The following is a 137833-nucleotide window of genomic DNA, read 5'->3' on the forward strand; positions in this document are numbered from 1 at the left end:
GCCACTTGGAGTGTCTGATTAAGGGACAGTCAGTATTCCTCCATCTGGGCCTGAGTCCTGGGCCACAGAAACCGGGAGAGGCAGAGCCTGTGGCTCAACAGGTTCCCACTGGCCACAGAACAGCCCTAGGTGGGCTCTGGGCATGATGACCAAGTTCTGGGGGTGCTCTGGGAGGGGCTGGAGGGACGGGGTTCTGGGAGTGTGTCCAGGGTGAAGAGTTGCTGGACAAGGTCGTGGGCCACGGCCCCCTCATCGCCTCTGTAATTTGGGCTTCTCCTTCAGAACCTTCTAGCTCCCCAGGCTCACAGCCCAATCCTGTGACAGTGGGGCCAGGCCCCCAGGGCTGAGAGGATAGGCAGGCTGGGTGACAGCTTAGCCACAAGGGGGGAAAACCCTGGACTCGCCTCGCTCTGAAAGTCTCCACATCTTTGCATTTTACAGCTCACTGTCTGAGTCCACAGAGCCCTGAATGGGCCCACGAGCCGAGTGAGTAGGGTCAAAAGATGCTCATACCCCAGAGGTCCCCTACTCCTGGGTCACCTGCCACTTGGGTTTTGTTGGAAGTTGTCCTCTTGGTGCTGAGGCAGAGTACATCCCCCAGGGCATTGCTGCCCATGGGGACGTGGTGGTCCAGTCAGCCCAGGAGAGGGGAAAGGAAAGCCTCCCTCCCAACCTTGCTCCTGCTTCCAGAAAAGGCACTCCCTTTCTCTTCTTCCTCCTCCTCTCTCTCACTCCCTTCCCTTTCCTCCTCCCCTCTATAGTTTCCCTTCCCTTTCTGGCACTAGCCTGTTCATCTCCCTCCATTTCTCTCTTCTCCTTCTTCCCTCCAGTCCTTCCCCAGCTCCTCTGTTTTCCTCTGGTACTTCCTTATCTTTCCTCCCTGGTTCTCTTGCCCCCAAGGAGTCACTTGCCCCCACTCAGACTCCTCCTTGAGTTCAAGCGGCCCCTTCTCCCCTCTTGGAGCAAGAAGTCATCCTACACATTGCAGGGAGCCGGGGCTGTCTTCTCTGCACGTTGTCTCTCTCCTCCTGAAGACTGACTGGGCCTCAGCCGGAGGAGGCCCTGCGCTAGGTCTGCAGACTGGGCAGCGGCCCCTGGAGGTGAGGCTGGGGATTGCAGCTTCCTGCCTCCAGGATTCCACTCCCTGCTCAAGTCGTATCCTCTCCCCAGGCACCCTGAAGGTCCCACTGGTTTAGGAGTGCACATGAGTAAGTGAATGGTAGACACTCGGGCATCGTGTGTCATGCATGCACGTGTGTGTCTGGTGTGGATGTGTGATTTGAGTGTGTACATCCTGCCAGGTGTGTCTGTGTGAGTGTAGAATGCACATGAGTGTGTGAATGGCATGTGGGCTCTGCAGATTTTTGGCCGTGTGTAAGCACTTTGTATACTGTGTGTACACACGGAAGCATGTGTGATAGTGGAAAGTCACGTGTTTTTGTGGATACCTGGAGGAGCGTGAGGCTCTGCTAAGTAGGAGCTCCTCTGCGCCTGGGACACCAGTGAGCACGGCAATAGCATGAAGACATGTGGTTGTGTGTGTGAGGGAGTGAGGGGTGGTAGTGTGTGCACGGGCTGCTCTCACTGCCTGTGTATGTATGTGTTTTCACTGAAGTAGGGAATAGGAGACCCCCAGGAGGGTGACCATTTGGGTCTGCAGCGCCATTGACATGCGTGAGTAGTGCAGAGGGCCTAGGGGAAGCTGTCTTTGGGTGTGTGTGGAGATGAGTTCTTCTAGGCCAGGGATGGGGATGGGCTCAAAGTGGAAGTAGTTAGTGATTGATAAGCTTTTAAAGAAATGTCTCAGCCCCCAATCGGGCCCCAGACACAGTGAGTCCCATATGTTGCTCAGGTCTGACATCAGCCAGGCACCTGAAACCACAGGAATGAAAGGAGGCCACCTCCCTCACCTGCCCTCCCACTGCAGGCCGTGGCCAGGGGAGAGTGTGCACATCTCTTGCCTGGAAGCTCCTGCTGAGTGCAGGGGCACACTGCCCAACAGATGCCCTAGTCCCAACCAGAGACACTTCTCCCTGGCCACTGAAGCAACATGCCAGCAGGCAGTGGGACACTTGTCTCTGCCTTAGTGGACCTGGGATCCAGGTGCCCCCTTCCCAGCTAGGCCTGGTTCCTCCAGGAGAGCTTCTTGCAGGCTGCCCTCCAGGACTGAGCAGCCACAAAGCAGAGGGCAGGAAGCCCTTGCTAAACGCTGGCTGGTGGAATGAATGAACAAATGGTGATTTCCAGGGGTGGCACTGTCTGGCCCCACGGAGGTCCCCAAGGGTAAGTGGGTAGCTGTACTTAGTGCTGGGAGATTGGCCTTTGAATTCACTTCTGCATGATTCTTTCTGAACTTCACTTTCTTCCTTTCTAGAAAAGAGCAGAAATCCCCCACAAGGTCATTATACCAATGAAATGTGTCAGTGTGCCTGGTGCCTGGCACATAGTAGGTGCTCAGGAAGTGACGTGTGCCTCCTCCCTGAGAGCTGTGAGCTGCCCGGAGCCCCTTCCATAGCTACCCCTAAACCAACTATAAGTCAGCTACTTCTGGGCAGCTGGAATCTTCAGGTTCTATTCGGGAAGTATAAGTCAGGCCCAGGTCAGGGAGGAGGGAGCTCACACTGGTGTCAGATGCTGGACCAAGGCAGGAGCAGACATGCCACCTCATCAAGATACTGATAACTGTAGCCAGTAACTGGATCTCAGGAGCTGGAAAAGCCAAGCTCTGAGGCTGGGCTGAGTAACCCCACGTCTGCGGGTTACTGTTGACAAGGTATTGTTGACAAGGCCTCCGTGATTGAAATCTAGATGCTTTTCAGATAGACTAGCCGGAAAAGGGCTCAGGGGAGCCTTAGAAGGCATTGCTTTTATAGCTGTTGGGGCAAAACCTCCATCCCTCGGATTGGACTCATCCTGGGGACTCCCTCACCTCCATCAGAGCTCCTGAATCCAGCTTGCCAGGTCCAGAGCCCTGTGTTGGTTCCCAAGAGCCAGTCTTCTTTATATAGATCCCAGCAGTGTCCAAGAAGGACCAAATGAGCTTTCTCCAGGCTTTGGAGAACGTCTGAGATGAGGAAATTCCTCCTTTGAACTCTCTCCTGCACCCCTGACTCTGGGCAGGGCATCTCTCCTTCCCACAGCAGCAAACTGTGACCTTCAGCACAACGGACAGCGCCCAGGGCGGGGTGGGCCAAGGTGGGGATTCTCGTAATGGTCAATATTTCAGCCACATTACACACGCCCCAAATACTTGGCTTTATATTTCTAGGAGCTATTCCTTCTCTGGAGCCAGGAACGTATTGGTTTCCTAGGACAGATAACTAAACACACCAATGGAGACATCACATACACAAATGTGATGTAGGATGCGGAGGCTCAGGAGGCCTTTGCAGATAGAAAAATGGAGGTGTGGTGATGGAGCTTATCTATGCCACCCAGACATGCAGAAAAAGGCAATGAACACGCGCGCGCGCGCACACACACACACACACACACACACACCACAGCACCTGCTATGGACCAGCCTTTATTAGGAATTGGGAAGGAATGGATAAAAAAATTGTGACATAAGGTTGACTTTGCAAAGCTCTTGCCTTGGACCAGCACACAGCTGCAGAGAGGAGATATGTGACAACAGATATTTATTTATTTTTTCCATTCTGGAATTTGTAGAACTATCTCAGGGAAAACATGAAACCTGTTAAAATATGCAAAACAAACAAACAAAAAAATGAAGAAGCAGCTTTGCTGTGTGGAAAAACAACAAGCTTCATAAACCCTCACTGAGCGGCCCTCGGAACACCGGCTTTCGGGGCAGCCTTTTCCTGGTTCCACTGGCTACTGCACCCTCAGGGCTCTGCCCACTCCTGCTGGGGACACAATGCCAGGGAAATGGCACAGAGGTCCAAGAGCAACAGAATTCAGTGACTTTTTATGGATTAAATGCATATTTATGTATCAACAACGTGACAGTGCCAGAAATCAAGGTTGTCCCTCTCTTCCTTCTCTCTTTTCTTTTCTCTTCCCTGAGCTCCTCCTTTTCTGAGTCTTGGGGCTGATGGGACAGGTTTGGCGCTAGTGGGGTGTGGAAAGAGTCCTGGTTTGCTTCTCCTCCTACCCCGAGCCCCAGAGGTCATAAGCTTCCGACCTCCTCCTAAGGGCTCAGTGCTGAGGATCCCCTGTGAGCTGTGGCCCAAGCCGCCACTCCAGCCCTCCCCGGCCCAGCCTCTGCCCGATGCCCTGGACAGAGAGCTGTTTGCCCAGCCCACGCCTGGCAGTTTGCTCCTGACTGTCAGGACGAACAGGTTTGGCTGACCAAACTGGCTGCAGACTTTGTTTTCAGTGAGATAAAGAGTCAGAACTTTTGGCCACAGCTGAAATGAACTTTTTGGACTTTATTTTCTTTGAATTATTTCTAACTTATGGAAAAATGGCAAAAACAGTACAAATAACTTTTTTTCTGAGAGTAAGTTGCTGATCTGATGTCCCCTTCCCCCCAAATACTTTAATGTGTATTTCCTACAATCAAGGACATTCTCTTTCACATTATAACCATAAAAATCAGGACATTAACATTGATACATGACTGCCATCGAATCTCCAGCTCCCATTCAAGTTTTATCAGTTGTCTCAATAATGTCCTTTATAGCAAAAGGATCTGGTTCAGAATCCTGTGCTATTGCATTTGGTTGTGTCTTCTTAGTCTCCTTTAGTTTGGAACCATGCCTCCGTCTTGATTTTCATGACCTTGACACTTTTGAGGATGATAAGCCAGTTGTTTCGCAGTTTGTCCCTCAGTTTGGGTTTGTCTGATATTTCCTCATGATTGGTTTCCGGTTATACATTTTTGGCAGGAACACCACAGAAGCGATGCTGTGTTCTTCCTACTGCTTCCTGTCAGGCAGTACACGACTTTCATTTGTCCCATCACTGGTGGCGTCAACTTTGATGACTTAAGGTAGTGTCCTGCCAGGTTTCTCCACAGTAAATTACGTTTTCCTCTTTGTAATGAAAATGCACTTTGTGGAGAGATACTTTGAGACCATGTAAATTTCTGATCCTCATCAAACTTTCTCCCACTAATTCTAGCATCACTGATGTTTCTTAGCTTAATTATTGCTGTGATGGTTGCCAAATCCATTATTACTTCTACATTTATTAGTTGGCATCTTCTGTATAGGAAAACCCCTTTCTTTTCTCCACATTTATTTATTTATCCATTTATTTATTTATATTACATTGACTCAGGGATTCCTATTTTATTCGTCATTTATTTTGATACTTGGGTTGTCCCAGCTTTGGCCAGCGGGAGTCCCTTCAAGCTGGTCTCTGTGTCCGTATGAAACACCCCCTCCATTCTTTAAGCACTTCCTGAGTGTCTGGAACAAGATGGTCTTGGCTCCTTTTGTGATTTCTCTGTCCCAGCCCTAGAATTAGCCATTTCTTCAAGGAAACCTAGTTTCTTTTAGTGGAGAGTGATATTGAGAAACCAAGATCTCAGCACTAGATATGTTGACAGCTTTTGAAATGTTGTCAGTGGTATTCCAACTCTTAAACCAGAAACAGAATAATGCCTTCCAGCTTTAAGACCAGTGATTCTAAAACCTGTTCATGTAGTGGACAACCTGGAAAAATGAGGCTTTTAATAGCAACATATGATATAGTTATTGAAGATAATGTAATATTTTATAGAATCTAAGATTATTTTATAGAATCTAAGGTATTATCTGTGAAAAGAGAGAATATATATACATATATCTATATGTGTATACGTACACACACGTAATTTAAATCTGTATTTTATCTATTCATCTATCCTGAAAGCCGTGAGTCTACTCCACTTATGCCTTCAACACCAATCCCTACACCACATGGTTCACTCTGGTTTCCTGTTCCATCACCTCAGTGTGTGTAACCAGTCTCTGCTGCAGCCACTGTCCCCAGCACAGAAGCCCTCTTCTGTGTTGGGACAAGCAACTCCCGCCCCATGCTGTGCCTTGGCATGGATGCCTGCTTTTCCTTAGCTCCATCTAATAGCTTTGGGACTGAATTATGCAGGAAGGAAGGCTGATAGGTAGGCAGGCAAGGCAACATTTTGGACTTTTTACTGACCAATCCATGTTTATTTTTCCTGATCTTTGGGAAGTTTCGCTCAAAACTTGTCCTTAAAAATGCCATATGTGGGCTGGCCTGGTGGCCCAGGCAGTTGGAGCTCCGTGCTCCTAACTCCGAAGGCCGCCGGTTCGATTCCCACATGGGCCAGTGGGCTCTCAACCACAAAGTTGCCAGTTCAACTCCTCGAGTCCCGCAAGGGATGGTGGACAGCACCCCCTGCAACTAAGATTGAACACGGCACCTTGAGCTGAGCTGCCGCTGAGCTCCTGGATGGCTCAGTTGGTTGGAGCGCGTCCTCTCAACCACAGGTTGCCGGTTCGACTCCCGCAAGGGATGATGGGCTGCGTCCCCTGCAACTAGCAATAGCAACTGGACCTGGAGCTGAGCTGAGTCCTCCACAACTAAGACTGAAAGGACAACAATTTGAAGCTGAACCGCACCCTCCACAACTAAGATTGAAAGGACAGCAACTTGACTTGGAAAAAAAAAAGTCCTGGAAGTACCCACTGTTCCCCAATAAAGTCCTGTTCCTTTTCCCCAATAAAATCTTTAAAACAAACAAAAAATGCCATATGTTTTGCCATTATTAAAGTACCAAACTACATGATTAATATTTGAAAACCAGAGAAAAAGTCATCCATAATTTCACCACTTGAATACAACCTTTGTTTAGTATTTTAGTGTATTTCTTTTCAGTTCCCCCTCCCCCAGTGCATCTATTTTCTTTTAAATATAATTATAGTTTTAATGTTGCTATACCTTTCCAACCTGCCCATTTACATGAGGCAACAATAAGAACACCCACTACTTATGAAATACGTAGTATGTGTCAGGCTCTGTATAGATTGTTTTCTCTTTCTCATTTAATCCTTAACATAACATTGCAAAGTAGGTATTTTCCTGATAGTAGAGATAAAGAAACGGAAGCTCAGAGAAACTGTCCAAAGTCGCACTTCTAATAAATGGTGGAGCTAGGCCTGGAATCCACGTATCTCTGACTCCAGAGTCTGGTTTGCTATCCAAGCTCCCTGAAGGTAAGTATTTTTCCCATAATACAACACTATTTCCATAATAACTCTAATTTTAAATGCAGGCATATTATACTAATAAGGGATTGTTTCATAAATTACTTAACTACTCCTCTGTTGTAGGATGTGTGGCTCTCTCTCTCTCTCTCTCTAAAGGATATGGTTTTTCACTAATTGTTTTCCAAAGGGTTGAGTTAATTTGAGTGCCACACTCAAATGGCATTGGCATCTTATTATTTTAAAAATAACTGATACTTTAATAGGAAGACAAGTATTTTGATTTAATTAGTGCATATTTGATTTAATTAGCACATATGTTTTACTCAAGAAACATTTAAGAGGTACTTGCCGTGTACCAGGAATGATGGCAGGAATGGAAGATACAGTTATATTTATTGTATAACTCAGCCAGAAATCCAACATGAAGGCATCTCAATTAATTCAACCCATGACTGATCTGGTTGTTCTAGGGGCTGTGCTGGTGAGGCCTGCACCGAAAGGCTGAGGCGTGATGTGGGCGAATACCAAGACAATGCGCTGGTTTAGTCAGCTCAGGAAAAACGTGATGTGGGCTAGATTGGATTCCAGAGTTACCTGGTCAGTGGGCCTGTGGGAGCCGCAAAGCTGGCGGAGAGAAAGCAGCCTCTTCCAGAGCTTTCTGGCTCTCGCTTGTCAGGTCTCAAATAGGAAGTGTCTAGCTGGGCTGAGGCATTGTTGACTGGAGAAATTCCAGCCAGAATGTTTGGCAGCTGTGCATTCCAGGAAGTCAAGGGCATCCCCTGGAGATGGAAATCTGTTTAAAATAGTATGTCTTCATAAATTCACATACCTGCTTTGTCTATTTGATGCATTAAATTCATTTCAACTCTATTCAATACCCATTAGGGAGCACTTAGTGAGGGTCAGATGCTGTGCCAAACAGTGGGGATGCAGAGATAGAGTCACCAGTCCTCCTCTCAGAAGACCCCACTGTCTCCGTGGGGGAGGCACCCAGGTAAAGAAAGGAATGACGGCTTCCAGTTAAATATGGCTGATGGAACGCACATATGTAACTCTGCTCCCTCCAAAACCCACTAAAACTGCAGTGAAATTTGTTTGTTTGTTTATATACAAATCCAGTCCACTGGTTGTCTTGAAAATGAGAATTGTTTTCAGCACCGTTGCTACGTTGTGGAACAGTCTGAGCACAGTGCACTCCTCATCTGGGTTTATGCAGCTTTGTCTGTGAGGAACACGGATGAATTCAGAAAACTGGATCCATTCTAACGGAGCCATGTAGGACTACACGACACACACACAACTCGGACATCGACCAGCTCCTCAGTTCACTACGCACACCCATCCACATCTGGTGTGACCCCTTTCGGTGGGGTTTCAGGTAACCCCTTTCCCGCCACTCACAATAACTCACAAGCTCTAACCCCCACATCCACAAGCAAACTGTCTTTTTTTTTTTATCAGATATAATGCCTTAGTTATTGTAGTCATTATGCATTTCTTTCTTTTTAAGAATTAAAATATTTTTTTTCAGTTACAGGGGACATACTCTATTGTGTTAGTTTCAGTTGTACACAGTGATCAGACATTTTCATTATGTATTTCTTAACAATATAATATGTATAAAACTGTGCTACTGGTTTTATTAGGTTCCTATCGATTTTTAATGTGTCACTGATGAAGGTTTGAGTATTGTGTCCCCAACCCCATTTTTTTCCTCCATAAGCCCTATGGTTTTGTTGCATGGTTTTGCACAGTGTGGTGATTGTTCAGAAATGTGTATGTTATGTTATAGAAGAATTGACTGTACCTATGACAAAGAACACAGCAAAGGAGATAATTGCAGAATGCTTCTGGAAGCCAGAAAGTAAACCAAGTTGTAACTAACTGCAAGATAACAGATAATACATATATTGGTCTCTACCTCCAGCTCCTGGCACAGAACTCCTAAAACCCTCGTGAATTCCTAAATGACAAGAGGCCTAGGACCATCTTTCGTTCTACTGAGGTGACTGTGGGTGGGCTGCTGGATGGGGCTGGTCACCAGAAAGACCACATCAGGATTAGAAGCTGGGAGTTTTCAGCCCCACCCTCCATCGCCCAGAGAGAGGAGAGCGGCTGGAGATGGAGTGAATAACTGACCATGCCTACGTGAGGAAGGCTCCATACAATCCCAGTGGTATGGGGTTCAGAGAGCTTCCCGGTGGGTGAACACATCCACGGAGGGAGGTGACGCACCCCCACTCCATGGGGACAGAAGCTCCTGTACTCTTACCCTCCTAACCTTACCCTATGTATCTCTTCATCTGGATGTTCACCTGTATCCTTTACAATATCCTTTAATAAACGGATAAACATAAATGTTTCCTTGAGTTCTGTGAGTTGTTCTAGTAAATTAATAGAATCCAAGGAAAGGTTCGTGGGAACCTCAGATTTATAACCAGTTGGTTAGAAGCACAAGTGACAACTTGGACTTGAGATTGGCGTCTGTGGTGAGGGGGTAGGCAGCCTTGTGGGACTCAATCCTTAGCCTGTGGGATCTGATGCTATCTCCAGGTCGACAGTATCAGAATTGAGTTAAATTGTAGGACAACTAGCTGGTGTTGCAGAATTCCTTGGTGGAAAAAAACTCCACACATTTGGTGACCAGAGGTGTAAGAAGTGAAGTATTCCGTGTGAGTAATAAAGGAGACAGGCAGTAGGAGAACTGTGGGTTTTTTAATACACTAACTTAGACCCAAGAAAGTTGAATCTGAAGCCAGCTTTGAGAAAGGAGAGAGCTACACAGAGAGAGCTTCAGAAATCTGCAAGGGTTCTCCTGGAAATGTTGAATAATGAGTCTTATATGTATAGAATGACACTCTGTGGGGACAGGCAAAGAATGACTGGGAGTTGTAAGCTGAACAGTTTTTAGAGCTCATTCAAGTTAAAACCAGTAGGAGAGGAGAGTCCGTAATGAACACCTGGGGCATTCAGCAGAAACCCCCAGAAGGGTCATGCCCTAGTGAAAGGGCTAAATCAGTGTAACACTATATAACTTCTAGAAGGAAACAAAAGAGAAAATCTTTACAATCTTGGGGTAGAGGGAGATTCATTTGATAAGACATAAAAATCCTGAGGCATAAAAGAAAAAAATTAAATAAATTGGATTTCATCAAAATAAAATCTTTTGCTTTTCAAAAGACACCATTAAGAAAATGTAAAGGCAAGCCATGCTGGAAGAAAATATTCATATATTTGACAATGGACTTGAATGGAGAATATACTCTATAAAGAACACTTGCAAATCAATAAGAATACAAACAGCCCACTTCAAAAATGGGTAAAATATTTTATGTACACATCACAGAATAAGATATATGAATGGCCAATAAGCACATGAAAATATGCTTAATGTTATTAATTATTAGGGAAATTGAATTAAAACCACTATGAGATCCACCAAAGCCCCATTAGAATTATTGATAATATCAGGTGTTATTGAGTAGGTGGAGCAACTAGAATGTTCATATACTCCTGGGAGAAAAGTAAAATGGCATAACTACTTTGGAAAACCACATTGCCGTTTCTTATAAAGTTAAACATACACTTACTGTATGACCCAACAATTCTACTTCTAGGAATTTATTTGAGAAATGAAAATATATGTCTACAAAAATACATGTATAAGAGTGTCATATCAGCTGTATTCATAATAGCCAAAAAATGGAAAACAACTCAAATGTATAAAAGGTAAACATTGTGCTATATCCATATAATGGAATGTTATTGAGTTATAAAAAGAAATGACAATGGATACATGCAACAATATGGATGAATCTAAAAAAAATATGTTGAATAAAAGAAACCAGACTGAAGCATACTTACTGTATAATTTTATTTAAATGAAATTCTAGAAAAGACAAATCTCTTCTATAGTGACAAAAAATAGATGAGTGTTTTGTTGGGGCCTAGGGTTGTGGGATTGATTGTACAGAGACACAAGGTACGCGTACTCTTTTCGGGGTAATGGGTATGTTCCATGTCTTTATTTTGGTGGTGGCTACGAGTATATACATTTATCAAAACAGATCCCACTGTATACTTAAAACGGATGCATTTGATCATATGTAAATTGTACCTTAATAAAGTTGATTTTAAAAAACCTGGAAGATTGGTTGCAGTCTATTTAATCAGCCATTGGACCTTGGAATCCTCTCCCCCATTCAGAATGGCCAGATACTGTCCCTCCCTAGCTCAACAGAGGACTCTAAGAAAGTCCTCTTTTCCTCTAAGAAAGAAGAAGAGATAGAATGCAAGACACAGGGAGTCCAGTGCAAATTCTTTATTCTCTGGAGATGGTTAAACACAGGGTCTTTGAAACAAGGCACAGTAGGGCATTTTACCTTACTGAAAAGATGAAGAGTAAGAGAAAGTTTGCAACTTGAATGCTGAGCCTCCTAGCCCTCTTCTCTCATTTGTTTCCGGAATGCTAGAAGCCAGGCTTATAGATTCCAGAGAAAGATTTGGAAGATTTTTCTGACCAGCTGCAAAGGAAAGGCCCAAAACGCTGATAATGGGATTTCTCCATGTAAACAGCTTAGCTAGCTCAAGCTACAACAAGTCCAGTGTTGACATGCCTCATTCAAGCCTGTGGAGCACCGAACTAGTCTTTAGTGCTACCCCTGGAAATGTGAGTAGTCAGCCATGGACCAATAGTCATCTGAGAAGAGTCTCCAACACAAAAACTGGAGCTCAGACAACAAACAGGAAAAAAATCTGGAGGAAGCAGAGACTAAGTAGAGAGATGAAAATACTAAAAGAAAAAAACCTCCCTTTTATTGATATTTTCAAAGAGAAAGAGAGGATATTTCAAAGAAATAATCCAGAAAAATTTTCAAAACTAAAAGACATGAATTTGCAGATAAAAACGGCCCACTAAGTCCTCAACATATATCATCAAGTCATTTCACTGGGGGCAGAGAAGATTCTACAGACTTATAGAGAGGAGAAAAAAGTTTTCATATAAAGAATCTAAAATCAGAATGTCTTCAGCCTTCTCAGCAGTAACATTGGCAGCTAGAAGACAGTGATACCTTCAAAATTTCGAGGGAGAACATTTTCCAACTCAAAGTTCTACAGCTGTGCAAACTATGAATTACTTTTGAGAACAAAGAATATTTAGATATGCATTTTCTCAACACATTTACATCACCTTTCTCAGAAAGCTACCTCAGCATATGCTCTGCGCAAACGAGGGGTAACTAAGAAAGAGGAAAAGATAGAATGCAAGAAACGGGGAGTCCAGTGCAAAAGAGAAAAGAAGGGAGTTCCTTGGATGATGGTAAGAGGAGATCCCAAGAGGAAAGAAATGCAGCAGATCTAGAGAGCACCCAGTCTAGATGGGAACCTGGGAGAGAACCTTGGAAAAATGGCTCCAGCTGATGAAATTGATGGCATATGTAAAATGTTTTACCATACTGAGAGGTTTAGACAAATGAGGGAGAGTCTGGGATGATGTAGGGATCTATGTCTACATGTATATGTCTACATATAGATATATAGATAATCATTAACTTTGAAAAAACAAAAGTAAGGAAGTAAATTGCAGGGTTCAAAAAAGTAAGTGACATATACTATACGGCACAGCTGTGAATATCAATTAAAGAAATAATTCTATCAGGAGGAAGGGAGATGGGAAATCTGGTGGCTGTGGGGTGCTTGTGATAGAGGTAAATTCTCACTTTCCAGAGTGGGAGGTCAGTATTAACAGCTAAACCAAGAAGTCAAGAAGTAGCAGCATAAACATGCTGTTTAGAGCTATGTACATACATTTAAAAAATAAAAGGTTAAAACTTGAATGTGGTTGCCTTTGGGGAGCAAACATGTGTTGCTGAGAGCTGCTATTTTTCATCGTAAGCTTGTGGGTTGCCTCTTTAAACCATGTGTGTATAAATTAGATAAAAATCTACCTACCTACCTACCTATCTATCTATCTATCTATCTATCTATCTATCTATCTATCTATCTATCTATCTACCTACCCATCCATCTATCTATATCTAGGGCTATTGGAAAAATGGTGGCTGAAGTGAAGAAGGGTGACTCTTTTTCCCACTGATGCTGGGATACTCAACCAATAGGATAAAAAGCTAATCAGCGAATGAGTGGATGGGCAAGTTTGGTGTCTTGTTGGAGCACACAGCAGATGCATCAGAAGCTTTGAGTTCTTAGAACTCTGGAATCAAAGGCCTGGGGGAAGCTTGTTTGTCTAGCAGAGCCAAGGCCCCCTGAGGCAACTGAATAGGTAGATCCACTACCTGAGGTCAAGGAAAGGACCCAGCCATGGCTACTCAGCAAAGGTCTGAAGATCTACTGACAATGGCTGTCTTAGAGGGGACCCACGCTGTTTGCCTGAGGTGGGAAAAAAAATGCCCTATCTGTTCACACATTGAACAGCCAAAGAACCAAGGGGCTCTTCCCATTCTTCAGAAAAGAGAGTCCTCTTTCTGCCAGCCTGAAGGAAGGACACCAATTTGAACAATCAGAAGAAGTGCCTCCTACCAGAAAAATTTAATGGAAAAGATGAGATAGACCTCAAAAACAATGTCCAGCAAAAAAATACTTCCATGGGGATTCAACAACATATTGCTAAGGAATGATCTGGGAATAAGAAAAATGCTTTGGGCATTAAAAAAAATCCTAGGTTTAAAATTCAATAGAGGAAATGAACAGTAGAGTAAATACTGCTGGTTGATACAAATGTCCTGTGTCCTGTGACATAAAACAAAAGTATAAAGAAATAGAAATTATGAATGAAAAGATAAGAGTAAGGATGCCAAAGCTAGGAGATCTTACATCTAAATAATAGTTGTTCCAGATGAACAAATAGAAGAGAACCAATAAAGAAATAAATGATAGAAAACTTCTCTGAGCTAAAGAACTTGAGTATTAACATAAAACGGGTTCCTTGACTGCCTAGCAAGATTACTAATGAAAACAAGATACATACCTAGTCATACCCTGATGAGATTTCAGAACTTCAAAGAAAAAAACAAGTGAAAATCCGAAAAACTTGCAGACATAAAAATAACCAACAACAAAAACAAGTTACCCGAAAGGGAAAGATAATCAGGCTGGATCTGGAGGTGTCATCTGCAATTTAGAAAGCCCCAGGACCATGGAACAACACTCACAGCTTCTGGGGAAAAGGACTCAGATCCCAGAATCTTGGCCAAAATATCATTAAGGGTGAGGGTAGAAGACAGACATTTTCAGATCTGCAAGAGTACCTCCATGTACCATTTCTCAGGAAACTATTCAAGAAGGTAGTTTAGACAAATAAAAATTAAATTTGAAAAATAAAAACAAAAACACCTCAAGATAGGGGAAGACAAAGAGCATAAGAAACAGTGGAGAGTAATAATCTAGAAAATTTGTAGTAAATAAATGGATGATAATAAACTGGTTTTTAAACTATGCTATACATTAGAAAGGATTTTTGAAATAGAAGATAAGGCGGGAAAATCCTCAGTAATAGGTTGAAACTAAAATTACCAATTATTTCAACCAAACCCAGGATATGGGATGCAGAGACTGATGGAGTTATGAGAATGGAGAAATAAAAGTGCTATAGATCTGCAATGTGTTGAGGGGTGGTCATGTAACCATATACTTTTGGTATGTTGATAATGAAGTATGGGCTTAAATATAACTTGAATTGTGAAAGTAACTATTAGTAAACTTGGGATGGATGGAAAAACTTCCAAATACCAGGGAATGGAAACATGAATTTAAAAAAGAAAAAAAACTGGAAGGGGAGTGGGATTTAGGGAAGGGAAGGGAGAACTTTCATTTCTTTCCTGCTTTGTTCTTTAATTTTTGACTTCCTTTTGACAATTAGGATGCAGTGATTAATTGCCTTTATAGTTAAAGACAATGAAGTAAGAAACACTGAAAAGTCAACCATGTTCAAAGATGCATCTGCAATGTCTTTGGAGAAACTGTTTTCTTCCATTCTTCCCCCCCCGCCTTCCCACACTACAAACAATGAATAATGACTGTTACTGGAGAAAAGGTCTGGAGAAAGGCATGTAGCTAACTCCTGAGGCCCCAAAGTAAAAGCTGAAAAACATATGCCATAAATAAAGATGGCTATCTGTGTACTTACAAGTTCTCATTTGTTGAGAAGAGGGATGTTCTGACTTGCCCCAGGGATGCACTGTTCTCATCTTTAGAATATTAGACTCTGTGATGGGCTTTTCAGAAGACAGCAGGTTGGAAGCCACTGGAACAGTGGCATGGTGAGCAGACCTCTGGCCTAGATCTTCCTAACCTAGAAATGAAGACATCCATATTTTAGTTGTGTCTCTGCCACTTTTGTGAGCTACGTGCCTTTGTGCAAGGCAGCTAGCCTCTCTGAGGCTGATTTCTCATCCCAGAAACACTGTGTTAGTCAACATTCCCCAAATGTTTGTTTTATGAATAATGAATAAAGGAACGAGTGACATGACTTGCCTAAGGTCAGCCTTACTGGGAGCTGTGTCTGAAGTCCACAGGTATCCAGTGACGATGGGTCTCTCCCACCTCTCCTCCTCACGCCCGTCACTCACCGGCCTCAGCACTCTGCACACCTCCCGCAGGATCCGCTCCTGGCTCTCCACGGAGCACAGCACTAGCGTGCAGACCACCACATCCACGGAACCACTGGCCACTGGGCACATATTCTCCCCGGCAGCCACCAAGAAGCCCTCAAACTGCAGGTGTTGGTTCTCCGCAAGGCTCTTGATCAAGAACCTCTCAAAGTTGGGGTTGGGGTCAATACAGGTCAGCCTGCATCCAGGAGGATAGAACTTGAAGTTGGTCCCGGTGCCACAGCCCACCTCCAGCAGAGAGAGCTTTCCGGAGGGGCCCTGGAACTCCTGCAGGTTGCTGAAGAGCTCCCGCTTCTGGCTTGCCATCTGTTTATTGTACGTCTCACTGAATCTCACCAAGAAGTGGGGGAAACATTTTTTACATATCCATCCCCACAAGCCCAGAAAGTTCAGCAGGTACATGGGAAATGCCAGGATGCCGATGGCCAGGAAGAGAAGCTCAGGGAAGACTTCCAGTGTGCAAGAAAGAGAGCTCGGAGCCACTGGGGTGGGGGGATAGGAGTGGGGTGGGGTGGAGACACCACCGTGGGTGATGTAGGACCCTGCAGACCCCCCAGGAGCACAGAGTCATCGAAGGAGGGACAAATAGAGGGAGACGATATTAGGCTCTTTAGGCTCCAGTCTCCTTAGGCTCTTCCCAGCAAGGACAGGATAAGAATCACCATGAGCGTGGCAGACGTTCCAGTGGTCAGCTGCCACAATTACGGCTTCAACAACAGAAACAACTCCCACTTACTGAGTCTTTAAGTACATTTTATAACATTATCCTCTTCAATACTTAAAAGACTCCACGAGACACACACTATTAATTCCCCAATTTACAGAATAAGAAACTGAGTCCCACAGAGGTTAGCTACAAGGTTTGTGGCGGGGCAGCAGCGGCCAGGGTCAAACCAGCGTTCACACCTTCCACCCTGGTGCTGCATGGTTTCCCGGAGACGGCCCATCTCTGTTAGGGAGAGTTACTGCCATGCAGGTGGAGGGAGACCAGAGAATGCACAGGGTGTAGAGCATTAGCTCAGAACAGCCCCACAAAACGTTTTTATCACCCTGGAAGCAGAAATGACATTCTCATAGAGTCTGTAGAACCTTCTCTGAACTAACCTCTTCCGCCCACCTTTGAATATCCTTGTCCATCCTTAGCTCTTTCCTGCCATGGACATAGAGGCTTTTCTCCTCTGCACCAAGGCGAGCCTCACCTGGACTCTTACCCCCACCCCCCATTTCCCCTATTCTTGTTCCATTAATTAGTCCCCCTTCCGCCATATTTAACATCACTCCTTGTTGGCCCATCTCCTTTTCCTCTGCCAAGCCTCATGCTCATATCTCTTTTTCCTACAATTATCCTTTCCTTTGGCTTGCTTTCCATTCACGCTAACTTCCCATCTCACTTGCCCTCACTGCCAAACTTCACGAGAAATCATAGCTGGCACTCCCTGTTTCCACATCCTCACCATATTCAAACCTCAACCTGCTGACATCTGGCTTCTGTCCCCACAGCTCCAAAGACAATGCGTGCAGACCAATGAGAAGGCAGTCAGAGGGAGGAGAGCAAGAGGGGCTGACAGCACTAGGAAGTGGTGACCAATGAACAGAATGGAATAGTAACTCTGAGGGGGTGAGAGAGGGTGGTGTTCATTCAGGGCACGGGCGGGGAGACAGCCTATCCTCGGAGCCGGAGCCGGGAGCGAGGGCGGAGAGATAAGTCTGGGTGGGAGAAGGAAGGTAAGGGAGTTGTCACCAGCTGGCCTTGATGTTCTTAGTGAAGAAGAATGCTCTGATACTGAGAGTGAGGGTGCAGGGTGTAGGGTGCGGGGTAAAAGGAGAGGAGAGAAGCTTTGCAGTAGCAACCGGGAGGACGGGGAGAGGTAGCTGAGCAAAGGCAGAGGCAGAGAGAAGTGCCCGGTAGCAAAGAGGATGCAGCTGAGCTTGGGGACTCTGACTTGGTGACACCAGATGGACAGGAGATGGTTTTCTTCCCTGCTGCTCTGCAGCGTAGAGCTCCAGCAGAGAAGTTCAGTGTTTTGTGTGTCTGAAGGAGGGTGGTGGGGTATTTTGTGTGTCTGAAGGGGGAGAACGGAGCTGCTGGTGCGGCTGAAGAACACATCTGCCGAGAGTGAGAGAATGGCCGAGGGTCCTGTAGTATGAGATCGGAGTTTAAGATTTCAGAGATGGAGCATTTTAGGGTCTAGAGCGTGGCCACGGGCAGAGACGAGAGAAAAGGGAAAGACGTGAAAACCACTGGAATTGAGGAGCTAAGGGATGATCAGGCTGAGATGCTGGGTGGGTCCTCAACATGGAGAATGAGGGTGCCAGGGTGGAGACGAGCACAGAGAACCAGGTGCCAGCGTCCCTGGTGAGCACGAGGGAGTGAGGCCAGCAGGGACCCGCTACAGAGGTAGGGGTCGACATGGTATGGCTGGATGGCACGAACCTTGTAGGACTTGAAAAATTACAGTGATTTCTGCAATCAACATATAAAGGTAAAAACTTAATCGGTATGTAAGGGATTTTATTCTTTTCATAAATAGCATTCCTCTGAATGTATGTAGCTCAATTCATTTAATCATTTCTCATCAACAGGCATATACGTTGTTTCCTGTTTGTCACTAATATAAAATAACAGCTGCAGAGACCACACATAACTCATATGTGTGCACTTTTGGTTAGAACATCTAGGATAAGTTCCTGGCAGTGGAAGTGCTTGGTTAAGGACCGCTGTCTTTGTTTTATTTGTTTTGTTTATTGAGGTTAAGGACAAACGTCTTTAATTCTGATAGTTATTGACAACTTGCCCTTGAAAGAGGACGCACCAATCAATGACCCCACAAAGGACAAAATTTTCAATGACCCATACACCTGTTAATACTGTTATCAAACTTTTTAGTCTTTGACAATCTGACAGGTGAAAATGGCTTTTTGTTGCTATTCTTGTATTTCTTTGAGTGAGGTTGAGCATTTTTTTTCTTATTTGCTATTTAATGGTTTTCCTTTCTTTTCCTTTTCTGAAAGTAATCTAGAGGCCTAAACTGCCAAGGTTCAAATCCTGGTTTCTCTACATACTATCCATGTGACCTTGGGCCATTTCCTTAAATTTGTTGCGCCTCAGTTTCATCGCTTAAAATGGGGATAATAATACACACTATGCTTTAGGGTTAATTTGAGAACTAAACTGGTGAATAGATGGAAAGTGCTTAAAATAGTGTCAGGGACATATAAAGTAAGCCCTATGTAATCAATAGTTCCTATTTTTCATGTCTGCTGCTCACTTTTCTGTTGCACTTGTTTTTTGTTTTTTTTTTGATTCATCTATTTAGGAAAGTACCCGGTTGGCCGTCATACGTGTTACTTTCTGTTTTGCATCTGCTAACCTAAAAACTAAAACCTTTCAAAGTGTGAGGCAAGAAGCATTTACTTGAAGTCAATAAGAAGAGCTATTTGGGACACACTGATTCAGGCAGGAGACCAAAAGAGTTCTGATTAGGAGAAAAACACAATGGGTATTTATGAGAAAGAGAAGGGGAACAATTACATCACTAGAAAGAAGGCATTACTGTCGTTGCAGATAACATAACATAGTGATGCCTAATTGTAAAAATGCTTTTAATTTGCAGTCTGGTGGTCATCTGTCCGGTAGTCATAATATTTTCTTTCTTGTTATCTTTGCAAACAGTTCTTTGGGGCTTAAGGTTGCTTTAGTCTCAGTCCAGAGGTTATTTTTCCCTGTTTTAACATTCCAAAGATTTGAGGCATTAGACGTACAAGGCAGTTCCTCTGGCATAGCAGCTCTGGCTCCATTTTAAAGTAGCTCCATTTATTATATTTTGACATATCGTTTGACTTTCTTTTTTTTTTAAGCATTACATCTCATGCCAAAATGTTAAGTGGCTTGTTGAATGAGCTCAAAAGAGTCAGAAGGCTTTGGCTAGAAATAAATGACAAAGATTTACTCAAGTGTCTTAGGCTTGTAAATCGGAAACACAAGGCAATATCCAGAGTGTCCTGAAGGAGAAAGAAAAGTTTGAGAGTTTTTCTAGTAAAAAGCACACGTTTGGAAAAAAAAGTCAGTCCTGCATTGTTAGCCTGGATCATAATCTTGCAGGTATCTGGTGGTCTGGATAATGAAACATTCTTTCTTTAGCATGACAAGTGGTTATCTATAAGAGATATATACATCTCCAGTACAGGAACGTTCTTTCTTAAGTCCTTCCGAGGTTTACCTAAGGAATTTAGGCACTGGTGCACAACTGAAACTTCAAAAGCTTGAGTTCCCAGGCTAGTTAAAGCAAGCACAGAATCATTTCTTCATGCATCAGCCTACTTGATTTTAATAATTTAGCAGCTTGACCGTAGTGACTCCATTTTATTTATTCACTCTTTTCCTCAGGTTTTTATGATCACAAGCATTTGAATTGCAAGACAATAAAAAACAAATCGTGCCTTTTTTTTCCTTTAGGAATCGAGGTTGTATTTTAGGGGATGGACAATGAGTAATGGCTCTGAAAGTGCAGAAGGAGCCAAAAATCATGTCTCCCCCTCCTCTCCGGAGAGCAGTAGTCAGTTCCACCCGCCAGGGCCGTGGGAACGCAGTATTTGGGCAGATTTAGTGAAGCGAAGTGGGGCTGCTTGTTTGTTCATAGCTGGGTCCAGAGAGTGCAGAAAAAGCCAGATGGGGAGTGGGAGGACAAGTGAGCGTGTGCTTGGCAGGTGTGTGTGTATGTGTGTGTGTGTGTGTGTGTGTGTGTGTATGTGTGACAGAATACTATGAAGATGGGGTTAGGCAAAGGCTTTGTGGGTTTACTGGTTTCTAGATTCTTCCCAGAATCTCCTAGAATGGTCTCTGTTGTGAGGCCAGCAGAGGCATGGGCTGGGGTGGGAGGCTGAGTTTAGATGAACCACTAGAGTGTGCACTCTTGTTTTTTTTTTTTTTTAAACATTTTATTGGGGAAGGGGAACAGGACTTTATTGGGGAACAGTGTGTACTTCCAGGACTTTTTTCCAAGTCAAGTTGTTGTCCTTTCAATCTTAGTTGTGGAGGGCGCAGCTCAGCTCCCGGTCCAGTTGCTGTTGCTAGTTGCAGGGGGTGCAGCCCACCATCCCTTGCGGGAGTTGAGGAATTGAACTGGCAACCTTGTGGTTGAGAGGACGTACTCCAACCAACTGAGCCATCCAGGAGCTCAGCGGCAGCTCAGCTCAAGGTACCGTGTTCGTTAGTTGCAGGGGCGGAGCCCACCATCCCTTGCGGGACTCGAACCGGCAGCCTTGTGGTTGAGAGCCCACTGGCCCATGTGGGAATCGAACCGGCAGCCTTCGGAGTTAGGAGCATGGAGCTCTAATCGCCTGAGCCACCGGGCTAGCCCCTAGAGTATGCACTCTTGAGGGGCAGGAATTTGGCCTTTCCATGTTGACAGCTTCTTGTGAAGCCTCCAGAGGGTGTTTGTGTGTGCAGCCTGGCACCGAGTAGGCTTATGGTGCTGGCCTGTGAATGCAGAGAGAGGAGGAGACTGGCAAGGGCTGGAGCTGCCAGGAATGCTTCAAGGAGGGGATGGAATGCCCCAGGGGTGGATACTGGGCAGGCCTTGGAATGGGGAAATACTGCTCAAGGGCAGGCTGAGGCCTGGGCCTGAAAAGCGCATAGACCTTTGCTCCTTTGCAGTGTCGTCCCAGCTCCCCCTACCCTAGGAACGTGGGGATTTCATCTCTGGTGAACAAACCATGGCTCAGGGGACCTTTGAACAGAAAAATGGCAGGAGTGGGGGGATGAGGAGGAGTGTTTCAGTGCTGATGTAAGCACACACACAGACATGGATACAAAAGTGTGCAATTGTGTATCTACAGACACACTCTCCCCCTGACCATGGACTCCCACTTGCATACCAACATTCACAGACATGCACACAGCTTATATGTAGGGTATGCATGCAGCAAAGCCTCACAGAAGTGTACAGACATCCACAATGTGTCCCAAATACACACAGGTGTCCCCTTCTAGAGGGACAAATGAAATAAGCGGACAGGAATCACTTTAGGATTTAGGAATCGCTCCTAAATCACTTTAGGAGTGGGGGGAGCTCAGGCCTAAGGTAACCATTCCCACGGGCCTCTGGACTTCATGTGCCTACTGGAGTGTGGAGTACAGGGGTGAGAAGTGGGGTCATACCCCACTCAGCCTAGTTTCTCTGTCGAGATGAATCCAGGGAATCCAGCTAGGCCAGGCCCACCCAGGGGATAGATAGCTCAAGAACTGACCTCATCTCTTAAGGAGGAGAAGCACTTGGGGGCAGGGAGGCTGTCCAGGAATGCCCGTCTGGCTTTCAGTTGTCTGGGAGAGGGGCTGGGGGCTGACTCCTGGACTAGAACATTTTTGTCCACCGCTTCAGCCAATGTTTTACTGCTTAATCGCTCTGTTCTGGCCTCAGGAATCTGGATATTCTTCATCCATCCCCCAAGCCTGCTCCAGGAAGCCTTCCCTGACTGAGCCCAGTTCAGATGGGCTCCCGCCGCTTTCTACCACAGCTCTGCGTCTGCCAGTATCAGGGGCGCTGGGCTACTACGGTCGAACTTCCCACTCCAGACTGTTCCGGTTTGGACCGAAAGCCGGTCCTCCGCGGGGTGGGAGGTGCGGAGGGCGGAAGCGCTGCCCGGGGAGGGGCCCGAGAGGGGTGCAGAGAAAGGTGGCGGGTGGCCAGCCCCGCCCCTACCTGTGTAAGCCGATCGGCCAGCGCCTAGCGGATAAAAACGGCGGGCCGAGTCCCCTCTGAGGTCAGCGAGTTCGGCTCCCTCTCGCCTGCTGCTAGGTGCAACCCAGTGCAGCCAGCATGTCCACCCGTTTCAGCAACCAGGTCTTCAGCTCGCGCTCCGCCGCCTTCCCAGGGCGCGGCGCCCAGGTGCGCTTGAGCTCAGTGCGCGCCAGTGGCTCCGGAGGCAGCAGCCTCTACGGCCTGAGCGCCTCGCGGCCGCGCGTGGCCATACACTCCTCCTACGGGGGCCCGGTGGGCGCCGGCATCCAACAGGTCACCATCAATCAGAGCTTGCTGGCCCCGCTGCAGGTGGACATAGACCCCTCCATCCAGCAGGTGCGCCAGGAGGAGCGCGAGCAGATCAAGACCCTCAACAACAAGTTCGCCTCCTTCATCGACAAGGTGAGTCGTCTGCCCCAACCTGCCCTGAGCCACGTCACGCTGCAGGCCGCAGTAGCCACCCAGCCCCGACTGCTCGTGGGCTAAGCGCTGGGAGGACTGGTGTGCTCTCTCTTTCCTCCAATGTTGGGGGCTCCAGAGGCCAGGGCCACAAGTCCTTCCTTTCTGGGCCCCTTTCTCTGCTAGGGGGCTGTGTGGACTCCTAGATGGGGTAGGGGTGATACCCGCTTCCCAGCTGAGGAGTCCCCCACGATGTCTACCCTGAGGCGGACGTTGGAAATAAAGGCCTGGAGGGAGGGAGGGAGGGAGGTGCCCGGCCACACCTGCCTCACCCTACCTAGTCCTTCAACCTCCCTTTGGTGGTAGGAGGTGATTGAGGTCATACTTGCCTTTGGAGAGCGCCCAGGTGGGGGCAGGGAGGAGGCACTGAGGGGCTTGGGGAATGGCCACTTGGGAGGTGTTTTCCCTGGTGTTTGGGTCCCAGAGGAGTGCGGGCCGAGGGAGTGAGAGTGGGGGTGGGAGAAAGGGGGACAGACTTGACTGGTGGGTCTAGGAGTGGGTCTCGCCCAGCTGGGCCCCTCTGGCCTGGGCCTCCTCCCTCAGGTGTAGACCGAGCCTTCCCTCTCCTGCCTTTGTGTAACCTCCCCACTTCCCAGGTCCTTCCTGTCCTCCTCTCCTTCACCATTCCGACTGCACGTGTCCTTCAGGTGCTGCCGAGTCCTCCCAGGCCCGGATTCCTCCCCTGCCGTTGAACTCCTCCATCTCACTGTTTGCAGCCTCCGTTCCTGCCACCCTGAGTTTCTGGTTCTGAGGAGGCTTGCTTCCCACCCCCAGTCATACTGGGTGCTCCTTAGGGACCTTTTGAACCCCAGGGCAGCACATAATAGATGCTCATTTTACAGTGATTAGATTGTAGCAAACTGTCCTGAGAACTTCTTGGAGGAAAGAGGAAGGGGAGAGAGGATACTGAGGGAGGAAGAGAGGCGGCCGAATCAGGCCCAGGACATAGATTAAGAAGGGGAAGCCCTTCAAAGAGGAAGGTGGAGAAGATCACCTGTAATGGGATGGGGAGCACAGGATGGAGACACATGGGCGAACCAGGTCCACCCGACCCCTTGGTCACAGTCGAAGACACTCCAGGCAGAGAATCCTGGAGAAGAGGCTTGTTCAGGGTGGTTTTCCTGGAGGAGAGGGCCACAGGCTGGGGGTTCAGGTTGGGGGAATAGCCAGTGGGAGCATGGGCGCTGCCCGGTGGCTGGAGACCCTCCCAACCCACTGGGGGTGGCACGGTCTGCCTCTCATGAGTTTCCTCCTCCATTTCCTTGCCAGGTACGGTTTCTGGAGCAGCAGAATAAGCTGCTGGAGACCAAGTGGGCACTGCTGCAGGAGCAGAAGTCGGCCAAAAGCAGCCGCCTCCCAGGAATCTTTGAGGCCCACATTGCTAGCCTGCGCAAGCAGCTTGAGGCCCTGCAGATGGATGGGGGCCGCCTGGAGGTGGAGCTGCGGAGCACACAGGACGTTGTGGAAGACTTCAAGAATAAGTACTGCCCCCCAGTGCCACCTGCGGGCATCCATGCCAATGTGCTCCCAACCAGCTAGCCCTCTGGGAGTCCCCTCTGGGTTAGGGGTCAGAGGGCGCAGCTGCCCAGTACAGTTACCCATGAAGGGAGGGTGTTGGCTAACACATTCCCTGCCTCTCCTAGCCCCTCTTTTTCCCTGGGGGCTGTTTCCAAGTCCTTCTGGTCTTTACTCCCAGTAAAATATCCCCACCCCACCCTGGACCTGCCCTTTTCTCTTTGGGTATCTGACCAAGACCCCGAGAGAGGGATGGACATAGGGTGTCCTATGACAGATGTGTTTCAGTACTTGTACGGTCCCCACAGGTTATTCTAGAACAGCTTTATTTTGTTCAGGTGAGGAATTAGAGACCAGAGAGGTTCAGGGACTTGATCCAGATCACGTAACAGATCACCGGGAGAGCTGGGACCTGAATTTTGGGCCCCTGACTCCCAGGAGGAGACATAGAGCCAACTTGGGCTGGAAAGAAGCAAGGAGAGAGAACGCTCATTGTGAGCCAAGGGAGGGATTGCAGAGGATGAGGGCCCGTCTGGTTAGGAACCAGAAAGGAGGGTCTGAGAAGGGGCAAGGAGTGCAGGGCCTGGAAAGGCGGGGTCTTGAGGACAGGCCTTTCAAGTGCCCACTGAGTTCTTTTGTCTCATTGAGTAAAAACCGAAGCCTGAGGCTTGGCCGGGCCCCACCCTGGTGTCCCTGCAAAGAGGGCACTGGGGCAGTGAGTGAGTTCTGTGCTCTGAAGTGCGTGACTAAGCCGGAGCAGGGACACTGGCTCTGACGAGGTAGAACAAACAAATGCCTCTGTGGAGAGTGCCCACCCCCTACTCCCCTAGGGCAAAGTCAACAGGAGAAATCCCACAGCAGGTGGAACCAGACAGATGCAGGGCAGGGAAGGCCTGAGGCAACCAGCGAGCCCCGGTTGTCATGTGCACATGCATTTGTGAGGACATATACTCTTCCCAAAACACACAGAGCACTTTCCTGTGTAGCCAGGCTGAGCTCCGGGCTGGGGCTGAAGGAGGATCTGGAAAGGGCAAGGGGAGGGCCCTGGGTGCAGCTGCCCAGTGAGCCCCATCTGTGCACCCTCCAGCACAGTGCTGTAGTAGGGGTGGACAGCCAGCCTCAGGGATATTTCCGTAACTCTTTTATAGAACCTGAGGGAGTGAGGCTTTTGGAGTCTGGGCTCCTGGAGGCGCTCTGCCTGCTCGAGTATCCAGCTCCCCAGCGCAGTTGCCCACATTGTTCCTATTGCTCCGCAGCCAGCTCTTGGACACTGCTGAGTTCCTGTTTCTGATAACTTTTTTTATTTAATTTCCTAAATAAATAACGGAGTTACGCCCACATACTGTCTTGCTCTGTGCCTTGCTTTGCTGATGTCCTCCTATGGGTGGGGCTGGCTCCTTGGGAGAAAGAGGCGTGGGTAGTAGACCGCCTAGTTGGGACCTGGTTCTTCCAGGAATTCATGTCCTCCCTTCCTGATTTCACAACGTTTCTCCCTTTCAGGCCCCTTCTTCCCTGCTCAGGGGGTGGGATTAAGCAGTGGTTAAGGCCTGGGCCTGGAGTCAGACGGCCAGGGTTCGAGTCTGGGCTTTGCCACTTAGCAGCTTGGTGACTGGACGGATTACTCTGCCTCCATTCCCTGCCCTGCTAACCATTGTACCGTTGTTATAAGATTGTGAGGATTGAATGAGCTAATGCCCAGGAAGCACGTAACAGTGCAGGCCCCGTATGAAGGGGTCCATCAGCATGGCTTTTATTATTTGCTTTCTCAGGCCTAGTATATGCAGCCTTTGTCCTTTAATTCACACAATTTCCCTGATTCCTCATGCCCCCCACCCCATGCCAAGACTCAGAGCTTTAGGATAGCCGGATGGAAAAGTCGGGGATGTTGGGTTTCATAGCTGACACCTGGTTTTTCATAGCCTGTCATTAGGAGGGGCTGAGAGCCATGCAGGGTAGATTTTCACACCTGGATCTGAGTGGGGATGAAAGCAAAGCTGCACCGACACCATGTCCCCCTCCTCCACTGCAGGTTTGAAGAGGAAATTAACCGGCGCACGGCTGCTGAGAATGAGTTTGTGGTGCTGAAAAAGGTGAGGGGGGCAGATGGGAGGGATGAGGGGTGTGTTGTCTGAATACATGGGACGGGACCTCATGTCCCTCTCACCTGAGCAGTCAAGAGGGACTGGCCAAGGTCTGACTACAGGAAGGGAGTGATGGGTTTGGAGGAGAGACCTAGGAGCCAGGCCTTGACAGCACAGCCTGTCTTCTGTGCAGCGTGCATGTACGTGTGTGCGTGCGTGTGTGTGTGTGTCTGGTGAGTCACTAGACTTGTTTCTGGGCCTGGAGGCGTTAGAATTAACACTAAAGAATAAAGCTTAGAAAGGAAGATTTCAACCCCAAATAATGAAGTGCTCTATCACAGTTAGAACAGTTCATTACAAACAAGGGTGGCACATGGCAGGCCTGAAATACTTGCGGGAATGAATGGAATAGGCTGCCTTGAGGCAGAATGATTTTCCCATCCCTGGAGATGTGCAAGCTGAGGTTGGAAGTGGTCAAGTGCCTTAGAAATATCTCAGAGGGGCTTGATGGAAGATTCTGATTCAACACACACGGAGCAGCTGAATATTCCAGGCCCATCCACATCAATGCAGCCTGCCCCAGAGTGCTGGGTCCCTGGAGATTCAGGGAGAGGTAAACATGGGCCCTGCCCAGAGGAGTTTAACCACAGGAAAGCGTGGCTAGAAGGGGCCCAGACATCATCTGAACCTGCAGTGTTCTCTGTGGCCTACCTGCCTTGGAATCATCCTTGCTGCAAGTTAAACATTTAAGCTTGAGATAGTCCCACCTCTGGGAGTGGTGTCTGGAGTTGAATGAGCTTATGCTCCCTCATTTGACTGATGAGAAGTTGAGGCTCACAGAGTCAAAGTGACTTGTTCAAGGTCACAGAGGTAGTACGTGGCAGAGCCAGCGGTGTGTCAAACCCCCAAGGCCTTTAGGAACTGGTCAAGTGCCAGATTTGGGGCTTCTGTGCTACCAGTGTTGGGAAGGCAGCCCTGGTCCTGGGGCTACATGGAGATGATGTCCGTCACACAGCTTGGGAGAGTCTAGTGGAGGAAGCTTCCTGCCATGGGCGTATCAGGCAGCCTGGAGAAACTGGGTTCTTGGCAGAGCCGTGGGATTTAGCCGTGTGGGTTGGACAGTGCTGGCTTACTCCCACCCTGCTAAATGTTTCGTGTACTGAGGACACGGTGTCCCTCTCCCAGGATGTGGACACCGCCTACATGAGCAAGGTGGAGTTGGAGGCCAAGGTGAATGCCCTGAATGACGAGATCAACTTCTTCAGGGCCTTCTACGAGAAGGTGAGAACCTCAGGGGTTGGAGACATGTCATGTCCTATGTGTTCTACTTAGGGGTTCATCTGGCCCACCACGTGCCTCTGGGTCAGTCTGGATGTGTGTTGAGTGGGTAGGCGTGCCTTTATCCTGCTCTTTATCCTTTTTGGACTCAAGAATCCATGATGGGCAGGGAATTTAGGAGGAGCTGACAGCCGCAGAGCAGGGGAGGGTCAGTCAGGATTGGCCTTCCAGAGACATGGAATGACCATTTGTCTGGAAGTGGGATTGGGAGGGGCTGGAAGGAGCCAGGAGGATGTCAAAGAATCCCAGGCTGTGACGGAGTTCAAAGGTGGGCTGGGTGGGGCCAGCAGGGGAGTCGGAGACAGAAGAGGCTGCAGTGCCTGAGAGTTTCCTCCCAGGGGGACTGGGTGGGAGGCCACCCACAAAGCAGCCACTCTGTCTTTCTGTCTCCTCTATCTCATTCTCCCCTTTTCACCCTTGCTCTGCCCTGGGCTTCTAGCTCTTTCCCTCATGGGACTTAAAATCGTTTCCACTCCCATCAGTGTGAGGCTCTGGCTTTAGACAGAAGATTGGGTGGCTAGTCATCTGGAAGGGCTGGTCGGGGACATAATTACACGTGAGGCTAAGTACAATTTTCAGTTCTCAGTTCAGACTAGTCTTTGCCTGAACACCCAGCCTCCGTGAGCCCCTCAGAGCGAATTTCCACATGTGTTAATGTCAGGGACTGGATCCTTGAGGCTTGCCTTGGGCATTTCTAATCTCAATGCAGGTCTTCATATGTCTGTCACATATATGTACGCACGTGCACATGTGTATATGTGTATATATATATATATGTGGTTATATAAATGTATATATGATTCTTTTCTTATTATGAAAGAAATACATACTCTTTGCAAAAAAATCTCAGAAAATTAAGTAAAGCATAAAATTGAAAACAGGGCACCTATACCTGTTCTTATCATCTTGGTATCTACCTTTTCAGACTTATTCTGTGCATATATACACAGAAAGGAATGGAAACATATCCTTTAATAAAACAGTATGTGTTTCTGGTTCTGTTTCCGTATATACTGTTACACGAGCAGTACTGTTCGTGTAACAGTATGTATGGATATACTTCCCTGTCCGTAAATACGGCCATTCCACCAGTTTTAAAGGCTGCAGAGTGTTCTGTCACAGGGCAGAACATGACTTGTTTTACCCCCTCTAGCGATCCCCTAGAGCTCATGCAGTAGAGCTCATGCTCCGGCAGCTGCACTTCATAGCAAGCGTCATCACAGCTCACAGTGCCCTGTCACCCCTTTATCCACTGTACTCCCACCAGACTCTTACTGGAGAAGTTGCTAATGGGCTTTTCAGGGATCCAGAGAGGACAGAAGTGTTTAGCAGGTGCTGGTTTGTGCCCCTTCACTGCCTGGTGACTCACACCCACTCCAGCCTCTTCCCTTTTCCTTTCCCTAGTGTGTGTGGGAAATCCCAGGCTGGGCGTGGGAATGGGGGTGGGTCACACCTCACGTCCCAGCGTTCTGTCTGGTCCCTACAGGAGTTGTCAGAGCTGCAGGCCCAGGTCTCCGACACGTCCGTGGTGCTGTCCATGGACAACAGCCGCTCCCTGGACCTGGACGGCATCATTGCTGAGGTCAAGGCCCAGTACGAGGAGATCGCCAACCGCAGCCGGGCTGAGGCTGAGACCTGGTACCAGACCAAGGTGTGCAGCCACTGAGGCACATTTCCTTCTCCTGCAGGGTCCTTGGTGGCACTCCTCACCTTGGCTTCAGACTTTAAGGCCTGGGTCCCACTGTTCTGGCACGGACCAGTGGTTAAGTCTGTGGTGCTCGCCCGTGTCCTGGGAAGAAGAGGCTGTGAAGGCGAGGGCCCTGCTCAGGGGAGCAGGGCAGAGGAAGTGGACATGGATTAATAATTACAATAGCTAAATTTTGGCAAATCTTCATAGTGCTACGCAGTGTTTCAGTTGTTTTATCTGTATTGACTCGTTTAACCCACAGAACAGCCCTATTAGGTAGGCTGTTATTATCCCCATTTACAGATGAGGAAACTGAGGCATGGAGAGGTTAAGTAATTTGCTTAACTACACAGCTGTAGATGGAAGAGCAGGGACTAGATCTTGTGTCCTAGGGCTCCAGACCAGGTATTGCGTGGAGCCAGAGCAGCTGACTGTGCAGGTGCTGTGGGCATGGGTGGGGGTGCGGGGGGAGGGAACTTAAGGCAGGGTTTAAAGCAGCATAGAGGGCTGTCTCTGCACAGATAGGGAGTCATCCATGGTGCACGGGTGAGAACACACATATGCCAACAAGGGGACCCGGGCTCAGACTTGCTGTACGATCCTTGGGAAGTGCCTTCATTCCCTGGGACTCACTCTCGTCATCTGTGAAATGGGTGGTACTGAGGAGGGGGGTGCTTACAGGTGAGGGTCTCAGACTTCCAGTGATCCTCCAGCACTAGGACATCATGAGAGTGGGAAGAGCCCCAGGATCAACGGGGCCAGGCCTCAGGAGACGTGCTTGTCCTCCCTGACCTGACTGGGAGGAAGTCGAGCCCCGGCCCCACCCCACTGCCTAGTGTCTGGACTCCTGGCGTTGGGCAAGGGTTGCTTCGAGTCAGACTGTCCCTCCCTGGGAGGATAAGCTGGGAGGTCTTGTCACTTAGAACCTTGGGCCTTCCTTGGGTGGGGAGAGGGATGAGTCCCCTGTAATTATTGCCCTCCCCTGCCATACTTCTCTGTGTGGTCCCTCCAGTTTGAGACCCTCCAGGCCCAGGCTGGGAAGCACAGAGACGACCTTCGGAATACCAGGAGTGAGATTGCGGAGACAAACCGGGCTATCCAGAGGCTGCAGGCTGAGATTGACAACGTCAAGAATCAGGTAGGCAGAAGCCCTCCTCCTCACTCCTTCCTATTTCTTGGGGCACGTGCAGGGCAGTCAGCTGAGAATGAGCAGCAGGAGGTGGGGGCAGGGTTGTCAGCCCTGCCCCTGTTCCCCCAGCCCCCTCCTCCTGCCCTGGGGGCTGAGGGTAGTGCAGCTCAAGTCTCTCAGGTCCCCCACTTGGGAGATCTCCAGGACGGAATGTTCTTGGCCAGGTCCTGGCTCAGGCCGAAGGGAGGAGAGGAGTCTTATTTGGGCATAGAGCCTGTGGAAGGAGCCTCAGGCTGGCCAGCCAGAGAAGAACCACCATTCCTTACCAAATTGGTACCGAGCACTCTCCTTGCACCTAGCTGTGGGTGCAATATGCTGTGTACCTGGGAGCTCACTGTTGTGGTGAGCGTTGGTGTGTGTGGGGGGGTGGACAGCAGCTAGCAGGAACCTCTACTACGGCTGGTAAGACCCTGTCCCAACCTGGACCTCACTTCCCACCACTCCCTCCCTCACTGTGCTTCGGCCGTACTAGCCTGCCTCCTGGACCTTGCGTTTGCCAAGCATCTTCATGCTTCAGGGCCTTTGCACTTGGTGTTCCCTCTACCTGGAATGTGGTTCTCCCAGCTTTGTACATGGCACATGGCTGTCCCTGTCCTATCCCTGGGGAATAGGATAAAAGACTTCAGAGATGGCTCCCTCAATCACCCAGCTACTCCATCAGCCGTCTGTCTGAAGTTCTCTGAAGTACCTATCACTATCTAAAATGTTCTGTCTTATTAAGTATTGATTCCCCGCCCCCCCGAAAAAAAACCATAAAAGAAATGCCTTAAGAGCAGCGACCCCGTCTGTCTGGTTCACTGATCCTCCCTTCCTAGCCCCTGATGCATGGTTGGGGCGCAGGTCTCAGATGAGAGACTGATGGGAGGATGTGCTGTGAAGCTGGCATGGGGGGCGTTGATGAGGGAAGGGTCCCCCCAAGCCCTGGCCGAGGCATGTGGGTGTGTGGGTGGGGCAGCTAAGCCTGAGCAAGTGTCTGCCGTGGGAGGGAGGGAAGGTGACTTGTGCGGCAGTTTCAGAGAGCTAACTCCCAGATAAGTTGGGGGGATGGGATGTGGGGTGATTTGTCCAGAAATGCCTTCCCCTCAGAGAACTGTGGTTTTGTTGACATGAGGGCAGAGACTGCCTCCTGGCAAAGATACAGGGCCATGAATCACCCGTGAAGCAAGCTAGTGTCCAGGTTGGAGGGGGGGCACAGAATAATGAATGGCGGTTGCCCAATCCCTGCGGTTTTCACCACATCTGGGTAGCTTCTCACACAACAGGGCAGAGCCAGGCCCCATTGGTGGGGTGTCTGCCCCTATTGAGGGGCCCAAAGGCAATGGGATAGGCCTGGCCAAGGGGGCATCAGTGTGACAAGAAGGGCACTGACAGGTGGACAAGGGGCAGGAGAGTGTCAGAGGGCCTCCTAGGGAGGATTAGCGGGGCTGGGAAGAGAGGCAGAGTGCGTGCGCTGAGTGAGAGGAGAGGCTCTAAGGGCAGGGAGTGGTCAGTGAGAAAGAGGAGGAGAACTGGGCTCGGGGATGGGGATGGGGCCCTCTGCGCTGACGAAGTGAGACCTGGGACCTGATGGGGGTAGGGGTGGAGCCACAGGCAGGAAGTGGCAGCTGTTGCTTAGGTCCCTCAGGAATCTGATCACCCCTCCCAAACCTGGGGGCAGTTGATCATGCATTTTGGGTCTGGGGGTTCCAAGCAGTGACTCTGTGGTCCAAGTCCCCCTGTTCTAGGCCTGTTCCAAACGGGTTCCTGTTTCGAAGGTGATTTTTTTGTTCTTACCAGCTACTTGAAATCTGAGGACTCATCTAGGCACCCATGATTTGGAGTTCCTCCAACTTGGGGCTGGGGAGCTTGGCATTTATTTATAAATCGTAATAGCATTTATTAATAGTAGTATTAATTTAATCATAATAGCATTTATTAAGTACTTACTGTATGCTAGACACTGTCTCAAGGACTTGGGTATTACCTCATTTAGTTCTCAGAATACCCTCATGAGGTAGACACTGATTATTGTTATTTTAGAAAAGAGGAGACTTTGGCTTAGAAGGGTTGATTCTTCCAAGATCACATAGCTAGGAAGTGGCAGGGACAGAATTGGAACCTAGGCATTGGGTATCAGAACCTATGTTTTTAACCCTTGGGATCCTCCAGTGTTTGGGGAAGTTGGCTGGTGCCAATGAAGCCCTGGAAACAAGTTGCCCAGGGGCTCGCTGCAGGATGGGAAGGCAGGAAGGCAGAGGCTGGTGAGGCCTGCCCCACATCACAGCTCCTCTGCTGCCCACAGCATGCCAAACTGGAGGCCGCCATCACTGAGGCTGAAGAGCGTGGGGAGCTGGCCCTCAAGGATGCACGTGCCAAGCAGGAGGAGCTGGAGGCCGCCCTGCAGCGAGCCAAGCAGGACATGGTCCGGCAGCTCCGGGAGTACCAGGAGCTCATGAACGTCAAGCTGGCCCTGGATATCGAGATTGCCACCTACAGGAAGCTGCTGGAGGGCGAGGAGAGCCGGTGAGGTCACGGAAGCCGGGAAAGGGATCCTTCTTCGGCTCAGTGGGGCTGGGGCGTGCCATCCGTCCATCAACAAGCATTTCCTGTGTCCGCTCTTCTGCAGGGCACTGAAGGTGGGAGGTGCAGGGAGGGCACAGCTGATGCTTACTTCTTTGCCCTTGATGAGATGACCTTTTAGACCAGGGGTGTCCAAATTGCGGCCCGCGATCCATTTTTTATTGGCCCGCAGCAAATTCCAAAAATATATTTAGTTTACGTAAATAAACCAGGTGAGGCAATATGTACTTCACCTGGAGTGAGGGGCCCGGCTGTTTGTGTATTTTACCGCATATGGCGCTTGGTGAAAAACGTTGGAAAAAGTTTGGACACCCCTGGCCTAGGCCATGTGGTGCAAAGCACAGTGGGAGAGTTGAAGTCATAGCAGCCCCTTCATGTGTGTGGCCGTTAGCAGGGTCATCGTGTGTGATCCATAGAACACATTCAGGTTAGCAGCTCAGGCATTGTTGATACAGACGAGAAACTGTGGTTCAGTTTTATTAATTGTGTGGACCGGGCTGGTGTGCAGTTGAATTCTGCTGATTCCTGGTTCAAGCATCTTCCATAACGGCAGGCTGCTTCTCACTATACAAAGTGCTAAGTCACGTGGTATTGACTGCATGTGATGACGCAGGTTAATTTCCCTCCGCCCCCGGAGATATTTGCATACTTACCTGCAGCGTTAGAGGAGGCTGGGATGGGTTAATCTTTTAGGGAGTTCTTCATGAAAGACATGGAACCTATGTCCCTGAAGTTGGGCCTTCAGTCTCACCTTGATAGGTTGGGTGATTCGTTCAGTCAACAGACAGGCTGTAGAGTTGTGCCTTGGGGGAAGGTTAGGATTTGGAGAAGCTGAGAGGGCAAAGGCCTGGAAATAGAACCCGTGGCTTGGCTTGTTGGAACCCAACACAGAGAAAGATAATATGTAAGACATGTTTCTGCCCTCAGGGAGCTTGCAGAGGGCTTGAGGAGACAAAACATCTGCAAAGGAAGCACCTGGAGACTAGTAGTTAGGATTTATAAAATGCTGAGTTCACACAGAACTTTTTTTGTTCCTGAGTATTATTCCAGAGGGCTGGTGAGAGAAGATGGGGATGAATGGAGTGGAGAGGAAGGAGTTGGGGAACAGGGGAGCACTGGGGGCAGTGCTGAATGCTGAAATCAGCCTGGAAAGAGAGGCAGGAAGGAAGAGGAAAGTTGGCACCTCGTTTCTGTGGGACCAGGAGTTGAACACCAAAGGCCTCTGGGAAGAGAGAGAGCAAGCTGATCTGGGGCACAGGGCAGCCCCTGGGCCCATCTGTCGCAGCCACGATGCCTCTCTCTGTGCCCTCCTCCACTGTGGGTCTAGGAGCCCCACTTCTTGGGAACACATATCCTGGGCCTCTTTTCCTCATAGAATCATCACTGGGGGACAGAGTGGGGCCTGATCCACTTTCTCCCATGGGCTGATGGGGCTAACATAACGCTCACGGATGTGAGTGGTGTGCCCAAGGTCACACAGCAGGCAGAGACATTCCCCCGGAAAGTCTCGTATAAACCCAGGTTGCTCTCACAGGAGCCTATCCTGGTTCTCTGAGAGGAGACTGTTCTCTCTCCACCACTTTTAGGGGACATGGAGAAGGACACCTTGTTTTTATCCCTTACCCCCTCAGCCCTTCCCAGGGGCCGGTCTAGGACTTACGGTCTTAGAAACTCACACAATTTGGATGGAGGGTCTTTCTTTTAAAAATTTTTTTTTAAGAATACAAAGTTACAAATATAAAATTAGTCACAAAAATATTTACTTAGGGTGACAAAAGAAAAATCACAGAAGCCACTAGAGCCTGAGATATTCAAGTCCCTTCCTTTGGAGTTCTTTAGGCTTCGCACCAGAAATTCTTATATGAAATGTCTGCCTGATTGCAGCCTGGCTCCCCTCTGCCCTCCCCCCAATGCACTGCCAGCAACGGGGTCCCAGACTTGCTGAGGCCATTTGAACAAAGGGCCTAGATGCTGAGCCTGTGGTCTCTTCTCATTCCCTCCACAAACGCAAGGTGCACCCTCCCCCGTGCAGAGTAAACTCACCCTCGAGGCCGAGGGTTTGGTGACAATGTGGCTGTGCGTCACAGAGCAAACACACCCAGCTGTCTTGGATGGATTTTTAATTTCCGGTGCAAGACGTGTTTCAGCCCCACAGGCTGCTTAAAGCCACCCCCATTCCTTCCTCAGTCCCAGCTGGAGCTGCATTCACTCGGTCAACAACACACTAATTATTTCAACACATATTCATTAGTGCATGCCTGACCTGGTGCTGGGGGCTGGAGATAGAGGAATCAGTAAGCCACAGCCCACTTTGAGGATTTCATGGTCTGGTTCGGGGAGGCAGCTCTCTACATAATAATGTGGCTACCATTGACCGAATCCTGTGTGCCCAGGGCTTTAAGGAAATTATGTCATTGATCCCTCCCAAAAAACCCGTGAGGTTGGTACTAAATTAAGCCCTATTTATAGGTGAGGAAATAGAGGCTCTGAGACCTTCCCAAGGTCATGTAGCCAGTAGGTAACAGGGCTTAAGGGAACCCTGCCCCCTCACGCCTCCTTGCTCATTTTACAACAAGGTTGAAGGAAGGCTGGAAGTGTGGGGACAGAGGAAGGAACACCAAGCTTGCTTGGGGCCTGGGAGGAGGGCTGCCTGGGAGGGCCTCCTCCAGCGCTAAGGAAAGAGTTGGTCTCACAGGTCTCTCCTCTGCCCCCAGGTTGGACGGAAATGGAGTGGGAGCCCTGAACATCTGTAAGTCCTTGGCTTTGGTTCACCCCTTGTAATGTCCAGACGGGGTGGGGTCTATAGGATGGCGCATTGGTCCCAGGGCCTGGCCTTGGGGGGACCGGCAACCTCCTTCAATAGCTTCCAGGTGCCCTGGAGCTCTCAGCCAGCCAGGCTCAACATCCCAGGGAAGTCTTACAAGAGGGGAGCGTGGGGCAAGGAGCACGTGTGGAGCAGACCTCCCCTCGCGCATTGTCCAAGGCTCCTTCCGGGCTGGCCTATTGTGGGTAGTGGGACATGGAGGTGGCGGTGGGCGGAAAGGGCTGCTAGGGCAGGAAGGCAGGGTGGAGGGAAGGGATGGGCGCCTTGGTGGTGGGCCATGCTAATGGAATCCTCCTCTCTTCACTCCCAGCTGTGGTGAATACCACTGGTGGTGGTGGCAGCGGGCTGGCCTTTGGGGGAACCATGGGCAGCAATGCCCTGAGATTCTTGAGCGACGGAGGGCCTGGGACTCTCAAGGCCTATTCCATCAGGACCACATCTGCCACACGCAGGAGTGCCCTCAACTGAGACCTGGGGATGGGGAAACCCATACCTCCTCCCCCACAGTCACAGGAGAACTCCCTTCCTGGTCCCATCCCTGGTCCCAAGAAGACTGCAAAGCAGTCTGAGAAACGATGTCAGAATAGCTTCCAATAAAATAGTCTGTTTCTGAAGCCTGGGTGAGCCCATGCCTGGCACCTGGTACCCTGGCTTCACCTGGGTGGACAAGGGGGTGGGGAGGGAGGGGCCCTGGAGAAGACAGAGTCTGTCCTGATAACTAGAGGCCTCTTGTGCAGGAGACTGGGAAAGCGCATGGCTGACACGGGGCTGCTGCTCTAAGGAACCGGGCTCTTATCCAGTGTGAGGCCTTGGCCCCTCCCATGGGCTGCAGTCAGTTCCAACGCCTCTCCTGAAGAAGTCCAAACATACCCAGGGAAGTTCTGGCTCTGCCAAGACGTGGGCACTGGAGTCCTCTCCTGCGAAGGGGGTGGAGGGCTGTTTGCACCCCCCGCCCCCGCCCCGTGTGCTGCCAGAGTACATTCCTTAGGCCCTAGTTTCCGGGTGGACCAGCCAACTCTCTACTCTCAGACCAGCTGCCCTCACCCCTTCCTGGTGCTGTGTCTGCCAGGCCCTGGGGCCCTGAACAGTGTGTGTTTGAGGTCCTAGAAGGGGCTCTCTGGGTCTGGGATTCGGTGGGAGTAGTGGTGGTAGGAGGGGTCAGAGTGTGTTTGGGAAGGGGATGGGGGAGGGTTCCCCCATAATCTGGGTCCCTGGTAGTGGCTCTGTTCCTGGGTCTATGGGCTGAGGGATGGGCTGTGTATCTGGACCCCTGGGGGCATCTGTGTTAAGTCTGTGCTTGATGGGGCATCTGTGTGCTAGGTCTGATGTAGGGTCTGTATGACCTGAGTGTGTGGGGTGTTTTTGTGGTCTATGCTTGGGATTATCCATCCAGGATGGACAGCAGCACATGATGGGAACTGGGGAGGAGATGGGGGAGTCTCTGTGTCTCTGTGTCTGGGACCCCTCCAGGGGTGATGATGGTGTGTGTGGGGATGGGGACTATCTAGGGAGTATTGGTTTCTGGGGGGAGGGGATCTGTATATTTGATCCCATGGTCAGGAATTTTTACATGTTAAGGTGGGGGTGGAATGGAGGAAGTGGACCACTGGTGTCCCAGCAACCCAAGTGATGAGGTCCCCACCATAGGTGTAAGGAGAGGTGGGCCCTCCCCCTCCTCACTAAGGCTCCCCCTGTCACCCTTCTCACTTCCTGTCCAGCTCCTTCTGCGCTTCTGTGCATCTGGGTTTTGGGCCTGCAGGGGCTGCTGACCCATGCCCCTGCAGCCTTCAAGATGTAGGAAGGTGGTGCCAGGGGCAGGGTGCCTCAGAGACAGCCCTCTCTGCCTGTTTGGCTGAGAACAGCTGCTTTGTTGCCTCCAGTGGGGGTGAAATCTGGCCTGGAAGTCCACATGTGTAAGCACAAATGCAAGAGTCTTGAGCCGTGATACATGACTGATGAGCTTTATTGAAAACGTGGAGACCAAGCACCAGGGAAAGGGAGAAGAGGGAGCCCAGGCAGCCGCAGAAAGTTGTCCCATGGGAGACAACTTGAAACCGTGCACAGGTTTAGAGGGCAGGGGAGGCACAGCGCCAGCAGCACTTCCACACTTGAGGGTCCCTAGGGCCAGCCCCTCCCTTAGAAGCCACAGGAGTCCAAGCCCCCAGAGCAGCTGAGTCAGTATTGGATCTTTGCCCAGGGTTGCAAGGAAACCAGTCATTTGGACTCTTGGGAACGGGGGAGAGCTACCAAGACATGCGGGCAGGCCACCTCCCTGGAAAGAAATGAAGAGACAAGCATAGGGGCCATAGGGGTGTGGGGGTGATGCGAGAAAATAAGGCAGCAGTGTGGGCAGGTCAGACCACTGGTTCCAAAGCCCTTCCGTTTCAAGCCCAGGCACTTTCGGAGCTCCAGGCCGGCTGCTGGACTTGGGGCCAGTTAGCTCCTCGAGCGGTGTACGCACAAAGCGGGAGGCGCTATGCAAACCGCACCATGCGGCCGCTGCCACAACTCTGTCCGCAGGGGGCACACATTCCGGTGCTCACCGCCAGGTTTCCGCTGCAGGGGGCGCTGCAGACACTGCCCGTTACAGGCCGGGAGCCTGACACGCAGAGGTCCCCACAAACAACCCCGCCCCGGGAGCTGCTGACACCTGTGAGAGGAGAGCAGGGTTAATTAAGTCCCTGTGCCAGGTGGTGGCTGGCGGCTGCTGCCTGCTGGCCAGAGCCCCCTTCTCTTGCTCAGGGCTCCTCATTCCATTTCTATTCCCTCCTACCCCCCCCAAACACCCGCATACATGGGCACTCCTTCCTTCAGTCCAACCTCAAGCGTGCTTGATAAATAAACTGTTAGCCCAGGCCCTCCCTATAGGCAGAAATAGCTATTTATCCTAATTATTCACTGCCCCATTCCCTTCCTTCCAGAGTTTTCAAATTGTGGTTGTGTATTAATACTTGTAAATAAAGTTTTATTGGAACCCAGCCAGACCTATTTGTTAAGTATTGCTTATGTCTGTGGCCGCGTTCACATGACAACAACAGAGTTGAGTAGCTGAGACAGAGACTGCATGGCCCACAAGCTTAAAAGATTTACTGTCTGGCCCTTTATGGAAAAAGTTTGCCCACCAGGATCCCCAAGCCCTTATTTCAGAACCCACAGTATAGATTACTTACACACATTTACAGCAGCAATGCCTTCACACAACCTGTGGAGAGAGCAAAGAGACAAAAATTAGTTGGGGGGAACAAAGCTTACAAATTCTTTCCTCCAAGTAATGCTGATGTAAATGAGATGCAAATCATATGCAAACATGCTCCTGGCTATAAGTACAGTTTCTGGAGATTGAGGAGATATCTTCCCCACAGGTGTGGTCCTCACCTCTGCTCCTCGCCCTCCAGCAGGCGCCTGTAGGTGGCGATCTCGATGTCCAGGCCCAGCTTGGAGTTCATCACCTCCTGGTACTCCTTGAGCAGGCAGGCCATGTCCTGCTTGGCCTTCTGCAGGGCGGCCTCCAGCTCGGCCAGCTTGCAGCGGGCGTCGCTGACGGCCGTCTCGCCCTGCTGCTCCGCCTGGGTCACTGCGGTCTCCAGCTTGGTGTTCTGTGTGGCAGGGGAGGGTTGTTAAGGCTCCTGTTCTGGATTTGGGATCAAAGGCCAGGCCTCCAATGACCATTGACTGTCAGAGGAAGAAGGGGCCTTACCCAGTTGTGAGGTCAGTGGTTGCAAACTAGTGTTCCCAGGAATGTTGGCACAGTGTCTTTAATTTTTGAAATTTAACATAAAAATCTAGATTCCTGCCTTCTCTTGAAAAATCCAAGGATTGTGGCGCCACTGGACCTACATTTCCATAGGGCCTGCCTATGGAAAGTTGGATCTGATTAGCCCTTTCTTTTGTGCTTTCTAGTTTACCACACTTTAGTGCCTTCAGTGCAGCCTACTTCACTATTTATTAACCTCTGTGATATGTGATTGTGTGATCACTGATCTAGAACAATGGGCCAGAGTTGAAATGGTTTGCCCCAAATCACGTGGTAAGCTAGTGACATGGCTGATTTGAGAACCAGTGTTTCCTGCCCTTCAGACCGGTGTTATTTCCTCTGACCCGTTGTGCCCCCAGAGCAGGAAAATTCTAGTCATTCCATTCCCCATCCATATTACTCCCTCCTCTCCTGCCCCCATTCAGTGGAATGGAGACTGTTTTCTATGGAGGAACTCACCTACTATTTGATGTTTGCTCCTTTTCCCACATTTTGGCAAGGTGTCAGCCTTGAATCTCCCTGCTGCAGGCTTACCCCCTCTCCTTCTACATGGAGAAGTGTCCCAGGCTCCCGTACCTGGCACTTGGCATTCTCGACCTCGGCGGTCAGCCTCTGGATCATGCGGTTCAGCTCGTTGATCTCCTCCTTGGTGCGGCGCAGGGTCTCCCCGTGACGGATCACCGTGGCCTTCATCTCCTCACACTGGGGGGAAGCAGAGACACTCATGGGGCACAGGATATGTCATTCCACTGAGTCCCACAGCTTACACATCTGCCACCGCATCCTGAGAGCTGCCTGCCCTTCCCTTGCCCATCCACCTAGACAAAGGCCAAAGCCCTTTTGTCGTCCCTCCTGTGGGGGCGCTGGGAAGGGGGCGCTGGCCACTCACCTTACTGCGGTACCAGGACTCGGCCTCGGCCCGGCTGCGGCTGGCCACGTCGTCGTACTGAGCCTTGATCTCGGCCACGACGCAGTCCATGTTGAGGTCGCGGCTGTTGTCCATCTTGACGACGACCGAGGTGTCTGAGATGTGGGCGTGGAGGACGCGGATCTCCTGTGGGGGCAGGGAAGTGGTAAGAGCTTCCCCAGCCGGAACCCCGCTCTGAGCAGCCTGCACTCTCGTGGTCCTTCCCCGTCCCCTTCCCCTGCTTCCTCCACAGTTTCGCTGTCTGAAGCCCCCATCTCCAAGGTGAAGTCTCCCCTTCATCCTTGGGACCCCTCAGTGCTCCTCAGACCTGAGGCTGAGAGGAACCCATGTCTGAGAGTTTCCAGGTGGGACTTTTCCCTTTTCTGTTCCCAAATCCTGAGAAAAGTTGGTCAGGAAATCAGGAAAATCGGCTCCTTGAACCCAGGTGGTGGTAGTATCGGCTGTCGCTTTGTGGAAACGATTCATCGTGGAGAACAGAAAACAGTTTGTATGTCGGGATTCGGGAACGGAAAGCGAAAAAAAATTCCTGAGAACGGGAGGGAATTCCTGCCCCGAAACCCTATCTGAAGCTCACGGCCTGATTTCAGTCAGGGCCTCCTGTCTGGATCCTTGCGGTCTAGGGCCGGAATTTCCCAATTTGTGGTCATTGTCACCACAGTAACCAGGAACCCAGCTTGTCTGAGGAATGGCAGATGAGATATCAAGCCACACTTCACCTTCTGATAAACCTGCATTGGGTCTCTCAACTCTGCACCCCCCCTCTCCCGACCCAGGGGTTAGAAGCCAAGTGGTGGCCAGTGCTTTCCAGTGTGTAACTAACATCCACCTTGCTGCCCCACTGCTCTGTGACCCCCTCACCTCCTCATACATTCTTCGCAGGAAGTCAATCTCCTGGGTCAGGGCCTCCGCGTTCGCCTCCAGGTCTGACTTGCGGAGGTAGGCGCAGTCCACGTCCTGAAAGGCAGAGGGTGGCACAGCAGTCTCACTGGGGAGACAACACACAATTCTCCCCACCAGCGATGGGCACCCCAACCAGGGTGGACAAACTCCCTGGAGTTTGCTCATCCCAGTGCCTGGTGTCATGGCACTGGTGCAGTTAGAGGTGAGGTCAGGAACAGGGTTGGGTAAAGGAGGGAGACCCTGAGGTTTCTAGGCACTTCTAGTACCCACTGGGATGATTCCTCTCGAATCCACATTTTGTACTGTCACTGAAACTTAGGAGGTGGTATAAAACGGGTCAATTCTAACGATGCCCCACCTCTCTCTGCTGTGGAATCTCATGGAAAGAAATCTAGAGCTATGGTCAGAGAAGAGGTCTCAGGGATCAACTCTGCCCCTTTTAAGCCAGTGTGACTCAGGGCAAGACCCCTGACCTCTGTGCCTCAGTTTCCTCACGGTAACCCCTGCCTTCCTCATATGGAGATGGTTGGAAGGACCTGATGAGAGTCCACGTGATGGCACTGCTTCCCAGTCAAGTCTAAGGGGTGAGGGACAACGGCACTGTTCATGCCAGCATTTCCCAACTGTTGCCGGCTGGAGGATGTAGCCATCCTGTAGCATCACATGCTCTTTCATTCACAAATAGTTATTGAGTGCCTACTCTCTGCCAGGCATAGGGCAGAAGGAGGTGGGGAGCCATTGGCCAGACGGGAGTTACCACGGATGAGGGAGAAGAATGCCCTGCCTGAAGCAGGCAGTGTGCTCTGGTGTCTGAGCCACCCAGGGGGCACTGGGCACTTGGAAAAAGGAATAGAGGAGAGACTGGGCTATGTGATTCTGGGGGAGTCGCTCAGCCTCTCTGAATAATAGACAGCTCCCTCCTGCCTCTGTCCTCAGTTCTGGGTTGTGGGCAAGTATTCTGGGGTCACTTACCTTCTTCAGGGCTACAAATTCATTCTCAGCAGTGGCCCGTAGTGCCACTTCCTCTTCATACCTGTGGACAAAGAGCACAAGGTTCAGTGGCTAGAACTTCAATAGGCTGGGATTTGAAGAGAGAAAAAGAGAATGAAGGCCCAGATCAACACATTCCAGGAAGTGGATTTTTGGAGGTGGTCATAGAATCAAAAGTGTCGGATTAGAAGGGAACTTCTCCATCCCTTTCCTCTTGGCAATCAAACCAACCTGTGTCACCCAATGCTCCTAGTGTGTTAGGAGCTCTCATTCCTGATGTGGGCCAGGGCATGTGCCTTGTACGTTTTCCTCTCTGCTTCTGGATTGTAACTCCCTGGAGGGCAGGAAGCCTGTTCTAGTTCTAGTTTGCCCCCTTCCTCTCCTTACTTTCTTACCCCTACCTCACCTCGGGGCCCGACACAGCACATGGAACAGAGAGTAGATGCTCAACGAATGTTTGATGAATTAATGAAATAAACACATGATGCGGAGGTAGTTGGAGCAGCCCAGATTTCCTCCAGTGTTTAAATTCCCATCCCAGTAAAGAAAAAATTTCCCACAGGCTTCCTGTCACTGTCTTCTTCCTACTGGCAAATTCCTTTAGTGGTCTAACTCCAATCTATCCCGCTTTGACGTAATCCCATTATCTTTCTCCAAACCCTCTTCCCTGATGCACTCACTTCTTCTTGTAGCCCTCCATCACCTCCTGCACGTGGTTGAGCTCTGAGGCCAGCCTCCCGCTGTCCGCCTCCGCACACTCGGCCTCCCGCCTCAGCGTCTCGATGTAGCCCTCAAACAGCGGCTCCAGGTTGCTCTCACAGCACTTGCGGTTCTGGTAGAACTGCCACTTGGTCTCCAGCAGCTTGTTCTGCTGTTCCAGGAAGCGCACCTGGTGTAGAAGTGGGAGAAAAGTCGGTGGGAGGAACCAATATTCCCAGTCCTCCTCAGAGAGCAGGCAGAGTCAAGACAGAACTAGCAGCGAGGTGTGCAGAAGAAAGTGGTGGACAGCATGGCACCTGATGGACTCTTCTGGTCTGAGGATTCACTGCTGGAATCCTCGTTTCATGAGTGCTTATTCAGACCTGAGTGAGGGGTCGGTTCAGGTGGGCCAGAGTGGGGTGAGTGAGAAAATGAGGGGTATATGGGCTGTATTGGGTTACAGTTGGGCTGGGGTAACAGGTAGGGGTGGAGGGTAATGACAATCAGGGAAGCCTTCCTGGAGGAAAGGAACACAACGCAGGATGGGAAGGATAGAGTAGGATGAAAACCTTTCACTATGAGCTCCCTTAGGGCAGGGCCTATGACTCATTTATCTATGTCCTCCGTGGCCAGCCTGGGGCTGGGTAAGCAGTTGTTTGAATGGATGGTCAAGGTGGGAAGGGCTTCCTAGCTGGGGAGGTCAGAAGGGCAGGCTCTCACCAAGCAGGACGGCTGGGGCCTGAGGAGGCACAGGGGAGGGTGGGGTATGGCCTTAGGTGGCCAAAACTCCTATGTTGGACACTCAGATGCCTCTGTAGGCTAGGCAGGTAATGTGAACGGGGGAAGGTTCTGGAAAGCAGGGAAAGTGAAAACTGTAGGGAAGTGAAGCATGTAAGCCATTACTGGAAATCATTCAAACTGGAGAGATGCAATGGTAACAATATGTACATTTTGCTGGCCAGAGAGCACATCAGCAAACACGACTAGGTCCCTGGCCTCCAGTTTTTCGTTTCTCATATATTTTACTGAAGTCGAGATGTTCCCTTGCCTTTTGCTCTGGTATCCTTTCATCCAACTCAATGAGTGCAACTGGGATTCCCTGGTTGGAACTTCCAGAAATAGGGAACTAAGACCGGTAATATTATCTGGGATCGTTTTAGGTGGTCTTAGCTGACGGGGCTCAAGCTAAGTGGTGGGGAGTCTCATGGCTGCCTTGGCCCCCATCTTTCCTTTCAAAGTCATGGCTAGCTCACACACAGCTCTGGTGTGGAGAACACTGGGGCCGGGAGGGGAAGCCACCTGCCCAGCGTCACAGAGCAAATCGGTGGAGAAGCTGGGTGTAGAGCCCAGGCTGCCTGCTCCTGGGTCAGGAGATTTTCCATGCATGCTCCCCTCCTGGCCACCTTTCCCAGGTGTGAATGCCGGCACACTGAGGGTGCAGTGTCTGCTGAAGTGGAACAGCTCCTGCTGGAGGGGAGAGGGGTGGCCGGACCCCAAGCTTTGGACCCTCTAGCCCCAGGGGTCTGGAGAGCTGGAGAGGGCCTGGGCTTGGAGTCCTGCTCTGCCACCCACTGTCGGTGGGCTGTTGGGCAGGCCCTTGCCCTCTGTCTCTGTCTCCTTTCTCTTCTGTGTACACTCAAAGGCCTGGACCGGGGGTGGCAGCGATTCTCAAATAGGAACCCTTCGTAGGCTGACTTTAGGATTTGCCATCCTCTTGTACTGTTTTACTCATGATTGATCTCTAAATGGATTCACTTAACATTTAGACTTACATGGAGCTAAAGGGGTAACTTTATATTACCACCATAGTTGTAAAACCAATATCACTATGCATTCATAAAAGGAAATCATAAAACATTAAATTGTAGCTGCAACTGTTGTCCCAGATGGCTCTGACCTGAGGCTTGCTCTCTTTATTAAAAGTGGGTGAGTAGCACATATTAGAGGGATGTTAAAGACATATTGGCACCCACTGAGATGGTCTCCATTTAATCTAAAGGATTGAAACATACATGGAAGGAGGTGAATTTTCTCATCGGGTGTTTCAATGTTATTTAATATACCACCTAAAATTATCACAAAAATTAAAAATTATTTAATATACCACCTAAAAATATCACAAACTGATACAAAGTATCAGCCCTCCCCATCCCCCATTTCTAGAGAGATTGGCCTGGGAATTCCCAGATCCTCTCAAGACCCCTGGGCTCAGGAAGTGTGTGCTCTAGGACACCCGCCTTGTCTGTGGGGACCCTGCCTATCTGGACAGAGGTTGTATAGAATAGCAGAGCCATCAAATCAGGAGCCCAGCCCTACACGCAGGCGTAGCTCTGTGTCTGTGGCCAAACGTGTGTCCATCTCCCCCATCACCTGGGAGCTCACCAGGACCACATCCCTCCTGCCCGGGTTATCCCTTCAGTGCCTAAGGCAGAAAGTGAAGATGCAGGAAGGGTGTGATCAAGGACACCCACCTTGTCGATGAAGGCAGCGAACCTGCTGTTGAGGCACTTGATCTGCTCCTTCTCCTCATGCTTCACGCACTGCGCGTTGGGGTCGATCTCCAGGTTGAGGGGCGTGAGGAGGCTCTCGTTGACAGACACGGTGGTGATGCAGGGCGGGCTGGGCCCACACACGCCGCCCGAGCGGTAGCCGAAGCTGCGGCCACAGGAGCCAGAGCGGAAGGCCCCACAGACGCTCTGGCTGCCAAAGCCCCCGGTGAGGCCGCGGTAGCAGGAGACGCCACGGTAGGGGGCGGCGGTGATGCAGCAGCGGCCGGGCCGGGGCCCGCAGGCCGAGGCACAGCTGAAGGCGCGGACCCCACAGGGGGAGCCCATGCGAGAGGACAGGCAGGACATGGTGCGGCAGCAGTGGCGGTCACTGGACCCCAAAGCCTGAGCGGCGCCTTATATCGCGGGCGCGGGGAGGGAGCGCGCGGCCAACGCGTTTATGAGCTTGGAGGTCGGCCTTCGTGCCTTGTTCCGCCGGGAATCAAAGCAGCCGGGGCCGCCCGGCCGCCTCCATAAAACAGCGTTCGCCCCCCGCCCGCGCTTTACGAGGCCTGGAAGTGCCTGGTCAGCTCCGCCCGCCCTGCGCTACGGTCTCGGGGCGGGCCCCCTACGCCCCTTTGCCGGACTCGCCCCGGGTAGCGCTGGATCACTGGCTCCGTCCCCGCTCTGGGCACACACCCGGCCTCTCCTTGGGTCCCAGCCCCGTGAAGCCACCCTACAGGCTGGGAAGCCTAAGTCTTAGTTATCTTTGCAGCTCCGCGGGGTGTGTGTGTGTGTGTGTGTGTGTGTGTGTGTGTGTTGAAGGACAGGAGTCTCTGAAGTCAGTCCTGCGTTTTCTTGTCATGACCTTGGCCAGGTGAATATCCTGTCTGAGCCTCAGTTTCCTCGTGCGAAATAGGGATAATAATAATACCCATCTGAGAGTTGTTGGGAGGACCTAATGAGATAATGGACGGGAATGCATTTCGGACCCTACCTAGCACTTAATAAGAGCCCCATAAATATTTGTTTGTTTGTTCTGTTTATTGTACTATTATTGATCTGCTATTCATGTTGCCTCCCTTTGGGCAAAAACTTTCTCTCTCTCTTTCTCTTGTAAGTGTCGCACTCTCACCCACCCTTTCCTCTCCTGGAAATTGCTTTCTGTACTCCTCTCCGCTCTGCTGGGGGGGGGGAGGGATTTGTATCTATGGAGTGCCTCCAGTCCGTGAAGGTGTTATGATGCCTTATCTCATCTGAACCCCACGCATCCTTCTGACGAAGGTGAACTCAGAGTGGTCCAGTGACTTCTTGAAGGTTTTGCATAGAAGGCTCCATAGAAGGGCAGAGTCAGAATCTGAAGTCGGCTCCCAGCCCTAACCTATGCTGGCCCCTCCCAGGGTCTGAATCTTTGGGGGCTGAACGAGGGTTGAGTTCCTCTGGGAGGTAGGAGCCCAGACTGCGAAGCGTTGGGATCTTAGAGAAATAGGCTGATCCAAAGCTGCCTTCCCCTCAAATGATGCTTGGTCATGGTCACCAACTCTAGAAAGCTAAACCCATTATAATGGAAGTTAATTATGTGCCCAATTATGGACAGAGGAAACCAGAGTCTGAACTCAGCAGCCAGTATTAAAGAGAAATATGCAAATCATCCTTAGCTTCCTTTGCTTTTAAATATGTGTTATTATTGTGCAAAGGATAATTCAATCCTGGAACCCCAGAAGTCATCACTGCCAACTGTGCCCGACTTTGGGCTGCTTGGCATCCCATTTCCAGGGAGTGCCCCGCTGCCCCCTTTGCTGTCTTTCCAACACTCTTTTTTTAAATTTGGGTTTCACCCGTTTTTCCACTAATGTTCTTTTCTTTTCCAGGATCCAATCCAGGATCCCACCTTATACTTAGTCAAAAAAGGAAGATCAAATATGAGATGGACTAACTCCATAAAAGACTCATAGTCATGAGTCTACAGGAGCTGAGCAGGCTGTTGAGGACAGGATATTGTGGACACCACTCATTCATAGAGTTGCCAGGAGTTGAAGCTGCCTCTGGCACGTAACACACATTCTTCTTTAATGTATGACAGTTCCTGTCTTTCCTGACTTTGAGACTTGTGAAGAGCACTGGTCAGTTATGTTGTGGACTCTTTCCAACACTCTTGTAGGCCTGAATCCCTTTGGTCCAGGCTTGACCTTGGTCCAGACTTGGTTTTGCCGTTTCAGCCCAAGCTTAGTTCTGTCCTCTGGAGAAGATAGAATCCAGTTCTATGTTGTCGTCTGCTTCCACTCCCAGCTTCAGCTAGAGTCACCAGCTGTGTGACTTGTGGCTTCAGGATTATGTATTCCTACTACAAATTTCTCCAGGGAATGGTAGTGTTGGAGAAGTCGTCCTTTGTTGTACCCCTCATGAGAGGAAATGGACTTACCCTGAAGCACGGAGGACTTAAATTAGACTACGGAGGCACTTACATGAAGCTTGCTTGGATCTCTTTCTTGGTTTTGGTGGGTGGATGGAGTGGAGCGTCTGTGCTAACACGATCAATGAGGAGGTTAAAAATCAGCCGTGTCTACATAGCTAATCAAGTGCATTAAAATCCAGAGAGATCAGAGGGCTGCAAGCTGAGTTGTGCCAGTTAAGAACACAAGCTGAAGGAGATGTAACTGAAAGGTTTGACAGCTACAGCACAGTGGTCCCCCAAAGTGTCAGTACTAGTCTCTCACCCGCCTCAGAGAAACATGCTCCCTGGTGTCTCCTTTATTATTCTTGGAATCCAGGGGAGAGAAATGGGCTGAAGCATGAGAGAGTTCAGACCCAACCAAGGTCAGACTTCCCCATAGAGAGGGTTGGTCGTTCTGCTTGCTGGGGCAGAGGAAGGTTACTTTTATTCTTGGCCAGATCTTCTAGAAATAATTCCCTTGCCCGTTTTATCTTCAACCCACCAGTCTATTGATGAAAGGCTAGTGCTCTGTCTTGGTTGTCAGGTTCTGTCTTCACCCCCAATAAGCCCCAGGAGCTAATTCAAGATAAGGAGCAAACACCTGCTGAGCACCCAGCAGGAACCAGGCTCAGAGTGTGAAGAAGGAGACTGTGGACTCAGGCAGGGCAGGCAGGCACAGAGGAACTTCATACAAAGCTGCAGGGTGTCTGGCTGTCATGGAGAAATACCATGTCAAGGGGATTGTTGGGGGAGTGAGCCTCCAGTTCATGCATGGGCTTGGGGCCAGAGGTCAGGGTAGGGTCCTTGGAGAAGATGACAGTTTGGTTGGGCCAGAAGAATAGTGAGAATTGGATATGCTGAGATGAGAGAGGGAGAAGGAATGGTGTAAGCAAAGACACAAAGCAATGAAGGCCAAAGAATGTGAGAGGAACAGCTGGCAGTCTACTTTAGCTGAAAAATAGGGGATGGATGAGGGCGGGGGGAAAGGAGGCAGGCTGGGGCCAGATGCTGGAGATGGTGGGTGGGCAGGGCAGGTTTGGAATATCAAGCTGAGCACCAGAGGTGCTTGACCTAGAGAGGGCCACGCTCAGAGGTGTGCAAGCCAATGGGACATGGGAATAGTATGGTATATGAAGGGTGTACGTGCGTGTGTGAAAGTGTGTGTGCATCTACTTTTGGTAATCCAAGGCATCATGAAACATCCTGAACACCAATGGACCCATTTCAGAAATACATTTCTTCCTTTTCCATGGTGTAGAGTCTCAGGGGTGTTTCCGGAATCAGACACACCTGGGTTCAAGCCTGGGCTCTGCCACTTAAAATCTGGATAAAAATTACATAACCTTTGTGAGCCTCAGTTTCCTTTGTATCTAGAATGAAGACAAAACTCGCTCAGGGATGTGATGAGCTGTGTATGTAAAACATGAGTGCAATGCCTGGTGCATTGTAAGTGGTCCATAAATTCCAGCTGCTATTATTGTTGTTGCTGTGGTTATTTCTCCTCTGTTACCATTGGTCACTCCTGATACTTGCCCTGGTAACCGTCCCCCTTCCCCACCCCCACGCTCATCTAGCCTGCTCTTCCAGATCTGGGGGTTGTGGCCTGCTGCACGCTCCTGCTCTCTTGGCTGGGACTCCCACTCAGACTAGGCTCAGAGCTTATTGGAGAAGTTCTTGTAAAAGTGTCCCAGAAAACAGGGAGTCCTTTGAGAGACTGTCAGGAGAGTGTGGTCCTGTGCTAATGGGCCAGTTGAGGAAGAGTCTTTGCAGAGGGGTGAGGAGTCTTGAAGGCAAGTAGGAAGGATGGAAGTGGATGGGTAGGCTGGGGGCTTTAGGAATGACATATTTGGAACCCTCACACCATATCACTTATGCACATGTACCAACTTCATAGATCCTGTGACATGAAATAGCTGAACGAATACTTTTTGGTTATGTCGTTGATTTTGCCATATCTTGGTGGGGTAGACACCATCTCTCTCTGGCCATGCCAAGGGTCTGATGTTAGAGGTTGCCTTGAAGACCCTGCCTGGGGAGCCCCTGGAAGGCTCTTCCTCTCAACACTGCCAGGGTTCCCTCCTGCATCCCGACAGGATCGCCTGTCCTTTGTCCTTGGTCTCAGTTCATCTTGTGGCCCAAACTGGAAGACTGAGGGATGAGTCCGGCTGACCACCTGAAATGAATTATCCCAACCCAACCTCCTTTCCCAGCCTTAATTATCTCACAAAGTACAGAGTCCACAGGCCTTGGCTGACTTTGACTCTTCAGGCACCCTCAGGCCCTCAGCTGTGGAAGAAATGCTGCCAAGTTTCCAGAGTTGCCTGAGTGTAGGATTTGCCAAAGCCCCATCTTGATGATGTTACCCCAGGAGAGAGGAGAAATGAATGAAATTCCCCAAGTGCATAAAGATGACGAAAGAGCCACTCCACCTGGTAAGGTGGGTAGACCCAGATGTCTGGATTTATAAAATGGATAGGCAGTGAGGGAGAGGTCAGAATCCTTCTCTTCTTCCTCTGGCTTCATGTCCTTCAGCCTAGAGTCACCTGTGGACCGTCTTGCTTTAGCTCTCGCAGTGGAGTCCTCAAATCCAGCTCCTATATGACCATTTAAAGATACAGTTCTGGCCATGCCTTCAGCTGTGTCTCAGCCTGCAGACCCTGGCCTGGCCACTGCGATGGCATGGCCACCACCGATCACATCCTTCCTGAACCCCAGTCATGCTAAGGCCTCAGTCGGGGCACTGACGGGGAGTCAGGGGCAGGAAGCATGTGGTCCACATGAGTGCTCAGTCCGGTAGAGGAGATGGACACACATCCAGGGCTCAAGCAGACACAGAGAGATGCGTACAGGGTAGGGGCTCCTGATTGGATAACATTGTTATTATATACAACATAGTGGGGACTGCTAGGGTCATGCCAGCTAGTTATTCATTTGTGTGCTCAGGGCTGGGGACGTTAAGGAGGGGTGCTCTGATGTCTTAGGGCTCCCTGAGGGAGGTAATTCTCCAGGGCTAGGAAGTGTCTGGTACAGTGTTGGCTCATAACAGGCACTGAGCAATGTTAAGAGAACGAATAAATTTGTCTCTAAGTTTTCCAATTGCCCATAGGCCAAAAAATAAAATTGTTTACATCATTTAATTGTTGTAAATTAAGATATGCTGGAGAGGATATGAATCTTTTATACATTATTGATCAAAGTATAAATTATTATTATAACAACTTTGGCAAATAATTTTTTGTCTTGTAAGGCTGAATATTTGACTTTCCTATGATCCAGAAATTTCACTCCTCGAAATATATCAAAGAGAAATTCTCACATATATGCATCAGGGGACATTTAGAAAAATGTTCATAGCACCAGCTTTGTAAGAGGAAAAACAAAACGGAGCAATAATAGAATTACACCAAGTGTGGTATATTCACTCATTAGAATATATGAATCCTAGTGGAGGCATCCTCCTTATATAATTTTATTATTATTATTATTATTTTAGCAAGTGCCTGTGAAAGTGATACCCTTTTAGTTAAAAAAAAACAAGAAAAACTAAAATATGTTTTTTAGGTGTGTGCATGTATGTGACAAAACTGAAAAAAAAAAGCAAAGGAATGACGACAAATTCAAGGTAGTGTGTAGGTAGATATAAATTATTAGTAATGTTTTGGTTTTGTATTGGTAAGTGGGCTCATGGGTATTTAATTTTCATTATATTATTAAATAAATAATGAAATCAATATGTTATTTATAAGAAATGAACCTAAAACATGAGGCCATAAATTGAAAGTGAAAGAACATGGTAAGATGGTTGGGTATGGGACCAGAGTGCACTGTACACAGTAGGAACGAGTAATTTTCATGAAAAATTATTTATTTCAGTTTATGTGCGTGAACATGTATGCAGGTACTGACTCATGATATAAAGTATATTTTTCATTTTGAGTTGTGGTTAAAAAAAGTTTAGTACCCCAAAGAACCTCTTGCCGAAGTGCACCAGCAGATATACTCCAAAAAGTTCATAGCAAAATACACAACCAAAATACACACATGCATAGGAGAATGGAGAATGAGTCATACATTGGAATACTACACAGCACTGAAAAATAAACAAAACGGATGAATCTCACAAATAGACTGTTGAGGAGAATAAAGCAAGATATAGAAGCATACACTGCAATTCTATTTATATAAAGCATTAACGGCAGGCAAAACTAAACAATTGCTAGGAGTTCAATAGCACATGACAAGGTAATAAAGAACAGCGAGAGAATGCTTAACACAAAAGCCCAGAATAACGGTTACTTTGCAGATTTGATGGGGTCAGGGATGGGGGATACTGTGATAAAGAAGGGGACCACAGGGGGCTTTGGAAGTACTGGTGGGTACACAAGGATTTGTTTTATGACTGTTGCATTTAAATCATTAAATATATGCTACAGACACTTTTTTGCATGTATGAAAATTTTATAAAACAATGTTAACAGCAACTTGTGCTCTCTAGTTTCCTGGTTACTTCTTCGGTTTAGAGTCATCCCTCCAGATTTCCTCCCTAGTCTTAGAACTAGAATCCCCAGTCCTCGTCTGTCTACGTCCTGTCCATCTTCCGCATTGCTACCAGACCTCCCTAAATCGTGCCTCACACCAGGTGACTGGTCTGCTCGAGCACCTTCTGTAGCTCCCCACTGCCCACTCCAGAAGCTCACACTCTACACATTTCTCCCAGCTGAATTTTCCCCATCCTCCTCCTTCCTTCAAGGCCCATTCTAGTCCAGGGACCTTCAATTTCCCATCTGGGCTCACAGAACGGTCCCTGGGAGCCCCTGTCAGAACTCTGCAGTTGTAACCAGGCGAGGTCACAAAGCCCCCAGGAAGGAGAGAACTTGTCCTCAGAAGTGAGGATTCTGGGAGCTCCTTGGGCTGGAGCTGGGCTTAGTGCTCACAGGAGGCTTGGAGGAGACAACAGATCCATTTGTCATGGTGAGACTTCTCCACACAGCTCGTTGGCTTGCGCTGGGGAAAGGGTCTTGGACTCCACCCAGATCTGCTGGACCCAGCCAGCCGCAAGCTTGTCTACTGCGTCTGCAGCTTTCGGGAATGGGAACAGGGAAAAGGGTAGTCCGTGGGAAGAGGGCAGCGATTGCGGGGAGGTGATGTTTTTCAGTCTATTCATATCCAGTTCCCCACAACCCATCTGCCCTGGAAAGAAATCTGCACTGCGCTGGTCTGCACGGTTCCTATTCTTTGGGTTGAAGGCTGTGCATGATTCTATCTGTCCCTCAGGGTGTAGAGCAAAGAGCCTGGGCTGAAGATTCGGTCTGGCTCAGCTGTTGACTGGCAGGGGACTCAGGTCTCTCTGAGTCCCACTTTCTTGCCTGGTAGATGTAATACGCATCAGCTTGTCCAGAAAGAGATAATGGAGTCAGTAACATCTACCTGGCCCACTTCACAGGTGGCCGTGGGCCCCAGTGAGATGGCAGAGCTAAAGGACTTTGAAGAGCTTAAGGCAGTGAGCCAGCAGCAGTTACTGTACGCATCTGTTTACGTATTGGTGCGTGGAGACAGGGTACAGGAAGAGAAAAGACCCACTGGTTTTGTCCCTTGCAGACAGCCCTTCCCACAGTGGTCTTCGTTTGCCGAAGGAGCCAGAATCTGGATTCCTGTCTCTGATTAATAACATTCATCAAGTTAAGGAAGTTTACTCATATTCTTAGGTTTTTAAAAGTATTTTTAACCTTAGGAATTATTGTTGAATTTTATTAGATGCTTTTTATTTTAACTTAGATGATATAAGTGGTGAACGGCTATTAATTTCCTAGAGTTTAACTACCCCTATTCCTGGGATAAACCTTATGTGATCTCAGTCCAAAGACGCGACAGATTGTTGCCCTGCCTTGTTGCCCTTTGTCCCTGAGTTCATGCTACCTCTGGCATCGTCAGGCCGGGTAGAATACCCATCACTGTGCCAGCCAAGTGCATTTCATTCTCCCAATAACCATTGGGGGAATGAAATAAGAATAGGAAAGATTAACACCCCCATTTTACAGATGGAGAAACAGAGGCCCCGAGGAGTTAGATGATCTGCTGTTGATAACACTGGATGGATGGGTCCTGGAACTGTCTTGCAGGCTCAGTCCAGTGTTCTTGTTTGCTCTCCTCATCTCCCTGTTCCTCCTCCTTACTCTGCTTCCCCCAACCCACAGTGTGAGGAGATAAAGGCGACTATGCAGAGAGACACACAGAGCCTGAGGCACAGCAAGGAGGAGCTGAACAGGCTTAACCAGGCCATCCAGAAGCTGACCGCGGAGGTGGATAGCGCTAAGAGTCAGGTGAGGGGTGGGAATGAGGGATGGCAGAGTAGTGATGGCCAGGGTATGTCCATTCTTTATGACAACTAGACTAGGGCCCCTCCCCCCATCCTTTGGGATAGATGGACAGAGTTTCTTTGTGGATATCTGAGCAAATAGGAGTATGGCTGTATATTATGTTTACCTTTGCCTAGGTCTACCTATATTTCATGTGGATAAGTGATTGACATGTAGGTAAATGAACAATTATGAATATGTATACTTGTTTGTATATTGTTTTTATGTGTGTGTACGTTTTTATGTCGCTGTGTTGTGTTTTTTTTTGTCCTACATAGCATGAAATTTGAGTTCATCTTCAGAAATTCTAAGATTTTATCTAGAAAGCCAGTTTTCTGGGTTCTCTTTAAAAATGTGCAGATCTGGCAATATTAAACTATGACCCCACATGGTAACGTTTGGCTGGAGAGGAGAGGCCTCTATCTTCTCTCTCTTCCTCACACGGGGCCATGTCTTTTGTGTGTCACGGCCCCCACCACTCCAAACTGATTCCTTTGACACCAAGGCAGAGGGTTTTTGCCATTTATCAACACCTTGGCTACCACTGTTATATCCCTGTAGAAGAGAAAAGCTTCTAGAGAGAGAAGTTATGTCTCTATCTAAAGTAGAGCAATTAAAGACTAGAAACATGAAAGAGGTCCTGGTGATTTCAGGACAATGAGAGCATGCGTATTCCTTTGTGGAACTGGATACTATTGATATATAGTTAGCATTTGGTCTTTACCTCTTGATGCCTCTAGCCAGGCCTCTGTAGGTAGGTTTCGTATTTGCGACTCAGGTTCTAGACCTCAGAAAGGACAGGTTCCCACATGAATGCTTTCTTTCTCTCAACCTCTTTCTCCTCTCTTTTCTCCCAGCTGCCCTCTCTGTCAAGCCATATGGCTCACGTTCCACCCGGAGAGGGAAGGGGTTCTGCTTCCCGATTTTTCTTTCACTAGTGACTCAGGCTCTGAGGGAGATTCATGGGGGTTCTCTCTTCTCCAGGAACTGATGACTTTCGGGGCAGGGGGGATGAGCTGTTCTGGTTCTAGGGGTGGCAGAGTGAGAGGGTAGGCAAGTCAGGGTTCAGTCTTCCACCAGCCACAGCTGCTCTGATCCCCCCTACTGGTTTCCCAAGCAGCAAGCACACCTCAACCAGGCAAGCACTTATTGGTATTATCCCCCACCCCCAAAACTACAAACTCTAGTCTCCTGTGAAGAACAGGATAGCCTTCTTGTTAGTTTCCCTGATAAAACAATAATCTCAGCATTATGTGCTAAGGAGCATTTGATCCTTCTCGGGTCTGAGCTCCTGTTAGACGTGTCATCATACTAGATGTGAAAAACTCTCTCTCAGTCATCCAGATGGCTGGCCCCAAATCTCCTGGGAACAGGGCAGACATACAAACACATGTTTCAGAATAGGCGTGTTCACTCCACACAACAATCTGTGACTCTCATTGGCCTTCCAGCCTCTAAAAAAGGTCTGGATCCTTGAGGGGGGAGGGATGAGGACCAAGGATGTTCCTTTGCCCTCAGCCCTGCAAACTAGAGGGAGCCAAGGACCTGCCAGCTCTGCAGGACGAGGGTGACTCAGGCAGTGTCAAGGGCAAACTAGTCTGGCTGGAGGGCGCCCTGCAGAAGGCCAAGCAGGACATGGTGAGGCAGCTTCAGGAGTACCAGGAGCTCATGATCCTCAAGCTGCGCCTGGACTTTGAGATCGCCACCTACAGGCGCCTGCTGGAGGGCGAGGAGCACAGGTGAGGGCTGGGCAGTGCTTCAGATGTGGCAATGGCGAGGAGTGCAGGGGCACCGGGATGTCACCCCCTGGGCCTCACCAGCTGGGGACGGGGTGGGGACAGGTGACCTGGGTATCCAGGGACTTGCTCTCCTGAGTCAGTTTTCCACCATTTAACACACTTTTAGGCAAAAGGTCCCAACTAATGAGCACGCCCCAGGGTTGGGGTGACTCATGGAGTCATTCGCCTCCAAGATCGGAGAGCAGGGGTCCGTTTGTCTACCATGACAGTCGCAGGGACCACGGCCCAGCCAGGGGGAATAAGGTCCTCAGTGTGGAGTAACTTCTTCTCAGTTCCACCCATCTTCCCAGCCCTAGGCAAGGCAGGGTTTATGGAAACAAAGTAGGGCCTGGCTTTTGACTTTAGATAGCAGTGGGGACTGGACTCACTGGCTGCCAGCTCCGTCCAGGGGACACCATGCTGAAGGGAGGAACAGGGAACCCACAAAGCAATAGGCATGATGCATATATTACCTCATTTAAATCTATAAAACCCCTGGGAGGGGTTCTATTAGCCCCATTTCACAGATAAGGAAACTGAGTCTCAGAGAGGGCAAAGGACCACCTCAAGGACACATAGGTAGAAAGAGATTGAGTGAGGCTTGAACAATATTCTTCAGATAATTGAGCTGTCTTCTCTGTGGTCTCCTTTAAAATGCCCCTCCCACCACAGTCTCCCCTTTCAGGATGTTTAGGTCAAAGAAAGCGTAGATCTTTTGCTTTCTCTCTCCTCCAAGAAGCCATCAATAAAAGTGAATTATTTAAATTTAAGGGAGGAAGGATTGAGTGTAAAGGTCCAAAAGGAGTCTTTATTCAAAAGGGCTGTGGGGACCTGAGAAAACCAAGGAGCATGCAGGATGGAAAGGTTTCTTTCTGCCTGTCTGGAGAGCCAGGAGTATTTTGTCTTGGAGAATGGAGACTATTACACCTGGGAGATAGATCCATTCCCCTGCTTTCTCCTTCTCCCTTCAGGCTTGGCCTGGGATTGGGGGCAGCGAGCGGCTGTAAGTAAAAAACAGGTGTAACTTGGGTTCGAGGGGCCAAATCTTAATCTCCTCCTCCAACATTTTTTGTGTATCTCTTGGCAAGGGAGGAAGGGTCTCCTTCCTCTGTGTGTCTCCTTTTGTGGTGGGGCTGTTTTTTCTCTTGGGCGTGAGTCTATGTTTGTGTGTATTGGGGGGAGGGGGTCCCGTGGTCTGTTCTTTGTGGGGAGGTTCTGTTGGTTTTGCCTGGGGTGTGGGAGGGAGTTCTGCGGGTTTATCCTCATGGACGAGACTGTTTATTCTTGGGTGGGGGGAAATCTGTGTCTGACTTCTGTGGGGGAGGGATTCTTTAGTCTGTTTCTTAAGAGAAGGAGTCTGTGTATCTATTACTTTGGGGAGTTTGCACGTCTGTCTCCAGGTGGAAAGGAGGGTCTATGCGTTGTCCCCTGGAGGAGGAGTCTGTATGTCTGTCTTCTGGGGCGGAGCCGGTTAAGGGGGTTTCCTCCCCCCACCAGCCGCTCTCTTCCCAGCCTTGGGCAGCGCTTCCACCTGCAGGCCGGGCTCAGCCTGGGGTCCTGCCGTCTTGCTGCCGCCGGGAGCGGGCTCCAGCGCCCTGGAGACAAGCGCCCCTGGCGGCGGCTGCGCGCTCTGCGGCTCCCCAGACTGTGGCGGCGACTTCAGCTGCAGAGGCTCCGGCAGATGCTGAACCCTTTTTACCCGGTTCAGAAGTCAAAGAACCGTAGCTTTTACCCCAAAGACTTAGCCCTTTGTCTCAGATGCCCCTCCAATGGAGCTGCCCCTCCCCTCCCGTCTCCCTCCTGTTCCTCACCCGTAGTATAAATTCTTGGGATGTTGCTTTGCCCCTCCCAACTGCCCCCACCCCTCTTTTCCTGGGACTCCTCCTTTGCAATAAAACGTTCTGCAGTGGACTGAGCTTCCAGGCTGTTGGCATCTTCATTCCTCAGGCAATCCCCAGAATGAAGACAAAGCTGGCCAGATTTGGCACTACCAAGGGGCAGCCCTCCTCGCCGGGGGGTCCACAGTCAGCACTTCTTGGCAGAGGGGTTGAGAGCTGCATTCATTCATGTATTCACTCGTTCTACAAACACTTATTGACTGGCGTCTCAGGGTCAGGCGTAGCGCTTGGTGAGCAAGGCAACACTGGGTCCCCGCCCTCTGGAGGTGACCCTCTGGTGAGGAGGCAGGCTACAAACAAGGAAACACACCAGGAAGAGAATAGAGTGGGTGGGGGTGAGGGGGCGCCTTCTACTGCCCAGGCAGGGGCCCTTGAGGACAGGCCCTGGCGAAGATGGCCCTCGCAGATTGGGGCTGGTGGATATGAACACAACTGGGTGGTTCAGGCCCCAGCCCGGAGTTCAAGTTACACAAGTGATTTGATGGTGGGCTGGGAACAACAAATTTTGGTGGAGGAAAGCGTGTCTTTGGAATCAGACTGAGGTTCCAGCTCTGCTTTTACTCCAGGTCTGTGGTGTGGATTGGTTTGAGTTTTCACAAGACGATTGGATTTTGGGGGACAGAAGCTAGGCCAATTTGGGGGGCTGGGGTGGCCAGAGAAGCGCTGGGTTTCTGGGTTCTTTTCTTGCCACACAGTCTTGAGAGAAGCCTCGGATCACTGAGCTCACATTCTTTTCTATTGCACAAAGGATTACAACATCAACGCATCTGGGGAACAATAGTTCCTGCTTTCTATGTTCTTGGGTGGGGCTAAGGTGCCGTCATTGACCAGAGGCTCTGGCTTTACCTTTTAAGGTTTGCTAGTGCCAGGGTGTCTGCTGTGTTTTCCTGGATCGCTGCCCGAAGAAGCACAGGTATCTAAAAGGCCCCTTTCCTTGGTAAACAGAACAATCTCAGGCAAGAGGAATGGGACCGAAACTTGGCTGGCAGGCTGCCACCCAACCTGGAGGGTATTGGATACGGCCCCACTGGACTTACATATCAGCCCCAGTTGATCCATACTGACTGACACCAACTGTGTAAATATTCTTAACAACACTCCCAGTGGAGCTGCTCTTGAAAGCAAAGTCTCTCCTCAGAGCTTTTCCTCTGAGCCTCTGCTCTGAGGAGGGGCTCTGTGTTCCCTGCGTTTTGCTAGGAGGTGATGACATTCTGTGATTTTCAAGGTCAGGTGTTTCCAGCTCTTGCTGTGCTGATCGTCTGTGAGAAGGGCAGAAGAAAATACCCCCAGGGGTTGTAAGCAGGATTTCTGATGAGACTTCTGTAGCCCGCATCACAGAAGATTGGTTGTTACCCACATTTTTCCTTCCCAAATCCTAAGCCTGATGTCAGTCCAGGAAATCCCAGTGGCTGTGGGGTCAGGTTTGAGTCCCTTGCTGGGCCAGGGCCACATGAGTCACCAGCGATGTTTGCGGTTTGGGGACTGATTCTCTGAGTGGGTCCCCTGGCCATGAGCCACATTCCAGCCTGGGGTGGGAGAGAACAACCTGCTGCATTTATGGAGAGTCATTCACCAGCCTATTTAAAAGCTTTGTGAGTCGGAGTGACTTCTGAAGGGAGGAGGGTTGTTACCAGTGCAGTCATTGCTTCTCAGTAGAAGGGGACCACAAGGGGTCAGCCCTCTGTTGGCTCCTGGTGCCTGTCTCACACTTAATTGTACTTAAATGGGAGTATGTCAGATGCAATTTAGCTGTGTTAGCGTCTCTATTTGAGCCCCTAGAGGGCAGTGATGGTCTCATCCATTTATCTCCAGGGCCTGCCACGTAGTAGAGGAAAGCAGGTTGAGGCTCTGTGGTCCTGATTGGTCTGCCCTGTCCTTGGATGGATTGGGCCTGTTCTTCACCATTATCATGTCTCACCCTATGAAAACCCCTTGGGAGTCCTTGATGTGTCTAAATGCAATCCTTCCGGAAGTGATTCCAGCTGCAACATAGCAACCAGACCAGCCTGGAATAAGGAAGGAAGGGCCCGGATGGTGTTTCCAGTCTTGCTGCTACCTTGGCCAAACTCTTCACCTGTTTCTGTCCCACTCTCCCCAGATCTAACTGGTAATGATTCATTGATCTCTTTTATTTTTCCTCCCTACTTAGCCTCTCTACACGACAATTTATCTATAAAATAAATATAGTACAGGTAACTGTAATAGCGTTGTTTAAGAATTAAATATATTACTACATGTAAAGTGCTTAAAACATAGTACGAGTTATATAAATGTAACCAATATATCACTTATTGAAGTTCTTAGGAAGGGTTTTGAGCAACTTTAAAAAAGGCACTACAGAGTCTACGGTCAGTTGACCTCCCTGTACCCCAGCTAGAACCAGAGTGACTGTAGGACAGGAGGGTAGGTAGGGAAGCAAAAGAGTTAGAGCGAGGGCTCCCCAGCCAGAGGGCGCTTCCCCAGCATGACGCCCAACGTCACCTGCCCTTCATCACTCTCATCTTCGCCCAGTTATCCATCTGGAACCCCAGTTCACCAGCTCATGAGTCCACCTGTGCACCCACACTGCACTCTCATCCACATGTACCCACAAAACCCCCTCTTCAGCCCATATGCACAGTCATACACACATTCACACACAGAAGCACACTTATAGAAGCCCTCACAGTCACACACACACATATAAATGTGTTGCCACATAGATGCCCAGAGATGTGCATGAACCTTGATGTAATCATACTGTTCTACTCACGGACAGCTGCCTCTAGACAGTGAGTTATGCAAAATGAAGAGGCAGACAGCATGCACATAGCACAGCTGCAGGAGCCCTGGACTCCCTTCTTCCCTCTAGCTCCTGGTTCTGTCCCACCTCTCCTAAAGAATAATACAGCTTTAAGTTGGTAAGGGACCTTAACAGCCATCTAATGCAAACATTTGATTTCACTAGCGAATACACTGAGGCCCAGAGAGGGAGGTGACTTGCTAAAGGTCACACAGCATTCCATTTCTTTACCGTTCTGCATCATGAGTGTTATATGTTTTATTTATTCACCTTTGCGCCTCTGCCTGAGCTGGTCTAGGCATGGGAACCTAGAGGGAGGTGAGAATTGTGGAGCTGGAGTGGGAAAGAGGAGAAGGTCAGAGGTGGAAGGAGGGGGGAGAGTGAAGTGTGGCTGCCCATCAAGGCCCAGCTGGGCTGATGAGACCAGGGAGATGGAAGGGAGGGGTCGGTTGACGGAGTTGAGAAGTCCCTCAGAAATGGAGTTGCAGGTGGCTTCTGAACTGGGGAGGAAAGGAAGGATGGAGCTTGCTGGACCTCAGGTCTGGACTCCTGACAGGGCCTGCTTTTGAGCTGTGTGGTGTCACAGCACCGAGGGCTGGTTAGGACAATCATACACTCTGAACTCTCCCAGGGCTCTGTCCTGCTCAGAATTCCATCAGGAGAGTGGAGGGACCACATTGGTGGTCAGAACACCTGGGATTGATCTTATTCTTTAAAAGAATCTCTCTCTTTTCAGACCACTCACTTCTGGTCTCTCAATATGTATTCGTAATTATTTTTGTTGTCCTGAAGGATGAGCTGGGGATTAACATTTCTGCTACAGTTTTCTGGGCCTGGGACTAGACGTTTAGAGATTCACGCTGCTGTACAGATGTATATTCAGGGACTCACCTTGGTCCATAGTGAAGCGGAGGGGCCATCTCCCCACTCCCACTGCCACTTTTAAGATCCTTTCAGTGTCAGAGTGGGGGCGGGGAGGGGCACAGTTCCCTGAACGAAGGAGCTCAATGGCTCTGGAAGACATAGAGATTTCTCCGTGTACTTGCAATCTCTGATCACAGATATAAGTGTAATGAGAGGTTGGCCATGGCCCTGATTCCCAGAGGGGTGTCTACTTTACATTCTGCAAAAGACTACTTTTGATAAATGCACATTGTAATTATTTTGTGTCAGACACTGTCTAAGCATTGTACATAGGAAATTCCTTCACTTTCCTCCCAGTAATCTTATGAAGTACGTATTCTTTTTATCATTCTCAGTAGAGATGTGGAAACTGAGGCACAGAGAGGGTAGGTAAGTTGCCCAGGGTCACTCAGCGAGGAAGGGACAGCCCAGTTTTGGAGTCAGGTAGTTTGGCCCCAGAGTCTGTGCTCACCTTTCTGCCACGTCATCTTCTTGCTATGTGCTGTTTTCTGTCTTTGAGGTAATTTATCAGCTATGGCAGGTCTCCAAACCTCAAAGGGACTCCATTAAAAAAAAAGTCACCATATCAAAGGCTTTTTGAGAGTTTAAATCATGTTCGCAGATTTATCCCTTAAAGAATTCTAATAAATTACTTAGGCATGAGTCTTCCCCACCAAAGCAATGAGTGATGTTTCTTTACGCTTTGAGTGACTGGTGAATCTAATTTTCATTATTCATCAGTTTATAGGGGTGCACAAGGATATTTTCTGGGAGGCAGCCACGGTTTGGTGAAATGAGTACTAGAGATGCATGCACGTTCGAACACCAGCTATACCACTGAACTCACCGTGGGGCCCCGCCCCAGTCACTGAGCACTTCTGAGCTCTGGTTTCTTCATCTGCAAGATGTATCATGAGACGTGGTGTGGATAAAATCAATGAGGGTGTGTGGACACAATTATACCATGGTGGGGCCTAACACAACCGTGGTGACGTTGGGGACCCTCCCAAACCCCAACTCCTGAGGATAATGGAGGTGCAGACAAGGCCCAGGGTTGGCTACATTGATTTATTGGAAACACAGATCAAGACAGACATGAACAGAGAAGGAAAGGGAGGAGCTGGGGGACTCTGGCCACTGGCCCCATGGCAGCCCTGGCCCTTACTGCCCTGGGGTCCCCTTCTTGTGGGTGCCAAGGGGACTTCTAGCTGGGGTAGCCTTTTCCAGCATGTGGGGTGGAGAAGCAGGGGGGCAGAGCTGAGGAAGAGAGGATCACACATACATATAAAAGACTAGGAGCAGGACGGACCTTTCAAAGTGCAGGAGAAGTAAGTGCTTGTTCCACCTGGGGCCTAGGTGGGGCTGGACCAGGCCGGGCTGGGTAGGAGACACACCAGGGCTGGAGCTTGAGTTGGGGTGACTAACATTTGCGGAAGCTGCTGGCGCATGAGCCCACGCCACAGGAGCTGATGCCACAGGAGCCCACACCACCAGTGCCCAGGCCACAAGAAGTGATGGAATTGCAGGGGCCGCAGGGGGCACACATTCCGGTGCTCACCGCCAGGTTCCCACTGCAGGGGGCGCTGCAGACGCTGCCGGTAACTGGCCTGGAGCCTGACGCACAGAGATCCCCGCAGACGACCCCGCCCCGGGAGCTGGTGACACCTGTAAACCCCAAAGCCTGAGTCAAAATTCTGGGGTTCAATCATCCCGCCTCCCTGACGATGCCCCTACCCACGTATCGGCTTGACAACTCTAGGGTCATCTAGGCCCCAAACCGTGGTCTTTCTTGCGGTCTGACCCCAAAACCCTCCTGCTGGGATTCCAGCCCTCTCTTTTATATTTAGGTCCCAGTGAAACCCCTCTTTCCAGACTCAGCCATCCCTAACTCGAAGGGAGTAAATCCATCCACAAGGGCCTACGTTACTCACAGACATTCACGGACCCAATGCCTTCACACAGTCTGAGAGGGAAGAAGAAAAAGCAATATTAGTGACTCAGCCAGAATGGCAGACAGAGCTCCACATATTCTTGGGGGGGGGTCCACAAAGGGTCAAGAAGGTAGGCGCAGGGGCATGAGAGAAGAGCCCTCCCCAGATGACCCCTTCCCCAAAGTAATAAATGACAGGTTTGTCCAGACTCCTAGTCCTTGTGCAGCTGGGGAAACAGTGAACTTTTTGTTGAAGGCAGAAGAAATGGCAAGGTATTGCCCACCTGTGCTCCTCGCCCTCCAGCAGGCGCCTGTAGGTGGCGATCTCGATGTCCAGGCCCAGCTTGGAGTTCATCACCTCCTGGTACTCCTTGAGCAGGCAGGCCATGTCCTGCTTGGCCTTCTGCAGGGCGGCCTCCAGCTCGGCCAGCTTGCAGCGGGCGTCGCTGACGGCCGTCTCACCCTGCTGCTCCGCCTGGGTCACTGCGGTCTCCAGCTTGGTGTTCTGGGGACCCAGAAGACAACAAGGTAGGCTGTGATCTCCGGGTCTCTGTCCATTTCCTGAGTGTGTCCAGTCTCTCCACCCAGCTGGAACACCCCAGGGACAGGCCTCTCGCCTTCATCAGCTGGGTCTCCCTGAGTGACCAGCCTGCAACTCTAGTCGTGCAAATGGGCTGGAGAATGAGTGGTGAGATCCAGCCTGGGCACACACGGCCTGGGGGAGCCTGGCTGAGCCCCCAGCCTGTGTGGTGGGCGAGGGGACAGATGGCCCGTACCTGGCACTTGGCGTTCTCGACCTCTGCGGTCAGCCTCTGGATCATGCGGTTCAGCTCGTTGATCTCCTCCTTGGTGCGGCGCAGGGTCTCGCCGTGACGGATCACCGTGGCCTTCATCTCCTCACACTGGGGGGAAGCACACGTGCTCCTGAGGCTCAGGATGGGACACCCCACGGGTTGCGGACATCACGGATGGTAGTGCAGGTTGTCCAGTGCTCAGCCTGGGTCACCATCCAGGGCCGCCCTGCCCGGCCACCTCTACCTGAGAGCTGTCTGCCCTTGTGTTCCCATCCCTAGGACTCAGAATCCCAGACAAAAGAAGCCTTTTCTAATATGTAGCTCGCACAGCCATGGTAGGAGGCAGGTGTCCTGGGCCACTCACCTTGCTGCGGTACCAGGACTCGGCCTCAGCCCGGCTGCGGCTGGCGATGTCGTCGTACTGAGCCTTGATCTCGGCCACGACACAGTCCATGTTGAGGTCCCGGCTGTTGTCCATCTTGACGATGACCGAGGTGTCTGAGATGTGGGCCTGGAGGACGCGAATCTCCTGCAGGTGCGAGGGGTTTGGGGGGATAGAAGGACCTTATTTAAGCCACAGTCTCACCCACCACAGCGTGTACCCGGTCTTCTCAGCCCTACCCTGGCCTCCAGCCCCCACACCCTCTGACAGCCTCATGGATGGCAAGCTCCTGCCCAAATCCCGCCCCCTCCAGTCCCAGGCCAAAGCCCTGTCCTCCAGACCGTCTGCCAGTTCTGTGCCCGGGCAGTCCTCACCTCCTCATACAGTCGCCGCAGGAAGTCAATCTCCTGGGTCAGGGCCTCTGCATTGGCCTCCAGGTCTGACTTGCGGAGGTAGGCGCAGTCCACGTCCTGAAAGGTGGGAGGCTTTGAGCTAAGACGACCCCAGCTGATTGTCAGCCAAACTGCTCTCTTCTCACCCACTCATGGCGGCCCGGGGCAAAGGACTCGCAGTGTTCCCAGGCCCATCCCATCTCCATACCTTCTGTCCTTCCAGGGATGGAACTCACCACCTCCTCCCCTTCTGAGACAAACCCCTTTGTGCCCCGGAGAAGGGCCACCAGCCTCTGTCCTCTCCTGCATGGGACAGCATACCCACCCATTTTTCCTTTTTACGTTCCCCTGTTCCAGGAAACCTGCAGAGACTGAGTCCCTGCTTGGCCACATTGACCCCTCCCTGCCCCCAGCATTCCTCCAAGACTCCACCTGTCAGTCCTGGTTCTGTTCCATCCTCCCCCAATCCTGGGTCTCTGCCCCTCCTTTGCTCAGACATCTCACAATGTACACAGGACACTGTCCTTCAATAGCCACTAGAGCTGCCAGGCCTCCGGGGGACCCAAGCCACAGACCACAACCTCTGAAGCAGAGCAGGACATGCAGAGGTGGACCCAGCCATCCCCCTGCCCCAGGGCGCGGTACTAGTGGATATTCCAAGGATTTTGCCCTCTCTGGAAGCCCTAGATGTGCCTTCCATGACCTGATCTCTGGGAATTCCCTATCCTGATTTGGGAAGGTCACACTGAGGTTGAGACCCTCTGGGTCTCCCCAAGAAGAATCTGTCATTCTAGATCCCTGATGTGTGTGCTCCCCGATCCCATGTTACCCACCTTCTTCAGAACCACGAACTCATTCTCGGCTGTTGCTCTCAGAGAAACTTCCTCTTCGTACCTGAGGCAGAAGAGGGCAGAGAGGAGGTCACAGAAGGGCAGGTCTCACCAGAACGCCCTCCATTTCTTACCAATGAGGGGGCAATATTAGGAACTCCCCAATACAGCTGGACCCCTGGCAGCCTTGTTGGGTCCTTCTGGTTGGATTTGGGCTAGTCTGTGATGCTCTCTGAATTTTGAATTGCGGGGTTCAGGGAGCTAACCTTCTGGGACCTCATAGCCCCGTGTCCAGAGTTGCTCTGGGGTGACCTCAGGAGGTAAATGAGGCCTCAGCACCCAGCTAGGAGTGGACAGGAAGTCCTTGGGGCACTGCAGCCCCAGGCTCCCCTCACCTGGGTGTCCATCCTAGTTCCGGTGAGGTTGGGGTCTATAGTCCCAGAGGCCATCAGCTCTCAGCACCTGGGCAGCGGGACACCCAGAGCTCCAGGACGTGTCAGCCCTGAGCCACACGTGGACTCGTGTTACATCCATGTGCTACAGGTGGGAGGTGAGAGGACAGGGGGAGAAGGCCTGGGAAATGGCAGGAGTCTTCCTCCCCACAGCGCACAGGGGACAGCCGCTAGGTGATCAGCCTCCGAGAAGACAAGGCTGAAGAAGGGAGAGGCATCTCCTGGGGAAATCAGGGCCCTGCCTCTAGGCAAGCACCTGGGCAACAACTGCGCAGGTGAAAAGATCCTGCTACGCGCTGCCAAGCTGGCCGCTCACCCTACTTGGAAATCCTTCTGGTGTCTAATCCAAACGGGCTTTAACCCGATCATTTCCTGTGCCCGACACCACTCCTGGCCACACTCACTTCTTCTTGTAGCCCTCCATCACCTCCTGCACGTGGTTGAGCTCTGAGGCCAGCCTCCCGCTGTCCGCCTCCGCACACTCGGCCTCCCGCCTCAGCGTCTCGATGTAGCCCTCAAACAGCGGCTCCAGGTTGCTCTCACAGCACTTGCGGTTCTGGTAGAACTGCCACTTGGTCTCCAGCAGCTTGTTCTGCTGCTCCAGGAAGCGCACCTGCCATTCGGGGTGGGAAAGTGTAAGACGGCTGCTGGCGTCCCAAAGCCAATTTGGGGGAATTGCTTTAAGGGGAACTCCCAAAGCTGGAGCTCAGCACAGACTGGACAGACGTAGACAGTGGGAGACAAGGCAACTTCTGGATTTCCTGATTATCATGTATATCTGGACATTCCAACTTAGGGATGTGAGCCAGGGGCTGGGAAATGTCAGGCCCTGTCATCAGGTGAACTGAGTACTCTCTCGAGTACCATGAGTCCAGGTGGCATGTGGTCATCAGGAGCCAGGTAGGATGCTGAGCCCCCCACCCTGAAGCCAGAGGAGGTGCCCTCTTGGGCAGAGTTACTAGACTCAGGTCTCAGTGTGAGATTTCTGGCGATGGGTAACAGGGAGATGATGTCACAGGTCCTCTGAAGGAGAGCCCTGCTACCCTGGCCCCGCTCCCACTTCATCTGATCGCCAGTCCACTCCACCCCCTCAGAAAGAACACAGTCCTCAGCCTGAGACCGGTGAAACCTCTGTGTTTTCAGAGCAGCAATCGTTTTCCTCCTCAATTTCCTGAAGTCTAGCTTGTGGTCCAGACCAGCCAGGTCACCCCTCTCTTCCACAAATTCTGCCAATCTGCACTTTCAGTCGAGCCTCTGGGTCTTGTGTGAGTGCCTGTTTGTGTTTGTGTGTCTGTTTGCTTCTCTCATCAGAATGGGAGGCTCCGCAGGCAGTGCTCTTTCTGCCTCTGACTGCCCCCTCAGTGCCCAGCCTGAGTCCTGAGCATGGGTGGGGTTCAGGAAGGGTGTGATCAAGGACACCCACCTTGTCGATGAAGGCAGCGAACCTGCTGTTGAGGCACTTGATCTGCTCCTTCTCCTCATGCTTCACGCACTGCGCGTTGGGGTCGATCTCCAGGTTGAGGGGCGTGAGTAGGCTCTCGTTGACAGACACGGTGGTGATGCAGGGCGGGCTAGGTCCACACACGCCGCCTGAGCGGTAGCCGAAGCTGCGGCCACAGGAGCCAGAGCGGAAGGCCCCACAGACACTCTGGCTGCCAAAACCTCTGGCGAGGCCGCGGTAGCAGGAGATGCCACGGTAGGGGGCGGCGGTGATGCAGCAGCGGCCGGGCCGGGGCCCGCAGGCCGAGGCACAGCTGAAGCGCTGGCCACAGAATCCTGATCCACAGGTCATGCTGCTTCGGTAGGTTTGGTTGCAGGGTACAAGATGTGAGGTCTGGAGTCTTGGTGGAAACTCCAATGTGCTCCTCAAGGAACCTCTGTCTTATTTATGCTCCAATGGGTAGGGGCTTGGCTATGCAGATGGAGTTGGGGCAATTTGTGCTTTATGAGCTTGGGCGGTTAGCCGGGTTCAACCCCTCTCTAGAATGTGCTTTAATGGTGGAGTGGCCCGCACCCTCCTCTGTGTAAAGGATGCCAATCCCTGGGCTGTAGGGGGACTCAGCATGTTTTATCTTCAAAGTGCCTGTGAGCAGTGCATGCACTCATTGAGGGTATTGGGGAGAGAAGGACAGGGCAGGACAGGAGAAGGGAAGGGAGGGAGGGATAGGCCAGAGAAGGGAGGAGAAGGGAGCCCAGTTGCTAGGAGAAGCAGGGAGGAGGAGGGGACCTGTGTGTGTGTTGGCGGGTGAGTGAGGAGGAGACCCAGGAAAGATTGAGGTATTAGCAAACACCTCGAAGTTTCCATTGCAGCAGTGGCTGAGGTGCTACTAAAACACAAATCTGGATTTTTTTCTCTCCCTTGATTGTCCAGTGCGCTGCTAAAAATGATCTGGTTTTTCTTACCATGGCAGTAGCCAGTGCATTATTAAATGTTAAATATTTGTGTTTGATGCCTTTTTAAGCTTTTATTATGAGAGTTTTCAAACATATAGAAAGGTTGAAAGAATACTATTAGGTTGGTGCAAAAGTAATTGCAGCTTTTGCAATTATTTTTAACCTTATAAACTGCAATTACCTTTGCACCAACCTGATAACAAACACCCAGAGATGTTTCTCCTAGACACCTAGATTCAACAGATGTTAACATTGTGTCATATTTCCTTTCCCATTTGCCCAATTATTTAACAGTTAAAGAAAGCATGACATGTAACCCTTAAATACTTCAGCATGACTTTCTTAATAACGAGGACAGTACCATTTTTACATGCAAGAAAATGAACAATAATTCCAAAGAATCATTTACTGTCCACTCCATATTCAATTGTCCTAAGGATTTTTAAAAATAGGTTTTATCTGATTTAACTAGTGGCTTTAACCCTTGTATTTTCTATAAAATGGAAGTTAACTCTAGAGCCGGGCTGTTCAGTACGACGGTCAATAGACACATGTGGTTCTTTAAATTAGTTGACATTAAATATGCTCAACTCTAGTCCCTCAGTTGTACTAGCCACATGCCCCCTGGACCAGTGGCTATCTTATTGGACAGCACAGATATAGAACATTTCCACCTTCACACCAGCATCTATTGGATTGTGCTGGTCTAGGAACTTGATTAAGTTTAATTGAAATATTTTGGGGCAGAATACTTCATAAATGATGCTGTGTAATTCTTACTGTGTCACCTCCGGAGCACAAAATGTCAGGTTGTTCTATTATTGGTGATGCTAAATCAGATCACTTTAGTACATTTCCCCATTTACAATTAGAAAGGGTTCTGTAGGGAAACATAGGGCCTATTTTAATAAAAAGGTATTTTCTTTTATTGGTCACCTATGATCATTACATCCTATAAATGATCTCTAATTCTCACATCAACCATATGAAGTATGTACTATTATCCCCATTTTACAGACGAGGAAACTGAGAGGTTAAATAACTTGCCCCAAAGTCTCCCAGCTGGTGAGTAGTGGAGCCCAGGACATGCAATACCTTCTCACCTACAAGCAATGAAAGCCTCTGAATTTCCTAATCCATGGAAAATTTCAAGAGTGTAGAGAGAGTTGTTTAGGAGAGGATATCTGTGGATTTAGGGTTGGAGAGAGTCATTCTAAGGCAGATGAGCAGAGTCAGAGGAGGTTGGGATGGTTAGAACCAGGAAGAGCCAATGGGGTGTGAATGTGGCAGAAGGACAATAGAAGGTTGGGGGCTGGAGAGTTTTATGAGTTGGCGCTGCAGGATCCTGTACCTGAGAATTGAAGGGAGGTGATGAAAAATGGCAGTTTTAGTAATATGTACACTGCCGATATATTTGAAGTACTTTGATAGAATGTACTATGTTCTACTTACCCATGAAGCACCCCCCTACTCCAATAGAGCAGGTCTAGAAAAATTATCTCATAAAGTACAAAGGTTTGCATTACATGGAAGGGAAGAAAAGAGAAGTGAAATGATGTGCCTGACAGCCCCTATCGCTGCTGTGCCTTTGGGGCAGAGGCCGGCAGAGCAGCTTAGGGAAGGTGGAAGGGGTGGGGTTGATGGGGAAAAGAAGGAAGAAGGAGAAAAGAAGAAAGTAGGGTTCAGGGTAGGGCTCTGGGTGTCTGTGCAAAACATTCAGGAGGGGGGCCTTGTGACAGGACAGACATGGGGTCACAGATTGTGTCGGCCACTGGTCATCCCAGAGGAAGGTGTGGCATTTGCTGTCATTTTATGTGTTTGGGGAGCTGGGCCAGCACTTCTGAGGCCGTTTATACCCCTCATCTGCAATCCTGGGCACTGTCCGCAGTGGTGCTCCCAGCCAGCCAGCTCGCTGGGTTTCCTGAGCAGAAGCACTGTGAGTCAAGGCGCATCTCACACTCACTTTACCTTTTCTACCAGTGTAACTCCTTATAAAAATGACATGCATAAACATGAGCTCATTGCTCATCACTGACCCTTGCTAAGCAATTTTTAAAAAGCAAGAAGTAATTAAAATCAGAAAAAAATTCTAGTGTGACACCATTTCATTAAACTTCAGGCTTTATTAGTTGTTGCTAATTTTGGAAGACCTAAAATGACATTCGACCTGTATGTTTTCTTCAAGTGATAAAGTTTGGGAGAAGGAGAAGGAGACTGGGGAAGGGAAGGGTTGGCAGGATCACCACGCTGTGGTCTTGGCTCTGGCAATGTGAGCTTTCTGGAAGTTAATATAGTTTTTATTGTGAAATATGTCACACACACAAAAGAATGTATAGGTTGTGTGCCTACCACTTACAGGAAGAACTAGAGCAGACGTGTAACTTAGGGGCTCCCTAGGAGCCTCACTCTGGTTGTACCCCCTTTCTTCCTGGCCTAGGGATGGTTCCTCTCTGGTATTTTGTGTTAAATCATTCCCTTGCTTTTCTTTATAGTTTTAGCACTATATTAGGCATCCCTAAATATAGTATTTATATTTAGTTTTTCATATAGTATTTAGTTTTCCAGTTTTTGAACTTCATACAAATGGAATCATATGGTGTATATTCTCTTCTGTCTGGTTTCTTTTGTTCAGTGTTGCTTTCTGGAGCTGTCCTGTGTTCATTTTCACCGTGGACTGTACTCACTGTATGAATATCTTTCTGCCTTGATGGCCTCATAGTTATTTCCAGAACTTGTATTATGAACAGAGCTGCCATGAACTTTCTTTTCCATGTCTTCTGGTGTATTTGTGCAAGAGTTTTTCTAGGGCCTATGGTTATTTTTGAAACTATGCAAGTAGTATATGCTTGGTATAGAAAACTATTTGATGAATATGCTTCATACTTAATAGATAATAAGGTCTCTTGATATTCTTCTCCTTCATACTAGATACTATACGAAGAGCCCAACATGCATTCACACATTTAATTTTTACAATTGCCCTCTGAGGCAGGTGTTATGATTCTAGTTTTACAGAGGAGGACACTGAGGGCTAAGGAGGCTAAGAGACTGGCTTAGGTTGTGTGCTGCATGGCAGAGCTGGCACTCAGAGCCTGGCATGTTTGAGGTTAATGGAAGGATGAGTTTATCTCACTGCTCTCTCATCTATCCACTGCCTGCTGTCATTAAAAGTATCACACAGGAGAGTGTTTGTATATAACACATTAACACACATACTAACTAATCCCCTCCCTCCAGTACCCTCTTCTGGGCGCTTCAGAGTGCTCTCAGGGTTAGGACCAGAGAATGGAGGAGTGCTCACCTTTATTCGTGGTGAGTTTCCAGTTTTAGGAGAAAATCTGGATACATACCAAGATTGTAAGCAAAAATGCAAACCCTGCAACACACTAATAAGTACAAATGTTTGATTTATGGATATATTGCAAGGGCTTGGCACATAGTAGGTGCTCAATAAATACTTGTTGAATGAATGAAATGAATACCAGCTGCATATTAAGTGCTGAGTAATGGAGCCATCAAAGCTTGGTGGTTAATTGTATAAAGCTTTCTGGTAGGATGGGGTGGGGATCAGATGAATTGGACCAGAGGGCCACCATTCTTAGGGTTGGAGGTGGAGTGGGGAGATATTCCTGGCTGGGGAGTGAAGGAGAGAGGAAGTGAGTAGATGTGTCTTTGACCAAGGCGAAGTCCTTTACCTGAGCGATGAAGAGGGTCATAGGGAAAGCCAGCCAACAAGGGCAAGAATCCTGAGGTCCTTGGGGCAGAGTAGAAACTCAGGGTTGGGTTGGGGAAGGAAAGAGAAAAGTGGGTGGGAGATAGCGTTCTGGGAAAAAGAAGGGAGAGCTGCTTGGTTTTAGACTATTCCTCTTCAGGGTCACTTGGAAAAAGGACAAAGACTGGCTGGGGGGCCAGAAGGATAGGAGGGAGGGTAGATTGCGGGAGACAGAGGGAAGAAGAGGGAAGTAGAGGACAGTGGAGGAACGATGGGGAGAAGACCCAGGGGAGAATGGGGGTGGGACCCTTCAAGGGTGGAAGCACAGAGGAAGAGGAGGGTGATGGGGGAAGGGGCGCAGAACCAAGAGCAAGCAGTAGACCTACCTGACGAGGTGGGCTACCCTGGCTCCAGCTTTATAGCAATGAAGGGACACGGGCTGGGGCAGGTACAGGGGCTCAGCCTGGTTAGTGGGATGGGCCTCACCAAGGGCAGAACTCTTGAGTCAGGCTTCATTTCCCCCAGGTTGTCCGTGAGGGCTTTTGGTTCCTTGTCCTCCGGTGAGTTCTCACAGATAATTGGCCACTGTGCCAGGCTGTCCTGGCTGAGGAGGCAAGGCTCTGACTTGGGCGTCTCCTCAATTCACCAACCCAACCACCCTGCCTGGTGGCGGGACTTGAGGTCAACTCTCTCATTAACAGCTCAGGTGCTGTGTAAACATCCACTCCCTCACCCCTCAATTTCTCTCCCTGGAACCCGGCCTGAAGCTGCTTTCTGTGAACAGAAAGCATGAACTTCAAGGTCGGAAAGGACATGGCCCCTTGGATACTTGCAAACCTAGTGTGCCGATATCTGGGTACCCTCCAGATGTGCAGCCCACAGGCTGCCTCCCAGCGCACAGTCATGGAGCAGAATCGCAGAAATGACACTGGCCCTGCTTCCGCGGTCTCTGCCTTAACTGGCTCTCCACCATCACAGCGTCTCATAGTCCCTTTCTCTCCTCCAAAGGCCCTCAGGTGCCTTTATTGTCCACCCACTCTCTGAAATCCCTCCATGTACACGTATGCACCAATACTGTCCCGCCTGCCTCTTTCCTGAAGTCTGTCCTCACCCTTTCCAGGGACACTTTCTTACTTGTCCCATCAGACTAGCTACAGTCCCCATTGCCCCGGAATTGACACTGTCTGTAGGCGTTGCATTCCTGAGCATATGATGGTACATTTGAAAAGCAGCCCTCTTCAGACTTCTGGCCTTTCTCGTGAACGTGGGTCTGTCTGCCCTGTCAGATAGGGAGCTCCAGAATCCAAGTCTCCTTCCTTCTCTTAGTGCCTTCCTCCTTCTCTCCAAAATTATGATAGTGTTCAGGATATGGCACGGATCTATCAATCACAGAATTGCTTAATCCCCCAATAAGATGTCATCTAGTCTAACTCATCATCCATCTTGGGGAATCTGCCTTATAATGTCTTCCACAGGAGCAGGATGAACTGAGAACTTCCTAATGTTAAAACCACCTTATTTTCCCTTTTTTGTCAGCTGTCCCTTGAAACAAGAGCCACTTGGGCTAAAAGAGGAGATTCTGAACTCCAGATCTGAAGGTCTCTTGGTTCACTTTGTCTCCACAGACGTGGTGACCACTCCGGAATAATGAGTGTTTTTCTTTTATATAAAGCTTCCCTAAGGGGGACACAATGCAAACTCCTTTAGGAAGCCATGACTTCCTGCCCTCCTTCTGGGAAGTTCTTTCTCAAACTCCAACTTCCCTCTGTCCAGCTACAGTGAAAGCCTGACTTCTCTTGCTTTTTGGGTTTCCATTATGTTTGTTTGGGTTTCTAATGGCATATCCCTCACCCTCAACCCCATGATATCCGTGGGCTATTGACCAATCAGGAGGGTTCAGGATCAGGTAAAAAGCAAAATGAGTGAGCACAACATTGATTTATGGCTTGCGTTATTATATTATTATCAGAAATCATGAGGATTTCTGATGGTCTGTTAAGGACAAATCAGAAATACAAGTTTATAAATTATTCACAAATAACAGACTTTTTGGACTATCCAAGATTCTCTTATCATCCAGTAGTGTGGTTGCCCAAGGACTGGTAACATATTTCCTTTGCCTAAGAGGAGAGATTCCTATTGGGCCTTCCCTGCGGTAGCCGGGCTAGAGTGGAGATTGAAGGAGGGGCATTTGATTTGCGGTTTATTTTCAGGAAGTAACTATGGCTAAAGGTCTCAGGTCCTCCCTGCTCCTTGGGCTGATCCCATGGTGAAATAACATTTATTGAGCACTTTCTAGGTGCCAGGTGCAGTGTCAAGCATTAATTTAATCCTTCTACTAGTCTTTCAAGATAGGCGACATTAGAATTTTAATAGGTGGTTTAGGAATGCGGGTAGGTTTACTCCATCAAACCTGTTGATGTAGCAGCAGCAGCAGCAACAACGCATGTCCCTCGTTCTCCACCAAACCCGTCACTCTAACTGCTGCAGCAGCAGCGACAACTACTACTAATACGATTACATACTCAGAGTGTGTCAGGCTCTGTCCTAAGTGCTTTACATGGATTAATTATTTTAATCCTTTCAATAGCTTTATGAGTTGGGTGTTGTTATCCCCATTTTTACAAATCATGAAACGAGATACAGAGAGGTTAAGTAATTGCCTGAGGTTACACAGCTAGAAAGTTGCAGAGCTGGATTTTGAAAGTAGGCAGTTTGGAATCTGTGTCTATGTTCTTAACTGATATGCCATGTATTTACATTTTTTAGTTTTAATCACATTAAGAAATGATTTTGCATAGTGACTAAGTACACATATACATACACACCACATACAGTGGAAACAAAAAGGTCATGAAATATTATTCCTACACATGATGCACTCTGATATTTTCTATTTTACTCTTCTATTCTGCTTGATTTTGGTCTAATGTATTTCATTAAAACTCTGGTTGCGTCCATGAGTGGGTTACAATGGGAACTCTGAAAAAAAATGCTGCCCCAGAGCCTCCTGCTTCTTAATAATTACAATAAAGCACATCTGCCCTGTGCTCTGAAGTTTACTGAGCACATGCACATCTCTGTAATTCTCCAAGGTAGCACTGGGAGGGAAAGGCTGACTTCATTTCCAGCGGAGTGAAGTATCTTGCCCCCAGACCACACTGAGCTCATCAAAGCAGAGCCTTGGCTCCTACCCAGTCTTTTTGGGTTGAAGGTCCACATTATCCACACTGGATGGACAGCACACACCAATAAGGATCTATTGTGACATCTGCCAAGGTTGCTGACAAGCTGCTGCAAAGGGAAGGGGGTAGCATGGTTGGTATAGCATAGAAAGCAGCACAGACTCAAGGGAATGATGGCAGGGGGCTGGATGCTCTTCTCGTATGGCTCTATCTGAGGCTGAGCCAATTATATTTGGATCCAAAGCCATGCAGACTCATAACATGACCTTCTAGGCCCTGGAGGAAACACGAAGGTTTGAGGTGAAATCCAGACATAGCATCCTTGCTTAGGGACTTGTAGGAAATGGTTGGGTGTGTTCCTGAGGCCAGAGAGCCAGTGCGTGCCCCCCTTAGGCCTTACGGAAGACTCTGAGGGAGGGAATACCTCCCTTCAGCATAAGCTGGCCAAGAAGGTCTAATAAGTGGCCTAGGGACTGGTTGGTGTGTAAGAGGGCAGGAGGTAGGTGGGTGGGCATGTGTGCACGTGAGTGTGTGTGTGAGATTGTGGCTGGGAAGGCCAGCATGTGAGTGCATAGTGTGTGTGTGTGTGTGTGGGGGGGGATATGCTGATTGCGGACAGGAGTAGGTGATGGATTTGGGAACGGTGCGGTGTGTTGGATTCGTGTAGGGTGATTGAGAGATTGAGTAAGTGTGGGGTTTGGGCAGTGCAGAAAGAGGCCACCAGTGTGAGGGAAATTACCAAGGGCACCCCAAGTTCCACATCATGTATTAATCAATCTCACACTCCCTCAGGGTTCCTGGAGCCGTTCTGATCAGAACCACGGACAGCAGCGTCACGTCATCAAATGAGGGCGGCGCAGGAGGAGCCCCGGCGCTGCTTTTCCCTCCCATTCCAAACTGAGTCACGGTCCCCTGTCCTCCAATACCTGAGTTTCCCCAACTGCGTACAGGGAGGTTGGGGTGGGTGTGGGGGAAGTGAGCTGGCTCTTTGAAGATAAAAATTGTGCAGTTTAGGGTAAAAAGCCATAAACATCTGGCCGCATCTGGCCCCCAATTAAGCACATTAAGGGACGAGCGACAGCAGCTGAACACCCCAAGCCCATAAAAGACAGGTAATTGCTCCTAAGCCGTGGACGCATCAGGCTCCCCACAGGTATAAAAGGCCCCAAAAATGTCCGAGACGTAAACACCGCATCCACTGAACCCTTCGTTAGGACTTCTCCCTCCTCAGAACCTCCTGTGCCTTAAAGTAACAACATGACCTGTGGATCTTACTGTGCTGGCAGTGGCTTCAGCTGTGCCTCGGCCTGCGGGCCCCGGCCCGGCCGCTGCTGCATCACCGCCGCCCCCTACCGTGGCGTCTCCTGCTACCGCGGCCTCGCCAGAGGTTTTGGCAGCCAGAGCGTCTGTGGGGCCTTCCGCTCTGGCTCCTGTGGCCGCAGCTTCGGATACCGCTCAGGCGGCGTGTGTGGGCCCAGCCCGCCCTGCATCACCACCGTGTCTGTCAACGAGAGTCTCCTCACGCCCCTCAACCTGGAGATCGACCCCAACGCGCAGTGCGTGAAGCATGAGGAGAAGGAGCAGATCAAGTGCCTCAACAGCAGGTTCGCTGCCTTCATCGACAAGGTGGGTGTCCTTGATCACACCCTTCCTGAACCCCACCCATGCTCAGGACTCAGGCTGGGCACTGAGGGGGCAGTCAGAGGCAGAAAGAGCACTGCCTGCGGAGCCTCCCATTCTGATGAGAGAAGCAAACAGACACACAAACACAAACAGGCACTCACACAAGACCCAGAGGCTTGACTGAAAGTGCAGATTGGCAGAATTTGTGGAAGAGAGGGGTGACCTGGCTGGTCTGGACCACAAGCTAGACTTCAGGAAATTGAGGAGGAAAAGGATTGCTGCTCTGAAAACACAGAGGTTTCACCAGCCTCAGGCTGAGGACTGTGTTCTTTTTGAGGGGGTGAAGTGGACTGGCGATCAGATGAAGTGGGAGCGGGGCCAGGGTAGCAGGGCTCTCCTTCAGATGACCTGTGACATCATCTCCCTGTTACCCATCGCCAGAAATCTCACACTGAGACCTGAGTCTAGTAACTCTGCCCAAGAGGGCACCTCCTCTGGCTTCAGGGTGGGGGGCTCAGCATCCTATCTGGCTCCTGACCACATGCCACCTGGACTCATGGTACCCAAGAGAGTATTCAGTTCACCTGATGACAGGGCCTGACATTTCCCAGCCCCTGGCTCACATCCCTAAGTTGGAATGTCCAGATATACATGATAATCAGGAAATCCAGAAGTTGCCTTGTCTCCCACTGTCTACGTCTGTCCAATCTGTGCTGAGCTCCAGCTTTGGGAGTTCCCCTTAAAGCAATTCCCCCAAATTGGCTTTGGGACGCCAGCAGCCGTCTTACACTTTCCCACCCCGAATGGCAGGTGCGCTTCCTGGAGCAGCAGAACAAGCTGCTGGAGACCAAGTGGCAGTTCTACCAGAACCGCAAGTGCTGTGAGAGCAACCTGGAGCCGCTGTTTGAGGGCTACATCGAGACGCTGAGGCGGGAGGCCGAGTGTGCGGAGGCGGACAGCGGGAGGCTGGCCTCAGAGCTCAACCACGTGCAGGAGGTGATGGAGGGCTACAAGAAGAAGTGAGTGTGGCCAGGAGTGGTGTCGGGCACAGGAAATGATCGGGTTAAAGCCCGTTTGGATTAGACACCAGAAGGATTTCCAAGTAGGGTGAGCGGCCAGCTTGGCAGCGCGTAGCAGGATCTTTTCACCTGCGCAGTTGTTGCCCAGGTGCTTGCCTAGAGGCAGGGCCCTGATCTCCCCAGGAGATGCCTCTCCCTTCTTCAGCCTTGTCTTCTCAGAGGCTGATCACCTAGCGGCTGTCCCCTGTGCGCTGTGGGGAGGAAGACTCCTGCCATTTCCCAGGCCTTCTCCCCCTGTCCTCTCACCTCCCACCTGTAGCACATGGATGTAACACGAGTCCACGTGTGGCTCAGGGCTGACACGTCCTGGAGCTCTGGGTGTCCCGCTGCCCAGGTGCTGAGAGCTGATGGCCTCTGGGACTATAGACCCCAACCTCACCGGAACTAGGATGGACACCCAGGTGAGGGGAGGCTGGGGCTGCAGTGCCCCAAGGACATCCTGTCCACTCCTAGCTGGGTGCTGAGGCCTCATTTACCTCCTGAGGTCACCCCAGAGCAACTCTGGACACGGGGCTATGAGGTCCCAGAAGGTTAGCTCCCTGAACCCCGCAATTCAAAATTCAGAGAGCATCACAGACTAGCCCAAATCCAACCAGAAGGACCCAACAAGGCTGCCAGGGGTCCAGCTATGTTGGGGAGTTCCTAATATTGCCCCCTCATTGGTAAGAAATGGAGGGCGTTCTGGTGAGACCTGCCCTTCTGTGACCTCCTCTCTGCCCTCTTCTGCCTTAGGTACGAAGAGGAAGTTTCTCTGAGAGCAACAGCCGAGAATGAGTTCGTGGTTCTGAAGAAGGTGGGTAACATGGGATCGGGGAGCACACACATCAGGGATCTAGAATGACAGATTCTTCTTGGGGAGACCCAGAGGGTCTCAACCTCAGTGTGACCTTCCCAAATCAGGATAGGGAATTCCCAGAGATCAGGTCATGGAAGGCCTTCGAGAGAGGGCAAAATCCTTGGAATATCCACTAGTACCGCGTCCTGGGGCAGGGGGATGGCTGGGTCCACCTCTGCATGTCCTGCTCTGCTTCAGAGGTTGTGGTCTGTGGCTTGGGTCCCCCGGAGGCCTGGCAGCTCTAGTGGCTATTGAAGGACAGTGTCCTGTGTACATTGTGAGATGTCTGAGCAAAGGAGGGGCAGAGACCCAGGATTGGGGGAGGATGGAACAGAACCAGGACTGACAGGTGGAGTCTTGGAGGAATGCTGGGGGCAGGGAGGGGTCAATGTGGCCAAGCAGGGACTCAGTCTCTGCAGGTTTCCTGGAAAAGGGGAGGGTAAAAAGGAAAAATGGGCGGGTACGCTGTCCCCTGCAGGAGAGGAGAGAGGCTGGTAGCCCTTCTCCGGGGTACAAAGGGGTTTGTCTCAGAAGGGGAGGAGGTGGTGAGTTCCATCCCTGGAAGGACAGAAGGTATGGAGATGGGATGCGCCTGGGAACACTGCGAGTCCTTTGCCCCGGGCCGCCATGAGTGGGTGAGAAGAGAGGAGTTTGGCGACAATCAGCTGGGGTTGTCTTAGCTCAAAGCCTCCCACCTTTCAGGACGTGGACTGCGCCTACCTCCGCAAGTCAGACCTGGAGGCCAATGCAGAGGCCCTGACCCAGGAGATTGACTTCCTGCGGCGACTGTATGAGGAGGTGAGGACTGCCCGGGCACAGAACTGGCAGCCGGTCTGGAGGACAGGGCTTTGGCCTGGGACTGGAGGGGGCGGGATTTGAGCAGGAGCTTGCTGTCCATGAGGCTGTCAGAGGGTGTGGGGGCTGGAGGCCAGGGCAGGGCTGAGAAGACCGGGTACACGCTGTGGTGGGTGAGGCTGTGGCTTAAATAAGGTCCTTCTATCCCCCCAAACCCCTACCACCTGCAGGAGATCCGCGTCCTCCAGGCCCACATCTCAGACACCTCGGTCATCGTCAAGATGGACAACAGCCGCGACCTCAACATGGACTGCGTCGTGGCCGAGATCAAGGCTCAGTACGACGACATCGCCAGCCGCAGCCGGGCCGAGGCCGAGTCCTGGTACCGCAGCAAGGTGAGTGGCACAGGACACCTGCCTCCTCCTACCATGGCTGTGAGAGACATGCGAGCCTCATGAGAAAAGGCTTCTTTTGTCTTGGATTCTGATTCCTAGGGATGGGAACACAAGGGCAGACAGCTCTCAGGTAGAGGTGGCCGGGCAGGGCGGCCCTGGATGGTGGCCCAGGCTGAGCACTGGATAACCTGCACTACCATCCGTGGTGTCCGCAACCCATGGGGTGTCCCATCCTGAGACTCAGGAGCACGTGTGCTTCCCCCCAGTGTGAGGAGATGAAGGCCACGGTGATCCGTCACGGCGAGACCCTGCGCCGCACCAAGGAGGAGATCAACGAGCTGAACCGCATGATCCAGAGGCTGACCGCCGAGGTCGAGAACGCCAAGTGCCAGGTACGGGCCATCTGTCCCCTCGCCCACCACACAGGCTGGGGGCTCAGCCAGGCTCCCCCAGGCCGTGTGTGCCCAGGCTGGATCTCACCACTCATTCTCCAGCCCATTTGCACGACTAGAGTTGCAGGCTGGTCACTCACGGAGACCCAGCTGATGAAGGCGAGAGGCCTGTCCCTGGGGTGTTCCAGCTGGGTGGAGAGACTGGACACACTCAGGAAATGGACAGAGACCCGGAGATCACAGCCTACCTTGTTGTCTTCTGGGTCCCCAGAACACCAAGCTGGAGACCGCAGTGACCCAGGCGGAGCAGCAGGGTGAGACGGCCGTCAGCGACGCCCGCTGCAAGCTGGCCGAGCTGGAGGCCGCCCTGCAGAAGGCCAAGCAGGACATGGCCTGCCTGCTCAAGGAGTACCAGGAGGTGATGAACTCCAAGCTGGGCCTGGACATCGAGATCGCCACCTACAGGCGCCTGCTGGAGGGCGAGGAGCAGAGGTAGATATCACAGCCAATTTTCTCTCCCAGCTCTGCCTGGGTTCTCAGCGTCCGTGGTCCTCACACTGGTGGCATCACTGCTCTCTTGTTTCCAAATCTCCCTAACCTGCAAGTGGACAGGTAATTTGAGTAAGTCTTTTGGGCATGTTTCTAGACCCATTTGAGTCTCTCATGCTCACCTAGAGCTGATTTGGGATTGACACCTTTTGCAAATCTGTTCCTCAGAACCAGGAATCAGGCTGTAGTAATCACTCTTCCTGAGAAGCCCAGCGTAGGCTTGGGGCCACCTTCTCTTGTTAATGCTTCTGCCCTCCTGAGTCCTTGTTATACATCCCCCTCAGCATTCCAGCTCTCTTCTCAATCGTGGTCCTGCCCCAGTCCTGGGTATTCAAATCTATCCCATAATGACAGCTTCAATAGGGGATTCTATCAACTCACAGTTTTATTTTCTAACTACAGTGAGTATCCCACGTGGTCTTCCATTGTAGCAGGTAGGACTGAGGGTAGACAGGCAGCAGGGACCTGTCCGTTGAGGCAGCCGTGTCCTGCTTTGGGCATTTTTGCTTGTGGCTTGCTTTGGGGGCGGGAGGAGACTCATTGGTCATTCAGCCTTCCTATGGCTGGAGGGCAGCTGAGGTCAATACTCCCAGAATGTTGTCCCTGAGTTTTTACCTCAGGTTGGTCAGGTGCTCACACCCTGAGCCTTCCTCCTTGGGTACAGCTGGGGCCCAGGCCTGCGGCAGAGGAGAGTGGGCAGTGAGGACGCAGAGGGAGCATCCAGGGAGTAGCCTGCGTTGGGGAAATGAGGACACAGGTTTGCAAGCTGGAATCAAAGTGATCACGTCCAGCGACTCGCAACAAACTCATGCAATTGTTAAGCTCAGAGGCATTGGGGCTCGCTGGGCCTGAGGAGTTTCCGTAGTAAAGAATTTCGGGAAGAAGAGTGTTTCAAGACTGAGTTTGGAAGCTGGAAAGACATGTGGAGATGGCACTAGAAACTGAGTGGCCCACCCCTCTGACGCACAGGGCTCTCGGAGTGAACTCAAAAGCTCTGGGGTGGGTTCTCTTGGAAACCTGCGTGTGGGTGATTAGATGGTGGGCTGTGTTTTCTCCACACCTGAAGCTGATTTTGACAACCCTTTGCCTCTGTGCTCTCACAGAGACGGCTGTGTGTGTCCCTTAAGGAGATAGTGGCGTGTGGGAAGGAAATGTGGGCTGGCAGGAGTTAGGTGGCCCGAGTTATAGCCCTGCCTCTCTATCACTGGTTATTTCCCCTCTCTGGGCCTCAGTTTCTCCATCTGACAAATGAGGGAATTGGTGTGCATGGTCTCTGAGTCTGTTCCCAACGGATTCTAAAATTCCATTCATTCAGGCACTAAGAGAAATAGTAGCAGCTAACTTTTCTGAAGTGCTTGCTGTATGACAGGCACTAAGCACTTCCGTGTATCATTTGATTTCATCCTCATGACAGACCTCGGAGTAGATTGTCCCCGGAGGAAGTAGGCTGAGGGAGGGTAAATCTGAGGTTGCTCAGCTAACCGTGGGAGGAGGACCGCCGCACCACGCATTCTGTCTCCAGAGCCATATGCTGGTGAATGGCTGCCCTGGCTTCTGGATTAGCCCATGTATTGCCTACAAGGAGGGCCCGGGGTCTCCCCTGCACGTTGGCCACCGGGCGGAGCTGCTTTTCCACGGCACTGACCAATCTCTTTTCCTGTCCCAACAGGCTATGCGAGGGCGTTGGCTCCGTGAATGTCTGTAAGTAGTTCGAGCCCTGGCCATTCTGCCGCTAGGGTGGTCCCAGTGCCTTTGGGGAGGGGACATTTTTGCTTACCCGGAAGCCCCCCATCTGTGGCGGTGCCTGATGCTGGGCCTGTTCGCTCCTCATTCAGGCGTCAGCAGCTCCCGCGGTGGCGTCGTCTGTGGCAATCTCTGCTCCAGCGGTACTGCTCCTGCTGTCACCACCAGCGTCTGCAGTGCTCCTTGCTGCGGCAACATGGTGGTCAGCACGCCTAACGCCTGCGGCCCCTGCTCCGGCTGCGGCGGATCGAAGAGGTGCTAGGCCGCTGCGCGCTCTGCCCAGCCAGGACCTCGTGAAACTGAAACACACCTCCCGTTGCTGCCTCACAAACCGCCAGCCGCTGGTCGCCCCAGAATCAGTCGCCGGATGTGTACACTCAGCTCGTCCTCCCTACCTGCTCCCCATGTGTGCCATCCCGCAGGCGCCCTGAACCCTGGGGAGGCTGGGGCAGCACCTTGGTCTCTTTCTGTAGCCTTTTCTAGTAGTTGATTTGTTGTCCTGAGGATTCATCTTTTCTTCCTTCTGCTTTTTTTTTTTTTTGCTGGATTCGTTGGTCCTGCTTGACCCCTTCCCCCAAGCTTGGAGGAACAGGGCAGGCCCCGGAATCTCCCTGTCCGCACTTTCTGAGAGCTGCCAGTGTGCTTGTACCCGTGGAACAGAGGAGGCGATGGGGAACACTGATAGTGGTTTTCCTGTAACTCTGGGAGGGCCAGGACTTGTCGGGGGGAGAACATCCCCTTCCAGGGCTGCCTGCAGAAGCTTCGCAAAAGCCAATGACTCACGCCAGCAAGTTTGTTTGCCTTTGTTTCACTCTGTGTTTCCAATAAACTCATTGTAGCTAATCAGATCCGGTGCCCCCGAGTCTTGAAAATTCCAGGGCTCTCCTGTGGGAGGCGCTCCCTGCCAGAGATTTTCTCAGAACCCCTCCATCCACTTATTTATTTTTCATTTCAGCAGGTGAAAATGACTGCAGTAGAGGCTGCCCACCTGGCTTGAGCTACCCAAACCTTGGGAACATAGGAAAAGACTCATAGAGGCAGGGAGTCTTGTGTGTGCATGGTTTCTCAACTTCAGTGCTGTTGACATTTTGGGCGAGAGAATTCTCTGTGCTGGGGTTGTTGTGGGCACCGTAGGATGTTGAGCAGTATTACTGGCCTCTACCCACTAAATCCCAGCCCCAGTTGTGACAACCAAAGATGTTTCTAGACATGGCCAAATGTGCCCTAGGGGTTCTCAATCGAGCTTTTGCCCCCCATCCCACCCCAGAGACATTCCTGGAAAGGGAAAGTGCACGAGAAAATGTGTGGCACTGAAAATGGAAGGAAGGGGTGTGGGGGAGAGGCAGAGCATTGGGGAAGAGTCAGGAGAACTGGGTTTCTAATTCACAGTCTTGACTCTGCCATTTCCCAAAGGTGTGACTTGGGACACATTGCTTCTACCTTCTGAGCTTCAGTTTCCTGGGCTAGGATGAGGGAGGTTGGACCATGTTCTTAAGGTCCTTTCTGGTCCTTAAGTGAGGTTATGGATTTAAAAGGATTTTGTTAATACAAACCTATGTTTGAATGCTGGTTCAGCCATTTACTCATCATGTAATTGTGGGAGCAAATCTGTAAATCTGGGAGTTTAGCCCGGGCTATTGACCAGGGTGTACCAGTCAGGGTCTACCCAGGGGACAGTAATTTGAACATATAAAGTTTAATATAAAGAATTATTAACTATAACAGGGGATTGGAGTAATGACAGGTTGACTAGTAAAAAGCAAGAATTCTAAAGAATACAGGAGCTGCAGAGATAAAGAGCAGCCCCTACCCCTAGGCCTGAGAGAACGCACCCAAGGAAGAGCCCCAGAATGTCACCGCCACCACATTCTATTGGTTAAAGCAGTCATAGGGCCAGCCCAGATTCAAGGGGAGGGCACATAAGCTCCATCTTTGAGATGAGGGCTGGTACGTACAGAGAGGGGAGGAATAGCTGGGGGCCGTTTCTGAAGATAGCTACCATAGGAGGGCTAAATGAGACGCTACAAATAAAAGTTTAGAGTATAGCATAGTGGGGCACATAAATGATCCTCAAATATTGATGCTTACGAGTGTTACTCTTGTTACTATTACTATGACATCGTAACAGCCCAGCAATCCTAACCTCCGAATAGTAGAAGGCAGAGTGGGGTGGTAGAAATAGACTGGGGGCCTGGAAGTCAGGAATCTTAGGTCCTTGTCCTGGTTTGGTCACCAAGAGTGTGTGGTCAGGCCTTTTCACCTTTTGGAACCTCAGTTAGTTTATCCACATTTTGGGGAGACAACGAGCCTCCTAAACGAGCAAGAGCTTCAGCTGCTGTGCAGGGCAGATGCTGAAGGAATGTTACTCGGTGCTGTCACCTCCAGGGCTGGCTTTATCTCAGCTTGTCAGCCCAGAGGGATCTCACATCCAGATAGCACATATTCCTCAGAAGTCAGCAGGAACCTTCCAGAGAGAAGGCAGTTGGATCTCTGTGAAGCCTGGAAGGCCCCTTTAATCGGCCCAATACCACCTACCTCTGCAAGATAATGGGAAAAGTGCCTGGAAGGAGGTAGGAATGAAAAATGACCTTGGATGAAGAAAGCATTTATGGGGTGGAGTTGGGGTTGCAGTAGCAGGGGGAAGAAACGAAGGAGAGTAGGAGAGTGTAGAAATGAAGAGCTAATTTCAAGCTTCTAGAGGGCGCAGGAGAGCAGTGCCCATCCTCCCCCACCAGTCTTAGGGAATGATCAGAGTTCGGATGTTTACACGCTCCTTCTCTAACCCTGCCTCTTCATATGCTATTCCCCATGTCTGGAACACATCTCTTCCTCCTGGTTAACTCCTTGCTTATATTTATGTTTTGTTGTAAATGTAAGCTTCATGGAGGATAGGCGTCTTTGACTATTTTCTTCACTTACATGAGCCCATGTTTGTATAATAGTGCTTGGTACCTATTAGGCACTCAATAATTATTTGCTTGAATTAATAAACTCCTAGTCTTCCTTTAGGTCTCAGCTTCAATATTATTTTCCGCAGGTGATAACCAGCTTTCCCTGGTTAATAATCCTCCAACTGTGCTTTTCCTTTCCTCCTAGTACCAAGGCCCAGGACTCTTTGCAGCCACACCTCTCCTTGCTGGAGACATGGCAGAGGAAGTGGGGCTCAAGGACTCTGGACGGGAGGCTCTAACAGATGGAGAGTATGCAATGTCAGTCTTGCCTAGTCCCTTGAACTGATAGGGTGGAAAGAAGGTGCATCAGCTTCAGAGGCATGGGGCCTTCCTGGGCTCCCCCAGGTGGCACCTGGATGACCTCCCAAGCCTGGCAATCCTTAGTGTATTGTCCTTAAGCCTCTGGGAAGGGAGTGCTACAATCCCAAAGGAGAACTCAGTCACTTCCCCAGAAGGTTACAACTGAAAAGGCCCTTGCAGAGCCTCTGGTTCAAGCAAGCCTCATTTGACAGGTGTTCAGGGCACCCTGAGAAAGAGCAGGGGAGGAAGGTGAGGGGCAGTGGGGGAGTGCTGAGAGACACTGACACATCAGTTAGAGCCAAGAATGCAGAACTAGTGTGCTATGTTCAAGAGTCCAGAGTTCATCCTGAGGGCAATTAAAACCCACTGGAAGGTCAGACATGGGTTTTATAAAGATCTCTCTGGCTGCTATGTAGTGCGGTTTGGAAGGGGAGAAGAGCAAGACTCCAAAAAAGATGGTGGTAGCCAGACTGTGGGTGGTAGCAGCAGGGAGAGAAGAAAGAGATGGATTAGAGGGGTAGTAGGAGGTAGAAAAAGAAAGCACTTAGGATTAATTAGATTTGAGGGAGAGGGTGCAGGCACAGATTGATCATAGGTTCAGATTTGGGCGGCTGTGTTGATGATCTTGATGGGAGATAGCTGGAGACTCAGGGGGAGAGGGTGGGAAATATTGAGTTCAGCTTGAAGGTCTGTTGGGTTGGAAGAGTCTCTAGAACTGCCCAGTGGAGATGTCTTGTAGGAACTGGGGTAGGTGAGTCTGAAGCTGAGGAATGAGGGCAGGGCAGCAGGAGAGTCATTAGGACTCTGAAGCACAGTTGGACAACTTTAACCAGAAAGGACACTAACCATGGAGTTAACTGAAGGCAAGAAACAGATATGGCTCAGGGAGCATGTGCAGAGAGGCGAGAGAAGGGCCCGAGGCACTTCTATGTTTGAGGGCAAGGTTTTCTGGGTGAGGGATGTGAACCAGGGAGCAGGACTGCCTGGGAGGAGGCTGGCCTGTCCAACAAGGAAGTGAAAGGCCTGAGACTCTGGGCTCGGGAAGTCGGATGGAGAGAGGGTGGCAGGGAGCACAGGGCGCGTGGGTGAGGAGCCAAGAGTGCCCTAGGGATTCCAGGAGGGAGTGAGGGAAGGTGGTGGGTCCTCTGAGGACAGCATGGTGACATGAGTAGAAAAGTCGGGGCCTGGAGGGAAGTGCGACCACTGCTGGGGCTGGGGTAGGACTGGGCAAAGGCAGGAAAGAAGAGGGCCAGCAAGAAGGAAATGGGTGCATAGAGAGGGGCTGGGGACTGAGTAGGGCTGTTCCAGGCCTGGTTCTTCCAGAGTGGGGTTAAGGGCTTCTCTGGCTCTTCCTCCTGGGAGCTCCCAGTCTCTTCCTGAGCAGAGGACAGGAGAGGTCAGGCCATACGGGACACAGAGGAGCCATCTTAGCCTTGGCATTGAAGCTCTGAGGAATCCGGGGATGAGCGCCGTGAGGGGGCAGTCAAGAAAGCTGGTAGATGTTATCCTCTTACGGGCTAAATGCTTTTGAGGAGGCTGTCCTCAGTGCTGAAGAAGGGTGTGTATGCGGGGAAAGACGGGCAAGGGTGGGTATTAAGGGTCTCAGCTCCCCTTGTTTGATGGGCAACAATGGGAATGGGGTGGTGTGGGGTCCAGACTGATACAGGGTGGTCATCTGAGGGGGCTGTTGGCTCTTCTGGGGACTGCTGCTGTGATACATGAGTGTGGTGGTGGTGGGGTGTGCGTGGGAGGGAGAAGGAGGCTAAAACCACACACACACACACACACACAGCCTTCCAGCAGATTCCATGGCCTCCTCTGGCTTCCTTCAGAACCAGTTAGAGGAACAGGTCTCAAACTACCCCAGACTGACAGGTATGACTTGGGTGGAAAGTGCTGGGGGCACAGTCAGCACTGCCTGGCCAGGGGAGAATGGCGCTATTTGGGGATAAATTCTGTGGGTATCCAGGTTGAGGACAGGCCAGAATGACCCCAGTCCTCAGGTCATCTCACTGGGCTGGGTGTCTCACCAGTTGGTGGACAATGGGCTCACTCCGAGAACGCAAGACAGCACAGCACAGAAAGCGGATCCCCCAGTTTATTAGAGAAACAGAGGGCAAGGGACCAGAGAGTCAGGGTAGGCAGTCCAGGAGTGCTCCCTCCAGGGAAGGAGAGTCCCCCTCCCTGGGAGGGGCCAGAGTAGACCACGGAAGGGAAGGGTCCGTTCTAGGCAGCAGCCCCTTCGGGTGGAACAAGATGGGCAGAGGAGTGGCTGATGGGAGTGCTGAGTAGTGGATTCCCCGAACACGTGGGGAAAAGCTACTGAGGTGCCGCTGTTCTTAGCTGGGGGCGGGGGCAGTGGCACATCTGGCAGGCAGAAGAGGTTTCTCTGGCTCTCTCTAACACCTCCCTAGGCCGCAGGAACCTCCTCCACAGGTGGTGTTGAGCTGGCAGCAGGGGGCACACATTCCAGTGCTCACCGCCAGGTTCCCACTGCAGGGGGCGCTGCAGACGCTGCCTATTACCGGCTGAGAGCCTGACGTGCAGAGGTCCCCACAGACGACCCCGCCTCGGGAGCTGCTGACACCTGCGAGAACAAGGGCTGGGTCAGGAGGCCTGGCTGGTGGGCACTTCTTCCAGCCACCTTCCTTTGGCCTCTGCGATCTGTCCAGCCTTCCAGGGAAGGACTTAAAGGACCTTCAGTTCTAGTTCTAAAGGTGTGGAAGGTAACCTTAGTCTGGGAGTCAGGAGCCTTGGGTTCTGGCCCTGGTTGTTTTGGGGCCTTGGGAAACTCCCTTCCTCTCCTTGGGCTTCCACATCTATACAAGTCAGGGGTCGTATTGAGTGACATCTAAGGACCCTTCTTGCAGTGAAATATTATTATTCTTTCCCCGATTCCCCCAACCCCATTCATGCTGTGAGGTTCTTCCTGAAAGCTAACCTCAGTCTCTCCTGCTGCATGACTAACCCACTCCTATGTACTGGGGGAATTATTGGAAACACTCTTCCCAGTGTCTCTATACACTCATACCCAGGAAATTCTTATTTTCCAATCTAAAAATTTCCTTTTCAGGGCTCAAGATACTTACAGACATTCACAGCTCCAACGCCTTCACACAGCCTGAGCGGGGGGAAAGGGTAAGAAAGGGGAAGAGAAAAGAGATCAGAATGACATCCTCAAATTTCCCCCAGGTGCTGGAGTGGGTCCTCTCAGGGCTATTTCTGGCCTATATTTATGCCTTTGTGGAACTTTAAAAAGTGCCTTTCTGGCAGATGTACCAATGCCAGGGCACATTATTTGGCAAGCTGAGTATAGGCTGGATTTCAGCTCTCATTTGCCTCTTAACTGACTATTTTTGTGCAGTGCACAACCTGAACAACCATACCTAGCATATATATGTATGGGTTCAGTTTTAGGAAGGGAAAGATTCTCTTGGGCAGTGACATGAAGCCAGGCTCAAATCTGGCCAGCAACTTCAACCTAGGGCAAGATGACTTCCTAGAAACCAGAGAGGGAGTGGATCTTGGAAGAGTTGAGGATGGAAAAGTTACTTGAGGATGTTCTGAACTGAGAGGTAGAATGCCTAGGTTCTAATTCAAGCAAGGCCTTGTGCTCTTTGGGATTCTAGACAGTGGAACTGGCCTTTGTTTTTCCTCCATATGCTATGTCCAAGCTCCAGTCCTTTCAGACCTAGGATTTAAAGATCCCAGAATCTAGCTTGGGGCGAGTTCTTGGGACTGAGATGGGGATATGGAGGAATCAAAGGTGGGTGGATCTATGCAAGTGAAATTCTTAGGGCAGCTGAGTTGGACCCCACCTCTGCTCCTCGCCCTCCAGCAGGCGCCTGTAGGTGGCGATCTCGATGTCCAGGCCCAGCTTGGAGTTCATCACCTCCTGGTACTCCTTGAGCAGGCAGGCCATGTCCTGCTTGGCCTTCTGCAGGGCAGCCTCCAGCTCGGCCAGCTTGCAGCGGGCATCGCTGATGGCCGTCTCACCCTGCTGCTCCGCCTGGGTCACTGCGGTCTCCAGCTTGGTGTTCTGGGGACCCAGAAAACAACAAGGTAGGCTGTGATCTCCGGGTCTCTGTCCATTTCCTGAGTGTGTCCAGTCTCTCCACCCAGCTGGAACACCCCAGGGACAGGCCTCTCGCCTTCATCAGCTGGGTCTCCCTGAGTGACCAGACTGCAACTCTAGTCGTGCAAATGGGCTGGAGAATGAGTGGTGAGATCCAGACTGGGCACACACGGCCTGGGGGAGCCTGGCTGAGCCCCCAGCCTGTGTGGTGGGCGAGGGGACAGATGGCCCGTACCTGGCACTTGGCGTTCTCGACCTCAGCGGTCAGCCTCTGGATCATGCGGTTCAGCTCGTTGATCTCCTCCTTGGTGCGGCGCAGGGTCTCCCCGTGACGGATCACCGTGGCCTTCATCTCCTCACACTGGGGGGAAGCACACGTGCTCCTGAGGCTCAGGATGGGACACCCCACGGGTTGCGGACACCACGGATGATAGTGCAGGTTGTCCAGTGCTCAGCCTGGGCCACCATCCAGGGCCGCCCTGCCCGGCCACCTCTACCTGAGAGCTGTCTGCCCTTCTGTTCCCATCCCTAGCACTCAGAATCCCAGACAAAAGAAGCCTTTTCTCATGAGGTTCGCATGCCTCCCACAGCCATGGTGGGAGGCAGGTGTCCTGTGCCACTCACCTTGCTGCGGTACCAGGACTCGGCCTCGGCCCGGCTGCGGCTGGCGATGTCGTCGTACTGAGCCTTGATCTCGGCCACGACGCAGTCCATGTTGAGGTCGCGGCTGTTGTCCATCTTGACGATGACCGAGGTGTCTGAGATGTGGGCCTGGAGGACGCGGATCTCCTGTGGGGGAAGAGGAAGAACAACCAAGTTATCTGAGAGTTTCCTTACCCCCTGAGGCTAATGCCTGTCATCTTTGGCCTATTTGAAGCCAAAGTCTCTTGTTTGGAGAGAAAAATCCCTGATGAAATTGCATAACCGTCTGTCCAAATAAGAAATTTCTTTTAAAAGAAAATGCAACTACTTCTCAAATGCTTGCTTCTGGGATTGTTTAGGCTCATGTGAGCCTAGATGGCGTCCCTCCAGCCAGCATGCTGCTGATGCCTCCTCAGGGGCCAGATTTTTTGTTGGGACCATGTCACATTCTCCTGGACCAACCACATAGAAGAAGGGTATTGGCTGCCAGAGCATCTGGGCCAGAGAACATGGAGTTGAGGCTGTGTGATGCTTCGCAGGCCTTTGCTTTGGGTTCCCAAGGCACGACCATCTGTCCTGGAGACCAGACTCTTGCCACTTACTAATTCTGTCCCTTTTGGCTTTCCATTTCTCTGCCTCCCTTCTTCCCTCTTCCTGCTTCCCTCCAACCCTCCAGCTTTGAGCCTGGCTTCCTCCATTAGCTGGCTTGTGGGGTCTGGGCAGGGGCCGGGGTGCCTGCCATGGCTGAGAGCCTCTCACCTCCTCATACAGTCGCCGCAGGAAGTCAATCTCCTGGGTCAGGGCCTCTGCATTGGCCTCCAGGTCTGACTTGCGGAGGTAGGCGCAGTCCACGTCCTGTGTGGGGTTCAAGGGGCTATGAGGTCCGCTCTCCTCAGGATGCTGAGGTGCCATGTGGCAGAGCAGAGAGCACAGGGTGGCCAGGGTTCAGGGTGGGGCTTGGCTTCTGGCACTCACCTTCTTTAGGGCCACAAACTCGTTCTCTGCTGTGGCCCGAAGTGCAACTTCTTCTTCATACCTAAGGTGGGTGGGGAGAAAAGGACCCCGTCTGAGCAGCTTTCAACTTGGCCATGAAGCAGGCATGGAAACAAGCCTGATTCCTGGACCACTCTCTGCTTATCCCTCTGCTTCCAAAAGAAATGGGGTAGGACCAGGAAGAAATCAGGGTGCTGGTCCAGGCCTAGTGGGATACGCTGGAGAACGAAAGCACCCACTGTCACATCATCTCTGAATATTTCAATGGAGGTGGGAGGACAGAATCTGGAAAGAGTGTGTGTGTGTGTGTGTGTGTGTGTGTGTGTGTGTGTGTGTGTTTGGGGTATGGGAGGTGGCTGTTTTCTCACTCAGGTCTCTATTTATCTTCCTCTGACCGACCCCCTCCTCTTGCTCCTGGCTTTGCTATAGGTAGTGGGATTCCCTCTCTGTCACTCTCCTCCTGGGCTTAGCCAAGACAGGCCAAGCCTGCCACTTCTTCCTGTTCTGTGGGTAGGCCAGCTCAGAGCCAGAGACAACGGGTATGGTACCTTGGGAAGTCCATGGCAGATAGCCTTACTGAAGGAAGCTGGCCATCCCTCAAACCAGATTCCTTTAGAGTACCTGGTGTACACCCTTTGTATCATGTGTCACACATGCTTCCCTCCCAGCAGGCTGTAAGCCCCACAGGGACACAGACTGTGTTTACTGGTTGCCCCTGAGTCTCAAAAACACAGTCTGGTGTCTGGCTGGCACCTGGTAGGTGCTCAGAAAATGTTAGTTGAGTGAAGGAATGACCTGACGACGAATGTCCATGGCTTGGGGGGCTAGATTCAAAGGCCCCGGGAATGTTAATATTTTTGGCATCCTAGGAGAAGGGTCTGGTGGATGGAGAAAGGGAGAGAACATCATTTTCCTGACCTGCTGGTAGGAAGGCAAGGTGCGCTCCATCCCCCGGGGGGCCATGACCCCCCCACGAGACCCATGTGTCTTGAGGAAAGACAGAGTACAGGGTCTTCCCCTGTCCTTAGACAAAGACCCAGCCATAGACCCGGACACTCCCCTGTGCTGAGAGCTTCAAGCCCTTTTCTGAGCCGACCCTTCCTGCACTCACTTCTTCTTGTAGCCCTCCATCACCTCCTGCACGTGGTTGAGCTCTGAGGCCAGCCTCCCGCTGTCCGCCTCCGCACACTCGGCCTCCCGCCTCAGCGTCTCGATGTAGCCCTCAAACAGCGGCTCCAGGTTGCTCTCACAGCACTTTCGGTTCTGGTAGAACTGCCACTTGGTCTCCAGCAGCTTGTTCTGCTGCTCCAGGAAGCGCACCTGCCACCCAGAGGTAGAGCTTGAGAATCTTTTCTTGTGGGATTAGAGGGCAAGAGGGGGTCCCAGCACCAGGACCTGCGGGACCCCAACTTTCTGACCCAGAGTCATCCCTGGCGGGGGTTTATCATCTTTCTCAAAACCACATCGGGGCTTAACCAGCTCACCATTTGGAAGTCCTTCCTGTGAGCTAACTTTAATCTTTTTAAGACAATTTACTTAGTGTCCTGGAAAGCACTAAACCATGCTGAGTCCAGACTTTGCTGTCACTTGTTAATAATGTGTCCTTGGGCACAGCACTTAACCCTTCTGCAGAGTGATCGCCTCACTCTGAAGGTGTAATGAGTCCTGGTACCTAAAGGTACCTGCACCAAGTGAGGTGTGATCGTCAGTGTTAAATGAACAGGTTGACCTTTTTAGAAAGGCAGACTGTGAAAGTTGAAAGATAAAGTATCTGCCAATTACTGAACCCCTACAACAACAATGCAATTAGAATAATAGTCACCTGGGATATTAGTGCAGGAATGCTCTGTGCTCCAACCCCCTCATTTTACAGATGAGGGATCGAAGGCCCAGGGCAGTTACCTGACAGACTGGGATCTCACAATGGCAGAAGAAGAACTCAAACCCTCATCTGCTGCCCTGCGGTGGGGAGCTTCTCTCATTATAGTAATTTGACTATTGGGCCCAAGGAAAATTTCCCATCCATCTCCTTGCCACGAGGTTGGCCCACTACCTCGTTCAGATTCTATTGTCTCACTGCCACACCGTTGGTAAGTCTTTCCTTAGGCTGTCTTTGGTCTCTCTTGCTGTTAGGAGTTCCAGAGTTGTTTTTGGTCCTTCCTGGTGGCTGTCTCTCTAGCATAATTTCTCTCAAGGTTGGCCCTGGAGTGCTCTCCTTGGCTCCAGAGCTGCTGCTTCTTTGGAACCTTTTCCCCTGACCCCTCGTACCACTGCCACATGGTGCTTGTCTGGATTCAGTGGAGAAGACCGCTGCAGCTGTGAGCTGGACACCGACGTATGCAGATGGTTTCAGCCGTGCCTAGGTCACAAACTGCCTGCCTCCCCGTAGGGCTCGGGAGCGTGGGGACTGTGTCTATAGCTCATTCCTGGATCCTGAGCCCCAGGCACAGTGGCTTGGACAAACCACTCTGGCCCGACTCAGCGGCTAAGTAACCACTGGTATGAAAACAGCTCTGTGTGATGCATGAGATTCCCTCCACGCAGTCTTCCAGTATTGCACTCACTAGGCCTGCCCGGGACATAGGGAGCATCTCCTTGCCATGTAAGCAGCAATGTGGCTTCAAATGCATTGAGCATCCACATGGCAGCCCTTTGCTCACAGGATATTATCACTCAGCCCTACAGGTTCTGCCCCTAATTCTGCTTATGTTTTCAGTTTGTCTCCCACATCGGACTGGCTGCTCTTGATCTTGTTCTTGTTTTTCTGTCTGTGTCCTAGAGGTATAACTGCCTCTCCCTTTGGATTAGGAGCTTCTATGGGTAAATGCCTGCCTCTGAATCCCCCCTCAGTGCTGAGCCTGAGTCCTGAGCATGAGTGGGGTTCAGGAAGGGTGTGATCAAGGACACCCACCTTGTCGATGAAGGCAGCGAACCTGCTGTTGAGGCACTTGATCTGCTCCTTCTCCTCATGCTTCACGCACTGCGCGTTGGGGTCGATCTCCAGGTTGAGGGGCGTGAGGAGACTCTCGTTGACAGACACGGTGGTGATGCAGGGCGGGCTGGGTCCACACACGCCGCCCGAGCGGTATCCGAAGCTGCGGCCACAGGAGCCAGAGCGGAAGGCCCCACAGACACTCTGGCTGCCAAATTCCCCGGTGAGGCCACGGTAGCAGGAGATGCCACGGTAGGGGGCGGCGGTGATGCAGCAGCGGCCGGGCCGGGGCCCGCAGGCCGAGGCACAGCTGAAGTTCCTGGGGCCAAATCCACAGCCCACGGAGCTGAAGCCACAGGTCATGCTGGAGATGGGGAGGTATCTGAACAGTGGAGAAACTGGCAGAGGATAGAGCCAAAGGCTGGTGCTCCCTGAGCTGTGGCAGGCCTTTTTATGCACCAGGGACAGCTGGCATTAAAAGGGACAGCAAAGAGACAATAGCTGCATTTTATTGGCTTGGCATAACCCTGGCCTCTTAAGAGCCAACCCCGCTTGCCTCTTCAGTGTAGCTGTGTCAACAATCCCCGGCCACAGGCTTATTTTATCTTCAAAGACCTTTACAAGCTTCCTCATGGCCTCTCCCCGCCCATTGCTACTGGAAGTAGAGAAGGGAGCAAGGCTCCCAGAAGCATCAATTGGACTCCACGCTCCAATGCAGGGAATGGGTGCAGGGACCTGGGGCGGAGCCTGCTCTCTGAATCCTTTTCTGGAAGGGGCACCGCTGGGCTATGGGCCTTGGCCCAATGACCTGGCCTTGAGTAGAGTGGCTGGCCTGTCCCAAGAGGTGCTTTGTTTCAAACGTCCTCTTGTTCTAGGCTTCTTTGCCTTCCTCTCTCTCACTAAAAGCATGTCCCTTTCTTCATTGTTAACATGAGCCTCTCCCAACCTGTTCCTACTCGGAGACCAGTCAGAGACGAGGGTGGCAGTAGAGATTTGAGGAGTATGGTCCATGCACTTTGGGTATTTTTAGGAAGACAGAGGCCGTGGGACACCAACTGGGACATAGGGAAACTGAGTCAGAGAATTCAAGAGAGAACCAGGGCCTTTCTTCAGAGCTCTGGGCATCGTTGTTGGTGGGATAGGTTCAGGCGTGGGAGTATGGAATACCACAGAGCTACAGGGGTTAATCAGTGACGGCTTCTTAGAGGTGGGTTTCAGGGGGTCTGGGGTGGGTGGAGATACGGTTGGGGGGAGACAAGAAAGGAGTCCAGCTCTGATTTGGAGACTATACCGTGTAATCATTCATTCTCTCATTCAGTAAATTCTTACCGAGTGCAAATGATGCGCTAGACACTTGCTGGGTCTGGGAATCCAGCAAAGACCTGAGGTGTTTGGAGGTAGGAGAGGGTGCCATGCACGTGAAATGCCAACATTTGGCCAGTGAGGAAGGGGAGAAGCCACAGGTGGAGGGAAGGCCCTGTGAGGCCCGGGCTGAGTTGGGGTCTGATGTGGGAATGTGGGAGTCCTTTGGGTTCCCAGCAGGGAAGCTGAGCAATGAATACTGGTATGTACACACTCACCAGGAAGGGAAAAAAATGCTGGAGACGGGGGTGCAAGTCACCAGGGTCCTAAAGTGGCGTCACTTCCTCCTCTCAGAGGACCCACAGGGTGAGAGGATATGGGGGCACACGTGGCTGTCCTTCAGGCAAGCTCCCTTCATTTGCCCCTTTATCACTTTGAGTTAGGACTGGTGCTGGCTTTGATGGGTGGACAGAGGGAACAAGCCAGAATGTTCTCCTGACCTGAGGATCTGAGCCCGTAAATCCTTCCAAGCACACGTCTCTTGACCGCCTTTGTACCTGAGGTTGACGCCCCTGATGGACCTGTTTCCTGACCCGCCACGACCAAATGCTGACCCAGTCTGGGCTAAAAATAGCCCTCGACGCATCCTCCCAGGGCTTCACTAGGGCCTCCCTACTCCACGGCAGGGTGACCGGCCAGTTATACCTCAGAGTGCGAGAGGGCCTCTCTTTTCTGGGAGGGCAGGGGCTGGCACCACGGAAATCTGTTAGGGAGCTGGACAGCGTCTGCATGGTTCCGAACGAAAGGGTACTCCAACTCCTCCTCTTGGGCCTTGTGGACAGATTTCCACAGACTCTTGTGACTGGGCTGGGAACCGTGGGTGTGGGTGGTGGGACAGAGGCTTCCTGTGTGAGAGCTACACGAGGAAGCAAAGCCTGGGGGCTGATTTCAGCTGAACAGATGGTTGGATTTTTGGAGCACTTCTGTGGGAGGTGTGGCTGGTGGGTACTTTCATGCTAAGCTTTTTCTGGGTCAAACATCTGCCAGACATTCAAGAAAGAACCAGATATTTCTCTCCTCTGGTCTCAATCCACGCTGGAACTTGGGAGCACCTGGAGGATTCGCAATCCGTGTCCAGTGACCGTCTGAGATTTATTTCTTTGTAATGTGCTGAGGGATGCAAGGCGGTGACTCCTTCGCAAAACGTCTGTCTGTCACAGGGCTGGCCATGGCTCCTCCGTCCTCTGACCCTGCTTACTTCTCAACCCAGTGGGCTCAGTTTTGTGTTGGACCCCTCATGGAGGTTCTCTGTATAGACACACCCACCTCCTTGGTCCCAGGGAGCCATGAGTGTGCCCAGGCCCCTGTCCTGCTTGGAAATGATGGAAGCATGGACTCTGGAGAGAAAAAGGCATGGTTTGAAGCCCAGCTCTGCCACTTACTAGCTTTGGGACCTGGGGCCACTTAAGTTTCTCTAATTTGCTTATGGCAACCCATGCCATGCTGGGCTGTTGGGAAGATTGAGTGAGTGAGTGCCCAGTGGTGAGAGGTGCCACCTCCACCCCTCCCCCTACAAACAAGGTGACTGGTTTTGGTTACGTGCAGCCAGCAGGGCCTTGCAAAGGGACAGTGTGCACGGGCTGTGAGGTGCCATACTTGCGTGAGCACAAAACAGCCCAGCAACTTTTACAAGGCACTCATTGCCACCTCAAAAAGCCGTAATTAAAGTACCCATTTGTAAATGGCCCAGAACAAAGAAAATTACAGACCAGGTAGCCCCTTGAAAACAGACTGAGACAGGAAGCTGACAAAGAGATAGCAGCATTCCAGCCCAACAGGCTGCTTGCTTCCACCTGAGCAACTGGTCGAGATGGGTTCCTGCCCTCATCAGGGGCTACAAAGGCTCTGGCCGAGCCCCAGGCGGGTGGCACCTCTCCAACTTTCCCGTCTCTAGTTCTGCCTTCTGGCCTTGAACTCACAACACGCTGAGGTACTTACAGACAACATAGTGTTGGGTTAAATATGTCAAAGCCACACCATTTGTGTAAATACAACACACACATGCTGAAAGCACTGCTACTTACTGCACAGGAATAAGCACAAATGTGGGATGCTGTCACGTGTTACAGCAGCCGCCTTTGGTGAGGAGAGTCAGAGGAATGACAGGGAATGAAGGAAACAGAGAGGGGGCTTCTGTGGGCTGACGAAGACACCGCCAAGAACTGGACACTGATGGACTCAGCTCTCTGCTTAGGAGGACCAAAGGAAAAAGCAAACAGAAAATACAGAAAGTGGGAAGGACTAGGAGACGAGCTAGAGGGCTTCATCGGGGCCAGCCTGAGGACTGGCTGAGGACCCTTCAGCTGTTTTCTGTTGAGCCTCTGGTGCCTGGGTGGATGTGTCTTGGAAGCAGACTTTTAGGGAGCTAAATAAAGCTGTCAAGGCGTAGGATGGACTGGAGGAGGGAAACCGGGTACATAGATCTGATAGGAGGTTACCATGTGGGGCTGGTGGTTGCGGGCCTCCCAGGAAGGGTCACCATGGGTTGCTGAGCACCCAAAGGGAAGCTGCTGGGAGAGTGAACAATCCAGGCAGGGAAGAACCAAGAAAGGCACACTTTGTGTCGATCAACCCAGGAAGGCTTCCTAGAGGAAGAGGGCTTTCCCCCATGATAACCTTGGGTGCTTTCTGCAGCCAGGCTAGGGTGCCCTCTAGTGGGAGCAGCGTGGCAGTCCTGGTAGTCCAGGAGTGTCTCTGCAGAAGAGTGGTGACTCACACAGCCCCATGGGCTTCTCTGAGCCACAGAGCTTAAGGTTTCGATCTGTGAAATGGGTTGCACATCATGCGGGTGTGATGCAATGGGTTGAGCTCCTGGAAGAAGACAGGAAATGGGTAATTATAAGTGTTTTGGAGCCAAGTTTTTTTCCTGTCTGTCTTCTGAAATTCCTCCTTCTCTGGCAAGACTTCTGAGCTATTGGAGGTGGAGAACTCTGGAAGGCACTGTGTCCCACGACACTCTCCAGGCAGCTAGCTGCCTCTCTGTCTCATGGACCAGGTTGGAAAGCCCTGGAAGTGCCCTTTAAGTGCAGGCCCGAAGCTGAGTCCTCTGTCACCTCAGCCCACTGGTTGTCATCCATGTCTTTGGACACCCCGTGGCATCGGTCCTGTCCTGCAGCAGATGCTTCCTCAGGGGCCAGACTGCTGGAAGTTCAACCCCAAACTTCTATGTGTATGGAAATATTTCTAAAGTCTACTACCGATTCTCCTACTGCAGTAAAGTGCATCAGGGTCACAGGGACCACAGTGTAGCTCAGAGAGAGGGTAAGTGGCTGTCGTCATGCCCCATGGCCAGCTCAAGGCTGAGATGGACCCAGAAGCCCAAGTTCCTTACTGCCAGGTCAGCGCTCTCTCCTTGATGTGTCGCCGCCTCATTTTTACGTCAGCCAGCAGAATAGTGACTGTTGCCTTGGTGCAGCCCTTCAATGAGTGTGACATTTCGCATCCATATGTAATGTGACCTGCCTGATGGCCCAAGTTTGCGCAGTACACCAAAGAGAATGTGATGAGTGGGGTAATTTGTATCTGCACTGAAGGACCCCGTTATCTGTGCTATTTTCTAGTACCCATAGGCTTGAAATGCCTGTGGGCATCTCAAGGAGGAAATAACAGCAAAAGTGACCATTTGTTGAACGTGCAGTGTGCGCCACTCACTGTGCTAAGTGCATTGCATGACTGTCTCATTTAATTTTCCCAACGAGCTCAGACAGGGATGTGGTCAGTGTGTCTTGATGCAGGGCCAGGTGGTGGCTGTATTGCTCAGGGAAGGGCCGTGAACTTGCTCTTTGCCACTCCGTCATCTGTTTTGCTTATTCCTGATGCAAAACTACATCTTGCATGGCAATATGGCTTTAAGTTTGACCTCCAGGGAAGCAGCATTCAGTCAGACATCCTGGTACTGTGTTGGAAAGCTTTTCTCGGAGGCGTTAAGTGCCATCATCCTCCTTATGACTTAATGGGGGATGTGTTGAGTGCTTGTCATTAAACAGGGAGCTGAGGACGCCTAATCTCTGCCTGGCTCCCTTGCTGTCACATCCAGCCTGCCCTGAACAGTGAGCCAGAGTGGCGTGGGGCTTAGGAGGCTGGTCTGGGGTCCAAGGCGGACCCGGCTCCTCTGTGACCTGCTGTTCTACCTTCACCATCCTATTTCATTGAGCCTCAGTGGCCTCTCGAGTGACAATATTACATTTTCTGGCACTGTCACTAGTGGTGGTCCCCAGTTAGTTCCAGGCTCTCCCATTCTGGGCATGTGGCAGGATGAGAGCCCTCCCGACCTCTCTGTCCCTCTTCTCCAGCAACTGGAGCCGTCCCGGGCAGGGGTTACTCCATCAGTCCTCAGGCAACTGTGGTGGATGCTTAGATGAGTCAGGAGTAAAACGCTGTCATTTTCAGCATGAGATTTTGGGGCTGTTTGTTGCCACCAAAAAGCATAACCCATCTTGGCTGACACCTCTCTCTGTGGGGGTGTTGGGAAGGTTAACACGGCTGATACATAGAAAGCACTGAGCACGTTCTGTCCATTGCGAACACTCAATACTGGGTGGTGTTTTCTCTTTTTTTCCATCTTATTGTCCCACGGACACATCCACGTGGAGCTCAGGCCCCCACCCACCAAGGCCGAACCTACACTTCCTCCTGCTTCCCCCGCAGTGAGACTGGCACCACCTTGCAGTCTCTCGTGTAAGCGCCAACCTGAGAATCATCATCTTGACTCCTTTCCTCTCCGCCCACATCCAATAAATTGACAAATCCTTCTCCTTCTCATACTTCATAGTTCTTTCCGTTTCTTCTCCCTTTCCTCCCACATCGTCTTAATTCAGGCCCACGTTACTTTGCATTTCCTTTCATGCAGTAGCTCACTCGCTGGATTTTCTGCCGTTTGATGTTCCCATCATCTGTTCTTCACCCAAGTAGTGCAGATATGATCAGATCGCTATTTAGTTGATCTGATCCTGCATCCAGGCCCCTTTCTCCCACGCATTCCTCGTTCATCACCATCCGTCCCGCTCCACCCACACATGACTATGACTATCAGAGGAAAATTCTCCACTGCTGATGGGACAAAGTCTAAACTCCGGGGAGTGGCACACAGGTCTTCATGTCTCAGCCCTGCCTATGTTTCCGCCCTCACTTCTCGTCCCTGCACAGGTAACACCCCACACTCCAGCCGTGCTCAACTAGCTACACGTCCTTGAATAGGCCGTCCTGGCTCCTACCTGTCTTCCTCTGTGCACACCATCCCCTGGGTTTGGAAGCTCAAGACCGGGTTCAGGGCGCATTTCCTTTTAGCAGAGCCAGGTGTCTCTGCACTTGTTTATTATCACACTGTGCTGTGGGTGTTTGATTTTCCATTGTGACCAGCAGGCTGTGAGCCTCCTGAAGGCAGGGACTGGCTCTTGCCCATCTTGGTGTCTCCAGCAACTAGCACAACGCATGACCCCCAGACACTTGCTAAGTCGCTGTTGAATGGATAGATGAGTAGATGAGGCCAGGGACTCATGATGAGGGAGGGAGGATGGGCATTCAGTGGCCGCCCTGCTTCCCTAAGACACAGAGCACCAGCTTGCGTGGCCGTGATACCGTTCCAGACACATTCAGGTGCTTGGGAAAGGCTTGCTGCCAAAGCCAAATGCCTGGCAAGGCTGCCTGGTGGGTATGAACCGGGCTCACTTGCAGCAGTGTTCTCTGTTGACAGGGTCTCCCATACTCCAGCCCTGGTGGTTTTCTGACGGAAGAATCTGGCCAGGAATCGCCAACTTTTCTTCAGGAGCTGAGCACAGCAGAAGATTCAGGCTGATAGCCTCCCTTCTGGGTTTTCATTTTGGGGGGAAGCCCTCATAATATTGGTGATGGCAGTAAGAAATCCAAGAACCCACTTGGAAAAGCAGAGGCTGTAAGGTGAGAGCTGGAGGTCAAGGCCGTGACAATGAGGCTGTATCTCAACGCTTTGAAGGCCTGGGGTTCAGATAACGTGCATGTCAGGGGGACTCAAAGCCCTTATAGAAATGACAGGGAACCGTCGTCAGAAATCTTGGTACTTGGAGAACAAAAGGGGGTTCTGAGGTTGGAAAGATGGTGATCTCCTGATTGTCACAACTGGGAACAGGCACTTTTGAGAATGACAACATGGCTCACGTGATGTATGAAGGACAATTATGGAGCAGGTTGTTTCGCCAGGGTGGTCAGTGCACATGAGGGAAAGTGCAGTTAGATCCTGGCCATCCCACCTGTATCAGGACTGTGTGCAGACAGAAACATGTAACATAACAGGTAACTAAACAGATTTGACAATTATGGCAAGGAACTGACACCTAGATAATTTATCTGCAGATCAGTGTGGATCCTAACACTTGCTCGCCACTCTCCAGGTCTCCCTGGCCCCCTTCCAGGCCCTACCCCCACCCCATTAATTCACTCTCACCAGAGAGCCTTCCAAGAATGATGCCAACTCTGTATGGTGTTCTTCTGCACAGAAATTTGCACACGGGGGCTGCACCAAAACAAAACAAAACTGTTCTTACACAGTCACACCTTCCTGCCAGGCTTTGCCATGTCTGAGCTGGCAGAGTGACTACACCAAGACTCCTAGAAAAGGAGATTAAAAGAGGTTTTATAGACCCATGTGTGGTGCTGAGAATGGATGAAGTGATATATGTCTATGTCTATGTATGTATGTATGTGTCTATTTATGTATCTGCCATCATTTATGTATCTATGTATTTATGTATCTATGCATCTGTCTGTCCATCCATCCATCCATCCATCTACCCACCTATCAATCATCTATCATCTACTCAGGGTACTTAACATGGGCCCAGTGGAATGGGTTTCCAACAAAAAGGAACCCTCACGGCTTCCTAGGAAATACTGATGGTCATTTGGCCCAACCCGTGCATGTACCATTGAGGACACTGAGGACTAGAGAGGGTAGGTGCCTTGTACCAAGTTGCAGTGTCAGCGAGTCAGGACAGCATTTGGGGACAGCACTTGTCTTAGCATTTTCCTCACTATACAATGGTTTTACTTTGTTGTAGAGACAAATTCAACCCATGAGACAGTGTGGAAGCCTCCCCGACTCCTCTCCTTCTCTCATATCCCAAATCCGATCTGTCAAGAAATCTAGTTGGCCCTTTGTTTTCAATTCCACCCAAAGTTGGATGGCCCCTTCTCACACTGTCCAGGGCTTCCTTCCCGGCTGGCATGAGCTGCTGTCACCTCCCTGGGATTACTGCGAGACCCTTCTGGCCCTTTTCTTTCCTTCCACCGTTGCCTTCCTTACAGTCTATTTTGCAAGCAGGCATCACAACCCTGATCACGTAACTGGTCGGGTCGCGTCTCTCCTCCGCGCAGAGCCCCCTGAATCTCCTCACCGCACTCAGCGGGAGCTTGCATCCTCATATGGCCTGCTGGCCCTCCGTGATCCGCAGTGACCACCTCCCTCCCTGTATGTCCTGAACTCACTCGCACGTGGAATTCTTTTGCTCTCACTACTCACACCACAGGGGCTTCCTGGCTCCTGGTGGGAACACCCCAGGCCTGTTCCTCTGCTCACATGGCTCGTCCTTTTACTTCCTCGAAATCTTTGCTCAATGTCACCTCCTCAGTGCAACCCACTTGGACCACCCTGTTACAGTTGGACCTTACCTTTCTTCTAGCTCTCCCGAGTTTCCTTATCCTGTTCCATTTGTTCTTCCCATAACACTTATCACCACCTAACATATAGCCTTCTCATTTATCAAGTTTATTTGTTGACATCTCGCAGTGGAATGGAAACCCACAAAAGTATATATCTTAGTTTTATTCACTGATGTATCCCCAGTTCATAGAAAGATACCTGGCACATAGTAGGTACTCCATAAATACTTGTTGAATGATGGAAAGAAACAAATAGAGACCCGTGTGAGGCAGGCCCTTTTCAGAGCTTCAGTTTTCAATTCGGTTTCTATTTTGCTTGCCCTACTTTGCACGTCCAGCATGGAGGAGCTCTCTCACCTTCCTGCACACTCAACTTTTCCCTACCAGTGAGAGCTGCTGTAGGAGTTGTGCTTCTGTGGTCAGCCATGAGCACTCCCTATACCTGAGCAGTAGTCTTCTCCTCTTTTCTGCCTGTGTCCAGTCTCCCCATGAGACCCAGTGTCCTCAAGGGAAATCTGCCCACCCCGCTTGATTTCCCCCAGCATCTAGATTCGTGCCTTGCTCTGGTGAACCCTCAGCACTTGCCTGTGAATGAAGGCACCTCCTCCAGGCCAGCTGCTGGGCCTGGCACATGGTGGAGGGTCCACGAATATTTGTGGATTGGATGAAACCTCTCTCCAGATATTGGCCATTCCCTTTGTGTCCAGTCTATTCGATTCAAGCAAGGCTTCCTGACAACCTAATATGTGCTGGTTGTCATGAGGGATATAAAAGTAGATAAGATGTGATGTCTGATTCCAGGGGGAAGTACCAACTGCAATGACTGTACTGCAAGACGGAATGTAGTTCAGAACAATAACAGGGCAAGGCTTGAAGGGGCTCAGTCCACATGCTCACCTAGGAGATGAGCCAGGTATCCTTGCAGCCTTAGACGGGAAACATGGGCTCTGCCTGGAAGGACGGGCCAATGAAACCTTGGTGGGACATGGGACCCTTCAAGTCTCAGGAATGTGCTGGCCCAGGCCTCCACTTGCCTATGTGGGATAATGATCCAAGGTCTACTCCCAGGGATGGAGGGGAATTAGGGCTGAATAGATATGTGCAGGCTTGTGTGGCTGCACGGGCAAGGGACAGGTTTATTGGGATGCAGGGTCTCCTTGATATGCTATTAAAGGTGGCAAGTTTCAGCTTTCCTTCTCATGCTCCCCTGGGGATGATTCCCAGGCTCATAAATGCATTAGTAACTTTCTCCTGCCTTTCATGTGGTGGGAGCCCATCGTCTGCCCTATAAAAGAACACTAACAGTTCTCTGGTGTGAGAAGTGGCGGTGTCCTTCAGTCTCCTGCACTTTCCCTGGCACTGCCCTGCAGAGCAGAGGCATGGCAAGCGCTTCCCACCGCATCAGCTCTGGCTATGGGGTCAGAAATTTCAGCTCCTGCTCCGCTGTCATGCCCAAGCCAGGGGCTTGCAGCTCTGCCAGTGTCGTGGCCTACCGCGGCAGCCGTCCTGGGGGGCCGGGCTCCAGGCGCCTCGGGGGCTTTGGCAGCCGAAGCCTGTGTACAGTGGGGTCCCCACGGATCGCGGTAAGTTGTGCACGGCCGCTACGCAGTGGGGGCAGCTTTGGCTACCGGGCAGGGGGCCTTTGTGGGCCCAGCCCGCCCTGCATCACCACCGTGACAGTCAACGAGCGCCTCCTCACGCCCCTCAACCTGGAGATCGACCCCAACGCGCAGTGCGTGAAGCATGAGGAGAAGGAGCAGATCAAGTGTCTTAACAACAAGTTTGCTGCCTTCATCGACAAGGTGGGTCTGTCGATTGTCCCCTGGACTGTGGCTTAGGAATGGACAAGGGACTCAGAACCCAGGGAAGGGCTGGGTTCAGATTCTTGGGGTCCCAGCCCTGCTACTGATTAGCATGCGGCCTCGAGAATGTGACTGAAGCAGGATCTTGGTTTTCAAACGTTGCTGTGAGAGTCAAATGCAAAAGGGATGTGAAACCACCATCCAGAACAGGAAAGTTTATTGCTGCTGCATTTCCCTGCCCAGCAAGAACTGAATATGTGTCTGAGGCCTCATCCTCTGGATCTCAGCCATCACACAGCTCGTGGGATGAATGGGGTGGACATCTCGGCTTAGGCTGGTTTCTGAACCCCCACCCCACCCCGGAGGAGAGGCTGCCATCCCCAGCACGGAGAGGGGAGCCAGGAGAAATCGGGGCCAGAAGCTCCTTTCCTGCTCCTTCCTGGTGGGGACATCATAGGAAGGCTGTGAATTCCCAGGACTTCTGCCCCGGGTGCCCTCTTCCACCCAACATTTATATAAATGAAAGGAAGTGAGCTGAGAAACTTAAGGGAGGTCCATAGAGGGGCTGTTGAATCACACTTTTCTGATGTTGCAGTTTCTGAGCCCTCCTTCTGGTTAGATATACAGCTCTGGTTTCCTTTAACCCAGTGATACCCGTTCTGACAGCCCGCAATCTGATCTTTGGGGGAGAACAGCCACTGGGGTCCAAGGGAGGAAAGGCTCACCTTCCAGGGCCGAGTGGTGTACACATCTACACCCAGAAGGTGCACACTGGGTGATGTGGGTGGGGAGCTTTGTTCTCACACAAACACCTCCATCAGAAATAGGCATATCTGCAAGTGAAGGGGCTCTATACCCATTCTTAACATGCTGTCCGAACCACTGTTTCTTTCCATTAGCACAAAGAAGCTGGTCTTAGGATCATGCAGGTTATTCACTGCACAGGAACACCCATCAGGAGGGGTGGGGGGTAGGTTGAAAGCCAGCCCATGTTCTGCTAGCTGTGCTGTGTGCCCTGGCAGGGGGCTGCATCTGCCTGGAGGGAGAGCCTTTTCCTCATTTGCGGAACAACATGGTGAGGACCCTAAGCATGCAGACTCAAAGGAGTCTTTTGGGCATCACCCAGGTAAACTGCTCTCTCTGTAGGAACGATCAGTCCCTCCCTGGGGTTGCTGACAGCCACTTACTGTACCTCCTTCCAGCATTCTTCCTTCAGGGTAAGCTCCAGGTGTGTAACGTGCATCAGTGTGGTGGGTTCCAGCCTGCACAGCAAGCAGGCCAGAGAGCTGCCCCCATGACTTGTGCCTGTATGTGGAGACCCAAGGCAGATGCCTTTTGGATAACCAGGGTATTGGTTCCTTTTCCCACAAGCGCAGGTTGAGGAGGGTTGCTTTATACCAGGCTTGTCCTCCCAGAAGGTTAGGGCTTGAGGAGGTCACAAAGTTTAGGACTGCTAATGGCATGGCACTCGATGAATGAAGCCAAACTGAGAGGCATGCTGCCACTCCCCTCCAGAGCGTCTGCTTTGTCAAGGTCAGGGGGATTCAGATTCTTGCCTGAACTCACTCAATTATTAAATATTGGCAATTAATCAGATTTTTGTAAAACAGAGTGTAGGCCAAAGAAAACATGCCTGTGGGCCAGAGAAGGCCTTGGGGCTGCTAGTGTAAGTTGTCGATATGTTCCCACTGCCTCAGTTTACAGCGAGGCTCAGAGAAAACGGTGGCCTGGTTGGTGGCAGAGTTAGGCAGTGAGAGATCTCCTAACTACTGGTCCAGAGTTCTCCATCCTGAGCTCTTGAACCCCAGAGTCAGACTGAAGGAGAATCATAGAGGGTGCATTTTAAAATCACCACTATAAATATGCCCACAGACATAGCAACTTAAAGCAACACAACTTTATTATCTCACGAGGCTGAAATCAAGCTGACGGCAGGGCTGCCTTTCTTTCTGGAGGCCCTGGGGGAGACCTGTTTTTGCGGACAGTCAGGTGTTTGGCAGAATTGAGTCCCATGTGATTGTAGGACTGAGGTCCCTGTCTCCTGGCTCTTAGCTGCTGGAGGCTGCCTGCCTTCCTTGATTCATGGCCCCTTCTCCTTCCATTTTCCAAGCTGGCGATAGTGGTCGAGTGCTTCTTGCTTCTCATGTGTAGTTCTTCCTCTGCCTCCTTCTTCTCAGCATCTCTCATTCTTCTGCCTTCTTTGTGTGCTTTGGAAGGCTCACATGACGACTTTGGGACCCATCTGGATAATTTATGGTAATCTCCTGACCTTCAGGTCCGTAACCTTAATTCCATCTGCAAGGTCCCTTTTGCCACATAATGTAACAAATTCACAGGTTCCGGGGATTAGGGTGTGATCTTCTTTAAGGGGACATTTTTGGTCTACCACACATGGTCCGTGGTGTTTTCATAGGATTACATGTTTCATTTTGTGCAGAACAAACAAATCACAAATAAATTGTGTACTCTTTCTGGGAGATGGGAATGGAATGAGGGGTCGTTACTGGGGCAACAATTGTGAACTGTGCTTTCAGACTTTGTAAATGATTTGGCCTTTGGGGGAAGGTCACAGGCTCCTGCAGGTCAGGGGCCATCCCCAAGGGCAGAGAGAGTTCTGGGGGACCTGGCACCTTCCCAGACTAACCCCTGAGTCTTTTTCCCCCACCCTGGGCGGCAGGTGCGCTTCCTGGAGCAGCAGAACAAGCTGCTGGAGACTAAGTGGCAGTTCTACCAGAACCGCAAGTGCTGCGAGAGCAACCTGGAGCCGCTGTTCAGTGGCTACTTCGAGACGCTGAGGCGGGAGGCCGAGTGTGTGGAGGCGGACAGCGGGAGGCTGGCCTCAGAGCTCAACCACGTGCAGGAGGTGCTGGAGGGCTACAAGAAGAAGTGAGCATGACAGGACTGGGGATGGTTATGGGAGTGGGGTAGGTCTTGGCTCAGTCCGTACAACTATCCTGGAGGCAGACATGGCTAAAGGTCAGGGTCATTCCAGGCTACCAATCAGATGAATTGCTTTATCAGTCTGCTCCATCTTGTTTTGGTTCCCAGCTCTTTCAGGCCCATCCTGAGGACTGGGGAAAGATTTGGAGAGAAAGAGAGCTCCTAGACTTAGAGGGGTGGGACACACACCCAGGGCACAGACTGAACTGACCGAGAGATGGAGAGAGAATAAATGAAACAGGAGAACCAAGATCAATAGGGCCGAAGAGCAGAACTTGAGAGCAGTTGGTGTCAGGATGGGTGGGAAGGAAAGTTCCCGGAAGAGAATTCTTGAAAATGATCAGGCTGATACCATTTAAGGTATCTTATGACACCTTTATTTACGCTGAAGATAAATCATGAGGCTCTTGTTCTGCAAGGCTCTACAATTCAAAGGTCCATGTAAATCTTTTATTTTCACCGGACTTGTTTAGTTTGGCCATTACCTAGTTTTACTCACTGGATCACTGTTCACTTGTCCCGCTTTATCTGGTAGATACACACAGAATGAAGGGTGATTTTGACATTATCAGTCCCCGTAATTCTAATTGGAAGTAATTAGAATTCTGGTCTTGGAAGATCAGGTTTTACCATCCAGATGGACCCAGCAATGGGTTTTTACTTTCCTTGGGGGGATGAAAATGCAGACACAATTCTGTTTGCAGGTATCAAAGTCTGTCTCCCACTCTGGGGGTGTGAGGGCTGGTAATTACAGAGCTCAGACTTTATAGCAGCCCAAATTACACTGTAATTACAATGTTGTGAAAACGGTGCTCTGTGAACTCTGGTCTCTCTTGTTGGCTGGGGCAGGGCTCAGATCTCATGGCCAAGAGCAAGAGAGCAACCAGGCTGGGGAGGGCTGTGGAAGTGCCCCCTAGCAGTCCAGGCAAAGTGAGTGGCTTCCAGGATTTCAAGTCCTTGGATGTTGGGGCTGGGGGCACAGAACGTCATGGGAAGGGCTTCCAGGAGGTTTACGTTTCGTACAATTTTAGGGTTGACGGGCCTCTGGAGCATCTGTCTTCTATTCATCCCACAAACTTACTGAGTGCCTTACTGCACACCGGGCATGTTAACTCAGGATGCAGAGAAAGTAAATGGCTTGCCTGAGGGTTTGCAGTGACTTCACTTCCAAGCTTGGACAAGAAATCAGGGACTTGGACTGTATGTCCACTGCCCTTTGGTGGGTTCTTTGTGGCTGAGAAGTAGAAGTCCACAGAAGCCAAGCCTCTTCTCCCAAGGCATACGGAAAGTCAAGGGCAGAACCAGGGAGTCTTGAAAATCTAGGACTCACTGGCCAGCCCTTGGCTTTCAGCCCGAGGGGCCCTTCCACCTGTGTTCTCTCTCCTCAGGTATGAAGAAGAGCTCATCCTCAGGGCCACAGCGGAGAATGAGTTTGTGGTCCTGAAGAAGGTGAGTGACTCTTCCCACATGGCGAACGATTAACTCTTGGATGCTGGACGCTCTGAGACTGGGCATCTGGCCAAGGTCACATCAGTCTAGTTGTGGTGGCAGGGCACACCAGTCCCCTGGCAAATGGAGGTTGGTCTGGCTTTGGAAGCCATCGTGGCCCGCGTACAGGAACCGAGACTGCTGAGGGAGGCTTCTTATCAAGAGAACCTCATCCTACTACTGTTTGGTTACTTGGCAACTTCCTGATTAGCTGAAATCTGTTTCCCTCTCATGTGGACTTTGCCTCCCACGTGGGGATGTGTTGGTGCTCAGCTGGCTGGTGACTCTGTTAGCTGTGGCCCTCCTTCAGTGCACTTGCAGATGGGGCAAAAACTACTAATGAGTTCCCTTTGGTTTCAAATTGGTAAGTTGAAGTGTCTACTAATGCTTTTTCACAAATAATGTGCTTACCAGCCAGCTTATTTGTGAGCAATCACGAAATGGAGAGAGGCCAGGTAAAAAATCTGCCACTAGAGGTACGACCTGGGTCTCAGGCAGGAGAGTCAGCTACCTGGGTGTTGGGTGTTACCTGACCTGGGTGCCAAGGACGACATGAGGAGGAGGTGCACGCGTGGCGCTGTGGCCACCTCATGGTCATGCTCCGTGGGCCAGTTTGGCTTAGCAGCAGCCTGATGTTCGGGGCTGTGATATTAGGCTATCCGATTTAGCAAAATCCTCAATTCGGGAGGAACTGGAAAACAGCTTGTAGGGAGCAGACTTCTCTCTACTTCCTACCCCAGGTGGTCCCACTGATGCTTATGTGACGGGAAGTAATATCAGGGGCAGATAAAAAGGCCCTGCTCCTCCTAGAGGGGCCCTGAAGGTAAGGGACGAGAAGTCCAGGTTAGATTTGTAATTGCAGGCCAGATGGTTGAGGGACAAAGGGGCTAGGCCAGGAGGCAGACGGCCAAGGGGCACTGAATGACCCCGTGCCCCACCCTCTCCTGTTTTCTCCACCAGGATGTAGATGGCGCCTACCTGCGCAAGGCTGACCTGGAGGCCAGCGTGGAGGCACTGAAGGAGGAGATGCACTTCTTGCAGGCCCTTTATGAAGAGGTGAGTCTCCCCATCTCCAGAAGGGCAAGTGCGGGAGGAGATGGAGGAAGGTTTTCCTGGGATGTGGACTGTCCTGGTTCCTTGGTTCTAGGGAGAATTGTCCATTCCTTACTTATCTAGGATCTCAACAGCCTTTCCTTTTGTGACTAGGGAGATTTTCTCTTGTTCAGGCCTCCTTTCAAAATGGAAATGAATGACGTCCTTCCTTTAAAATGATTTGAAAGACTATATAATTCATTGCCTGTCCGTACAGCACAACATGAAGTGGAGGTTTGACAATAATAGATATAGGCATATAGCTACAATGACAATTATCGTGTAAAAACCCGATTAGAAAAGCCAGGACTCTAAATCTGGCCATTGTCTGGTTGGGTGGATTATACAGACAGCTTCAGCAGATCTGGCGAGTTTAGGCTCTAGGCACAGTAATCCAGTTTGTCCCAAACCATAGAAATCTGCATTTGTTGATCCTGATTCGGCATTAATGAAATTCCACCTTACTCTTTGCGTTGAGGCCGTGGTCCAAATTCCAGCCCTTTCCTCTTAAAGCTACACGTAAAATTTTCCTGAATTGCCAGTCGTTTTCTAATTTATTTCTTAAAGTTTCAGAGTTGGAATTGTTTTTTGGATTACTTGGAGAGATAAGAGTTGGAGGGGATTTGGAGCTGAGGGCACTGGCTGTTATCTTTTACAGGAAATCTATGTCCTTCAGTCACAAATCTCTGACACCTCGGTGGTGGTTAAGATGGACAACAACCGGGAGCTCAACATGGACTCGATTGTGGCCGAGATCAAGGCTCAGTATGACGACGTGGCCAACCGCAGCCGCACCGAGGCCGAGTCCTGGTACCAAACCAAGGTGAATTGCAGGGCTGGGCTGCCCCACTGAACAGGGAGGATAGTCATGAACTTGGAGCTTCCCTGGGAAATGCACCTAGGCACTCAGAGGGCTGCCTCAGTGCAGTGTAGGAGAAGCAAGTGGGGCAATTGCAGAAGGACAGTAGTAGGCTGGCTAAGCTGGTGTGGGGTGGGGATCGGGGGGTCAGTGACATCCCAGCACACCCTGCAGCCATATTGTGATCATTGGCTGTTTGTCTGCCAACCCACAGTGCGAGGAGATGAAGGCCACAGTGACCCAGCAGGGCGAGAACCTCCGCAGAACCAAGGATGAGCTCAATGACCTGACTCGCATGATCCAGAGGCTGACTGCCGAGGTGGAGAACGCCAAGCAGCAGGTTGGGGAACACTGAGACCCCACTTGGCACTCCTGCTACTTCTGATGTGTTCTCTGCTTTCTTTCTACCTTTAGGGCCAGCTGCCATCTTTGAAGGGGCTTATCTTTTAACGACCTGAATCTGAAGGACCAGCAGTGCACAAAACATTTTAGGGAGAGGATTGGTCTATCTATTTAATAGATGTCCTTATAGTCCCTCTTTCATACATATAGTTACATATATACACATATATACTTTAAAATATATTTATATAAACTTTTTAGTATTTTAAATTTACATAATGATATTATACCATAAATTTCGTTCTGATTCTTTCCTTTGCCAGTTGGCATTATGTCTTTAAAATCCATGCATGTTGCTCTAAAAGATCTGCTTCATTATTTCTGTTGTATGAAATTCTATAATATTCATAAATCATAATTTCCTTTCCATTCCCCTGTTGATGGATATTTAGTTTGCCTCCAAGTCTTTGCGACTACAACCAGTTGTATCATGGACATTTTTATACACGTCTCTATGTGCATCTACGTGAGAGATGTTTTGAAGGTATAAAGCAAGAAATAGAATTGTTGAGTTATAAGAAACTCATTTATATACTTTCCATAAATCCCCACGGAGTGCTATGCCAGTGTATTCCCGCTGTCCGTACATGAGGGCTTCTGTTACAGCATGTGCTATTTCAGACTTTCGAATTCTTGTGGCTCTAATAGGTGGAAACCATCGTCTAATTGTTATTTACATTTTCATTTCTCTAGTTAACTATTTACACTGAATGTCTCTCCACACACTTACTACTCATTTGTATTTCCTCTTCTAAGAATCTCCTGTTCCTATCATTTGCCATTTTTCTATTGTGATTCCTGTCTTCTTCGTGGTGATTTGCAGCATTTCCGTGTCCACTGTATCTAGACTGTAACCTTTGCAAATTATACTTGTACATGCTGCAATTAATCTTCTCTCAATCTGTCACTTGTCTGTTTGCTTTGCTCTGGCGTCCATTATGGAACAGAAATATTTAGGCTGGATGTGCCAAATCCACCAATTCCTATCTTAATGGTTTATACTTACGAAAATTTGAGGTCATAAAGATATCCTCCTAACATTTTATCCTCTACTAATTGTATAGTTTTAGCTCTCACATTTAGCTCTTTAATCCATCTGAACTTAATTTTTTTATATATAGGGAATAGGGTTTCAATTAAAAAATTCTACGTCTATGTAGTAAGAAAATGTATTATGTGATCCATTCTTTACCCACGGGCCTGTGACACTCCCTCTACCATAACGCTGAGTTCTCACATGTACCTGGTTTAATTCCTGTCCTCTCTCTTCTACTAGCTGTTCTCACCCACTGTGTAAGATGTAATTCGTTACTATTAATAGCTGAGGTAATGAAATATGGGAACGGTTTACTTTCCAGAAGTGAAATCAGAGAAGATTAGAAGTTATTCTCACTTGCATTCTGATATGCTTTTTAAAAATATTTATTTTATTTGATAAGAACACTTAACACGAGACCTACCCACTGAACAAATTTGTAAGTATTTGTAAGTATAACAAATGTGTTGGCTCTCGGCAGTGTTGAGCAGCGGTGCATCTCCGGAGCTTGTTCATCCTGCGGAACTAAAACTTCATGCCCATTGATTAGTGACCTCCCATTTCCACTCCCCCAGCCCCTGGCAACCATCATTCCGCTCTGATTCTATGAATTTGACATTTTCTATACCTCATATAAGTGGAATCATGTAGTGTTTACCTTTCTGTGTCTGGCTTATTTACTCAGCATAATGTCCTCAAGGTTCATGCATGTCGTCACATATTGCAGAATTTCCTTCTTTTTAATGCTGAATAGTATGCCATCGTATGTCTATACCACATTTTCTTTATCCATTCATCTGTCCAGAGACATGTAGGTTGTGTCCACGTCTTGGCTATTGTGAATAATGCTCGTATGAACATGAGAGTGCTAACGTCTCTTAGAGATCCTGATTTTAATTCTTTTGGGTAAATACCCAGAAGTGGGATTGCTGGGTCATATGGTAGTTTTATTTTAAATTTTTTGAGAAACCTCCATATTATCTTCCATAGTGGCTGCACCACTTTGCGTTCCCACCGACAGTGTACAAGGGGTTCTAATTTCTCCACATCCTCACTAACACTTGTTGTCTTGGTTTTTTGATAATAGCCATCCTGACAGGTGTGCGATGATACCCCTTGGTGGTTTTGATTTGCATTTCCATGATGATCAGTGGTCCTGAACATTTTTTAATATACCTGTGGACCGTTTATGTCTTCTTTGGAGAAATGTCTGTTCAAGTCCTTAGCCCATTTTTAAAACTGGAGTTATTAGTAAATTTTGCTACCGAGTTTTGGAGTTCCTTATGTTTTCTTAGGTGGGGGCAAGGGAAGAGCTGTAGTTAGCATGCTGGCTATTGCAAATGGGAACTTTTTAGCATGCTGAGCTCAGTGGGCCAAACATAAGACCCCGTACAGTAGCCTCTGAAAACCTGGGCTTGGCACTAATTGGGTAGCTTAGGTCAAGTCACAGCCGCTTTGAGTCTCAGTTTCTCATCTGCCTCATGGGAATAACAAGGCCTATTCTGAACAATTGACAGAGTAACTTGAAGATCAAATAAGAAAACTGTGAAAGTGCCTTGTAAACTAACAACAGTGAACACATATAAGGTAGTATCACTAAATATTATCAACCTTATTCCAGGGCTTAATTTTCTCCCTGTAATGGCTCACCATGGACTTGAGTTTTACCATAAAGCATACAACAATGAAGGAAGAAATCTCCAAACGGCTATTATTTCCCTGCGTAGTTAATTTAAAAGCTGACCATTTTGAATGGAGGCAAAAGCGGATGACCAAGGCTGTGGGAGACACCAGGGCTCCCACAGACTGCGCCTTTCTCAAACTCCTTCCCTTCTCTCCTTCCCCCAGCGCTGCAAACTGGAGGTTGCTCTGGCCGAGGCGGAGCAGCAGGGCGAGGCTGCCCTCAGCGATGCCCGCTGCAAGCTGGCCGAGCTGGAGGCCGCCCTGCAGAAGGCCAAGCAGGACATGGCCTGCCTGCTCAAGGAGTACCAGGAGGTGATGAACTCCAAGCTGGGCCTGGACATCGAGATCGCCACTTATCGCAAACTGCTGGAGGGCGAGGAGAGCCGGTGAGGAGGGGGTTGGGGTCACTTCACATCCCCACTCAGGCTGTAGCCTCACTGGACTAGAACCCCCCAGGCAGAGAGATTCAAATTGAGGAAGACTCGAGATCCTGGGGTCCAGCCATTTCCCCATTTTCAGAAAGAGAAACTGAGGCCCAGAGAGGGGAAGGGGAGGGTCCGAGACCACAGCTAGTTAGTGGCTAAGCTAAAATTACACCCGTCTCCTGGCTAGCACGTCATGATCTTTCCCCCTCCTACGCTGCCCCTCCAGCTGTACCAAAAGCTCACTCCAAGGCCATGATTTTACCCTGTTGGCTGAGAGCTGTTTCTGGAATCACATTTCAGTGGGTTGTGAAAGCTGCAGTCATTCAGAAGATTTGTTAAAGGCCATTTGATTTGGGAGGCACAGACAGGAATCCAATCAACCTAGACAGTCTGGTATTCAGGACCAGGAAATAGAAATGAGTAGCACAGGGTCCTTGCTTAGCCGGGGAAGAAAGGGGCAGACAGAAATCCATTCTCCAGATGAATGGGTTAGTAGCCCAGGGAGGCTTTTCAGAAAAGGAGGTAGAAGAGCTCAGGGGACGGGAAAAGTTAAGGACGCCTCAGGCTGTGTTGAGAGTTTGAGCCAAGAACTGAGGGTAGGTGAAGTCAGCATGGGAAGGAACAATGTGGCTTTATACGTGGGATGGTGCATGGGCCTCTAGCCTTAAAGTGGCCACATTATTATTGCCTCCTAGCTGAGGCCCGTCAGGGGAAAGCAGGCTACCCGGGGGAGTAGAGTTTAGACGTGAAGATCACGGGCTGTAAGCCAGACCACCTGCGTTTAAATCCCAGCTCTACGACTTACTAGCTTCAAACCTCTATGCTTCAGTGTCCCCGTTTGTAAAACAGGTAATCAGAAAACCCACTGTTTAAGGCTGTTGCAAGGATCAAACGGGTTAACGGAACTTAGTAAGCAGGAGTAGGAGCAGGTTATTATCAGAATAAGAATATCTCTCTCCAGGGTCTCCAGGCAGGGCTGCACCCATGCAGAGGCAGAAACTCCTTATTCACACGGTTGTTGTTAGAAAAATGAAATGAGTGGCACCCAGGGCAGCTGGCCATGCTGCTGGATTCCCACCATACTTGACCGAAGCAGGTAAACTTTTTTGTCTATTTCCTCCGGCTGTTGGCTGAAACCACCAGAGCTCTCTCCTGCTTTGCACCGTTAAGCGTTCAACCTACTCCCCAGCATTCATACCATTTTTTTAAAATTGGAGAATGTTGGGCAATGGTGTGTTTTTCCAGGGCCCATCAGCTCCAAGTCAAGTCATTGTCCTTCAATCTAGTTGTGGAGGGTGCAGCTCAGCTCCAAGTCCAATCACTGTTTTCATTCTTAGTTGCAGGGGGCGCAGCCCACCATCCCATGCGGGAATTGAACCAGCAACCTTGTTGTTAAGAGCTTGTGCTCTAACCAAGTGAGCCATCTGGCCGCCCCTGTGGCCACTGACCTTTTAATAGACCTTCCCCTCTTGGCATTTAACATGTTTACTTGGATTACACAAGTAATGCTTATTTTAGAAAATATAGGAAATAAGAATATAAAAGCAGCCATAATCACTCAACTTGGAGGTAGCTGGTGCCGGCATTGAGGCTCAACAGGCACCACCATGGGCATTAGCTAGAATTGTCTGAAAGGGCACAGTGCCAAGGCTGTGGCAAAGTCAGACTCACATGGCAGGAAAGTGAGCTGGCATCAATATCCTAATTGAAAAGCTTTGGAGTATTGCAGGGCTCTGAGTTGGGCAGAAGGAATCAGACTAGAGCTTTCCTAGGAGGGAAAGGTTGGTAGCTGGGCTTAGAAAAAAGGGGGAGACATAGAAACAGAAAGTGCCGGTCGCTGTGAGGGACGAAGGAGCATTTATGAAGAGCCCACTGTGGAGGTAGAAATGTCTCATCATGAATGAGACACTTACAATGTGAATAGCAAACTATTAATTGGATTTATTGTGTGCCAGCTTCTGTCTGTAGACACTTTACAGATAGAGCTTACAACGACCTTAGGAGGTGGATATTATCATCCCCATTTCATGACTGGGGAAATTGAGGCACAGAAAGGTTAGGTGACTTCTCAAGGTCACCTAGCTAGAAGGGGCTCAGCCGGATTTGAGCCCAGGTGACCTGGAACCAGAATCCAGGCTCTTAACTACCACACCTTTCAGGCTTCCTCTGCATTCATCAAGTCGGGTTGATATCTGGGACAGCATTTAAAATTGTAGGATAAAAAGGGATCAATTTGGATGATAGGCAAGCTTTTTCCTACCCAGAGGTGTCCAGTTAGGCAGTAACCGATCCCATCACCTGTTCTTTGGCTTGGCTGGAATTTCCCACCACGGGGCAAGGAGGCCGACCCCCACTGCACCCCCATCTCTACCTTTCAAGTCCATCAAGCATCCATGGCCGAGAAGCAAATGAGGCATAAGATGGTGTTTTGGATCCTGCAACCTAACGTTCCTCTGTTCTTTTGGGAACCCAGGGAGCAGTGCCAACACTGGCGCTGTCTGTAGTAGCTGGGCAGCACGCCCTCAGCCCTGCATCGTCTCTCCCGTCCTTTAGGACGAAGAACAGACCTGCTGCAAGGGCAGGGGAGCTTGATTCTAATGCTCCCTCTCTCCTGTCCCCTGCAGGCTGTGTGAAGGCGTGGGCTCAGTCAACATCTGTAAGTTGGGAGTGTAAGGGGGTAGGGTCCTTTGGGTGTCAATAGTCTTAATAATGGGTTGCATCTAACTGGTGGCTGAACTTCTCTGCCCATGGGGTACTGGGTGAGGGAGGTAGTAACTGAGGTCTCTGAGATCTGGACAAACGGATGGTCAAAATATTTGGTCCCTACATGGAGCCATCTGGAACATCCATGAATCCTAAGCTAATGAATGTGACAAGTTCTGCATCTCCCTTGTCCCCTTATTGGCTCCGTGGAAATAACCTAAGCCTTTCAATAACACACAGAATAGTCCTCGAGTGGTACAATGTTTTAATAAGAAGGAACACTAGACATCTATTCTGATCATTTGAGGCCACTGCAGGCAACCCTTAACATTTTTATCTTTAATAGTCTAATAGGTACACAGCCCCTAGGCTAAGTGTCTGTCTGTTCCTGTCATCTTTCCAGCAACCATATTTCTAGAGGATTCCTCCCTCAGTGTCTGCTCATAGAGTGTATATACGCGTTTCAACATTAGTCTGGTTCAGGTAGAGTTAGGTGTCCGCTTTGCTACCCACATTCCTTCAGAAAGCAGATGACAATGGGTTTAGATTTGCCTGTAGTTCAGAAGATTCATGCTGCGGGTCCCTTGGAGTGTGAAGAGAGTGAATTATTAGTTTTAAAACATTCTGGGTCACAGCATGTCTAAGATGGAAGAGAATTCTGACCTGGTGTCTCCATCTACAGGTGTGAGTCGTTCCCAGGGCGGCGTGGTCTGCGGGGACCTCAGTTCCACCATCCCTGGTGGCCTGGGGGGTGTGGTCATCAGCAGTGGAGGCCTCGGCTCCCCCTCTGTAGCGGGGGCCTGCTCCAGTGCGAGATCTGTGCGGTTTGCCTAGCAGGCGGTGGGACTCTGGAGGGATGAGGTCTGGTGAGGTCAGGGTGGCGAGCAGGAGGGGAAAATCTCCCTCAGGCCCAAACGTTAGGTTAGTAATCTCCCCTTCCTGAGATCCCAGACTAACTCTCCACCTTCCTTCTTACTGGAGTTGTGATTTACACTTTGAGCGCAAGCCCTGGGTTTGGCATTACTGCCACTTCCATTGATTCTTCCCTCCCTGTGGTCCAGGAAAGGGATGCAAAAGCTTTTGATATAAACTGCTTAGTCACTTTCTTCCCCAACTAACTTCAGGCTGGCAAACATTTACTAAGTAGTGACCGACCCTGTGCCAGCCATTCTGGGAAGGGAGCCAGGTAGAGAGATGGCAGTGCATCTCTGTGCTTTGCCCTCGATGAGGGGCTTCTCAGCACCGAGGGGGCAATGGGGGACATGGAGCTGGGACTCCAGGAGGCCCCTCACTTGCTATGAGACATTGTATGTTCCTCGAGCATCCCCCAACTGTTCATATGTCGGGATGGAGAGACTGACTAAGGCTAACTGGCTGAGATTTTTATTGGTGGTTTAGAATCTGGTTGCATTGGGGTGATTCCTGGTATGGCTCCTTCGATCTTTTGGTGTGTATCATTAAATGGCAGTGACTAAAGTTTTTCTCCTAGTAACCAAGTTATTGTCTGTCTCCTTCATTGTTTTCCAGCCACTTCTGCCCACTCCCTGATTGTTTCAGTGCTTCTCCAAGTGTGGTCCCCAGAACACAACCTACATCAGGGCGGGGGGCCACCCAGGGAAGAGCCCAGGAATCTGAATTAAACAAGCTCCCAGGTGATTCTTATAGGAACTAAATTTGAGAACCACTGGTTTATGTGGACAGAGGGCAAAGGAGAGTCAGATAATTCTGACCGTGGAGGTGACTTTCCCTCTGACAGGATCAGATCATGTGTTGGCATTTCTCTTCTGAATGCCGTAAGGTCAGAGCCAGTCTGCCACCCAGGCTAGGCGTGGTGGGGACCAACGTAGAAAAGGGGAAGAAAAGAGCTTTTATTCACAAGCAGCTGCCTGGCACATCATGTATGTATTCCATTGTCTTAGCGACAGTGTTATTGTCTTCATTTTACAGGTAAGAAAATTAAGGCCCAAAGAAGTTAAATAATTTCACTAAGGTCACACAGCTAGTCCAGGATCCAAACAGAGGTCTAGGGAATGCCAAATTTCATAAGCTTTCCACTGCCTTATCCCAATTTTCCTTTCAGGCTAAACATCCTGGCCCATCAAAATGTTCCTGGATGAGGGGTTCTAGTTGATCCTACCTTGCTAGTCTGACACTCCAGAGATAGGAGATGGAGGGTGACATAAAGGAACTTCCTGGAAGTATTTGCAAAAAAATCGTCCCATAGCCTCTGCTCCCCAAGAATCTTGGACAGATCTTATAACAGGGTGGTTAGAACAGGTCTCCTGTCTGGGAACCCAGAATCAAAACTCAGACCACCGGTTGGAGGGCGTTTTCCCCGATGGTTTGGCTGGGGGCACTTGAATGGGGAACTCTGTTTTTGGCCTATACCTGAACTGACACTTCCCAAGAAGTTCTGCCTAGGGAAGTCTCCTCAGAGCCCCCTTTGATGCAAAGGTGTCCCCCCAGATGTGATGAGGTAGAGAGAGGGGTTTCTGATGAGGAACTTTCTTTCACTTGTTTTACAGGAAGAATTCTACTTCTCCCACCTTATAATATTTGGGATTAAAAAAAAAAGATTGAAAAAACAGACCTGAATGGGTGAAGATATTTTGCTATAAGAATAATATATTTGATCTTAGGACACAGAAAAACTTTCGAGTAGTTCTCCCTGGCAATGCAGTCCTTCTGATGCCTCCAGAATGTGTCCCCAGGGGACACACTGGTCTTCCGGGACCTGGGGAGGACCAAGATTGTTTTTAGGATACTGGTCCCTAGTCTCTGCTTCCTGGACTTAGAGGGTCTGCATTCTGGGCACATCACGGCCTAGATCCCACCAAGTTTGAACAGGAGTAAAATCAAGTTCAAAGGGCCACCAGGTCTTCTCTGAGGAGGGAAAGGAGTCCCACTAGGCACATCCTGCCCCGGGGAGGGGGCATAGGGAGAAGGATCTTTTTGATGGTGGTGGTGGAGGGTGTGTGTATCCATATGTGAGGCTCTGGTGTTTTCCTCAATTTGAAGGCAAAAGCTCATCCACTGAGTGCTGCTTCCACCCCACGCCGTGCCCTGGCACCCATCTCACCCCGTCACTGTCCAATAGCTCCAAGGGAATAACAGCCTGCACGTTGGGGGACCCTTTGGTTTTTAATGAAGCAGAAACGGGCAGGGATTTCTGGGGGCACAAAAGGGTTTGGGGAGAGGTGGGGACATTAAAGTGGTGTGAGGTAGCGGTGAACGATGCCTCTGCCACTGCAGGTTCGCCCACCCAAAGATAGTAGAACTTAGTGCAAGTGTCCTCGTTACGCTAATTTTCAATAAATACAACACTTAGTTACAGTCGCTTCTCAACGTCCACATTCCCAGAGTGGCAGAGACGTGGATATGCACACAGGGGAATTCCCAGATGGTCATTTCCCGTGTCCATGTTCATTGCAAAGGGGAATATGATTCGTGATTTCTTTGAGCTTGTGGTTTATCCGTGTTTCTAACTATGCTTGGCTCAGTGGGTCATGACACTAATCTGTTTCCTGAGATCCCAAAGACTGAAGCAGGGGACAATTGGAGACACTGGGGCAGCCGGGAGCAGGAGCTGGCCCTGGAGTAGGTGTTGGTGACGATGGTATACAGTGGAGGGGACTTGAGACTTGGCAAGGAACACTTGTGGCCTCAGGGAGGAAAGAAGACACCAAAGCCCAAGCTTACCTGAGTTTTTGAAAGAACTGTACTCCATACTTCCTCATTCTTCGAAGACCCTGTGTGCTTTTGAGGGTGCACTGAATATTTGAATAAGAGTCGAATATGGACAGAAGGTCTGATTTTCACTGACAGAAGTCTTAGCAAGGTTTGTGGAGTTTCAGAGGAAAGGGGAGCCCAGGAAAGAGTGCTGGAATCACCCACATGAGCCAACTTTATTGTTTGGGCCACCTGCTCGTCTGACTTTTCCCTGATCTCTCGATTTCAGACCACTTGACTTCTGCTTTAAATTTCTTTTTCTAATAGAACTTTAATTCTAGTTATCCTTGGATTGTACCCTTTGCTTTCCACGAGGAATAGCTCTTTTATCAGGAGAAGGCAGAAGCCTTTGAACCAGAAGAGCTTGCTCTGCATTTTGCTTTGACCGCAAGGAGGGCTGGAGAGAGATTTCATCCTCATAAGCCAATGGCACCTCTGGCTGACTGCGTCAGTTGACTGGTCTTTGCACACAAAGCATGGAAACTTATTAAAAAGCTTATTAATATTTCTAAGCTCCTGGCTGTTTGGCTTTTCAATTCATGGTGTGGTATTTTGGGGGAGGAGTGTCAGATTTGGCATTTTAGTTATGCTTGGCCCCTACTCATGGAAATAGCAAGGTGATTTCCCCACACATGGACTCACTCCAGCAAACCAGAACCAGAAGGTGGCAGGGCTGGAAAGGGCTCATCTCACAGGTCCCTAGGCTGATGCGCAGAGCATGGAGGCTGCTTCTTGCCCAGGGTTTCACTAAGGCATGGCAGAGTTGATGTTCACATTTTGATCTTTTGACTTTTCAGTCCCCGAGATTTACTCTTTCCTGCGGATGAATAAGGTGCCCTAAATTAAACGTTGGCCTATTGTGACTCTGACCTTGTCCTCACGGTCCAGAGAGGTGGGAGAAAGGAGGGGAGCAGGCAAGAAACTTGGAGGAGATGGCCTGGTGTCAGCCACCAAACCTGAAAAAGCAGCAGCCTGAGCCCTCAGAAGAGACCACAACCTCCAGTAGAATTGCAACCCTTTGGGCCTGACTTAACGATTCATCAGAATGCACCGGGCCTTAACTTTTCTTCCCAGGGGAAGCCCAGGGGATGAGCAGCAGAGGGGGCTGGCAGGGGGATATTTGCCTGGAATAGTGACAGCCAATCTGTTCTCCTAATGGAGAAATGGAGGTAAGTCCAAGAGGACTGATGTTTACACCTTCTTCTCTACGAGCTGCCTGAGTTCATCCAACCATCCCAGGCCTGACACGTCTTAGAGCCCCATCCTGGGACTTATTTGGGGGTTAAAACCAGGAGGAGATACTTCCAGCTTGATCCAGGTTCCAGACACACCCAGTGACATCCCTGGCCCCGAGCCACAAAGACAGAATCAGAGATGCTTAGGGTTCCGGACACTGTGGGGCAGGGGGAGGGGGACAGGTGCCTGTGGGAAGAAGCAAAGGCAGATGGCAGGAGGGGCATGGGATGGCCTATGTGTCCACGTGAGATGGTCCCTGCTTGCCTCAAAGGTTAGACTTGTGTCCATGGATGGAGCCTGCATCCAAGGAAGATCAGCACTGGGGGGGGGTTGAACAGGGCTGAGGAGCAGGTGGGAGTAGAGGAGACAGAGGGAGCCTGCATGTGGCATAGGAGCACATGCCTAGGCTGGGAACTGGTGTGAACCAGGCGGGAGGGGGTGAGAGTGACGAGTTTGAGCTGGGATTCTGGCTGCTGGGGGGTGGTGGGGTAGGGTGAAGGAGAAAGAGGCCATGGGGGAGCTGGAGCTCTGCTCCAGGCCAGAGTCGACGGAGTTGGAATCAGGCTACGGAAGTGGACAGGAAGAGGCAGAATCCCTGAGGAAACACTGCATGGGGCGGGGGCTGGAAAGCATTGACCAGCTGGAGAGGGGAACGAGGGAGCTGAGGTCAGAATGTTGGAGGAAGCACGCATTGTGTTCACAAGATCACATATCCTTGCATCGCAGCAGCATTTATTGAAACACCAATTGAGACAACCCAGAAGGCAAGCCACCACAGACAGTCGTAACAAGCGGGAGACCCAGGAAGTGGCCTAACCCTCTCCATCCCACCCGCTCTGCGTTGGATAGACCCCTCCCCTGCACCTGCAGGGGGAGATCTGTAGCAACCATGGAGTTTTCTTTGAAATGTATAAGGTGCATTGACTAGCAAGACCTGTCCAAAGTCAAAAGGATTCCCCCCACCCCCCCACCCCAATGGGCCTCTCAACCAGGTCACATGAGGAGACTGGCTGGAAGAGGTTAACCCAGAGGGAGGCAGTCAGTCAGAGAGACAAGCACAACACAAAAACCAGAGGAGTGCTTCCTGCAGAGACCGTCCCAGCCAGGAGAGGGAACTGCTGGGGTGGGGGGAATTCCTTTCTGATTCTCAGGCTGTGGGAGACCTGGATGGAAGGCTAGGCTCATTCCTTGTCCCAGGGGAAGGCCATGCTTTCATGATGTCCTGCCACTCCGGCTGACTGGTAATGTCCCGGAGAGCTTGGTGAACACTACAAATTGGCCACAGGTATTTTTGAGTCAAATTGGAGTGAAGTGAAAGCCTGGGAATGACTCTCTAACCGAAGCCCAGAGAACCAGGAAACAACTCCCTAAGAGAAGGTGGCAGAGCGGCCCCGGGGTCTGTTGTTCCTTTGTAGGAACACGTGTAAGATTCCAGAAGCAAGCACACATTTTCCATTCACACACCATCTGTGCTCAGGCGGACGCAGGTGGACCCCGACTCTACGCAAAGCGGACGCACCGGCTGCTCCCGCAGCTGAAGCTGGAGGAGCGGGGCTGACACGGGGCGCAGGAGTCAGGCGCCATCACCGTGATGCTGCCCCCGGTGGCCGTGGGGCCAGAGACAATCTGGCGCCCAGGGGTGGTGCTACACGTGAGGCCCCCACAGGTGACTCCACCGCGGGAGCTGCTGACGCCTGTGGGAAGGGAGGTAACAGGGAGGGGTGAGCAGTCTGCTGTGATCTCGCCGACCTCGGGACAGGCCCTAAATGGCTTCCGCGTGGCAGGAGCTCCCTCCGCCTCAAAGGATTTTAATGGTTAATAACTTAGGCCCAATTCCTCTCAGCTTCTCAGCCCTTCTAGGGGACTGGGCAAGAAGGAGGAGGGGACGCCCGAACCCAGAGGGGCAAAGCTGCCTGGCCCTATTTCCATGGCCTGCAGTTTACGTCACCACCAGGGGAGGGCGCTCAACTCTGCCTTGGCTAACCCTCTTCATTCTCCCCTGTGGGAGCCAGGGGAGGATGACAGGATGCTTCCCAGTCAGGAAACATGTCAGGTTCAGTGGGTTAGGCGGTCGGGGTCCACTTTGCCCATCAACAAAGCCACTTTCTAGGGGGTTTCAAGCAGATACTTACAGACATTCACTGCGCCCACACCTTCGCACAGCCTATGGATCAAGAAACGTCTGTTAGCTCTGGACACTGAACTGGATTCCTCCAGGCCCATGGTTGCTTGGGGACAGAGAGGGCTGTCCTGTGTCTGGTCCTACCTCCAAAGGCAGGAAAGTCTCCTCCAAAGTCAGTATTAAAGGCTCACTTTCTTTCTTTAACCGTTTCTCTGGCCCTGGAGACAAAGCCTGATCTCCAACAGAGGTGGGTGAGAGTATGAACTCTACCCTTTGCCTCCACCCTGAGTGCCCTGGGCCACCCTGGATAGTGCGATCAGACTCACAGAAAGCAGTGGAGTCACATGCACCAGCGTGTGTGTGAAGGGCTCTGTGGTCAATGAAGAGCTACTGCATGCATACAGAGGGCATTGTCCCTGTAGTACACAGCCTGTCTGCAGGCCAAGCTCCAGCCTCGTGTAGTAGGAAGCTACTGGAAGAGGATGGGTGTCAGAGGCACATGACTTGGGTGCAGGTCCTGGCTCTTGTACTTATTAACTGTGGGGCCGCGAGAAAGTCGCTGAACGCTAAGCCTTATTTCCTTATCTTTGGATGGGAAAAATGAAACCTATACCTCACTGGATTGTGAGGATTACGGTGAGCACTTAGCACAGGCCAAGCATATAATAAGCGTTTCATAGTTATTATTGAAGTTTGACCTGTACTAGCAGTGGACGGAGATGTAGCTCACAGTTGGGCTTAAGGAAATCCACTCCCAGAGGACCAGGGCCTTCACCTCCTATGCCCCCCAAGGTCCTCTTTAGCCTCACCTGTGCTCCTCGCCCTCCAGCAGGCGCCTGTAGGTGGCGATCTCGATGTCCAGGCCCAGCTTGGAGTTCATCACCTCCTGGTACTCCTTGAGCAGGCAGGCCATGTCCTGCTTGGCCTTCTGCAGGGCGGCCTCCAGCTCGGCCAGCTTGCAGCGGGCATCGCTGATGGCCGCCTCACCCTGCTGCTCCGCCTCGGCCACAGCAGCCTCCAGCTTGGCCCGCTATGGGGAAGACGTCAGGACAAGGATGAGAAAAAGCACAGCTTGGCTCACTCCAGCTGACGGAGCTGGAGCAGAAAGAGGAGGGTCCCAGAGAGAAGGTAGGTTAACTGCCTATGACCAGGTACTTAATGGGATGTAAACAACACAACGGAGGAGATAGGTAGGATTTTCACCATCTCTCCTTGATGGTAGTTGCAGGGTGGCCAAGGAGGAGGTCGTCAGTAACACGGCTCATCCCAGCTCACGTGCTGTGTGATGTGGGAGAGCTCCTGCCGTCTCTCTGGGTCCCTGCTTCCTTATGTGTACACTTTGAGGCCTGGTTGGGGTCAGGCCTTTGCCGTTCCGGGGATCAAAGGGCCTGGTGCTACAGACTACCTGTGCTGGGTATCTGAGGCCTCCCTGTACTCTACCTGGCACTTGGCATTCTCAATCTCGGCGGTCAGCCTCTGGATCATGCGGTTCAGCTCGTTGATCTCCTCCTTGGTGCGGCGCAGGGTCTCCCCGTGACGGATCACCGTGGCCTTCATCTCCTCACACTGGGGGGAAGCACACATGCTCCTGAGGCTCAGGATGGGACACCCCACGGGTTGCGGACACCACGGATGGTAGTGCAGGTTGTCCAGTGCTCAGCCTGGGCCACCATCCAGGGCCGCCATGCCTGGCCACCTCTACCTGAGAGCTGTCCGCCCTTGTGTTCCCATCCCTAGGACTCAGAATCCCAGACAAAAGAAGCCTTTTCTCATATGAGGCTCGCATGCCTCCCACAGCCATGGTAGGAGGCAGGTGTCCTGTGCCACTCACCTTGCTGCGGTACCAGGACTCGGCCTCGGCCCGGCTGCGGCTGGCGACGTCGTCGTACTGAGCCTTGATCTCGGCCACGACGCAGTCCATGTTGAGGTCGCGGCTGTTGTCCATCTTGACGATGACCGAGGTGTCTGAGATGTGAGCGTGGAGAATCTGAAGCTCCTGGGGGTCCAACAGCCAATACATTTGGTTCTGGCGCCTGATAGGGGCCATGTGCTCCACCCCGGGGTCAGTGCACACTCTGGAGGGGACACTGGGAGCATTCACATACAGGCACATCCTAGAATAATAAACCTGGAAGTGGCCCTAGAGTTCAGCTGGGGACAGCCCCTGACTTAACAAATGGGAAAACTGAGGCCCTGCATGTGAAAAAAACCTGACTTAGAGTCACCCAGCAGGGGAGCCGGGGTTTGAATGCCAGGACTAGTGATCTATCCATTAAGACCCTTCTCGAATTAGAAACCCACCCTGACCCCCACCCCCACATCTATACTTTCATATCCATGTGCAGACTGACATGCACCCAGACCAGCGCACAGGCACACACACTGCAGCACGCAGGCTGCTCACAGACGGACAGGCCCCAGCACACACAGTCCACATTCTCCAACACTATGCCAGGCGCTCACTCGGCACATACACCCGTGTCTGTGACAAGCACCCAACACACGCCTTTTGTGGATGTACATGTTCTTTTCACACATCACACAGGGGGCAAACACATGCACACAGTGCACCCTCGCCCCTCTCCCCCAGGTCCCCACACCTTCCTTCCCCCTTCCTGGCTGGTTGGCAAGGGCCCCTCACCTCATCATAGAGGCGCTTCAGGAAGCTAGATTCCTCCACCAGGGCCTCCACGTTGGCCTCCAGGTCTGATTTCCGCAGGTAGGCGCAGTCCACGTCCTGGTGGTGGAGAGAAGAGGAGGAGCGCGTGTGGGAGGAGGCCCAGGGCAGGAAGGTGACTCCGTGCTCAGGGTGGTGCCGCACCCCCCACCGGAGGTTGTGCAGATGGGTTCCCCTCCCTCCCAGCCCCCTCACCTTCTTTAGAACCACGAACTCGTTCTCTGCTGTGGCTCTCAGAGCCACCTCCTCTTCATACCTGAGTGTGGGGAAGAGGGGGGCCAGAGCTGAGAGGTCAGGGCTTGGGTACCATCCCCATTCCCAGGCAAGCTCTTCCAAGGGTCAAAAGAGATTAACTCCCTGCAGATGTTATCTTGTCTTCTCCATGGTCTATTTTGTGCATTATTCATGAGCTAGACCTTATGCCAACTTGGCTTATTCCATCCCAGTTCTTCTGCCTGTGGGATGAGATCAGGGAAGCACACTCCATCCCTTAAGTCTAAAATCATCTGTGCATCCTAGATCTACAGAGAGTTAGTGACCTGGGCAGGAAAAGCACAGAGCCTGCAACATAAAGGTGAGCCAGGAGGGGCAGTGACAAAGACAGCTGCAACACTCCATCAGGATTCCTTTCCTCACTCCCCTGAAACCAGCTCTAAGACCCGTGGGGCCTCCAAAGGGTGGAGGTGAAGCCAGAGACTCTGAAGAAACCTCGGTCCCTACTGGACATTCCCTGGGGTGCCAGGCAGTCCCTGTTGACAAGCAGGAATCTTAGAGAAGCTGCTTCAAGAGGGTTATGGGTGGAGCCTTCCCCCTGCCCCTTGCGTTCTCCCTGGTCACGTGCACTCACTTCTTCTTGTAGCCCTCCAGCACCTCCTGCACGTGGTTGAGCTCTGAGGCCAGCCTTCCGCTGTCCGCCTCCACACACTCGGCCTCCCGCCTCAGCGTCTCGATGTAGCCATTGAACAGCGGCTCCAGGTTGCTCTCACAGCAGCGCTGGTTCTGGTAGAACTGCCATTTGGTCTCCAGCAGCTTGTTCTGCTGCTCCAGGAAGCGCACCTGCAACCCAGGGTGTGAGAGAATCAATGGGGCGTCTAGGGAAGTGCCTGGTTCCCAGAACTCTCTCTGCCCTGATGCTTCCAGAGCCAGCCAAGGACTAAGCCATGGGGTTGAGTGTCTGCACCTCAAGCGGCCTGTCACCCTGCTCCCAGGGAGGCAGTATGGGTGTGAGGGAAAGCACCCAGGCTTGAAACCAAAGGTGTGGTTCAAGCCCTAGCTCTGCCACTTTAAGTGGGTAAGTTGTCTAACCTCTTGGTACTTGGTTTTCTCATTTCTAAAACAGAGATAACAGTACCTTCCTTAGAGTTGTGAGAATTGAACAAGTTAAAGCACGTAAAGTGCTTAGAACAGGCCCTGACGCACAGTAAGTGCTCCACTAATTTAACTATTACTATAATTACCTATTATTTATTTATTTATGCAACATTTATTGAATATTTACTATGTGGTGCCAGGACCTATGTTAAGATACATACACAGTCAAACACACATACTCGTATACCTCTATCTATCTATCTATCTATCTATCTATCTATCTATCTATCTATCTCATTCAATTCTCACAACACTTTGGGTGGGGGAAAAGATTTCCTCCATAGTACAGATGGGGAAACTGAGACCCCAAGGTGTGAAATGACTAGCTCATTGTCACACAATTAGTAAGTGATGGAGTTGGGGTCTGCAGCCCCTTGAGTCCCCTTTGCCTGCTCACCACAGTATGTCTGAGCAGCTCATCTAAACTCTCTCAGCTTCCATTTGGTATTCAAAAAACGGAGATAATATCTACTCCATTGGCTCATTTTGAGGATTAAGAAAGATCACTAAAGAGAAAGTGATAACAGGAAGGTCACCTCTGTTACCCTCCGAGCCCCTGATCCCAGACTCCAGAGCCTCGTCCTGTCTACTCTGCTGGAGTGAGGTCTTGTGGACACAGGAGGAGCCAACGTGAAGGGAGGTACAGAGGCAGGCCTTTGGGGAGGCAGCCTGCCAGCAGTGCTGTGCTTATCACACTGCATTGCTCGGCCTCCTCCCACCAGCCTGGCCCCCTCCCCTTCCACATTCCGTGCCCTCCACATATGAAGGAAGCTGCCAAGCATGGTTGGTTAATGGTCAGATTTCCTTTTCCACTACTGTCCTTGGAAAAGAATACTAACAGCTGACATTTATTGAGCACTTACTATGTGCCAGCGCATGAACACATTAATCCTTACAACCAGCATATGAGGCTACTTCTGTTACCCAGACACATAATATGCCTGAGGTCTCATACTGCTGAGGGGCAGAGCCAGGATGGGGGAGGCAGCGTGGCTCCGAGCCCTGCCCCAGCCCCTTCGCATACTGCCCGAGCCATAAGCCACACGCCCTTTGTTCTCCGTCTTAGCTCCCACTCTTCCAGCACACGGTGCCTAGTACAGTTTTTCAGGGGCAAGTCCGATATTCCTGCGTTGTCTCTGGAAACACACACACACTTTAGACCACAGACTTGATTTCTGGACCACTCTGGGTCCTCAGCACCCTTGGCTGGAATTAAACGATGAAAACTGATCCTTCTGCCTATAACGGTTGCATTTCTCTCCCTCTGCTGTCTCAAGCCTGGCTGCCATGCTGTCTCCTCAACAGATGGGGACCTTCCCAAGGGAGGGCAGGGCTGGGGTCTTCTCTGGACTGTGCTGAGCCTCACTGACCTTGTCGATGAAGGCAGCGAACCTGTTGTTAAGACACTTGATCTGCTCCTTCTCCTCATGCTTCACGCACTGTGCGTTGGGGTCGATCTCCAGGTTGAGGGGCGTGAGAAGGCTCTCGTTGACAGACACGGTGGTGATGCAGGGCGGGCTGGGCCCACACACGCCGCCCGAGCGGTATCCGAAGCTGCGGCCATAGGAGCCAGAGCGGAAGCCGCCCACAGCCATGCGGGGCCCACAGGCGCCCAGGTGAGAGAGGCTGCGGCTGCCGAAGCCCGTCAGCCCCCGGTAGCAGGACACCCCCCGATAAGGGGCAGCGGTGATGCAGCAGCGGTTGCCAGTTTTGGGGGCCACAGCTGAACAGGAGCTGAAGGTTCTGGGGACCCCACATCCTGAGTTGATCCGGTAGGAGCGGCACGACATCCTGTGGGTCTGAGCAGAGGCCGAGCGCTGCGGGAGTCCTCGGTGGTGAGGGCTGTGGGGTGTGTTGCGTGGCTTCCTTATGGCCTCTCTGATCTTCCCTGGTCCTTTTATTAGTGGGGAGAGCTGGGGTTGGCTGCATAAAAGGAGTGAAAAGGCATTTAATGTTGTTTATTGGCTTGGGGAGTTTGCCAGCAACTCCCCAAGGACTCGTCTTAAAGGTGAGCTCAGTGGCGACTCTGGGACTCTGTAAAAGTATTGAAGATGTTATTAGGAACTCAGTGCGTTTGCACTTTTCATCTTCAAAGCTGTTTACATGTATTAAGTAATTAATTTTCCTTCTCCCTGTGAGATGGCCTCAACCCACACCTGGAGACGGATTTGAACTTCACAACAGTCTGAGGTGGATGGGTTTGGGGCAGAGGCTGGGGCTTCTGTCTCAAGGAGAAGTTCTAGGGTCCCAGGTTGGGTGAGATCACGAGAGGTCGTTACCTCTGTTCTCCTGGCTCCTCCCAGGACTCATTCTCAAGTAAATCATTGTGTTTCGGGGCTGATAGACCAGGCAAGTCCAAACCCATGCAGCATTGCCTGGAAGGTGGTTCAGGTCCAGAGGGGCCATTTTGACCACGCTCCCTGTAAGACAGAGGGTTGGGGCACATGGTCTCTTAGAACCTTCTGGATTCCAGTCCAGAAGACACTGCTTCAGAACCTTCACTTCTCACTCAGCAAACTGCAAACCACTCAATTTTCCGTGGCCACAATAACAGCCATTTGTGGGTAATGGGGAGCCTCCCTTTACTTTCTCTTGCTTGGCCAAAGGATGAGAGAACCTTATCCTGGGATAACCTGGCTGCTATGAACTAGCTCTGGGCACCTTCCCTTGGCTCTTTAAGAAGAAACAGGTCCTGTGAGCCTCTCTTTCTTCCAAGACCACCAGCCAGAAGAGGTGCTCATCCTGTCCATCAGCTCCAGAACTGTCACCCTTAGAGGAACATTCGGAGACTGCGGGGTGGGAAGGTGCTTTTCTCATCCAAGGACTGTGTGATTTCTGACTCCTGGGGGCTGTGGGATCCTGGCTCCTTCTAACTTCCCTGCCTCCCTGTGTGTCTTGGGGCCACTTATTAGGATAATGATGGCTATTCTTGCAACGTTCAGTGAGCACAGACCGGGGGATGTGGTCCCTGCCCCCAGGGAGGCTAGCCTCCCACCCGAGATATCAGGAGCCTCATGAAGAAGAGCTGATGAAATTCCTCCAAGGGTGACAACTCCTCCAGGGAGCCTCCCAGAACCAGACACTGCCACTGTGCCACCAATCCCTGAATCTTCCCTCAGATGACCGATGTGTCCTGGAATTGCCCTCATCTCCACCTGTCTCCATCCTGGCTGCCATGCTGTGTCCCCAACAGATAGGGACCTTCCCAAGGGAGGGCAGGGCTGGGGTCTTTCTGGACTATGGGGGCCGAGTCCACCACAGGTGTTCACCCAGGAGCAGGCTGATTGGTTTCTAGCTCCACATTCCATACCTGTTCATCAGAGTAGGGCAGAGAAACCTTGGGAGGAGCAGGTGGCCTCACTGGCTGGCCCCAGATGCTCTTCAGAGCATAGTTACCCATGAGGAAGCTGCTGGGATTTAGCAACCTGGACAATGGACTCAAACTTGGAAGGCTTGGTTCAGGTGTCAGCTTGGACCCTTTCTAGCTATGTGGCTTTGGGGAAGTTCTTAACCTCTCTGAGCTTCCATTTCCTTAACTGTAATGTGAGATTCATTCTTACCTTCCAGGGTCGTGGGGAGAATTAAGTGGATAATACACAAGAATGAGCCTTGGGGACCAGGAAACTCTGTATAAAGGAAAGGGACTCCTACTTCCAATCAGAAACACCCCACCCCCACCCCCTGCATCCTTCACCAGCAGAGACTGGGCTTGTTCCTTGTCCCACTCACGGTCTTCGCCTCCTCTGCACATTTATGACTTCTTTCCCCTTTCAAGGCTGCCTTTCATGTTTTCTCTAACCTGATTTTACTAGTATCAAACTTTGGGGTGGAGTCTGGGGGTGGAGAGAGGAAGCTATATGGGGGAGCACAGGGATGGTTTCCCAGAGCCCAGTTCTCATCAGGGGCTCTGCTGGCCTGGGTCCAGGGGTGTATTCTGGTGCCTCGGACAGTGAGCTCGCTGGCTGACGGTTGTGTCGTCCTGGAGTGGAGGTGTGGGCCCAGACGAAGTCGGGAGGAGGGAAAAGTGAGGAGGAGGGAGAGGGCCGGGTGTGGGAGGGGGGATGGCCGGCCCCTTGCTCAGCCAGCCTCAAGAACCCATAAAAGCTCACCCTCTTCTCATTTCCTGTGAGCCTCCTCCGCTCTCTCTCAGCTCATTGAAGAGGGTGGAAGCAGACCCATTTCTGCTTCTCTCCTTGGAGCAGGAGGGAGTGGGAGCTTTTCCCTATAGGGTGGCTCCTGTGTCAGCTGCTCCCCCATACGCCCCGCTCCCCCTAAACCTCCTCAAATTGGGCCTGGGTACTGAAGATAGGGAGGGAGAGTCAGGAGACTCAGGAGACCTGGGGAAACCCCACTGCTTTCAGAAATAGAACGCCCATCCAGGACCAGTAGAACTATCCAGAACAATGATGTGGGCACACGTGGTTGGGTGTGTCAGTACTGAGGGCAGGCGCAACCTGACACAGGGATGGGCTCATGGGCAAGGGGTGAATTTTGCATCACTGAAGATGGCAGCTGAGCCCAAGGCTGCTCAGGACAGCTGTGTGGATAGCATTTTAGATTGGAGGGGCTGGGCTGGAAAGAGAGGCTACATCCTCATGGGGCTATTCCCAAGTCACCAGGGCAAGTGAGAAACTCACAGACCAGGCCGGTCTGGCACAGCTGCCCTGGACCTACGGGATCTGGGCGTTTGCCGTGTGGTTCCGCCCAAGGGAGGGACAGAGCCCCACGCCCATTTGTGCCCATCATCTACCACCTCTGCTCAGGGGGACCAGATCCTTGTCCAGTGCTGGGGGGGAGCCAACCTGCCTTCACTGGCCTTCTCTTCATTTACTACCCACCTGTGCTCTATTTGTACCCCACACCCCTCTCCATACCCTAAGCATTCTCCTTGGTTCCACCTTTGCCTGGAATGTCCCAGAATGGCCAGCCACCTCTTCCAGGAAGCCTTCGTGCACTACTCAAAGGGAGGCGGTGATTTTTCTTCCTCCCTGTCTTAGTAGAAAGCTCATAAAATGCTCTTTCCGGGGCTTTCCAGGGAGCTCCAATTATCCTCTTCCACACCCTCTTGTTCTGAGTGCTGTCATTCATCACCACCTTGGTCCCCTCCTGCCCCTATACCTTTTGAAGGTCACACCCAGTGCTGATTATTTCCACGCAAGGACCCATGTCCTTCCCATCATTTAAAATGCTCCCAAGAAGTCACCTCTTTCAGGAAGCCTTCAAGAGCTAATTGGGTAAGGGAGGCTCTTCACCCCACCCTGGAGCCCCAGGCAGCTTCCCCAACTCCCTCTGAACCCACTCCACTCCTGGGTTTCCCCCGAGGCCTTCTCCCTCCCACTCTCACCCACCTTGGATGGTTTATCCTCCTGCATGTTACCTAAGCTGTGATGCTTGTTGGGGCCACGCTTGCTCTTCCTCACACCAGGGCCTTACTAACTCCCTTCCCTTCTGCTGTCTCTACTGTGCTTGAAATCCCTCTGCTGCTAGAAATGCTTTCAGGATTTGTCCAAAGATAAGCGAGCACAGATAGCTTCCCGTCCTGCCCTGTCGACACTTTCAGTTCTGGATTTGTATCTGCCTGGGCTCTGTCAGGGACCATCCCACTATCCTTCCTGGCTGGCTTCTCCAGACTCAGTCCTGATGGGCTCCCCGTGGGCAAGGCCTGTCCTGAACAGGGCCTTGGTGGCTGCCCACATGGCTCATCCAAGTTGGGCATCACCCATCATCTCTCCTGGTCTCCTCCACATTTTATTATGTATCTGAATCTATACCACCTCCTGGTGCTGGGACACAGCTCTTGAAAGGTCTTCTAGCCCTGTGACACTTTCTTCGGCTTTTATAAAACTTGGGCAGGACTCAGAGACCCCATGTGAGAGGAATGAGGTCAGAGCAACAGGAAGGAACTGAATGAACCACCTGCTCGTCCCCAGCACATTGGAAGCTGGGCCCCTCATTCAGTTGGAAGAGCTGCTCTCTGGGCTGGCCCAGCTCTCCTTTCCCAGGCTTTCCCTCCAGGAAAACTCTTAAAAACTCTTTCCCACCCAGGAACTCTTAAGAAACTCTAGCTATCCATACACCATCCTGCAAGCAGCTTTCCCTGGTGGCTTTGCTGTTTCCCATAGCTACTGTGGGTCAGAGCAGATGCTAAGTAAAAACAGAGCCTCTAATTTCAGAAATGGACATATTATTGGTTTGGGAATTTTTCTTCTTTTCTTTTTAGCACTAGAACCATTTCCCTAAATCTTAGGAGAATAACAGCTATGTAAAACTGACAGCTAATGCTATCAGCTACTTGATGTGGAGCCAGACTCCTTACGGCCCTGTGCTGGAAAGATACTCAGGGCCTCTGTGGGAGTCAGGTTGCCCAAATGAGATCTTGCTTCTGGAGTACTGAGCTACAGTCATGCATCACATAACAACATTTCGGTCAGCAATGGACCACAAATATGGCGGCGATCCCATAACATTTTAATGGAGCTAAAAAATTCCTATCGCCAAGTGACATCATAACTACCATAATGTCATAGTGCAAAGACTGCAAAAACCAACATTTGTTGAGATGGGAAACAGCTTTAACCTGCGTGGATGAGGACGACATTGAGTAGGTCCTAGAAGTGGTTCCTGAAGAATCGACTAATGAGGAGTTACTGGAACTGGAACAGGAACCCCTAGCTGAAGAAGAGGCAAGAGAAAAAGCAACTGCAGGGGAAGAAAAATAGGAACCTGCAAGAATATTCACAGTGAAGTCTTTAGCAAAAACTTTTGCAGACCTCAACAAGCTCCTTAAAAGTTTGGAAACATGGACCCCCAACTAGAAAGGTTTTCATTAGTAGACGGGAATGTTCATGGAGCATTATTTGATTACAAGCAAATCTGTGATGAAAAAAAGAAACAAACCAAGCAAACCATCATGGACATACTTCTGAAAAGAATAATTAAGCAGAGCCTGAGGCAGGTCCTTGTGGAGGCATTCCAGAAGAAGCCATTCCAGAAGAAGCCATTCCAGAAGAAGCCATTCCAGAAGAAGCCATTCTTATCATAGTAAATGACAGCTCCATGCAGCGCTATTGCCCCTGAGCACCTTCCATGGGACAAGATACGGAGGCAAAAGACCGAGATATTGATAATCCTGACCTTGTGTAGGCCTAGGCTTATCTCTGTGCTTGTGTCTTTGTTTTAACAAAAAGATAAAGGGTAAAATTAAAAAAAAAAAATTAAAAAAATTAAAAAATAAATAAAAGCTTATAGAATAAGGATATAAAGAAAAAATATTTCTGTACAGCTGTGCAATGTGTGTGTGTTTTAAGCGACCGTATTTTGCCATGTATAATGCACACTTTTTTGCCCAAATTTGTGAGGGAAAAATGAGGGTGCGCATTATACATGGGTAGTACTAATTCCGTATCTATATAAATGTTTTTAATTCTTTTATTTTTGCTTATGATTTAAAAGTGTAACGCTAGAAATCAATAACGATATCCATATGCAAAATAATACCATGGAATACGATAATCGGTTTTGTTGAACTTACAACAAACTTGCAACGACAAAGAGTTCTTGGCCTTCTATGATGGATAAATACCGTAAATGTGTTACCGGTACATAAAATTTCTTGTACCTTGCATCTGTTCTTGTGTTTTGTAATTATTTGTTACATAAAATTTCTTGTACCATAATATGTTAAAAAATAAATGCTGAAATTCCTTTATCACACAAAAAGCAAGTACCTAAATGTAAACAAAATTGAATTAAAAAATTAAAACGAAAGATTTTTTTCCTCTGAAAGTTTGGACCTAAAACATGCGTGCACATTATATGTGGCAAAAT

At 50.6% G+C, this 137833-nt stretch overlaps 8 protein-coding genes and 1 pseudogene across 9 annotated transcripts; 4 read left to right on the forward strand and 5 right to left on the reverse strand.

Moving 5' to 3' along the window:
• LOC117028811 (uncharacterized) overlaps positions 1-1521 on the reverse strand; it is a 12912-nt pseudogene extending 11391 nt beyond the window's left edge.
• A 20946-nt stretch (positions 1522-22467) lies between these two features.
• KRT7 (keratin 7) lies at positions 22468-36824 on the forward strand. Its single transcript, XM_033117545.1, has 9 exons — positions 22468-22914; positions 24241-24452; positions 26516-26576; positions 27753-27848; positions 29392-29556; positions 30605-30730; positions 33063-33283; positions 36055-36089; positions 36475-36824. Exons 1-9 carry the CDS (start codon positions 22591-22593, stop codon positions 36630-36632), a joined length of 1398 nt encoding a protein of 465 aa, XP_032973436.1. The 5' UTR covers positions 22468-22590; the 3' UTR covers positions 36633-36824.
• A 794-nt stretch (positions 36825-37618) lies between these two features.
• LOC117028685 (keratin, type II cuticular Hb1) lies at positions 37619-46606 on the reverse strand. Its single transcript, XM_033117546.1, has 9 exons — positions 45907-46606; positions 43417-43625; positions 42719-42779; positions 41705-41800; positions 40808-40972; positions 40495-40620; positions 39540-39760; positions 39335-39366; positions 37619-38814 (listed from the first exon to the last, which is right to left on the reverse strand). Exons 1-9 carry the CDS (start codon positions 46288-46290, stop codon positions 38639-38641), a joined length of 1470 nt encoding a protein of 489 aa, XP_032973437.1. The 5' UTR covers positions 46291-46606; the 3' UTR covers positions 37619-38638.
• A 5637-nt stretch (positions 46607-52243) lies between these two features.
• On the forward strand, positions 52244-58177 carry LOC117028812 (keratin, type II cuticular Hb1-like). Its single transcript, XM_033117675.1, has 7 exons — positions 52244-52253; positions 53435-53496; positions 53799-53897; positions 54550-54654; positions 56230-56450; positions 57461-57492; positions 58002-58177. Exons 1-7 carry the CDS (start codon positions 52244-52246, stop codon positions 58175-58177), a joined length of 705 nt encoding a protein of 234 aa, XP_032973566.1.
• A 5315-nt stretch (positions 58178-63492) lies between these two features.
• Positions 63493-68657, reverse strand: LOC117028686 (keratin, type II cuticular Hb1). The gene is made up of 9 exons (XM_033117547.1): positions 68276-68657; positions 67257-67465; positions 66404-66464; positions 65553-65648; positions 65161-65325; positions 64779-64904; positions 64287-64507; positions 64004-64035; positions 63493-63737 (listed from the first exon to the last, which is right to left on the reverse strand). The coding sequence occupies exons 1-9, from the start codon at positions 68642-68644 to the stop codon at positions 63493-63495; spliced, it is 1524 nt and encodes a 507-aa protein (XP_032973438.1). The 5' UTR covers positions 68645-68657.
• Positions 68658-77353: 8696 nt separating this feature from the next.
• On the forward strand, positions 77354-83824 carry LOC117029396 (keratin, type II cuticular Hb6). The gene is made up of 9 exons (XM_033118633.1): positions 77354-77769; positions 78577-78785; positions 79578-79638; positions 80383-80478; positions 80706-80870; positions 81137-81262; positions 81534-81754; positions 83481-83512; positions 83647-83824. The coding sequence occupies exons 1-9, from the start codon at positions 77401-77403 to the stop codon at positions 83814-83816; spliced, it is 1449 nt and encodes a 482-aa protein (XP_032974524.1). The 5' UTR covers positions 77354-77400; the 3' UTR covers positions 83817-83824.
• A 5235-nt stretch (positions 83825-89059) lies between these two features.
• LOC117029395 (keratin, type II microfibrillar, component 7C) lies at positions 89060-95863 on the reverse strand. Its single transcript, XM_033118630.1, has 9 exons — positions 95427-95863; positions 93627-93835; positions 92498-92558; positions 92282-92377; positions 91505-91669; positions 91116-91241; positions 90624-90844; positions 89895-89926; positions 89060-89392 (listed from the first exon to the last, which is right to left on the reverse strand). Exons 1-9 carry the CDS (start codon positions 95808-95810, stop codon positions 89205-89207), a joined length of 1482 nt encoding a protein of 493 aa, XP_032974521.1. The 5' UTR covers positions 95811-95863; the 3' UTR covers positions 89060-89204.
• A 9957-nt stretch (positions 95864-105820) lies between these two features.
• LOC117029226 (keratin, type II cuticular Hb5-like) lies at positions 105821-120751 on the forward strand. The gene is made up of 9 exons (XM_033118332.1): positions 105821-106243; positions 108921-109129; positions 110572-110632; positions 111632-111727; positions 112422-112586; positions 112837-112962; positions 115909-116129; positions 118793-118824; positions 119554-120751. The coding sequence occupies exons 1-9, from the start codon at positions 105821-105823 to the stop codon at positions 119703-119705; spliced, it is 1485 nt and encodes a 494-aa protein (XP_032974223.1). The 3' UTR covers positions 119706-120751.
• A 4585-nt stretch (positions 120752-125336) lies between these two features.
• Positions 125337-131869, reverse strand: LOC117028616 (keratin, type II cuticular Hb5). 2 transcript variants are annotated; one of them, XM_033117441.1, is made up of 9 exons: positions 131377-131869; positions 129483-129691; positions 128831-128891; positions 128600-128695; positions 127790-127954; positions 127399-127524; positions 126768-126988; positions 125969-126000; positions 125337-125530 (listed from the first exon to the last, which is right to left on the reverse strand). In XM_033117441.1, the coding sequence occupies exons 1-9, from the start codon at positions 131794-131796 to the stop codon at positions 125337-125339; spliced, it is 1524 nt and encodes a 507-aa protein (XP_032973332.1). In that variant the 5' UTR covers positions 131797-131869. The 2 variants fall into 2 exon arrangements, with proteins under 2 accessions (XP_032973332.1, XP_032973333.1); XM_033117442.1 differs by having other exon boundaries at positions 125337-125523; positions 125965-126000.
• Between the last annotated feature and the right edge of the window lie 5964 nt (positions 131870-137833).

Source organism: Rhinolophus ferrumequinum, chromosome 10 (assembly GCF_004115265.2).
Source record: "Rhinolophus ferrumequinum isolate MPI-CBG mRhiFer1 chromosome 10, mRhiFer1_v1.p, whole genome shotgun sequence".
NCBI lineage: Eukaryota > Metazoa > Chordata > Mammalia > Chiroptera > Rhinolophidae > Rhinolophus > Rhinolophus ferrumequinum.

Excerpts from the sequence above, each read along its gene's own strand:
- KRT7 (XM_033117545.1), top strand. The coding sequence starts at position 22,591 with ATGTCCACCCGTTTCAGCAACCAGGTCTTCAGCTCGCGCTCCGCCGCC. Across the intron at positions 24,453-26,515 it reads GTGGAAGACTTCAAGAATAA|GTTTGAAGAGGAAATTAACC; the intron begins GTACTGCCCCCC and ends CCTCCACTGCAG. Across the intron at positions 26,577-27,752 it reads AGTTTGTGGTGCTGAAAAAG|GATGTGGACACCGCCTACAT; the intron begins GTGAGGGGGGCA and ends TCCCTCTCCCAG.
- LOC117028685 (XM_033117546.1), bottom strand. The coding sequence starts at position 46,290 with ATGTCCTGCCTGTCCTCTCGCATGGGCTCCCCCTGTGGGGTCCGCGCC. Across the intron at positions 42,780-43,416 it reads ATGGAGGGCTACAAGAAGAA|GTATGAAGAGGAAGTGGCAC; the intron begins GTGAGTGCATCA and ends CTTTGTCCACAG. Across the intron at positions 41,801-42,718 it reads AATTTGTAGCCCTGAAGAAG|GACGTGGACTGCGCCTACCT; the intron begins GTAAGTGACCCC and ends TCTGCCTTTCAG.
- LOC117028812 (XM_033117675.1), top strand. Across the intron at positions 54,655-56,229 it reads TCCAGAAGCTGACCGCGGAG|CCCTGCAAACTAGAGGGAGC; the intron begins GTGGATAGCGCT and ends CTTTGCCCTCAG. Across the intron at positions 57,493-58,001 it reads ATTGGGGGCAGCGAGCGGCT|CCTTGGGCAGCGCTTCCACC; the intron begins GTAAGTAAAAAA and ends CTCTCTTCCCAG.
- LOC117028686 (XM_033117547.1), bottom strand. The coding sequence starts at position 68,644 with ATGACCTGTGGATCAGGATTCTGTGGCCAGCGCTTCAGCTGTGCCTCG. Across the intron at positions 65,649-66,403 it reads AGTTCGTGGTTCTGAAGAAG|GACGTGGACTGCGCCTACCT; the intron begins GTGGGTAACATG and ends CCCACCTTTCAG. Across the intron at positions 65,326-65,552 it reads TGCGGCGACTGTATGAGGAG|GAGATTCGCGTCCTCCAGGC; the intron begins GTGAGGACTGCC and ends TCGCACCTGCAG.
- LOC117029396 (XM_033118633.1), top strand. The coding sequence starts at position 77,401 with ATGACCTGTGGATCTTACTGTGCTGGCAGTGGCTTCAGCTGTGCCTCG. Across the intron at positions 77,770-78,576 it reads TCGCTGCCTTCATCGACAAG|GTGCGCTTCCTGGAGCAGCA; the intron begins GTGGGTGTCCTT and ends CCCGAATGGCAG. Across the intron at positions 81,755-83,480 it reads CTGGAGGGCGAGGAGCAGAG|GCTATGCGAGGGCGTTGGCT; the intron begins GTAGATATCACA and ends CTGTCCCAACAG.
- LOC117029395 (XM_033118630.1), bottom strand. The coding sequence starts at position 95,810 with ATGACCTGTGGCTTCAGCTCCGTGGGCTGTGGATTTGGCCCCAGGAAC. Across the intron at positions 92,559-93,626 it reads ATGGAGGGCTACAAGAAGAA|GTATGAAGAAGAAGTTGCAC; the intron begins GTGAGTGCAGGA and ends CACCCACCTTAG. Across the intron at positions 89,393-89,894 it reads CGTTGGAGCTGTGAATGTCT|GTGTCAGCAGCTCCCGAGGC; the intron begins GTAAGTATCTTG and ends TTGTTCTCGCAG.
- LOC117029226 (XM_033118332.1), top strand. The coding sequence starts at position 105,821 with ATGGCAAGCGCTTCCCACCGCATCAGCTCTGGCTATGGGGTCAGAAAT. Across the intron at positions 110,633-111,631 it reads AGTTTGTGGTCCTGAAGAAG|GATGTAGATGGCGCCTACCT; the intron begins GTGAGTGACTCT and ends TTTCTCCACCAG. Across the intron at positions 116,130-118,792 it reads CTGGAGGGCGAGGAGAGCCG|GCTGTGTGAAGGCGTGGGCT; the intron begins GTGAGGAGGGGG and ends TGTCCCCTGCAG.
- LOC117028616 (XM_033117441.1), bottom strand. The coding sequence starts at position 131,796 with ATGTCGTGCCGCTCCTACCGGATCAACTCAGGATGTGGGGTCCCCAGA. Across the intron at positions 128,696-128,830 it reads AGTTCGTGGTTCTAAAGAAG|GACGTGGACTGCGCCTACCT; the intron begins GTGAGGGGGCTG and ends CTCCACCACCAG. Across the intron at positions 125,531-125,968 it reads TGTGGGCGCAGTGAATGTCT|GCGTCAGCAGCTCCCGCGGT; the intron begins GTAAGTATCTGC and ends CCCTTCCCACAG.